The sequence below is a fragment of the Pararge aegeria genome, chromosome 19 (assembly GCF_905163445.1).
Source record: "Pararge aegeria chromosome 19, ilParAegt1.1, whole genome shotgun sequence".
In the NCBI taxonomy this organism is placed as follows: Eukaryota; Metazoa; Arthropoda; class Insecta; order Lepidoptera; family Nymphalidae; genus Pararge; species Pararge aegeria.
The window spans coordinates 3,526,169-3,670,347 of NC_053198.1; the positions used below are offsets into that span (position 1 = coordinate 3,526,169).

A 144,179-nucleotide genomic window follows, 5' to 3' on the forward strand; every position below is an offset into this window, starting at 1 on the left:
GAAAATTCAGTAGAAAAGTTATATGACAATGCTTTATTTTAAGAAGGAGGCTGCTCCATCTACCAACAAAAACATTTCCAATGAGGGTTGACGGTAGGCACGTGGTTCATAAACGGTAACAAAAAGTCTTTCTTCTGCGTGGGATAAAGGCATGTGGTATAATATTGAATAAAAAAAAGGAAAGAGATTTTGTAACCCGTCATATTGTGACGGCGGCCATCTTGGACCAAGTTTCATCAAGCATAAAATCAAAATTTGAATCGGTTCGTTCACACACACACACACACACACACACACACACGCGCGCGCGCACACACACACACACACACGCACATATATATACATACACACACACAAACACATACACACATATACCCACACATACGCAAACATGAACACACACACACGCGCCAATTAAGGGCTTGATAAGATGGTTATAATAAGCCATAATAAGACAAATTAGCAAAGTAAGTTACCTACGGCGCATTTATATTAGGAATAAGCGCGAACGACGCGAACGATTAAAGCTACGATAGCCTGGTGAAAAGGACTTCAGTTTTCCTTTCCGAGCCTTTGAGGGACCGAGTTGGATTCCCGGCATGCCCCTCTAACTTTTCAGAGTTAACTGAGTTATCACTAGCCTTAACCGTGAAGGAAAATATTGTAAGGCACTCTGCATGCCTGACAGTTCTCCATAATGGTCTCAAAGGCGTGTGAAGTCTTCCAATCCGCACTTTGCCAGCAGGGTTGGCTAAACCCATGTCATCCTGAGAGGGGATCCAAGCTCTGTAGACATATAATAGTTCCATAACGTTTATGAATGATAATGATAATGGCGGACTAAAAACTGCATCTAGACATCAATAAATGACAAACTAAATATTATGAACGTTTGATACCGGAAATTTTACAGTTTAATCCAATCACACCAATTCCAAGTCCTTGCTAACAGAAAACGGATATAGGTGACCTCAGCGGAAATAAGAGTGAGCGCGGCGAAGTATCAAGTGAGATACTGATTAGGTGTAGCCGCTCGGGTGTGCGAGCACGGCAAATTAAGGTTTATTATTCCCCCGGTAGGTCAAGTACGTACCAACTGATTTACAAGCCCCTACTGGTGTATGATTTTACCTTTTATTCTGAATCCATACTAATATTATGGTAAAATCTTATTATAGGGGCAGATGTTTTTCAAAATTCAAAAACAATTCGAAATTCAAAATTTATTTATTTCAAGTAGGCCCAGTTTTTGAGCACTTTTGGTACGTCTAGTCAGTGTGTTTGTAGTGACGCTACCATGGATTCGGAAGGCAGATTCTACCGAGAAGTCTGCAAGAAACTCAGCAGATTGCTCTTTGTCAACATAATTTTACAGTTTACAATGAAAAAATATAAATATATATATACATTTATATTTCACCGATCATATTTCGATAGAATTTTTTCTAACTGTAGATTACTCTAAAAAATCTTTTAGTTCAATAAACTGATTACTTATGTGTATTTTATGATACCATTAAAATTTTTTGTTTTTTTTTTAATGGAGAATTGTGCTGGAGCGCGCACTTAAATATTCGTTAACACTCTTTTCAGGAGACCTACTTCGATTCCCGTCACGGAGTTTCTTCTACTTTTCGGAGTTACAAGAATTTGCGGTTCAAGCGATCAGTGAATATCACTTGAAGTAAAAGAAAACATTGTGAGAAAGCCTTCATGCCTGAGAGTTCTCTATAATGTTCTGAAGGGCGTTTGAAGTCTACTTTTCCGCACTTGCGCTAGCGCGATGATCTGTGACCAAAACCCTTCTTATTCCGAAAGCTAATGCACTTTTCAGAAATAAACCTGACTGACTATTTTTTTCATCCAACTTAAGGAGAATTGTCATGAACAAGATATTGGCTGCGGCTTCGCTAATTAGTTTATCCGGTTCGATCCGGTTTTTAAAAATCTTACATGAATCTTATATCTTTAAACGAGCAATTCTTGTATATATATAATTGGAATATCGGAATCGGCTCCAACGATTTTCATGAAATTTAGTATACAGGGGGTTTCAACAGGGGGTGATAAATGGCTCTAGCTAGGATTCATTTAAATTGGAATTAATTGGCTTTATAGTATAAAAGCTTTATAGACTACAAATACAAATACTATAAATTATAGTATCAAATTTCTGTCTCCAGAATGCAGTTTTAGCTCCTCCATAGGTTTCGTTTCGTCTACGGTGCAGTTCCGAATATTCAAGTTTTTTGGCCACATCTCAAGGAATGAGGGGTTGATTGAACCATTGGTGGTGCAAGGACAGGTTGAAGGAAAAAGGGCAAGAGGGCGGTCACCTACTCGTTGGACAGATACGGTCAAATCGCTGACCCAGACAACTGTGGTGGAATGTTTTCGACACGCTACCAACCACCAAAAGTGCCGTGCAATCCAATGATGCTAACGCCATGAAATTTATCTCAGCAACCACTCTGATCAAGAATGCACGACTAAGAAGAGAAGATAGGTAAATAAGGTAATTTTAGAGAAGTTTATAAAAAATGATTTACTAGCCGTTGCCCCCGTTCTTCGTCCGCGTTTGTTACTGTTTTCCAAGAAATAAGTGGCATACGTTACTTTCCATGCTTTAAACTAACTCTTTGCAAGTCAGTTGGTTGCTTGGTTACGGCGTATAGTAAAGACAAACAAACACACTTTTGCATTTATTTTATTAGTATGGATAATATAGGTACATTTAAAAAATGTGTAAAAACGCATCTAGTACAGCGAGGTTACTATACATTTGATGAATTCCTCAATGACAAGGTAGAATGGAAGCAGCCAGCCTCGCTCTCATCTCCCGCAAGATAGCAAAATGATTGTAAATGTTGATGTTGGAAAAGAGCAACTACTGAGTTTCTTGCCGGCTCTTCTCGGTAGAATCTGCTTTCCGAACCGGTGGTAGAGTCACACAAACATGCATACTTGACGTTTCAAAAGTGCTTATATTAGGCCTACTTGAAATAAATGAATTTTAAATTTTTTTTTTGAATTTTTTTTTTGATTGCAACGGAAGTCCGGGATAACCCAGCAACCGCGGCGTGTCAGACGGATAACTAATTGGGAGGAGTGGGTCGGATGTGCGAACATTGTAAATGGAGATTTATAATCGCCTTCGGTGTTGGTCACATCGCTGTCGCGTCGTATTTTTTTGTATAATATGTTTAAATTCTATTGCTTTAAACCTTTTTAAGTTCAACGAATGATTATTTGTTAGCTTGTTAACACTAAAAGTTGGACAAGAGCAACTGCTGAGTTTGTTGCTCGCTTCTTCTCAGATCTGCTTTCCAAGTCACTATAAATAAGGAATAAATGATTGATTCCATCTTATAACTCACTAGAGAAAAAGAAGAAGTAGTCCACAAGATGGTCAAACCAGTGACAGCTAGTCGACCGGAAGTTGTCAACGAGTAGACAACGCAAACCAGTCGCCAACCAACCTACAACTCGGCATTCGCTATCACTCCTACCACATTAACGCAGTGGCAACGACGTGAAGTTAGGAAATGTACATCCTCTGTTGTGGTTCTGACACGGTGTTTAAGCTTCACATGCTCTTTGAGGACGAAGAAACATCATGAAATGATTTCCTTACTTCAGAAAGGAAATTAATTTTATGGTATTTTAAGTTAATTTATGGAATGGAACGAAAAAAAAACCCAAAACATTAAGTTGCACGACCTGTCCGCTCTCGCTAATCCTGTCCTAATCTTGGGTTGCTTGGCAGAGATCGCTACTAAGCAATAAGGCGGCTTTTTGTATTCTACTTCTGTCTTTGTATTTCTATTGTTTTTTTATTTTCCTAACTTCCTACTGGTGTACAAATAAAGAGTTAAATAATAATAATAATAAGGCAGTTATTTTAATTAATATTAACTTTTATTTAATAGGTCAGTGAATATCGCGAAAACAACGCTATTGTGAAGCTTGTTTACAGAAAAACATTCTCCCGCTTTTACGCTAAATCCCTACAAACCTCCTTATAAAAATATTCGTGACAATCGTAACCTGGATTTCACAGCCCGTGGTGGCGGAAATCTGAGACAATAAGGCGCGTGGTTTGTCAGACAGGCAACTAATTGGGTGTAGTGGATCGGATGTGTGGACGCGGCGAATGAAGATTTATTATCGCAAACGAAGATTCGTAAGCTAGTCAGCGATATCCTTTCTGAACATATCTGCGATTACGTTTATTGAATGAGCAAATCGAGGTTTAGTTTACTCGGGTGAGATTGCACATTGTTCCTCACTTCGTATGACAGAACTTTGTGAAATTTGATCAAACAGTAAGTTCCCGCTGACCGGAATAGGAATATAAGGCAAAAGGTATGTAAAAAGAAACAGGGTTGATGAGATAAGCCGTGATAGCCTAGTGGTTCGGACTTTGGACTAAATATTTTCTAATGACAATGTGAGATGGTGATAACAAAAAGAATACCCGGCTAAGTTTGTTGTAGGCTTCTTCTTAGACCAGGGCGCGTTTTGAACCCTCGTAGCTTTAGTTTTAAGTTTACGATTGTAGTTATCGCGATCACAACGCACTGCTATGTACACATATTGTATATAATCAACGCATCAAAACCAAACGCACCAAACCGCATTGCAGCAGTTTGGTGGGTCTATGCTTTTAAACCGTCTCTCCAATGAGATACGAGGAAAATGCCTAGCTCTCGGACGCTAATAGGCTGAGGATGATGATTACTGCAACAAAACTTCACCAATATAAAAATAATACTATTAGAACACTCCTAAAAACTTAATGAGTAATATGAAAATAGTTTCTAGAATGTACTGCACTCTGAATTTAATTGGAATAGAGAAAAAGTTTGTGAACGTGCAAGCAGATAATACACGAAAATGGAGTATCGAATTATGCATTAATCGGGTGAACGCAATGGACCGGCGAATACAAACAAATCGCAGCTGATTTTGTAGCAATTTACTCGTAACAGCCAATGAGCTCGTTACAGTGGAAGGAGGTCAATAACGTTGGGTATAAATAGTTCGTTTACATTCCAGCCTCCATACCCGTACAACGGTTAGGGTTTCGGCTTTAGTTTCGGGGGGCCGAGTTCGAATCCCAGCAAACACCTATAACTTGTCTTATGTGTGTTTTAAATAGGTACAAATATCACTTGCTAGAACGGTGAACGAAAATCATCGTGAGGTAACCTGCATGCCTGAGCGTTCGCCATTATATTCTCTAAGTCCACCAATCCGCAAAGGGCCAGCGTGGTGGACTTCAATCTTTATACTCAACGCCAAACAGATCTTCGGCAATGTATACTCTGCGCACGTTTCATCCGCAGGATATTTTGACTATACAATGAATAATTGTTAAGTGTACTTACAATGAATACATTTTAAGTGTACCTAACAATTATAAATAAATAAATAAATATACGTTGACAAAACACACATCGCCATCTAGCCCCAAAGTAAGCGTAGCTATGTTATAGCTCCTAAGATAGCTGATGAATATTTTTATGAATATAATTCACATAAATACTTATAATATACAGACAGACACTGAAAAATTTTCATGTTCATCACACAAGCATTTTCCAGTTGTGGAATCGACGATGGACTCAGAAAACAGGGTTGCTGCCAACTGCGCCAATCGGCTGTCAAATTATGCTTTGTAAAGTCAACGTCTCCTGAAGATCTGTTTGGTGTGGAGTATAAAGATTGAAGATAAATTACACAAATAAATAATAAATTAAACTTAATTTGCATAATACAGTCCTAAATAAAGTATTTTTATAAATTTAAAATGCATATAAACGACGGTAGGAGAGCAGTAGCTTAATTGGTGAAAGCGCTCAGGCCCCGATGACCCGAGAGTCGCAGGTTCAAATCCTGTCGGTTCCGAAAATTTTTCTATGCATTTTAAATTTATAAAATTGATAGTTCCTCCAAGTGTAGGTAAAAACACTAATAATTAAACTAAAACTAAACTAAAAGTAGATTATCCTTAATATTATTTTATGAATCGTTTTTATGTGAGTAAAGAAAACTATTTTTATACTGTTTCAGGCAATGTTCTAAATATTTTTCTCCTTAAGAACCATATTCGTACTTCAAGGAATATTCTAAAAAAAGAATTAGCGAAATCGGTTCAGCTGCTCTCGAGATTTGCGCTTAGCAATACATTCAGCGATTCTTTTGTGTATTGTAGATTAAAAACATTTCTGCATCGTAAAGAGTCCTGAACCTGTGAAATTCTATCGAAATCAGTTTAACTGTTCTGAACATTGGACGCGATCATCCTACGACTCACTGCACTCCTTCTGGTAGCCTATGCTTGTAAAAATATTTAGCTGCTCTGAAGTATGCACAAAACCGCTTTAAAGTAGACTCGCCAGTTTGTCAGTACCAACACAAAACCTTCCACACTACACAAATACCCCTCCCTACATTTAATATTATAATTGTGAATGTAAGTTTGTTTGTTACGCTTTCACGCAAAACCTACTGAACCGATCCTCATGAAACTTTGTATCGTGAACATATTCTTGGAAGTGTTAGAAGTAATATAGAATTCTTTTTATCCCGACATTAAGCTGGGTTCCTTTGGGAGAGGGGATGAAAGTGTTTGACAATTTTACACCGTAACACCGACAAATTATAACCGATTTAAATAATTATTTTTGTACTATAGAGTTTAGAATATGTGTTTAATTTTGCCCAAACTTTGTGTAGATCTGATTGTGGTTGGAGATAGAACTCGAACGTAGAACAGAACTCCTCATTAAGGCTTAGCGATACTGAAAAATTTAATTATTTTTAGAACTACAACTTAATTGAAAGCCACATCAAAAAACAAAATCGAACGCAGACGAAGTCGCGAGCAACAACTAGTATTGAATAAAAATATTTTAAGGCTGAACAATGTAAAACACACCAGTACTTTAATCTCCACACTTAATTCCAAACACTTAACAACAATGCAAGCCCATAAGGGTATGGTAAGGACGGGAGTGTTAGCTATTAAAATAACGGATCCCCCAAGGAATTTAACAGTGTCTCCAGAACAAAGCATTCAATAAGAAAATGACTGCGGAAGAGCATTTCACGGGCCACAAATTTTCCGTGAAAACAATCGTAAAACGGTTTTTATTACTGAAACATTCGCCATTGATTCAAACCCCCCGAACAATAAAAATTCTGACTCAATCAACTCCAGGAACTTTATAGCTTTATAGGTGAGTAGATTTATTGTACGGACCCCCGTTATTATAATGTTTCATTTACACCTTAGCCCAGTAATAGTGATTGCTGTAAATCTTTTGCCTGTGGCCTCATAAATGGAAGATCCCCGGTACAATTTGGACTTATTTTAATTTTTGACACTCTCAACAAAATAAAACTAAACTATAATTAAAGTGTAAAAGGATACCTTAGTGACAGTAATATACCTAGGTACTTAGTTAACTTTTGTACCTGTATAAGAACATTTGTAATTGTATTATTTGCCTAATTAATTTAAAATTACATTATTATCCCAAAACCACATAACTGAATGAATGAATGAATAAACTTCTGTACAAAAAAAACAGAAAATAAGAATGCATAGAGCTAGTTACCGCACTACTAAAGTACATCAGTTTAGTAATAGTATATTGTGCAACAAGCGCGACAAGTTGTCGATTGCCCACGAAAGCGAAGAAGCGAGTGCGGTCACTCGCTTGAGTGGGTAATCGATGTCGCGCTTGTTGCACATACTATTTTGTATTACTCATGCGGGGAAAGTTTTTAAACTAATTTTAATTTAATTACAATTTTATTTATTAAATTAAAATGTCAGACGCGTCAACCTCAATTTGCGTGTGCCAAGAATAATTTGAAATAAAAACTCAAATTTTAAAATGGGCAAACGGTTCTTTTTCAACCGCAACAGCGAGCGTCAAGATACTACTTTCCCCGCATGAGTAATACAAACATATTAACCTACAGCTGACAATACTTCATTTAAAATTTTTCACATACCTTTCTAACTCATGGATAAAATAGAACATAAACCCGACAACCGGGTGGCGCGTCTTTACACATTCCGGTTGCTATACAAACATTTCCACATACAAACTCGTATAATATGGACTGTCCTTTCCCAGTGTTGTTCATTTCACTCCTCTTTCAAGGGGCCGAGGGTAAAGAGAAACTTAATTGGAGGCTTTCCGAGTCTCAGGCTCAATGAAAAATTACGAGCCAAACGAGCAAACGCCAGAGAATGTCGGACTCATTCTCGGCAAGAAAATTCTTTTGAGGGCGTTCCAAAACATACGAATGTATGTTCTTTCTGACGTATGTGTTATAAGATTTTACTTAATTGAATGGACATTATATTATTTTTAGCTACCTTATTGAAAAAAGAAGTGATAGCCTAGTGGTTAGGACTTCGGCTTCGTTTTCGGGGGGCCGAGTTTGATCTGCGGCACGCACCTCTGACTTTTCTGAGCTATGTGCGATTATTAAATGCAATACCATACGAAACTGGAATTAAAATATCAAGAAACAATATTAAATATTAAAAAAAAGTTACATGTTAAAAAATACAAATATAGTACAATTGTATTTGCAAAAATTTTGAAGCAGCTTGTTTACAAGTGCAGTAATAGCGATAAACTACCCTATAATAATACTTTTTTCTTGTCGCCACTGCTATGTTTTTTGTTATTAGGATTATTTAAACGATAAAAAAGCTTGGGTGTGAATTGCTCTAGCTTCATAGCTTAATATAAATTTACTGGAAGATGGTGATAACAAAAAATAAATTTAGACTAAGTTTGTTGTGGGCTCTTCTTCTTCTTGGTCTTCTTAGACCAGGGCGCGTTTGGAACCCTCGTAGCTTTAGATTTCAGTTGGCGAACGAAGTTCAATCACCATCCCGTTACAATTATGTAAACAAATATGTATGAACGCTTCATAAGTGCCTGTGATAGGCCTACATGAATAAAGAAATTTAGAATTTCGAATTTTTTATTCTTTTTCTATCAATTATTGTTTTCGTTTTTTTAAAATTCTTAACAATGCTTCATTAAAAAAAAAACACTATTTCAATTTATAAAACATAATTATATTATTTTATATTATTATTATGTCCGTTTCCAATACTTTATTAATGTAAGAACTATTGCATTTAAAAACACTCTTGGCTTAACTCGATGTTTACATTGTAAGAAGACCGAACGCTGCTGGTAAATTGAATATGAGCCTCGGAGTACTGGTAATTGTTTAACTGGCCGGGAATTAGGTAAGCCGTTATTGCGCTTTCGGGCTCTCCCTTAGGGCCTCCTGCATAACTCACGTAAGCGATTAGCCTCGATGCATTAAACAGCTCGAGACGCTTAGGTATACAAAATATTTAGCAAGGAACTCATACTGAACGTATACAAAATAATAATGAATAAATAAATATATTAAGACACTACACACGTCGCCATCTAGTCCCAAATAAGCGTCGCTTGTGTTATGGCACTACGATAACTGATTAATATTTAGAAAGAATATACACGAGACTGTGCCACGAAGGTCCAATTGAAATCCGAATACGGCGCCGCAAATGGAAGCGGATTAATCACACCCTGCAGAGGAACCAGGGCCACGTTCCCAGGCAGGATCTTGACTGGTACCCACAGAGGAAGCGAAAAAGGGGAAGACCAAAACAAACCTGGTGGCGAACTACCATAGCAGGGGCGCAGAAGGTAGAAATTACCTGGAGTGAAACAGTTAAGCGCGTGTTCAAAGACAGGTCGCAATGGAGAGGTGTTGTCTGCTCTTTGCCTCAAAGGGGGACGCAGGACGCAAAAAAGAATACACCAATATTTATAATACATAGATTTTCATCCACACACTGAAAAACGTTCATGTTCATCACACAAACACTTTTCAGTTTTCTTTGGACTAAAAAAGTAGGGTCACAGCCCACTGCGCCAATCGGCCGTCCGTATATAACATTACCACCCATTCCATTTTTATAGCTACTGAATACCGGCATTTTTCTTCTGTCAAAAGAGAGTCGCATATAAAGCTATGACCAGCCACACTGCTTATTATCTATATAACGAGCAGGGCTCGAAAACCGCAAAATATTTGAAACCGGTTTCGGTCATTAACCCCGATATCTGAATCATTTCGGTTAAGGTTCCGGTTCTTTTTTTTAACCGGTTAAACCGAAAAATCGGTTCTTATTTAATTTCACTCAATTGAAATTAACCGGTTTTACGAACTATAATATCAGTTATTTTTGTGGTTTGCTGCACGCGCTGCTATAAGTACGAGGAATCTGAAGTGGCAGGACATTCAAATAGTTATAAATTATTACCATGCACAACATGTTTCATAAATTTCTTGCTTTTTCTTTGGAATTAGCCAAAAAATTCGTCATATTATCTGTTAAGTAATTTTAAACATCTTGATTTATAAGAATCGAAGATACCATTTTTGTTCTTTGCAGCGAAGTAGGACTCTAATGTCTTGCATAAACCAGTTTATTAAGGTTTAATAAACGTTATAAAATCGTTCGCTCATTTATAACGGTCACGGTAACCTTTAAAATAAACCGGGTATGAACTAAACTTTTCCGGAAAATTGAAACCGGTTCCGAATCCTGATAACGAGATGAATCTCTTAATGAATCTCTCTCCTGCTTAATTTTTACTCCGACGGGTAAGGTATATTAAAACACTATGAATATTAATAACTTTTATTGCACACCACAGAAATATAAATAAAATTGGCGATCGCGATGGCAGCTGAATCTGCTTTATCCAAGTCCAAGGCCGTGGATTCGATTCCCACAACTGTTTGTGTTATGAACATGAATGTTTTTCAGTGTCTAGATATTTATCTGTATATTGTGTGTCTGGATATAACTCTGTCATTTTAGTACCCATAACGCAAGCTACGCTTACTTTGGCGATGGCGATGTGTTTATCGTGTTAGTATATTTATTTATTTATTTATTTAGTTATTCGTAATCAACAGCGTTACAATAAATCTAAGGCTACAAAGATTACATAAACATAGCATTTTTAAATAGCACGGTCTCGGATTTAACATAAAAATTGAATTAATAAATATTTAATATTTATTTATTTATTATTTAAATATTTATTTATTTATTTTATAATAGCGCATTTTTCTACGTAGCCCATATACAGAGCAATACTACGCAGGGCATATAAGGAACACTTTCTACAAAATGCCATCCTGTGTCCATCAACAGGTATGTAAGTGGGCCTCATATGCCTGTATTTAAAATTGAAATGCCGGATTTGATCCACAAATATGCTAACCGCTAGACTAGCGATTCAGTCCTTATTACCAGTATGAGTCTATTTATTTTATTTATTTATTTGGTATCTATGACCCATCACTACGCACTACACTATGACATAAATAGAATAATTAAAAACTAAATTGGAAAAAAAAAAAAGACTTACATTAAATATTAATATGCAATATAAAAAAAAAGTTACAACTTTAAAATTTCTGCGTCCAGGCAGCCCTACGTGGAGTTTAATATACAACTTGTAAATTGGAGAGTGGTATCGATTTATAGGTGCTTTCAGAATGCCGTTACTGCTTACCCACGTTCTTTTCATCAAGGATGCTAGACGGCCGATTGGCGCAGTGGGCAGCGACCCTGCTTTCTGAGTCCAAGGCCGTGGGTTCGATTCCCACTGCTGGAAAATGTTTGTGTGATGAACATGAATGTTTTTCAGTGTCTGGGTGTTTATATGTATATTATAAGTATTTATGTATATTATTTATAAAAAAAAATATTCATCAGTTATCTTAGCACCATAACACAGGCTACGCTTACTTTGGGACTAGATGGCGGTGTGTGTATTGTCATAGTAATATTTATTTATTCGATTTCTTCTGATGGCAAAGAAGTCATCAGTATGAGCCCCCGCGAACATTTCTTATGCACTACAATAACGTTGTAAGCCCAACAGAATTCTGAAACCATCATTATACTGAACTCGTAGTGCGTTTAGCGATGCCTGTGTGTATAGTTGAAACTTAATAAAATAATAATTAATTAATTAACTATAACGTTTAATAAACTTGCAAACAAAAAGCGAAAAGAAGCTGTTGGAAAAACTGAAAAGTATATTAATTCAATGGTTCTTATGCGACATAACACTTCGCTTCCTCGACTCGCCAATTACCTCCCCAGGCGAGAGCTGGCTCGTTTTCAACACAAAGAATCAACTTACGAGTAGTCATTAGACTGGCGACTAGCATTCTTAGTTAAATAGTGAAGGCATGTCGAGTGCCTTAAGTTTTAGAGTAAATACCAGTAACATTTATTTGTCGATATATATACTTTGATATACTTTGGCACACCGTGGGACGTTAGTATTTTTTTTTGTTTTTTACCTTTTTTTAACGTGTAACCAAATTATGAAATAATGTTGAAGGCACAGGTACATTTAATAATACTGTTGAATTATTACTGTTGTACAAAAAATGCGCTATTATAAAATAAATAAATAAATATACTACCACAATAAACACACCGCCATCTAGCCCCAAAGTAAGCGTAGCTAGTGTTATGGGTACTCAAATGACTGATGAATATTTTTATAAATACAATACATAAATACTTATAATATACAGATAAATATCTAGACACTGAAAAGACGCGTTAGACACGTTAGTATTTTTTGTGTTTTTTACCTTGTATACAACGTGTAACTGAATTACGAAATAATGTTGAAATATGCATCAGTATATTTTATAAGGAATCACTTGTATAAATATTTGATTAAAATGAGCATTTTTTATTTTTCCATAAAAACTAATTCAAAGAAAGCATTACTTATGACAACCATATTGAAGATAAAATACACGCGCATAGTACGCGACGCGTACCTATTAAAGTGACAGGAGTCCCTGTGTAATATGAGAGCTGTATGTGATAACTTTCAGTTATAACTATGGAAGTAGTTTACTCAAATACTATTAGGTTTTCGGTTTCACAGAGAAGTCTCAGAGTCAGTACATAATGTTCCTCTGAAGCCTATGAAGTACTATTTCGGTTTTCGTTTACACGTTGTATAATAGGAAGTGCTTTGAAGAATTATTCTCTGAGCTGATAAGAACTACCCTTGACAATCTCCGTGATGCAGCGGTGAGCGCTGTGGTTTTGTCTGGGAGGTCCCAGGTTTCATCTCCAGCAGGGGCAACTTCTCATAATAATTTATAATTTCAAACCGATTTCGGTCATTAACCCCGGTATCGGAATCATTTCGGTTAAACAAAGAAACCGGTAAAACAGAAAAACCGGTTACACAGAGAATCGATTGAAATTAACCGGTTTTACGAACTTTAATTTGAGATTTTGTTGTATATTGGAGAGCGCTCTGAAGAATGATTCTCTGAGCTGGTAACACCGAACCTTGACGACCTCCGTGATGCAGCGGTTAGCGCTGTGGTCTTGTGTGGGAGGTCCCAGGTTTAATCTCCAGAAACCCTTCTGCAACTTCTCATAATAATTTATTATTTCAAACCGATTTCCGTCATTAGCCCCGGTATCGGAATCATTTCGGTTAAGGTTACGGTTTCTTTTTTTAAAAAGTTAAACAGAGAAACCGGTTAAACAGAAAAACCGGTAAAACAGAGAAACCGATTACACAGAGAAACCGGTTCTTATTAAATTTTACTCAATCGATTGAAATTAAACGGTTTTACCAACTTTAATTTGAGTTATTGTTGTATAATGGGGATTGCTCTGAAGAATTATTCTCTGAGCTTTGAATAATAATTTATAATTTCGTGGCTAGTAACTAAATCAAGACCATTTCGATAAAAGCGTGGTGCCAAGCGATTTAGCCTTCCGATTGGGACCTGTGCGTTTTCAAGTTTTAAATTTCTAACCAATTATTTATAATCATCAACAATATACCATACGAAAACCAAAACCAAACCAAAACCTCCCACAACGGGAGGTTTTGACCATAATCACGCTAGGCAGACGGGTTGGTGATCGTAGTTTTCCGTTTTATTACCTGAATCACCTCATACGATACCCGTGGGGAGAGGTAGGTAACGGTGACTGTGGTGACGGCAGATAAGAAATCTGTCGTCAACCATATTTATGAAAATTCACTTTTATTGATTTCCATTTAAACCTCATGGATGCCCAGTATTTTCATCGGCATCGCCATACTTCTATTATTAATATTATTTATTATAGGTGGTCGTCGTCCCTGACGTCGTTATAAACCACTTTGGATAGCATTGACTTAAGACATAATTCAAAAAAAAAAAGACATAAATCTGAAACCAATACAATTTTAGAACTGAGCAGTATAGGCGTAATTTCTATAGGTATACATCTACCTTAGCTTGATTTCAACTAAAAATGCATAAAACTAATTTGGAAATACGGATGCTAATGTAAAAAAATAAAAGACAAATCACTTCAATTTTTATTCTCTTCCATCATTTACATTATTTACAACAATTTTATCACAATATTCACAGTCAATACATAGAATTTATTCTTAAAAATATTTAAAAATTTCCTCCTAAATTCATCTAAGGGTCGATTCACACTCGCGGCTTACAACTTCGACGTGGCAAGACAAAAATTATCCCGGTCAAATCAACTAACTATTTTATTTTATTTTTTATTTTTTTCTGAATCGTCTGACATACATCCGCTAGTCTTGTGTATAGTGTCTCAATATTTTGCTTGTCTTTCCTCATCGCATCTAGCCGCAATTATGAGCAATATCTGCCGAGAACAATACCTCGAACTGACATAGTAGCTTTCATCCCAACAAGTCTTTAACACTTTAATTTACTACACCACCTTATACCTAAACTTTATTTTAACACGATGGAAAGTCGACTGTGGTTTTATCACATTGTAAGATACAATAAAATCGCACTATCCTAAAAGATGTAAAGTAAGATTTGCTTTAAAAATGGTACAGAGTTTTATCATCGCTTCTTTGACGATCAGGCAAAAACCGACTCGAAATGGAACGGACGGTATTGGATAGAAGCAGGCGTAACTTAGCGAAATTCCATCATTTATTATGAAAATTAAGCTTAATTTGCTATACTCTGCGAAAAGCAGCACCCTCCATTATTTTTTATTTGAGGGTACATTGCCGAAGATCTGTTTGTTGTGGAGTATATAGATTGAGGAAATTATAAATTATACCATACAAATACTCCTGCTTTTCGCAGAGTATAGCAAATTAAGCTTAATTTTCATAATGGAACGGACCGTATCGCGTATATAACTAAGCATCGCATATCAAAATGTATCCTCACTCGTATATATCTGGACCCGGCTAAATACATATTGTTGGTAAGATCGCAACCAAGTAACTTGTACACGAAACTATGAAGTTGTGACAGATAGACAAAGCGAGCCATAATGGACAGAGCACACGGGGAATGGCAGGGCATGGGAAATACCCTTTGATTCCTTGTGGTCGATTTTTAAACATTGGAATATTGAATTGACGTTCGATAAAGATAAAAGTACTAAGCCCGGCTGCCACTGTAGTACTCTGACCATTCAGTTTTTTTTAATAATTTCGATAAAATAACCCTAAAAAGACTCGCTGCGATGTTAAACTTAACTTACATAGTTCTAGGTTATGTACGCGGTGGATATTGAGCATATTCTTTTGTTTTGACCCTAAATTTAACTAACTATCCTATACACAACTCTCTGGTCCAGGTATCTCTTCAGCTATGAGATGTTCTCTTCTACTTATTGCAGTAGAACTCACTGTTATTGGCTTACTTGAGATGGTACTTGTTGATAATATTGACTGTAAAGAAAAAAATGATTAAGTCAAAAAACAGTACATCCCTTCTCATTGTGGGAGGAGACCCGTGCCCTGTAGTAGGCCGGTAATAAATAAATAAATAAACTACGACAATACACACATCGCTATACATCCTTAAAGTAAGCGTAGCTTGTATTATGGGTAATAAGATGACTGCTGAATATTTTTATGAATAATATACATAAATAATTAGAATATAAATATAAAGACACTGAAAAAAATGTATCACATATGTTCACACAAACCTCCTATAGTGGGAATCGAACCCACGGCCTTTGGCTCAGGAAGCAGGGTCGCTGCTAACTGCGCCAATCGGCCGTCAAATGGTCGGTATTAATGGGTTGATATGATGATGATGATGATGATGTTGACAGTATATCACTTAACAATTATTCATTGTAAAGTCAATATCTCCTGAGGATGCTCCGGTGTCCGAGTATATTTACCTGTTCAAACACCGCTTTAAAAATTTCGCGAGTGGTGAGTAAGAGTCGCAATCATCTTAGCTCCCCAACCCACACTGGTTGATCTAAATTGTATAACGAGAGAGACGTATGTGTCCAGCCTACAGACATTAATCTGAAATAAACTAAAGATGATGCACAGTGCGTGTTGCCAGTGATGACCTATGTTTCTGTAACATGATCGCTGACTATGAGCCTCATAAAAGGCTCAGAGCCACTCAGCGTGTGATGGAGAGAGCTATGCTGATGAGAGCTGCGTGATCAAATAAGAAATGAGGAGATCCGTAGAAGAACCAGAGTTACAGACATAGCTCAACTAGTCGCAAGGCTGAAGTAGCAATGGGCGAGGCACATAGCTCGGAGAACGTATGGACGTTGGGGTCCCAAGGTGCTGGAATGGCAGCCCCGCACTGGTAAACGCAGCGTTGGTCGACCCCCGAAGAGGTGGAGCCGCTGGACACAAGCGGCACTAAACCGTGGAATTTGGAACTCCCTTCAAAAGACCAGTAGACGGTCTATGTCCAGCAGTGGACGTCTATCGGTTGATATGATGATATGATAATGAAAGATAATGCAAGTAACTTCATGGTCAAGTCCATTATCAACTTAACGTGCCAACTATCTAGAGTTCCGATCCGTACAAGTAGCCACAAAATCAACAGCCCTTTCTGTTCCGGGAATAGTTAAGCCTCTTAAGTATTCCATAAATAAAAGCTAACTTATGTGCAGGTCAGTGCAAGAGAACATAGTTCGAACGACACTTATGCCACTGAAATTTATATGAAAAATAATTTGAGATAGCAAAACAACAGTGGCGTGAATATAATTTTTGACCGGGGTAGGCATAAAGCAGGAAGATGGCATAAAATGAAAAAAATCCCCCGAGTTATATCAAAAAATTAGGGTAGGCAGTGTTTTTACGAATGTATGAAGTGCACACCACTGCAAAGCAAGCCAATTTTTTATAAAAGACTGCGAAAGTAAGTTATAAATAACTTTGACCTTCAGCGCGAGCGTATTACCTGAAATTTCGGCCGTGAATGAAAATGGACGGCCTGGTTTCATTTAAATCGAAAATTAGGTTTCACATGCTGTACTCTTTATAACATAAATAGTGCTTGTACTCTAATACAAACACTATTTATGTTATAAACTTCAGATGGAAACGTGAATTCGTCAAGATATTTCTTTGTAGAAATAAAATTTAAATCATTAATTTACCACTTGCGTCATTGCCAACGGATAACTAACCATAGTTTAGCCTAGAAAAAATGGCTGGATAAAATCGAATGCTTGCCTCAATAACCTAAAATATGGAACACCCTATAAAAGACCTGTCCTAAACTTGTCTTAAACTTTTCATGAAATTTTCGAAAGATTACGTTTTTTTTTCATTTCTTATTTAAAACGATATTTCCTTTAAATATTGGTAAAAATACTTATTTTTTTTTTTAAATACTGAACAAGAATCCTCCACAAGTATCCTACTGCAGATTTCAACGTCTCATACTAAAATCGAGTCCATTCATTTCACGCTCTTAAATTGCATACATCTCGGCCATTACTACACATACATCAACAAAGCGAATTCCACTGAAAGAGGGAATAGAAATTAAAAAATACGTACCACTTTATCCGCTATACTAACTCGGCGCTCGTCGGGCCACTCGTCAGTCGTGTGAAGAGCCCCATTTTTGACAGGCCCCACCCTCTTCGCTGGAGGGCTCCCATCTAAAAGCGTATTGATATTTTTTAAACCTTTTTTACATTCACTCATTTCTGCGAACGCTTTATATTTTTTAACTGCTGCAAAATGCATTTCAGTCGAGTCCTAGTTGGTCTTTGTATTGACTTTATTAAATTTTTAGTTACAGTTGCTGTGGATTAATAGACCGAGAGACGGTTAACGATATTTCGCTCAGTATTTTCGGTCTGAATGTTCCACAAAAATATTATGGCATGCTGCGTACGTTTTATATACAGCGTAGTGTTTGTATCCTCTTTGAGTTATACATTTAATACTTCATTACGGTGACATACTTAAACTAAAATACTAGAATCGTTAGCATTTTCCCATAAAATTTGGTTAATATACCAAAAAATTTATCGTCCGTCGATCCAGGATCCATCCATCTATCTAGGATGCTTACCTTAATTTTGGCACCTTAAAATAGTATTTAATTCTCACAAAAAATGTGGTTCCAATACAAAATCTATGGTAGGTACCTAATTAATAATTGGCTGTTTTTTTTTACAAAAAAGCCTTCTTTGTGACCTTAAGCGAATCAGTATAATATGGTTGGATATTATTTCCACACGTGCGGCAATGCTCGGAGAGTTTATAAAGCTGTGGGAGAAAATTTTGCCCTTTGCCCGGGGAGAAAAATGTCTCTTGCCCATTGTAGCCGTGCAGGGCGGAAAACACGAAATTAACGGTTAGCAAGAATGTGACGTCATACCAGGTGGAGGGTTCAGTATGTCCGGTTGGGCTTGTTTGTGCGGTTTCAGCGTGTAAGCGACGACGTACTGCCCATCGCCTGCGTTTAGCTGCAGCTCGGACGCATGCTGCTTACTTGCGGATTGAGCTCTGTTACAAGAAATTTTTGTTTATATATTAGGTCGGGGAAACAGTCTTTTCGCATTATAGTATGCATGAACTTCTAATAAAATCTCTTTGGCTATACTATTTGTATCTGGCTGGTTTTGGTATCATTAAAAGTTTACATTTTAAAGAAGATAATTCCAAATTCAAATTAGGAAAATGTGTGATTTTTATTTGTTTTTCATACTGTGAAGATGAGTGAATCTAATGAAGAAATTCGATACATTTTAAAATTTTACTAAAAAGGTAAAAATGCAACGCGACGACGACGAAAAAAATTTGCGAAGTTTATGGACCTAGTGCGGCGTCTGTGATAGTAGCACAAATTTGGATTAAGCCTTTTCAATCCGGAAATTTTGATGTCAAAGATGCACCTCGCTATGGTCGCCCTATTACGGAAAAAATAGATGCCATTTTTGAATAAGTGGAGCACGATCGGCATATCAGTAATTACAACGTAGCTGAAGAACTGGAAGTTGACCACAAAACAGTTTTGGCGCATTTGAAAGAAACGGGGTACTCATTTGTGATTCTTTATTACGACGTAATGAAACTGAACCATTTTTGAAGAAACTGATAACTGGTGATGAGAAGTGTATCATTTACGACAAGAACTTGCAATCCATGATTGTTTCCGCAAAAAATATGGTTTTTCCATCATAACGGAAATATATGATATTATAATTTGAAGTATCCTTTTTTTTTGGTTTGGTGAAAAGCTTTATTGTTACCTCGTACCTTTGGGCAGGATGGAGGTTATATGGGAATCCCTCCTTTAAAGGGGGTATACCCAAACTAAAAACCAACACGGCATGTCCCTCTTGTTGGCTTTGTTAGATGCGCTGGGAACCCGTTGTTTACCTCCCGGACGTCTACCAACCACCCCAACCGATTGTTGGGAGTCCCGCGCTAGCGAGGAGGGGATCAGGACAGCTTGAACCCCCCGCCCTCAGACCGTAGAGAGCTTGTGTAGTGGCGGGTAGCTAGCCCAATAGCTACCCGCCGCCTCCCAAGAGCAGCTGGCGAGCGGCAAATTGCCGCAGTTTTCTTCCCACTTGTCTACGCCGGAGCGGATGCGCGGATGCCTCTTCAATGTGCGTACTCTAAAGTTTTCTTTTAAAAAATTAGTGAATGATATTTCCATTTTATATTGTCTGTCTTCTTTGTGACTGTCGCATTCGAACACAAACAAACACAAGGAGTTAAATTAGTTAAAAGGAGAAACTAAATTAGTTTTGATTTCATAGTTTCTATAGTCTTACCTTCTTCTCCTTAAAACTAGTGCTGTTATCAAAGCAACGCTCATACAAAGAGAAATTGTCAGGACAATCGCCCAAAATGCTCCACTCGAAATGCCAGCCATCAGGTTATGACTCCCATCTGAGAACAAACGAAAACTTATTAAAAAAATAAGTACAAAACATTTCTACGTGTTACTTTACTGAAGTCCAAAAAATATCTTGTTTCTATGAGAGCAACGTTTTTTATGGATATTCTGCATCATCCTTACTTCATCCATATGTGTTGATATTCCATCAACAGTCACGAAACGTTTTCATCCACGTTCCTCATACGTACCGCTAGGATGTGGAACGCCCTCCCTACAACTGTGTTTCCTGCCACGTCTAACTTAATTACTTTCAAGGCAGGAGTGAATAGGCTTATTCTAGGCAAGCGTGCTCCAACCTAGACCACATCATTGTTTTTTTACAGGCAAGGTTGTAGTCAAGCGTTGACCTATCGTTAATAAAAAATTATAATTTCAACCTATTACTGGCCTATTGTACGGTTCTCAAAGCAAAGAATAGTTTAGCCAATCAGCGAATGGTAGACTTCACACGCCTTTGAGCACGTTACGAGTTCCTTCACCGTTATAGCAATTGATATTTGGTTTTCTTAAATTTAAAACGCACATTACCCCGAAATGTTTGAGGTGCGTGCCGGAGATCGAATTCAGACCCTAGAAAAGGAGTCCTAAGCCTTAACCATTAGGCTACACTTGCTTCTTTTTGAATAAGAGGAAACTAAAATAGCCAATAGCTAACTATGGGCCTCATAAGAAAGCTCAGAGTCACTCAGCGGGCGATGGAGAGAGCTATGTTAGGAGTAGCTCTACGTGATCAAATCAGAAATGAGGAGATCCGTAGAAGAACTAGAGTTACCGACATAGCTCAGCGAGTTGCGAAGCTGAAGTGGCAATGGGCGGGGCACATAGCTCGGAGAACCGATGGACTTTGGGGTCTTAAGGTGCTGGAATGGCGACCCCGCACCGGTAAACGCAGCGTAGGTCGGCCCCAAACGAGGTGGACAGATGACATCAGGCGAGTAGCTGGGAGCCGTTGGAGGCAAGCGGCCCAGGACCGTGCATTGTGGAACTCCCTACAAAAGACCTATGTCCAGCAGTGGACGTCAATTGGTTGAGATGATGATGATGATGATGAAAATAGTCAATACTTAACACCCGATTCGTTCAATGGGCAGCGACTCTGCTTTCTGAGTCTAAGGCTGTGGGTTCAATTCCCACAACTGGAAAATGTTTGTTTGACAAACGTGAATGTTTTTCAGTATCTGGGTGTTTATCTGATATTATTCATCGGTCATCTTAGTACCCATAACACAAGCTACGCTTACTTTGGCGCTATATAGATTTATGTGTATTATCTTAGTACATTTATTTATTTAACAGTTTTTGGCCTAACCCGGGAATCGAACCCAGGAACACGCGATTGTTATTTGAACATGTGGACCAATAGACCAGTGAGGCACATATCGAGGAATACGATCTAGATTATTATGCAATAAAGGCGTGATAAATTGATTTCTCACTGGCCTCATTGTGCTGGTAAATAGAAGTGCAAGACTCTGCTAGTACTGTAGCGGTCTCCACATTACATAACTAGATGGCGCTACAAAAATCCTGCATCGCGCTTGCGAAGTGTTCACTAAGAATGCCTATATATACAACTTCCAAAAAAGAATGTTCGGACCTCGGTCCTCGAGCACGATCACCCGCTCGGAGGAAGATCTTCCTATTGTTACGGTCCAGCGTATCACCATCAGCTCCCGTAAAGTGGTGACCCCGACGTGATAATCGCAGCAGCATCACCGCCATTCATGCCTGGCGCACACCCAACGACATTATAACAGCAGAACCTTCTGAAGTTTCATTACGTACGCCATCCCGCTAAAGTACTTTATCCAACTCTCTATTATTATAAGCTTAGCGTATTGTATCTATAGACTATATTAATCTTACTTATATAATAAATGTAAAAGTGTGGATCTTTGTTACTCAATCACGCAAAAACGGCTTAATGGATTTGGATGAAATTTGGCATGAATGTAGCCTTTGACATGGTAAAGAACATAGGCCACCTTTTATCTCGATTTTATCCTACTAAAGAGTAGTAGGAAAATTGAAAATTATTTACGAGCTAAGCCACTGGCAGACTTCTTTGAAATTTGGTATGCATGTCACCTATGCTATGGAAAAGGACATGTACTTTCTATGCCGATCTCTCAAATAGTTCCCGTGGTAAGATTCGAACGAAACTTCGGAAACAATTCTGAAGTCCACGCAGACAGAGAAGCTAGTATTATGATAAAGCTGTAGTATTTGCGTTTGGTTTGGTTGCTTAGTAAGGGTGTGAAGGTAGGACAAACAAACAAACAAACACACTTTCGCATTTACACTTAAATATTAGTTAGGATTTCTGTTTGAACGAACTTATAACCGGTACGGGTGTGATAAACCAGAATTTTCTCGGAGAAGATTTTTCGATTTTGAGAGTAATTAAAATGATAATAAATAAATATATTACGACAATACACACATCATCTAGCCCCAAACCAAGCGTAGCTTGTGCTATGGGTAATAGCATTACTGATTAATAATATACATAAATACTTGTAATATATTTAAAAACACCCAGGCACTGAAATGCATTCACGTTGATCACACGAACCATTTTCCAGTTGTGGGAACCCACAACTTTGGACTCATGAAAGCAAGGTCGAGGGAAATAAGGAGTACGGAGATAAATTATTAATAACTGATCATCATCGTTATCATCATCATATAAACCCATTTTCGGCTAACTACAGGGCACGGGTCTCGTCCAACAATGAGAAAGGGTTAAGTCCGTAGTCCACCACGCTGGCCCTGTGCAAATTCAAATTTAAATTCAAAATTTCTTTATTCATGTAGGCCTATCACAGACACTTATGAAGCGTTCATACATATTTGTTTACATAATTGTAACGGGATGGTGATAACTTCGTTCGCCAACTTAAATCGAAATAGAAAAAAAATTCCAGTAAATTTATATTAAGCTATGAAGCTAGAGCAATTCACACCCAAGCTTTTTTATCGTTTAAATGATCCTTAATATTATAATAGGATTTTTCTGTAAGCTTACGTTTTATATAAACTTTGTGTGCGTATTGGTGGACTCCACACACCTTTGAGAACATTATTGAGAACTCTCAGGCGTGCAGGTTTTCTCACGATTTTTCCTTCACCGTTGAAGCAAGTGATATTCTAATTACTTAAAACGCACTTAACTTATAAAAGTGAGAGGTGCGTGCTGGGATTCGAACTCGGCAACCCGAAAGTGAAGGCGAGCTCTTACCAACTGGGCTAGCACCGCTTCGATAACTAATAGAATAATGTGCTTTTAAATTCACTTTATAATTACTTCTATAACGTCGAGTCTGTCTTTTTGTTGTGATCTTGACACCGATTCTACTGAAAGCAGATTCTACAGAAGAGGAGCTGCGAAAACTCGGCAGTTTCTCGGCAGTTGTGTAAAATGAGCGGTTTGCTTCCTAGCCAACTTGTCATTAAATTAATTTTTTTAATGTATTATGCAAAGGTATAATACAAAGGTATATCGTCGACTGATCCCTCTGCGATTTTTTCTCATATGCAGATTCTGGTTTACGTCCGCTTCAAATAAATCGATGTAATACTCAATTAAAGCATTACCTAACTCTCTATTTAGCTAGTTACTTGTAATCAATACATGCAAGTAAACAAAATTTAAACGCCAAGTCACTGAGCTCACAAAATGTTATGATTTTGTCTATCTGTCTGTTTGTACGAACTGATTAGCGGAACGGTACGTTTAACCAAAAACTCCACGAAAATGTAATAGCGGGTGTCAGCTCATTAACACATATAAGATGTTCTAATTGGTGAATATGAACGTCATGAAGTATTGTGCAATATGGGGAGTTGAGCGATAAATTTATTCCTCATTAGAATCTAATGCTGACTGGCAAATAGGGTTGCGAGACTCAGCTAAAGCTTATCGTTCTATTATGATATAGAGCCGGGCTCAGATGAATCGAATGAACATGAATGGAGTGGAATGAATGATGTAGAAGAATTGTCGTATAAGTGATTCGTTGTCGGGCAATTCATTACTAACTTATATTGAGTAGAATTATGTGTTTAAATGGGTTTTTAAAACATAAAGTTTATTAACTCCGACCACATAAATAATGGTAACAAAATAATTTATTTGCAGGCCGCATCGGTAATGTCATGAGAGGTAATTATATAATCATTGCCTCGACCAGTCAATTAGAGGTAAACATTAAACTATAGAAAAGTCCTATTATAGTATAAAGGACTATTGCTCTAACCAGGTTGCTCTTCTAATAATTTTAAATGACATTGTGAGATGATGATAAACAAAAAAAACACCCGGTTCAGTTTGTTGTGGGCGTTTTCTTAGACCAGGACGCGTTTGGAACCCTCGTAGCTTTAGTTTTAAGTTTACGAATGTGGTTATCGCCATCATCTCACTACCGTGTAATTCTTATGTACGTGTTCTTATGTTCTTAAGTGCCAACTGTGGGCCTAATTGAATAAAGATATTTTTGACTTCGACTTTGACTTTGACTTTGCAACTATCGATCAAATAAACCCAATGTTTTAATTTATAATTATAATATTATATTATGGTTTATACTAATATGTGCCATGTGTGATGAGAATACAATTATCACTACCCCTCCTCTTTCCGCGGATGTCTTACCAGGCAACTGAAAGAATAAATAATAAATATACTACGACAATACACAAATCGCCATCTAGCCCCAAAGTAAGATTGTGTTATGAGTACTAAGAAGACTGATGAATATTTCTATGAATAATATAGAAATATTCATCATTCATCAGTATACATAAATACTTATAAAATACAGATAAACACCCAGACACTGAAAAACATTCGTGTTCATCACACAAACATGTTCCAATTGTCAATTGGTCGTCAAACATTTATTGGCCTCAACATAAATTCCCAACTTTAAGTGGGTATAACGAATACGTATCACTATACATATACGGATATAACTTCGATATAACGCGTATCACTATCAACATAAATAATGGTTACACAACAATTTAAACGAACGCCGACACCGCGTAAACTCACGAGGGTTAATAATTACAACGAACGGCAAATTAGAGGTTAATTTTAACCTATATGTTAAGTAACATCAACAATAAAATACCAATTGATTTACTATACCAATTAAGATAAGGTATATTTAACTAACAGATACTATATGAATTAGGATTGAGCTTCATTATTTTATACTTAAAGACAGAATATATTACTCCTAGAATGCGTTGATACACATTTTACATTAATATTTTTAAGGTAATACAATTTACAAACGGTGTGTGAAGTCTGCCTTTCCGTAATTGGCTAGCGTGGTAGACTAGGCTTAAACCCTTCTTATTAAGCAATCTTCTTAAGCAATTATTCTCTGGGACAATCTGCCTGCTGAAATCCATGGAAGTAGTTCCCTTGCGATATTTAAGAGTCGTCTGAAGGACTACTCGTCGTCTTTAAGTGATGGAATTTGAAGTAGATTTTTTTATTTTAACTGTGTGTTAAAATCTACTTATATATATTATGTTTGTTATATTTTTATATATATTATGTATATTTTATATTTATATATTACGTATATTTATTTAAATTATATATGTATTTGTATCTTTACATTTTGGTATTTATGTATATCCATCAACACTCTTGGCACTATCCCGTTCTCTTGCTGTAAGTCCTATGTACAAAGGTTGCCTGTAAGTGATTGCTTGCAGCAGTAAGGCCGCCTTTGCATGTCTACATTGTGTACTGTATACTCCTTACTGTTTCTTTTCCTGTATGTTATACGTGCAATAAAGTGTTTCTTCTTTCTTCTTCTTATTCTGAGAGGGCCCTCTCGTGCCACGTAGAGGGCCGTTAATGGTTTGATGAGGATGTACATAAGTAGTTCCACCCACATCCATAAGCTAAATAAATTAAAACATAACTAATTAAACAACATTTACGAATCAACAACAACATTTACGAAATAGACAGCCGATTGGCGCAGTTTGCAGGAACCCTGCTTTCTGAGCCCAGGGCCGTGGGTTCGATTCCCACAACTGGAACATTTTTGTGTGATGAGCATGAATGTTTGTCAGTGTCTGGGTGTTTATATGTATATTCTAAGTATTTATGTATATTATTCATAAAAATATTAAGATGTATATTATTCATAAAAATATTCATCAGTCGTCTTAGTACCCATAACACAAGCTACGCTTATTTTGAGGCTAGGTGGCGGTGTGTGTATTTATTTAATTTACCAGTTATTTAGGCGGCAGTTTATTTCGTTATTATTTTCTACGCAGCATATTTGAGCTGAAAACTAATTAAGACAATTATTTATTCTGGAAAACACGATGCCTAATGAAGATAGCAGAACCTGAATTCACGAGTACGCGAGGAGTGTGTATGGTCGCGACGAAAATCTATAGTACCCAATATTATTTTTTATAATATTACTACTGATTTTCGTCGCGTAAAGCGAGAAGAAAAAGAATTTTAACTTTAGCTAAATAGTATTATAAGCAAAATAAGTATTATAAGCTTTAAAGTTTTTGTTTTTCTTTTTTGTTTTAATTTAATTTTTTTTTTCTTTTTTTGTAATTTAATTTACGCTTGGTAGGTACTTCTTCCTAAGCAATTGTGGTTAATGTTATCGTATTATATGTATAACTAAGTTGTGAAAACTTCACTGGTTTATGTAATATAAAAATACGGCATTATTTTTATGTGTAATAGTACTGTTTGTTTTCCTTGAAAAGATAATTAATAAATAAATATTATACATATAAATAGTTTGTTTGGTCGAACACGCTTATGAACTGCTAGTTTGAACAGAAAACATATTTATGTACTAGATAGTCCATTTATCGAGAGAGGCATAGACCAATAGGCGCGGTGTATTATGAACATTTTGACAGCTTTCGTTGCGTGCACTTCGTAAACGGTAAAAGTTACGCAATAATTATGTATGACGGAATTATTTGTTGTTTTATAATAGACGTTAAAATAGCCAGAGTTAACGCTGACAAGCTTGCGGACAAAACTATTTTTAAATAATGCAGACCGTGCAGACTGACTTAATGCAGTTGTGGATAGCTTTGGCAAGTGTATCGATTATTTTAATTCGCAACTTCTCGCATTAGTTTTATAAATATGAATTGCTGTTCTCACCTATTATAAAGGACTACGTAATCGATAAAAAGCTTGGGCGTGAATTATTGCTCCAATCAGGTTGCTCTTCTCATAATTTTAAATGACAATGTGAGCTGGTGATAACAAAAAAAAAACCGGCTAATTTTGTTGTGGGCTTCTTAGATCAGGACGCGTTTGGAACCCTCGTAGCTTTAGTTTTAAGTTTACGAATATGGTTATCGCCGTCATCTCACTACCGTGTAAATCTCATGTAATGTACGCATCAAAAGTGCCACCTGTAAGACTATACTGGAATAAAGATATTTTTGACTTTGACTTTGATTATCACTATCGCATAAATATAACAACAATTTAATTGACCCACCACCGAAATGTCACGAGAGTTAATTGGATAAATATAATGACCAGCAAATTAGAGGTTAACATTCAGCTATCGATCAAAATAACTCAATAATTAACTTTTCATTATAATACTGTATTTACAAAATGTTGGATTTGGTTGAAGTTTAAAACATTTCTAAATTGACTTCCGTGATATGGAATCATATGCGGTATAATTGGAACGTAATTAGCACTAGTAAATCAGCGATTTATATAAACAGATCTATCAAATAGCAGACCCAATGAAGAACATGTGATTGCTGTCATCTGAACAAATATTGATCATCATCATATCGACCTTCATTATAAAAAATTACCAAATGAAATCTTTGAGATGTCTCTCAATAAGTTCAAAGTTTATATAAAACGTAAGCTTACAGAAAAATCCTATTATAATATTAAGGATTACTTAAACTATGAAAAAGCTTGGTTGTGAATTGCTCTAGCTTCATAGCTTAATATAAATAAACTGTGAGATGGTGATAACAAAAAAAAAATTACCCGGCTACGTTTGTTGTGGGCCTTAGACCAGGGCGCGTTTGGAACCCTCGTAGCTTTAGGTTTAAGTTGGCGAACGAAGTTATCACCATCCCCTTACAATTATGTAAACATATATGTACGAACTGTGATAGTCCTACATGAATAAAGATTTTTTTTAATTTGAATTTGAATTTGACCCATTACCGGTCCACTACAGAGCACGGGTCTCCACGCTGGCTCAGTGTGGATTGGTGCTATATTTTTAATTACTTAAAACGCACATTACTTAGAAAAGTTAGAGGTGTGTGCTGGGATTCGAACTCGGCCCCCCGAAAGTGAAGTCAAGCTCGTACCCACTGCGCTATCACAGATATTAATTCAGGTGATTTATAGGATTTTGTCGATGTTTTGAATATTCCTAAATACTTACATGGTCAATCAATCAATACATGAATTATGATGGGATGTGGGTAGAACTAATAATGTAAGTTGGTTTGTTATTTTGTCTTTTAACGCAGAATAGCTCGAGGATTTTTGTTTTTAATATAAACATTGTATTATAATAGTTAAATAGCGAAGACATAATTTTTATGAAAGTAAAAATAAAAGTAGGGAACACATTTTTGTAAGTGACGCAGCGGAAAAAAAATTCTTTCGACATCTGGTATAAAAGAAAAATTTGAAAATAGAGTCATAGTAAATACACAGATAAATGCAGGATTCGTTAGTGACACCAAAAAGATCATCCAAACTGATAATATAAATGTGAAACTGAGCTCTGGGTCTGTATATTTTTTTATTTTGTTATCTATGTTCAGCACAACCACTGAATTGATCTTGATGAATATTGGCACGTACATAGCTTCTACTCTTAAGATGGACATAGGATACCTTATATCACGGAAAAATATCAGGGTAACGTTCCCAGGGGAATTAAAAATAAAGCTTTTGTTACCTGTACTGCTCACAACTAAACCAATCTTGACACAGGAATAATTTCCATCTTCTTCTTTTACCCCTATATAAACTAAAAGTTTAACTTAAGGTTTTATAAAACCGTATGCAGCAGACAATGTCCCATGCTACATCTAGTCCATCTTAAATAAACAACAAATCCTACTAAAATTACAAATGCGAAAGTTTGTACGGATGGATAGATGGATTGATGCTCGTAACTCTTTCACGCAAAAACTACTCAACCAATTAGACTGAATTTTGGAATGGAGATAGATTATACCCTGGATTAACACATAGTTTGCCACACATACGAAGCCGCGGTCAATATCTGGTCGATGTATACGAGAGATACCTACAGTTATGCAATTTAACGCTATACTATCAAAGTTTTGACGTGACAACGTCTTATAATTCGATGGAACCGGCTGCACGCACGAAAAAACATGACGTATGCGGCGTTAACTCGCTCTGAGGCGTTCCAAGGCTTGAAGTGTAAGCGAGAGCGCGGAACGAGCGACAAAGAGGCACAGTCGGCCTCCGCGTTCGACATCTGTCTCTCTCCTACTTGAGTGAGCGATGCGTCCGCGTGGACAGCTTCTATACAATAATACATTTACATGTTTTTGGCAAGGATAAAGGGCAGTGAAAAGTGAATGTGGTGTAAATTGTTTATAGCAACGATAATATCTATCAAACAAATAAATTAAAATTTTCTTTTGAAAAATGCAACCATTCCATCAGTATTTTCTTACGACGTTGTCACGTTCAACTATCGTCAGTAAGCCGACTTTACAGACAACCAATGTTTTAGTTAAACTACGGATTGCTTAAAAAAAATACATTAAAAATACCTGTCCTCCTTTCAGGGTCCTGATAAGAGAGCGCCTGGATAACGATCTTCTCCGAGGAGCCCTTGTCGTTCCTCGAGTACACGCTGAGCCGCAACGCGTTGCCACTCGTCCAGAGCACTTCAGCGGGCACGAGAAATACGGCTATCCCATCTGTATTGAAAGGAGTAATTACACTTAGCTCAATCCAATTTTGGTATACACTTTTACAAAACGGCAATACGTTTTGCTCGGCTTTGTTTACTTTTATGAAACTTTTCTTAAAGACTTTACACACTTGTGTTTGTGATTTTGTAAAGGTTCATCTGGCATGCAAATCACGGCTATCCCATCTGTATTGAAAGGAGGAATTGCACTTAGCTCAATCCAATTTTGGTATACACTTTTACAAAACGGCAATACGTTTTGTTCGGCTTTGTTTCTTTTTATGACATGTTTGTTCAAGAATTTACGCACTTGTGTGTTATTTAGTAATGGTTGCAAAATTGTTTTTTGTTCCGTTGCGTTAACGGTATAAAAATAACCATACACAAGCTTTCTTTCTCAAAACACTTCTGGCACGAAAATTACGGCCATACCATCTTAGCTAAATCCAATATTCCGATACATTTTTACAAACCGGCGAAGCATTTTTGTTCTGGTTGTTTAATTTTTTTTGACGGATTTTTTGTGTTACACACTTGTCAATGGTGCTGATTCTGTTCAGATCTTCAAAATAAACCAAATGGACGGGTCTAATGGTAGTTCTGTCCTTTTCATACTTTATTCCTAAAATTAGGACAGCAATATTTTTAGACAAGTCATCATCCGCCGCCTATTAAGGCCCCCACTACTGGGCACAGTCCATACCCACCACGTTGCTCCAATGAGGGCTGTTTGAATTCGACGACTATTATCTCATGCTAGTGATAACAACCACGACCTGCTTAAGGTTAAAAACGCTTGTTTCCTTACTTTTTAAGGAAAAAAGTTAGTACTGAAAAGTCTTTATCAAAAAAAGCAATACCTTACAATGTTTGGCCCGACCCGGGATTCGAGCACTGAACCTCAGTTGTAAATTATATCTCACATGAGTTGGCAGATAGTTCCATTAAACATGGAGTACTGTAGACCTGTGGGGTGGCTCTGCCAAGTAGTAGACCTGTGGGGTGGCTCTGCCAAGTACCAGCTTGAAGCTTTAGATTCGTTGGATCGTCGCGCCATGAGATTTATAGGTGACCAATCTTTACCAAAGGCGAAACTACATAGTCTCCAGCACCGACGCAATGTTGCCTGTTTATCGGTTTTTACTGGATGTACTTCGGTGAGTGTGCGGATTCTGAGGATTGTATATAATAAATAGTTGCCTAACCAAAGCCTTTGGATTCTCATTTAATTTATCTGATTTAAAGTTTACAATTGAATTCGGCACTTTGGAATTTAGTGAATTAGTTTGATAGTATATGAAATTAATTATTGAATTCCAAAATAATATTCGGAATTGAATTTATAGTTGAACACTTAAATATTGCAGGATTTCTATCAAATGTTTTGTTAGTTTGTATAATTGTGATTTGTTATATTATATATACCAACGATATACTGTACTATCATTTATTATACAAATTAAGTTTAATTTGCTATACTCCGCGAGATAGAAGCAGGAGAATCTGTTTGGTGTAATTTATAACTTCTTCAATCCTTATACTCCACACCAAACAGATCTTCGGCAATGTACTCTCTACGCACGTTTCGCTCCGAAACCGGAGCATCCTCAGGAGATGTTGACTTTGCAATGAATAATTGTTAAGATTATAAAGTCAAAATCTCCAGTGAAGTAACACCTGCTTGTATCCAATATGTATTATCATTCATAATTTTTGATTATAATTTATAGTCCGTTATCATTTACAAGTATTGAAGTTAGTCCGGTTGAAAATAATTAAATTAAATAAAAAGCAAAAACAGTAAGAATAAATGAAATTAATATTAAAAGAACAAAGGATAAAAATTGATTAAAGTTAAAAAAATACAATTAAAAAAAATATTACTCTATTTATGATTGCGCTTTAAAGCTAAATAAAGGCAGAATCGTACAGTTGCAATGCTTGGCCAGCGTAGAAGGTTACAGGCAGGTCTCCTTGGCAGGCAGATCAGAGCAGGTCTCCAGGCAAGGTCCTTGACCTTGACCAAGACCTTGGGCCTGAGAGGAGACCTGCCATCTACCGGCTGGTGGTTATGTGTTGATAATGATGAAATATGTGTTATAATTTCTAAAAGAATGTACAAAAGTCTATCAAATGCCACCGCGTGACAAAAGGCAATAAATGTAAAACATAAAGGTCATTCGCAATTAAAACAACACGATTCAGTTCCGGCAGCGAGCCCACAATTACCATTGTAATGACTGGTTGTTATTAGTAGTAATGATTAAATTAATGTCACTTTTAAATTTTAACGCGTTTTAGAATTAACGTACATAATGCTAAAGTTCCTTAGTTTTAATGAGCAGTATAGTAGCGGAAAATCTAAATACAGCTTTCGCTACTCCTTCTCTTCCCTCGGGTATTGTAGTAGACGACTAAGGGAGTATTACGATGAACGGGCAACAGCGTTCTTAGCTCTACTCCTGCCTTCTATATATACATATATATATATATATATATATATACTAGTAGACCCAAGCGCCATCTGTGGGGGTAATTTGTGAATCTAAACCATCCAGGGTGCCACCTAAACGTATACCTAAAAATTAATTCAAATCGGTCCAGCCGTCTAGGAGGATTTCAGTGACATAACCACGCACACAAAAAAAAAATATATATCTATATGTGTGGATATGTGTATGTTAATATGTGTGTTTTTTTAACTTTTATCAATTTTTATCATTTGTTTAGTATTAATTTCTTTTATTCTTACTGTTTTTGCTTTTTATTTCATTTAATTAAGCTTAATTTTATTTAAAATATATATATGTGTACCTCTTTTCTGTTTTTTCCTTTCACGCCTTTGGTTGCCTGGAAGAAATCTCTATGTAGCGATAAGGCCAACAAAATAAACTCACTTGGTCTATGTTTATTTCTCTGTAACTACCTTTTTTTTTGGTGTACAATAAAAGTTTATTCATTCATCTAATACGATCACCAACCCGTCTGCCCAGCGTGGTGATTATAAGCAAATTTTCTCGTTGGGTGAGGCCTTTAGTCAATCAGATTTTGCGCGTCTGTGTCAACATTTTCTCCTGGCCCACAGATCTCAGAATGTGCAACTGAGTAATTCAAAAATTTGGGCATGCCTTCATCCTTTCAGAAGAAGCACTCTTACTCACATATTAGTCGTGAAAATGACACCGAGTGGTGCCATTTTGATGTCTCAGATGATAAACTTGTAGAATACTCCATGACCGGTCTACCTCACCATGCTTCCTCTTCGTGGCACTTTTCCATTATCATTCAACTCATTGCCAACCGACTACAGGGGTCTTCTCTCAAATTTAGATTGATTCACGCCGAAGGCCGCTACGCTGGCCAAGTGCGGATCACACGCCTATGAGAACATTATGAGGAACTCTCTCTTAGAAATTCGGATTGCACGCTCTTCTAATTTGAACCCGGGACCTCCTTTATAAGGCCACAGCGCTCTCCATTGTGCTAGGAAAGTCATCGTCGTAATTTAAATAAAATCCCATCATAACATACAGCTTTATTACAATATGCGCATCTGATAATGAAGTACCTATAAAGCTTTGAAGGTCATTCGTTAGTCTACCGATGCAATTTGGTCCCTGCCAGCGGACCTAATCGGTTGTAATTACAAGCATCTGTGTAATTAATTATATTGGAGACTCGACGCATATATGGCCGATGTCTCACTAAGCAGTTCGTGCGAAACTGCTGCGGTACAGTAATCTAGGCTTGAGCAACCTCAAACCGCATGTCGGGAACAGCACAAAGAAACAAGATTTGACTTCGTTGGAACATAGTAGTATTATCTATCTCTATGACATTCCAAGAAGAACCACTACGAGTACCATTCTTTAGTTTTCAAGCATTCACGTCCTACGTCAGGTAAACGGTCATAGAACGGCACGGGAAGGACATGTTCATTTCATGCCCGGGCATGCTTTGGTCGAAATCAGAAACGGTCATAAATTAGTGATATCTGCATATCGTCTGCGAAAGGTGCAGAACTCCTTTGTGGGGTTGAGTATACGCTTTTACAACATGATTCCTAAGGAGATTCTTGACCTACCAATGCATACATTTAAAAAATGTGTAAAAACGCATCTAGTGCAGCGAGGTTACTATACATTTGATGAATTCCTCAATGACAAGGTAGAATGGAAGCAGCCAGCCTCGCTCTCATCTCCCGCAAGATAGCAAAATGATTGTAAACGTTGATGTTGGAAAAGAGCAACTACTGAGTTTCTTGCCGGCTCTTCTCGGTAGAATCTGCTTTCCGAACCGGTGGTAGAGTCACACAAACATACATACTTGACGTTTCAAAAGTGCTTATAAAGTAGGCCTACTTGAAATAAATGAATTTGAATTTGAATTTGAATTTGAATCGAATTTTGGTCGAATGGTCTGTCTAAAGGTGGTCGCTTACTTGGGCCTCATTAGTAGGCTCAGAGTCACTCAACGGGCGGTGGAGAGAGCTATCTTGAATCCTCAGAAATTGGAAAATTCGTAGATAAACAAGAGTTTTGGTAAAGCTCTGCGAGTAGAAAAGCTGAAAAGAAAGTGGGAATGGGTGGGGCACATAACTCGGAGAACCGATGGATGGTCCCGAGATGCTGGGTTGTTAACCCCGCATAGGTAAAAGCAGCATTAGTCGGCGAGGTGGACAGACATCAAACGAGTCGTTATGAGCCACTGGAAACAAGAAATTCTTTTGAAACAAGAAATTCTTGGTTGAAATGATGATGAGTGTAAATATAACAGTCAAGAAAATTCTTAATTCATTGTCGGAGGACATTATTCGCAAGAATACAATCTGGCTGGCTCCCGCTGACGAACTTCATCGGAAGTAATTACGAGCAACTCGATAATTAATTATATTTGAGAAACTTCACGTATAAAGGTGACTTCTCTCGGAGCGTGAATGCACGATCAATGGTGCTTCACAATTTGTCGTGATTCATGATAATTATGTGTATTTAGTAGAGATATAATATACAACTGCTTGCATTACCGAGCAAGTATTATTAATTGCCCAATTCCTATTATAAAAAGTAGTTTTGCACGTAAGCACTATAATTTCCTTGCACCCTGCCTATACAACCTTTTAAAAAAAGGTACCTTAAAAGACATGACCAATAGAGAAATTAAGACATACATTAAATCTTGGCTAAAAGATTACGACTATGAGGGTACAGAGAAAATATTTCATAAGAATATCTAATTTAAATAAAACAAATTACAAATTAAACACAAACACACACGCACACACACGCATATAAACACGCACACACACACGCATACAAACACGCTCACACACACGCATACAAACACGCGCACACCCACAAACAAATCAAATGTACCTACCTAAGCACCCGCCTCAAAAATTTACATAATTCTCTTTTATTTTTTTTATTTATTTATTTCTTTTCTTTCCTTTATATAATTTTCCCTGTAAATTGTCAAACGTTTGTTAATAAGACCATAGATATAGGGAAGACACTGTCTCCTGTAACACAGTTTTAACTACCGCAGGAGACAGGGCTTCACACTCATGAAATGTATACGTTTATTTTGATAAAATAAAGATATTATTATTATTATTATTATTAATTGGTCAGCGCGATCTTTTTTTTTTACATACAACATGTAAATGAAAACCGAAATATTACTTCATAGACTTTATTACATTATTTGTTGTCTCTGAGAATTATCTGTTAGACCGAAGTGCTTAATTCTATTATATTAACTTTAAATATAAATAATTAAATTAAAATAAAACAAATATTTAAGGGGAGTTCCCATACAACAGACATGACTTTTTTGTGCCGTTTTTATAGATAATGGTACGGAACCCTCCATGCGCGAGTCCGACTCGCACTTGACAGGTTTTATGTAATAAATCATTAAACAAGTTGGTAAAAGGAAATTAACTACAAATTGAAAATGCATCTCGTGCAAAAACGCACCGTGAGAATGCACCCTAATATTGCTTTAGAAATTAATTTAGTACGTGATTAATTAGTATTGATTGGTGTGAACTGTGAAAATATAAATTAACATTTCAAAATGATGAATGAGTTCCCGATTATATTAATGTCATACATAATGAATAAACTATGTATGCCAAGAATCTATACTATATAGTTATATACTATGTATGACATGAAGTTAACTAACTAACACTGGTGTAGCAAACTTATTTGAATATCGTTTAAAATAACTTGATTGGATACAAAAGAACACTAACGAAAATAAAAAAAAACGACGGAACCTATCATTCACCGGAGGCCATCAGAAAAAACAAATATAAAATGTTTCTCAATTTGTCTTTATAAACACAAATAACCTTTGTACCAAAATTAAACTTAATAAAATCTAAAATGTCTGCGAGACCACCGCAACGAGGCATAGTTCCTACGTTGCTGACAGCATTGCCCTTTTGAATGGCCAAACAAATTACTTGACAAATGTAAGTGGCAGGTCTAGGATGACCGGTAGACTCTATAACTCTTTTTGTCAATTCTTTAAAAAGACCTCGAACTCCGTCCCCACAATGATTCCACAAAATCTCTGAATCGTCATAATGTTTATATATTTTTTTTAAACGTATGTGTATTTACAACATGTAAATCTATTTATTAAACTTTTTATGTCCTAAAAATGCTGACGGTTATACAGAAAACGGACAAGATCCTACACGGATTTTTTTATGTACGAGTCCCATATTTCAGTATGGGAGTCTTTTGTAAGAGTCCCATACTGAAATATGGGACTCTTACAAAAGAAAACTGTAATAACGTATCTTTATCAAGCATATACAGTAACACAAATTGAAGAGATTCAATTTCGAGTTGTTGCAAATATTTGATCGAATGGGCGCAAATATTTGCTCCAGTAAGTAACGTGTTTGTCGCGGTGTTAGCGTTTTGTGTCGCTATTGACAGGAAATACGGGGCTCTTGAAATATTTTCGGAGATAAGGAATGCTAATGGCGTCGCCGGAAATATATTTCTGTTTACATTGTAATATCATCCTCACCTACTAACGTGGTTTGAGTATCACCTGAAGTGCCTGTTCAGATTGTTATATCTTAACATAGCAATTTTACGGATAAATATCTGAATAGTTTCTCGATGACAAAGACGTGCTGTTAAGCGATTTAGATGATGGATAGATGGAAACTAGGCACGGCCAAAGCCTCCCACTTGACCAGACTTCCAGATCAAAGAGAGAATTCAGAAATTATAAATTCCCAAATTGCCTCTTCGGGGAATACTTTTTTCTTTTTTTTTTTTAAATAAATAAATATATGACGACAATACACACATCGCTATCTAGCCCCACAGTAAGCGTAGCTTGTGGTATGGGTACTGTGATAGCTGATGAATATTTTTTTATGAATATACTACACATAAGTACTTATAATATACAGATAAACACCCAGACACTGAATAACACTCATGATCATAACACAAACACTCTCCAGTTGTGGGAATCGAACCCACGGCCTTGGACTCAGAAAGCAGGGTCGCTGCCCACTGCGCCACTCGGCCGTCAAATACTCCTTCTTAAATTAACAAAGCTCACCGTTGCGCCAGGGAGTTCTTCAAAATTGTTGTGTGTGTTATTTCATCTCAACTTTTTCTTTCTTATAGCTGTTGCCCGTGTTCTCCGTCAGCGTTTTTACCAGTTTTTACTTATCTTGAGGGAACCGTCTGTTTTTCTGATATAAAAATTCTCATCTCCCCATCTTTTCAACTAACTCTAAGCCAAAAATCAAGTTAAATGGTTGATTAGCCAGGGCGTTCAGTACAGGCAAACAAACAAACACACTTTCGCATTTTTTATATTAGCACGGATTGGCGGACCAAGAAAAAGACTTACCTATTGGTAAGTAGAAAATCATCGTAAATCGCTTAGCGGCATGTCTTTGTCGGTAGGATGGAAACTAGCCACTGCCAACGCCTACCACTAGACCAGACTTCCCAGACATAACACCACTTCATAAAGCATGCAAGGAACACATCCTACAAAAAACATCCCTGTGTCCATCAACCTGAAGCTTCAAGGCCTGTAATGATACCGGCAACCACGATCCATAGACCAAAACACTACAATGCTGGTGGGCGGCAGAAAAAAGGATGGTGATAGTACTTCCGGACGGCCTCTGTCTTAAATACATGGATTTCCACTAACTCAAAAATCCATTAATCCATTAAATATTTATGTTTTAACTCTATAAATGTAGTATTAGTATGTATTGTATAAGTGACGTATATATTAAGCAAATTTGGATATTGCACTATCCCGTTTTATGTAATAAGTTTCTTAAACCAAAGGTTGTCTGGAGGGGATCGCTTCAAGCGATAAGGTCGCCTTTATGCATACGTTTCTTATTATCTTTTATTCTGATAACCTGGATTTTTATGTGCAATAAAGACTTCTTTTTCTTCTTCCACTATAAATCTAAATCAAATAATCATTTCGGACGTCCTCGATGAGTCGAATTAATTAAAATGAGTGTCAACAATGTCCGATTATTTCATTAACTTAAGTGGTCTATTTTGGAGCGAGTTATAAATATAAATGGTGTTTAGACTATTACTCTAAGCACAATTTAATCACTAATAAAAATGTTAACTGTATAATATTTTCAAATATGACTATTTCCAAAGAAATAAATAAAAATATATAAACAGAAACACCACATGAAGTGAAGATTTTCGACGCACCGTTAAAGCACTATGTAAATAAATAATAAATATACTTCGACAATAACATCGTTGTTGCGTTATGGCTACTAAGATGGCTGACGAATATTTTTATGAATAAATAATAAAGACACTAAAAACATTATTGTTTATCCCACAAACATTTTCCAGTTGTGAGATTTCGAACCCACGGCCTTGAACTCAGAAAGCAGGTTCGCTACCCACTGCACCTATCGTTGCCATGACGACTGTAAGCGTACTACTTGGAGCAGTGATGAGCTGTGATCTTATGAGTGGTAGGTTCGCTGATTAATCCCCGGAGGGGAAAATTTCTGACATTTATAATTTTTGAATCTTCAGTCTTTGGTTTGATGAAAAGTTTTGGCCGTGGCTAGACCACCCTGCCGACAACGATGTGCCTCTATGCGCCCAAAAACTACCATACCCCTAACAGGTTTGCTCACTACCAACTTCATCATTACTTACCACACTATGACTTTGCAGTCAAAGGCTAACTTTTAGTGACGTCATTGTCTCGTTTACACTCGCTCGCTTGTTTCACTTTTTATGAGGTAGCTAACACTAAAAACTTACTTGTCTCATTTGCCGTGACATTGAACCGTATGCTCCCAGTAATAGAGTCCAAAGCTTCCAGCACAACCAACTGTGGGAGGCCACCATCATATCCAGCCACACATCTGACTTCAAGGTAGTCGCTGGTCTCTTCTTTCGCTGCTTCATCAATCCAGGAAGAATCGTTGCCAGTAAAGACTGTGCAGTTACGAGGTGGAGACGGGCGTGCTGTTATAATCAAAAAATTATACCTTTTAAGCTAAAGGGTAACCTTTAACTATAATATAAGGATTATTATATATATATATATATATATATATATACGGTACATAAGTCCCTACAGGGACTAGATTATTTTTTTAAATTTTTTTTTCCGGCATGTTGATTACTTATCTCGCGACAGGCTTGGAACATGCGTAAATCTTGCAATGACTGCTGTCAATCTTCACTTTTCCATACAATAAATAAACAAAAATGACTTCGCAAACCTGTCGCAAGATACGTAATCCTAATCACAATAAGGCCGCCTTTGCACACCTAAACTAGCTTTTAAGATTCTCTATTGTATCTTTATTTTTCTTTTTATATTTTGTTTTAGTGTGCACAATAAAGTATTAAACCAATCAATCAAGAAGCTCTGCTCTTACTAAATATCTATGGATACTCCATAAAAGCTTATTGCAGACTTATTTGAATAATAAATTTAGGAGAACTTAATATTACAGTATGGACAGTGATGTTTTTCTGTCTATGTCGTCTAGTGATGATAGTTTCCACAGTACATCTTTCCTTCCACTTGATAAAACTCTTGATTCTTGCTTCTCAGATTGTTTGAAGAACCTTAATGTCATTCATATTAATGCACAAAGTATCCCAGCTCATTATCCTGATATGCTTGCATCTTTTGATTCCCGTAACATACATGCTATACTAGCGTCTGAGTCTTGGCTTAAAACTTGTTTACCTTCTACCTCTTATTCGCTGCCAGGTTTTAGGCTTATTCGCAATGACCGTGTTGGTAAGGGGGGTGGTGGAGTAGCGATCTACTTGCGTTCTTATATTCCTTTTACTGTTATTAGTATGTCTTCACAACCCCCCTTACCTGATGCTGCTGAGCACCTACTTGTTGAAGTTCTTATTTCCCATACCAAAATTCTTCTTGGAGTGTTCTATTGTCCACCATACGTTTCTGATTACTTTCGTTCATTTGAATCCTTATTAGAGAAAGAAGTTCCTCTTTATAGCCACTCCATTATTTTTGGAGATTTTAATACTTGTTTACTCAAAAATGATTATCGCAGCAAGAAATTTTTGACTACAGTGGAATCCTGTAATTTGTCTGTCCTGCCCCTTGCTGCTACGCATTATTCTCCTGGTTGTACTCCTTCTCTTCTTGACCTTATTATGGTATCTTCTCCGGATTTCGTCTTTAAGCATGGCCAGTGTCCTGCCGATGCATTTTCTTATCATGATTTGATTTATCTTTCATATAAAATACGTCCACTTAAAGCAAAATCGAGGGTACTTCTGCGGCGTAACTTTGGAGGAATTGACAGCCGTCGCTTGTGTGATGATGCTAGTCATCTGGACTGGGCGGCTATCGCAGCTGTTGACTCAGTTGACCGCAAAATTGAGATATTTAATTCCCTGATAACGCAACTCTACGATACGCATGCTCCGTTAAGACCAATCAAGCTGAAACATCTACCGGCGCCTTGGTTATCAGAAGAGATAAAAATTTTAATGGACAAAAAGATTGCGGCGAAATATAAATACAAAACAAATAATACTGACGCTAACCGGGAAAAATATCATAAAGCACGGAATCGCTGTAATACATTGTGTAGGGATGCTCAACGACGCCATATTCATAAGTCTTTTGAAAGTGGTGACACTGCTAAAACCTGGAAGTTTCTTGAGTCTCTTGGAGTTGGTAAATCATCTCATAGATCTTCTATTAACGTTGATATCGAACTCCTAAATAAACATTTTTCTACTTCTGATACAATTAATAGTTCCGATAAAGAACGTACTCTTAGTATTCTTTCTTCCCACTCAACTCCTAACTTTTTACCATTTACCTTCGAGTCTTTTACTGAATGTGATGTTAAGAAGAGCATAATATCCATTGCATCGAATGCTGTTGGTGTAGATAGCATTACCCGTAATATGATCATTCCAATTCTTGACGTTGTTTCCCCTATTCTAACCCATATCTTAAACTCTTCCATTCTCTGTAGCAAATTCCCTGAAGAATGGAAGTTTGCTCAGATTATTCCTCTACCTAAAAAAAACAACCCTTCATCGTTTTCTGATTTTCGCCCCATTTCTATATTACCATTTCTCTCAAAAGTTCTTGAAAAACTCGTATCTCAACAACTTAGTCTCTTTCTTAATAAGAATAACCTTCTCAGTTCTTTGCAATCTGGCTTTCGTCCTGGTCATAGTACGGCTACTGCTCTTGCTAAAGTAACTGATGATATTCGATGGGCGATGGATAACAAGCAGCTAACAATTCTTATTCTGCTTGACTTTAGCAATGCCTTTAATACAGTTGACTTTGACATCTTGCTTAGTCTTTTACGCTCTATTAACATATCTCCATCAGTAATAGACTGGTTTCGGAGTTACCTCAATGGCCGTCGACAGCGCATTCAGATTGACGAGTCCTTTTCGTCTTGGTGTGATGTAGCGGCTGGGGTACCTCAGGGTGGCGTGTTATCTCCTTTACTTTTTTCTATTTTCATTAACTCTATTACTCAAACATCTCTTCTCTCTATCACATGTATGCAGATGATATCCAAATATATCGCTCATCTACCCTTCAAAATCTTGGTTCTGCTATTGCAGCTATAAATAATGATATGGCTGCAATTTCTGAGTGGAGCAGGCAATATGGGCTAAAGGTCAATCCTGCAAAATCAAAAGCTATCGTTATTGGTAGCTCAGGAATGATCGCGAGGGTTGATTGGCTGAGCATTCCTTCTGTTATTTATAATGGCATCGCTATTCCTTTTTGTGACTCTGTGAAAGATCTTGGTGTATACCTCGACCGGGAATTGTCATGGACAGTGCATGTCAAAGAGCTGAGTCAGAAAGTGTTTGTGGCGATGAGCTCGTTGCGAAGGCTGCAATCATTTCTTCCAATTCCGACCAAAGTTATGCTAGCACATTCTCTTTTTCTATCTATTCTCGATTATGCGGATGCAAGCTTTCTTAATCTGACCGAGGATCAGCTTAATAAACTTGAGCGTCTTCAAAATCTGGCTATTCGGTTCATATTTGGCCTTCGCAAATATGACCATGTTTCCGAATTTCGACAAAAACTCAAGTGGCTTCCTATTCGTCGTCGCCGGGATATGCATGTACTTTCTCTTCTGTACTGTGTGTTATTTCATCTAAATACTCCCTCGTATTTAAAAGAGAAGTTCACTTTTCTTGGTGAGCAATCTGGTGTAAGATCGTGCCGTGCGCTGACGCTGTGTATGCCTTATCATAAGACAAAATTTTATAAGCGTTCGTTTAGCGTACGAGCTGTGGAATTGTGGAATGCGCTTCCATTGAGCATACGACGATCCAAATCACTGGCGATATTTAAAAGAGCAGTTAAGGCCCATTATATTGTTAACGACTTTTAATAGTATGTATATATGTACTTACTCATTTATTGTATGTTAAAGTATTTAATTATGTAAGTGTTGTTATTATATATATTAGTTTATTTTTATATTTATTTATTTATTATATTATTTACTTTTTATCTATTTGTGCACACTAGTTTATGTATTGGCATGTAGTTATTTGCATGTATGTATTTTAATATTTGTACCACCAGCAGTCTATTCTCCTCTTCTTTTTTTTTTCCTAATTCTAAGGTTGCCTGGCAGAGATCGCTATTAAGCGATAAGGCCGCCTTTTGTATTACTACTTCTTTCGATGTTTCTGTTTTTGTTACATTTTAAATGTTGTGGTATACAAATAAAGAGTTTAATAATAATAATAATAATAATAATAATATTATTTGAATGAACTTGAAACATTACACAAAAACAATAGAACCATCTTAAGAAAATTTTATATTGAATTGAATTTTTACCTTCAACCTTTAGAAGCCATTAGATTTTATAGGTCAGAACCTTTCACGAGTCCCAAAGGTCAAGAATAATTAAATCAATAAGATTAGGTATAACAGCTTTATTATATTACTAACCATGCTTCTATTCCACTGTCATTTCTACAAAATTATTTTAACTACGAGTATAATGTGCGTAATAATTTTCGATTAATATCATATATTTGTGAGAATAGCCAAGACAGACTTAATGTGACCTCCGAGATGGAATATAGTCAATTTCATAACTCCAGGCTGTAACTGAGTACTTCTTAAGAGAAAAAACCTAATCTCCAAAAAAACCCAGCCCAGGTGTCAAATATAGGATCTCGTGATCCTCCTAACTACTGGACTGCTGGCTGAAAATGCTGGTTATATCATTACCGTGACAAATATAATTGCTATGATAATTCTTCACGTATCTCATTACCTGCGGGCACGATCTGAAAGATACACGGCTGCGCTTGTTGACCGACCGTGTTTGTTCCCCGACACGTCAACGCGCCGTAGTCCCTCTCGCTCGCGGGCGTGTAACGAAGCTCACTCGTGCTGCCGTTTAGTGTTGCTATAAACAAAACTTCACATGAGTTTCAAGTAAGTAAATAAATAAAACAACATAACAACAGTTTCATAATACCGCAGTTAGCTAAACTAATGTGTTTTTATGCCGCACAGAATATGTTCTGTAGTATTCGTTAAAGTCTTGGTGATAAAAAGATGTTCTCATCACCATGTCTCGCTAGAGAAATGGTGTCTTATTGAACTATCAAAAGAAGCTTAGGACAGCAGAATCCCCAAAAAACGTGTATGCAGTTATTCATGAAGCGCCGTTGTAAAGTGCTGTGACGTCATATAATATTCCGCCGATAAAATATTGCAGTAACGCTAACTATAAGCGATCTTATTACCGTATCTCGCAGGAAGAACGTCAAAACTCTCGTCAATGTTGTTAAACTGCCCAAATCCACGTGCATCAACAATGCTCATGCAGTGATATATCAAGCAGCGTCGTTACCACCTGCGATGACGACTCCTATTATTCCGACGATAAAATACCGCAGAAAGGTCAATAAAAGAAATTTTAACTAACGTATATCGCAGTAGAAGCGTCGCAACTCTCGCCGCTGTTGTTGAACTGCGAAAAGAACTCTAGCGAGATTCGCGTGCATCGAATATCGCGCAAGCAGCGATACATCAAGCACCGTCGCAACTACCTGAGGTAATGTAGCATTCTGATGATAAAATACCGCAGTAAAGCTAGCTATAGCAGTAGTAATTACTGTATAACGCAGGAGAAACGTCAAAACTCTTGCCGCTGTTGATGAATTGCAAAAACAAAATCCGCTGGCATCGAATAAACGGCATGCAGCTATTCATTAAACGCCGTTGTTACCACTTGTGGTGACATCATGTATTATTCTGACGATAAAATACCTACGACTGAAAGCTAACTATTAGGCTAGGCTAAGTTCTAATTACCGTATCTCGCTGGAGAGACGTCGAAACTTTCGCCGCTGTTGTTGAACTGCCAAAGGAACGTGACGTCAGCGGGGTCCGCATGCACCGAGCATCGCACATGCAGCGATTCATCAAGCGCCGCCCCGACCACCTGCGGTGACGTCATGCCGCATACTGGCGCGTCTGTACGGTAAATAAATAATGACCCGTGTTTAGCCGCTAACAAACGTTCTGGGATTATGTAAAATTGCTTTTGGTTTTAACAACTAGCTGTAACTACCGCTTTGTTTGTGTGTAATTTGCTTCCTTAATTTTAGGTGTCTTATTTAGTTTTTTTTTAGTTCTTTACTCTGCCTTTAGATCACGATTCTTTATTAAATGTGTTAGCAAAGCTGCCTTTGTATGTACATTTGGGTAAAGATAAAAAGGTATTTTCGTACAGACTGGTCAAAAATATGCATAATCTGTGGTCGGTATTAGTTCGAGTAGAAATTTAAAATGACAGGAACCCAGATCAAAAAGGAAGGTAATATAAATTGGCGGGAAAGAAATAGAGGTACAGAGGAGTACAGACAAGTGTCAAGGGAATATTGAAGAAGTTATCTCTTTGTAGTTAATGAACAGATTGATGTTTGAGTTTATAATGTGCCATGTTGTAATTAGAGATACTTAAACGATTAAACGTTGTAAGTTATCAATACGGGGTTTATTTTAAATTGCTCTTTAGAGTTATATGGTCATGGTATTTGGTACTTTATTATTTTCTATTGAATGAGTTATGATTCTATATTAAATAGCTATGATTTAAATGATTTGGTGCCAGTGCATTGAGTAATAAAAATACCTTTTTACTACCAGCAACTGCTAGCCGGTTGTGTCAAAGGTCAAAAACGGAAATCATCAAAATATAATTGATGCTAATGAAGTATTTCACAGCTGCTACCAACCAAAACGTGTAATTAATTAATAATTTTGATTACACCTTTTGGTTGGTACTATATTGAGCATTAATATAATTTAAAGCTCAAATTAAAACTAAATTTAAGCTCGGTATAATTTAAATTTTACTAAATTAATAAAAGTACTAATATCGCTACTAAGCGATAAGGCCGCCCTTTTAAAGTTTATTTTTGTTGTGTCCATTGTTTTTTTTTTCCTATTTGTGGTGTACAAATAAAGTGTATAAATAAAAAAAATAAAAATAAAAATAAAAGTACTTATGCGGCATGCGGTTTTCAATTTAGATTCTTATTCAAAAATTCAATAAAATCAATATCAGTTACATAACTTTGAACTTTGATCCAATATGACATCTTCTCTTCATTAAAATTTGTTAATTATAAACCGTTTACGTCCACCAATCCGCTCTGGGCCAGCGTGGTGGACCTTAACCCTTTCTCATTGTGGGAGGAGACCCGTGCTCTGTAGTGGGCCGTTAATGGGTTGATATGATGATGATGAAAACTTTTACTATCTACCTACCCATAAATTAAGTATCCCTTTTTATCGTGGATACAAATTAGTATTGAAAACGGTGAAATTTCATTAAAAGTTTTTTTTTAATAATTGACGAATTATCTTATTTTTTATCCTTAAAGATTATCATACATAATCTTTAAGGATATATTTATTATATTAAATTTAAATTTATTATAAAAATTTATATTAAATAAAAAACTTTCTTTATCGTATTATTGTTACTGTTTTTTTTAACGACAGTACACACATCGACATCTAGCCCCAAAGTGTAGCTTATGTTATTGATAATAGGATAACTGATGAATATTATTTACGAATAATATATTTAAATATGTTAATATACATATATACGTTTACAGCTAAACACCCAGACACTGAAAAACATTCATGTTCTTCACATAAATATTTTTTCCTGTTGTAGGAATCGATTCCACAGTATTGGACTCAAAAGGGCCACTGCCTACTTCAACTACCGACCGTCATTTCTTATTTACTTCCCCAGTTATATTAATAATTAAAGATAAATTTACAAAGCAAGAAAATCTAAATAAAAACATAACCTATAAAGTAGGTGTATCACAGTATTACTTGGAAGGCATCAAAAAGTTATGATATCATTTCAACAGTAAAGCGACTCGGGCAATTCTACCACGGAAGCATACAATTTACCTTAGACAGATTATATGCACCTCGCACGATAGGAATCGTATCCGTGGGATTTTGAAAGGAAATTTATTCCGGGCTCGCGAACTATAAAGCAAAGCTGTATGAATTAAGTTGATGCCGCAAAACAACAGATTGCCGTGGTAACTCGCAGAATCGGTGTAGACCGAGAGCTCAAAACTCAGCTACGTCTATGTTTATCATAATAGGTACAGAAGGTTATAAGAAATTTTAATTCAAACTAATTTTATTTCATAGTCCTGTTTACTAACTAGATTCTTCTGTAATGAACAGTAAGTTTTGAAGTAGTTAACATTGAATTCGAGAAAACTTGAATCTGTCTCACATTTTGAACGAACATTTGGTATAAACTAACAAATTATATTTCATATTCAAGTGGTACGTTAGTTTGTACAGATGCATTGTCATAATTTACTTACACCTGTTTAAATAACTCATGTTTTCAATATTTATGACGGCCCATTGGCGCAGTTTGCAGCGACCCTGCTTTCTGAGTCAAAGGCCGTGGGTTCGATTCCCACGACTGGAAAATGTTTGTGTGATGAACATGAATGTTTTTCATTGTCTGGGTGTTTATCTATATATTATAAGTATTTTATGTATATTATTCAAAAAAATATTCATCAGTCATCGTAGTACCCATAACACAAGCTACGCTTACTTTGGAGCTTGATGGCGATGTGTGTATTGTCGAGTATATTTATTATTTATTATTATTTATATTTCAAATGGAAACCCATAAAGATACTTAAACTGCACTTTTATCATTTTAATCATTATAAAGAATTAATTACCACTACGCAAAGAGTTTATAAGCTGGCCAAGTACGGATTGCTAGATGAAGTATCGTGCAGGTTTCCTCAAAATTAGTGTATGTAATTCCTTAGTGACATTTTAAATGCTTAAATATGTAATATATATATATATATATATTGAATGCCCTTTAATATACATATATACTTTAAATTTAACATCAATTAATTTTAATAGTAAATATATAACTTTTTTTGTTATTTAGGTTTATTTTTTATTTTCTTTTAATTACATTCTCATTTCTCAACTTTAATTGTACAACTTTATGCATCGGTTTAAATATTACACAAACCGCTCACCAGCTCCTAGACTATAGTAATATTAGGCAATAATTTCGGTGATTTACTGTTGGCACCGCCTTCCTCTGAGGCAATTACTATGCGGCCAGTCCGCAGCGGAAGGAAGCGGGTACGTCGATCCTGAACCGCAATCATTTGAATACCTACTTGTAGACACATCGGTATTTATTGCCCTGTAATTCATACTCAGCTCATACTGTGACATTTTATTGTTATGCCTTGTCTACACTTTATGATCCAACAAGGAATCCGACTTGACTTGATCAATTTCATTTGGAACATTTTGCTGAAATATGATAACTAAGTACTAAGACTCCAGAGTATCTACTAGACCTAAGTGTATCTCTAATTCCCCAGTATTTATATTGAAATACCCTCCAACACAATATCGTGAGTCTTCGCTGAGAATTAAATTAGTTCTTAATTTAAAAAGTTCAATAAATTAAATAATTATAAGAAAATTAATTTTAAAATTGTTAATACATTAAATTAAATATTTGACACAAATGAAGTTATTATGGTATTAATAATTTAATTATTTGCCCACTATACAAAATAACTATAACAAATATATAAAGGAAAGAAATTATTTTAAGCTACTACAAACTACTACAAACTAATGTATCAATTCTTCAATTGTATTTCGTCCCTTTAATATTCATCGACACCAAGTGCTTGTCGTGAACGTTTTAATGTATCCTCTCATCGTATTTCGTATTGCGTACTTGAAAATGTACCTCTTTACAATAATTGTAAGGAGTGATTAATGGATGAATCCGCTACGGAAGGAAGGTACCTCAATGCGAACCGCATTCACCTGAATACTTACTCGTAGACCCATCGATATTTATTGCCCTGTTATTCATACTCTGCCTTTATTTTGACAATATATTCTTATACCCTGTCTACATTTTATGATCCAACAAAGAATCCGACTTGACATGATATATTTTTTGGAATTTAAAAAAAAAAAAAAAAAAAGCATTTTAGATCAATAGATAAATCCGCAATAGATACGGGTACGTGGATCCGAAACCGCAACCGTATGAACTCTTAGAAACATCGGTATTTATTGCTGTGTAATTATTATTCTGATTGTACAATGATATTTTATTTTTAGACTCTGTCTAGACTTATGCGATGCCAAGAACAATTAATAAGTTTTTTAATTAAATATTTTCATAAGTGTATAATTACACTGACATTATTAAATAACATAAAATCTATTAAGGCAGTGGTTTTTAATAAAAAAATCCACTACTTGATATATTTTTTTATTTAAAATTACTAAAATCTTGGTGATGCGCCCCGATTAATTTCAAAAGGCATGAATCAAAAATTACTTAGAATTTGTCTGTTTTTTTTTAGTTTTTATAATAGCTATAAAGTAAATTGTTTTTGCACATGTTACTTGAATAAAACAAATCTTCTTAAGATCGGCCCTCAATTGTTATCATAGGTTTTATTCCAGAATACAGGTTTTATTGACAATTTTAGAATGATTAGAGGGTGGGTAGCCTCGTTACACTTCAAAGTAAAGTAACTATTGTTCAATAATTTCAGTAAATTACTTTTGGCATCATCTACATTCTCCTTAAATTGTCCTAACGGTAGCCAACAAAATCAACGTAAACATGCAGTTTAGGTTGTTACTATAATCATGTATCGAAATTTTGTTTGTACAGTTGCACGACAATTTCACTAACTTATAAAAGAAGTTGGTTCTCTATTAGATAATTTGCCTTTCTTACCATATATTCAAAGCTTTTGAATAGATTAACTGTCAACAAAAATTCAAAATCAAAAATCAAAAATTCAGCGTCTATTTTTTTTATTTATCATTTCTGATCTGACATTTTTTTCTGATTCCAAAGCAAACATCGGTATTGGTAAAAATACTAAGATTAAATTTGAAATAATACGAGTTAACAACCCTCAGAAATGAAAACAATTCGCCGCTCCGGAACGAAGGATCGATCCAGGTAGCAAGGTAGTTTCAGTGAGAATAAGTATGTCTTTCCTTGAGGCGTGTATTCTATTTAATCTTTGAGAAAAAACCCGTGCCCTGTAGTGTCAAGTCATGGTTCTTCATTCTGAATGAAAAGGGGTTATACTGTGGACAATCACGATCTCCAAATGCGGATAAGCGGGTCTCAGATGCATATGAGAACATTTTGAAAACTTTGAGCATACCGGTTTCCTCACTATTGTTTTATTTTCCGGAAAGCAAGCGAAATTTCACGAAAGCCCAAAACTCCGAAAGTGTAGGGTGCGTGCCAAGGGGCCGCCCCAAAACGGACCCTGAAGCCTTAAGACTTTTCCATCGTCACTATGTTTGGTTGGACCACAACTCGCTAAAACCCACGTGTAGAGGAGGCATTAGGTATATACCGTATCCGACATTGGTTAGGGTTATGCAAATTAAGAGTGTGCTGATTATACGGGCTATGTTTTAAGAGATAAAGATTTAACAAGTAGAATGTAAATTTTGATAGAGCTCCGCCAAAATGAAAAGCTTTATTCATCTTTATAATATATATATTACATATGTATATTTTACAAGCTATGTAGGATGAGAACTACTATCCGAATCAACCTAACATGAGAGATAACTTTAATGTTATTATATTATTTCATCGTCGAAGCATGATTATCGTTATAGCCTCAATATATTTGTCTTATGGATATAATATCTCTGTCAGACGAGTATCGTTGAAGCGGAACATTGTAGTGATTTTATTTTAACGATATCTGTCTACCTTGAGGATTTTATCGATTAATTTATTAATTTATGTTGTATATTGTTGTAATATTTAAAAAAAAGTATGTTTATTATACTTATGGACTATTAATGTGTATATATGGAAAGTTATTATGTTAGGTACTTAATAAACTGACTACTGACTGATAAAAATCTTAGTACCCACATATAAGCTAAAACATAAATTGTACAAGATCTTATTGAAGAATCTTAGTATTCCGTAGATGAGTACTTTGCTACTAAAGGCCTAAATTAAATCAATTATAACTATATAGCATCGGATGTAAAATTAACACTATAATTTAATTAATTTATATATTTGACGTAATCCAAATCTGAAATCTTAATTAGCATGCCTTTTAATTTGCTAATACATTGTTCTGCATCATTTTTGTAACATAGAATTTCACATGTTTTTTTGCAAATAAATGATTATGATTGTGATCATACTGGAACGCTAAATAGCTTAGCGGTACGTTTTTGTCGGTAGGGTGGTAACTAGCCACGGCCGAAGAAGTGGAGTGTTGGAGTGATGGAGTGTTTTCTGCGGTATACATACGCTATAACCATCAATGATGTAATAAAATAAGCTAAATTTGCAGTGTTGTACAAAATCAAATAAAAACACACAGATTTTAAAGACATATAGTTATTTTATCTGTTATGTGTTTGAAAATATTGAATATAAATACCACGAACACTTTTTGGCAACTGAATGAATATTTAGCAGTTTTATTGAACGAAGCCAACGATTGTGTTTTTAACCTTTAACTGGTGCCGTGGGAGCCAAAGAGAGTTATTCGAAATAATAATGTATGATATCTCTCCTTCCCACTACGCACCCACATATGGTGCTACGAGTTTGGTTACTCAGAGAGACCAAGTAATGGTGTAATTGACATGAAGCCTAATTTTTGTAGGTTATTTACAATTTTTTTTTATATATTTTCTTTAGTGTTTTTACCTACACTTGAAGGAAATATCTATATTATAAATTGAAAAATGTATTTTAGAGCCGTAGCTTAGTGGTCAAAGCGCTCAGGCCGCGATCGACAGAAATTCGGAGGTTCAAATCCTGTCGGTTCCAAAATTATTTATATGCATTTTAAATTTATAAAATTATTTTGTTACTGTTTAAAAAAAGTTTAGGTTCATATTTTGTTCATTAGGAATAGAAAATTTCCCTGTTATTGCGGATAAATAAAGCATTCAGTATAAGTAACGCCTTCGCTGAAAAATAAATTTACATGTAATCCAATAGGCGTTAACAGTGCCGGTTGATATTAAAGTCGTAAATACAAATACACGCCCATACGCCGTTGTGTTGCTTAGCTGTTGATTATACAGATTGTAACGAATGTAAGGCGCTATAACTTTGAACGTATTGGCACACAGAAATGTACAGGTATGTGCATTACAGTGAATTTTAGAAATACACCAATACCGTTCTGGTTTGGAAATGAGGAGGGGTTAAGGTCGTAGTCCACCACGCTGGCACGGTGCGGTTTGGTGGACTCCACACATTTTCGGAACAGTATGGAGAACTCTCAGGCATGCAGGTTTCCTCACGATGTTTTCCTTCATCGTTGAATCAGGTGAAATTTTAATTGCTTAAGACGCACATAACAACGCAAAGTTAGTTGCGGGGGATCAAATTCAGTCTTAGCGAAAGGGAAGCCGGAATCTAAACAACTTTGCAACCACTGCTTTCAATAAAATCGTTTAACACATAAAAAATAGGGGACTTCACACACCTTTGTAATGTTATTACGCGGAACTCTCAGGGATGCGGGTTTCCTTACGATGTTTTCGTTTACCGTTGAAGCAAGTGATATTTTAATTGCTTAAAACGTACATGACTTTAAAAAGTCAGAGGTGCGTGCTGGGATTGGAACTGGGCCCCCAAAAGTGAAGTCGAGCTCCTACCCAATTCGCTACGGTGGCACGGCGCAGTAGGACAATTAAAAGTGTGATGATTGATAAAGTACAGGATACAAAATCACCACTGGGCTATCACCGTAATGCTACTATTAAATGCTTAATGAGGTAAACAAATAAAATAAAAGATTTTAAAAATTCTCAACATATTGAATTCCATCTAAACTTACATTGTACACGTAGAGTGACACTATCGCTCGATGTCTCGCCTCTGGCATTGGCCGCACGGCACGCGTACCGTCCTGCTTCTTGCCGTGTCACTCCCTGCATCACCAGTGACCTCGTGCTGACGATTATACCGGAGGTCATGTTCTGCGTCACGGCCCTATCCTACAGAAATTGACACCTTTAATTTCAAAAGTACCTTTGTCTTTTAATTTTCAAGCTACCCTGAGGTTCGCGATTTGTTGAAATTCGCATTGCATCTGAGAGCTCGCAATGATCAGTTTGTGTCCGACTTTTGAGTGAGTGAGACGTGTTTTTGATTATAATTGATTGATATCTGTTCAATATCTGTTGTTTTCTGGAAGACCTAACTACTATTACAAATTTCATGTTCAACTATACCTGTCTGTAAAAAAGGCTTATTTCGAAAATATTGAACATTTGGTTTAGTATTACAAATAAATAGTAGGCTTCTACTATTTCTTTCTACTTCAAAGTCCAATGGGATTTGCCAAAATTCGTAATGAACGCGGATGAAGAATTGGGGCAACATCTAGTAAGAAATAGAACTTTCTTAAAACATAATTCAACGGTAATACCACGATAATATTCTGGGATTTATCGATATTTCGACCCAGTTGCATGGATCGTGGTGACCAAGATAATCGTGGTTGTTGTCGAATTATATTTTAGAAATGTTGATTAACAACGAAAATCTTAGTTTAAAATCTTTAATTCCATAGCTTCTTCGGAATCCTTAAAAGTTCAAAGGGATTAAAATATTAAATACTATAAACGTCATTACCGTGTTGTAACACGGTAATTAGTAGCACCATGCAAAACGAAGGTGCGCGTGTGAGTTGAGTGCCATCGAGGACTGAAGCAGGGCACGGGGGTGACGTTCATTGAGCGAGCCTATAATGAAGTATTCACCATATCACCTGTCGGTTGTCACACGATTATGGATGGCATGATACTGACACCGCATAGTTACATGTTGTAGTTCAACAGCTTACAAATTAGTATTGGCGTGTTTATTGTTATTCATCCCCGACGCAAAAACAATGAGGTGTTGTAAGGTTGACGTGCCTGTGGTATCTGAACTTCTGAACGGATGGACTGATTTTGACGTGACAACGTCTTATAAATTGGTTTGCCGGGTGACACTTCAAGAAACTGCGTTACGCTCCGCTCACGTTATGCGCTCACAATGAGAGCGAGTGAGAGGCACGCGTCCCTTCCACTCGGGCATGGTTAGCCCGCCTAAGAGCGAGAGAGACAGACATAAAAAGTGAAAGGCACGCGTCCCTTTGTTTGTAGTAAACGCTGTTTCATTGTACGCAAATGTATTGCAAGTTATTGTATGTATATTTGTATATAAATACGTATGTATGTGTAAAGGTAAAAATAAAATTTTGTTAATATGAAATTCAGTGCGAGATTCTTTGTATAAATTAATGTTTTAAATATAATTCTTTGTATAAATAAATGTTTTAAATTGTTACTATTATTTCATCCTTCTTCCTACTATACGAATGAATATTCACATTAAAATTATTTTACCACTCAAAGTCGTTGTCACGTAAAACTTTCGCCCGTATACCGACTTTACAGGCAACCAATTTTTTTTATTTCGCTTTCTTGTTTGAAAGGTGAATTAGTCGGGAGTGATCTTAGATCTTAGATGATGAAGAAGAAGAAATACTACTACTATTGCACACAAAGAGACTGGTATAGTGCAATTTTATATACATATTACATATATACTCGGAAATAAATAGACATTAGATATACATAACAATAAAATATATATCTATATATATTACATATATATAAAATTATATAATGAAACAAGAAAAATACAAATAATACACATTAATAACGATATTTGTTCAATTCAAATGTCAAATTACTTCACTCAACGACGGATAGTAGTCTTTATGGATGACACTTAAATATGGGAAGGCATTGACTTTTACGGATGTCGGCAGTCAAATTATTGCCAATTAGTGCCAAAGCACAATAGCCTTAAAAGTGGAAGAGTTACCGAAGATCTTGGTTTCGCAAAATGGGAGTACCAGACGGTTATCGTATGCTATGTTTATTCATTGTAAAATTTGTTCCCGGCTGTTGCCACAAAATGACAGATTAGATTTTTTTTCACAACTCCCTCAATATGGGTATCAAATGTGAGGGCTTGAGTATTAGAATAATGTACTGTAAATTGACAAGGGTATAATTAATATTAAAAACTAAAACTAAAAACTTCTAAATATTTTTTTCATCTGATCAATGCCCTTTATTGGTGACGAAATTGGAGTGATCACTTGAAGTAACTATCGATTTTTTTATTTTACTACATTTATTTTTAAGGTTTTTATTTTTAATTTTAAATATAATAATAATAGTATAACATTTCACTACAAGTCAGCCTTTGACAACCTAGCCTAACCCAATATAACCTGTGGGTAAAGATGTTGCAGTCTGAGAAGGTTATTTTAGGCAAATTCGTTAAACATTTCTTATTTTATTTCGTTAGTATAGAAAAAATAACACTATTGGATAGAAGCAGGCGTTACTTTGAAGAAATCCATAATATATTATGAAAATGAAGCTTAATTTGCAATACTCCGCGAACAGCAGGAGAATCTGTATGGTGTTATTTATAATTACTTCAATCCGTATACTCCACACCAAACAGATCCTGGCAATGTACCCTCTACGCGCGTTTCGCTCCGAAACCGGAGCATCCCCAGGAGACTCCCCCCACTTTACAATAAATAATTGTTAACAATTATTACATCATACAGATTGTTCTAACTGTTCGCGGAGTACAGCAAATTAGGCTTAATTTTCATAAGAAATAACACTATCAACTCTCAAAATTTCATAGCTGTTAACTACGTACATATTTATTTAGGTTTAAGCAAAGAATTTATACTGCCCTGAATCCATCAACCAGAGACGTAGGTATTAAGCCTCACTTGCAATGACACCGGCCACAACGTCCTTAAGAGCAGAACACATCTTTGCCGCTTGGTAGTAGATATAGGAATCGGGATAAATAAATAAATAAATAAATATACTACGACAATACACACATCGCCACCTAGCCCCAAAATAAGCGTAGCTTGTGTTATGGGTACTAAGATAGCTGTTGAATATTTTTATGAATATAATACATAAATACTTATAATATACATATAAACACCCAGACACTGAAAAACATTCATGCTCATCACACAAACATTTTCCAGTTGTGGGAATCGAAACCACGGCCTTGTACTCAGAAAGCAGGGTCGCTGCAAACTGCGCCAATCGGCCGTCGGATAGTACTTCCCTGGACAAGCCCTCGCACAAAAAGCTATACTACATGTTATTTTATAAACCTACCCTTTTCGTAATAGAAATAGTATATATTTGCTTGAATATGTGTATAAAATGTAATTCACAATAACTTTTTTAGTTTCAACATAATCTACCATTTTGACATGCAAATATACAAATAATTATTAACAGCAATCATGATAATAATATCTAATAATGTCATATTAAAAATAATTCAGTCTGATTTATCCCACTTCTGATATTTAAACAATGGGATATTGTTTTAAGTTTTAGGAGTTTTATCTTTATAGTCTATATGTAACCATTTACCCATAATAAGATAATAAAAACTTATAATGTAATTTTAAAACTAATTCAGTCAGTTAAAACTTTAATTTATGAAAATTTGAATTTACGTAGATACTTTGTAAGCGGACAATGCAATTAGATTAGCAATACCCTCCAATTGGACTATTAACGTAATGCTTCAGAACAATGATCGATTGGCACTCACATTATTATGCCGCGGTATTACGACATTACGCCCTCGGGATTAAACTCATAAGTTACCTCTGAAAGACATATTGTTGTAATTTCTATTGCACTTGACTATAATACCACGGGTAAATGCTTCTAATGGCCTTGGAACGTGCTTAGTAGGAAAATATAGTTACTACCGTCCTGCGGTTTTGCTTGAGTTGAATACGTCTTTTGAAGGAAGGAGGAAGTTTGGTGCAAAAATACGAAAAATACTAATTTGATATTTTTTCAAGACCAAAAGTAAGCCTGTGTAACACTCTGTCCTTTCAACTAACTGTATGATAAAAATCAAGTCAATTGGTTACTTAGATAGCACGGGAAGTAAGGACAAACAAACAAACACAATTTCGCATTTATAATTTTAGTACGGATAAAGGGTATATAAATAAGTGTAGGTGTTTACTATTAGGTTAAATGATAATTAGCTTTTGTTCTGGCCATGGGACATTCGCGCGACCGGCGAAGCGTCTAGCAGCTGGACTACAATATGAATGTATGGAATTTTAGCAAGTATAGTTACGAACGTGCATTGACGTGTCTTTCAATCCATTTAATCACATCGTAAACACACACATAAAAAAAACGTGCTGTTATTTGTCCTCTATTAAGCGAAGGATAGTATTACTTTGTCATCAAATAGGTGGGAGAACCTCTTTAAGTCTGTAGCAAATATGCTATTGTTAAAACGCCTTCATGTTATTCGCATGTTTTTATCTTATCCTACTTATGTTAATATGTAATATAATATAAGTAAATAAATGGATGTATAAAATATAAATCCATTCAAAGGGGGATTGCTTCCAGCATCTTAGGCACTATACCTCGCTGCCGTGGTTTCGAAGGCGTATTAGATTTGATTTAGTTTTATTTTGGGAAACAGGTTATTTATTGTGATTATTTTTTTATGAATTTATCATGTTAGATATTAATATTAACTATCAATCTTTTGTTGGTATTATGAACAGAGTACTTTTCTTTATATTCTTAGTGAGATTGGTTTTTTTACTAGAAGAGCCCTGCGTCTTCGCCCGTGTGATTACGGGACGCAGAGAATCTATTATAAATTGTATAAATACGTGTAAAGTTCTTTGAAAACTTTAAGGGCAAACCAAAAAACTTTACATAAAAGCCTACCGTATTTATATTACTCCAACTCGACACAAACTTCAACAAGCAAAACCACACGTTAATCCTTGACTCTTATTGCCCAATAAAACGATTTATACATTTATAATATAATGGTTTATAAATTCCATACCCTTCAAAGGTCAGCCCGCTACCATCTGAGGCTGGATCGTCGCTTACGATTGCAATCAAGGGCTAACTTGTACTGGAATAAGAAAACATAAAAAAATAATAAATAAGTGATTGTTTACTCACATTATGGTACCAAGATATTCTGTGCTCCCTGGGGTTTGCTCGCACGGTGCACTCGAAGTAAACGTCGTCTCCTTCCTTGATGTCGTGGGGGTTGAGAGTACTGCCCAGGGTCAAGGTCACCAACGGACTGTCTGGAGGACAACATATTTATCAACTTCTAAACTATAATGTTCGTCATCATTATAGATAATGCATATAAAAAAGACGCAACTTCGAAAAGTTAGAAGTTTGTGTCGAGTAGAACTCAGTCTTCACGAAAATGAGGCCGAAGCTTTAACAACTATGCCATCAAAATTACACTTCACTTATTAAATTGACGGCCGAGTGGCGCAGTGGGCAGCGACCCTGCTTTCTGAGGCCAAGGCCGTGGGTTCGATTCCCACAACTGGAGAGTGTTTGTGTGATGAACATGAATGTTTTTCAGTGTCTGGGTGTTTATCTGTATATTATAAGTATTTATGTGTATTATATTCATAAAAAAATATTCTTCAGCTATCTCAGTACCCATAACACAAGCTACGCTTACTTTGGGGCAAGATGGCGATGTGTGTATTGTCGTAGTATATTTATTTATTTATTTATTTATTTATAAATATGATTTAGCGGAGTTATCCGGTAGGACTTCGGCTTTAACTTCGGGGGGCCGTTTTCAAATCCCAGCAATCCGAATCCGAACCAACCGAACGCAAACCAATGCGAACTGGGTGGACTCCGGCCTGAACCCTTCTCCTTGTGGGACCCTTGCCTTGTAGCGGGCTAGTAATGGTTTGATATGATAAAATAAATAAATAAATAACATTACATAACGATAAATAAATTCACACAGGCTTTTAAGAGCCTTCCTCAACATCACGAACAAACTGTCACGAAACACAATAATAACATTAAACGATGTTTAATCAATGACTTTACAAATCCATAAAACCCATAAAAAAAACCAATGCAACATAAAAATGCACATACGGAGACCTCTTAGCTATTTTTTCAGCATCGAAAATTTTAGTTTAATCCCTTATAATACCCAAAAATTGCTCAAAAGCACCTGATTCATCCCACTTCTGATATTTAAACAATGGTGTATTGTTTTAAGTTTTTGTCATTATAATCTCTATGCAACCTTAATTTAATTTGTGATTATGAACAACACCAACAGTCATTGTGTATTAATTTAAAACCTTTTAAACCCATAAATTAATAAAACTTATACATTGAGTCAGCCTTAAAAGGTACTTACGTAGTAAACAAATTCGTGAATTTACTAAAAATAGCATTTTGATTTAATTACAGAAGGAAAAATAAATTCATTATTTCGGGTGAATTAAAATTTAACTTTGACTTATTAATTACAATTTACATGCTAATTTACGTTGTTAAAATTCGCTAATTACCTGTTTCATCGCAATTTAATTATAGGCGGGTTTACTTCATTACAATTTATTTTGTATACCTACTTCGGGAGATAGGATTTATAATGAATACTAAACCTTTGTGTTCCGAATTCAGTCTTTTTTTTTTTTAATCATTTAGGATCATGTAAGACGCTTTTGTAAGCCACCCATCTTAAATGTGCTCGGAATCGGGCATTACAATTACTAGACAGGCACTTTTATTTGATATCCATATTGAGGGTGTTTTGATAAAATATGTAGTCCACCATTTTGTGGCGGCGCTTATCTTGGACCGGTTTTCATCAAACACAGCTAAGAACACTTCTGACTAATTCAACTTTTAAACAAAAATAAAACAAAATCAAAATCGGGTCATGCGTTCAGGAAATACGATGCACAGACGTTCACAAGCACACAGACATGTCAAACTTATAACACCCCGTCCTTTTTGCGTTGGGTGTTAAAAAGATACCCCTAAAACATATCTTTCTGCGGCAATTTTATGTTTCCAGTAACGTGACTGTTCTGAAGTAGACTTAAACCTCGTATTAGTGAGGCTATTTATTTCATGGTATTGTCCTGTACCCGCTTAGAACTTATGATCGATCACCCAGCTCACACCTTACTCTGTGTGACCAGGGTTAAGTCCGTAGTCCACCACGCTGGCCAAGTGCGGTTGGTGAACTCCACACATCTTTGAGAACATTACGGAGAACTCTAAGGCATGCAGGTTTCCTCACGATGTTTTCCTTCACCGTTGAAGCAAGTGGTATTTTAATTTTATTGTATTTTAACGCAAATAACATAGAAAAGTAAGAGGTGCGTGCGTCCTGTGATTCGAACTCGACCCTCGAATGTAAAGTCAAAGTTCTACCTACTGAAGAGTGCTAATCTGGGCAAGTAACAGCAATTTAATAAACTGGCCTATACCGGTTTCTACTCGAAATCACACCGGTACTTTAAATTGCTTGGCGGTACGTCTTTTCCGGTAGGGTAGAAACTAGCCGCAATAGTCGAAGCCAGCTCGGAATGGTCGCCTTTATCTCCCTAACCACAAGCACGCAGTGCTAGCCAGTACACAGTGTGTAGGGGCGTAAATGCCGTTCGCTTCACCGCCAACGACAATTACAACCGCATGTAGGGCTGCCACAATGTTTTTTTTTTCAGTAAGCAACCTTAACGTCATATTTTTTCGCTCGCAATTTTAAAGTCGTTTTCGAGTAAAGAAGCAATAAATATTCATCAATAACCTATAACAACCAGTACTGTAAAGGCCTTTCCCAACGGGAGATCCTATATCACCCGTTCTACATAACATTACCTTAGCCACCTAGTACGACACCTGCGGGTATTCTGATCTGCCGTTATCACACCACACAAAGAAACAGTAAGACTCTAGAATCCCTATCCCTACCCTACTAATATTATAAATGTGAATTTAAGTTTGTTTGTTACGCTTTCACGCAAAAACTACTTAACCGATCCTTATGAAATTTTGTACACATATTTTTGGAAGTGTTAGAAGTAATATAGGATACTTTTTATCCCGAAATTAAGCTCGGTTCCTTTGGGAGAGGGGATGAAAGTGTTTGACGATTTTACACCATACTCCGACCAATTATAACCGATTTAAATAATTATTTTTGTACTATAGAGGCATAATATGTGTTTAGTTTTGCACAAACTTTGTGTAGATCTGATGAATGTGGTTGGAGATTGAAGACAGAACTCCTCAGCGGACAGCAGCAAACCCCTCTTTTAAGGCTTAGTGATACTGAATAATTTAAATTTTTTTAGAACTACAACTAAATTAAATGCCACATCAAAAATAAAAATTAAACGCAGACGAAGTCGCGGGCAACAGCTAATATTATAATAAATTCACACAGATGAATTTTAGCTTAAATTCGTCTCATGATCTAAGTGCAACAATTATTATTATAAAACAAAATCAATGAAATAGTCGAGAGTTTTATACTAGGAAAGCTAGGTCCATTTCTCTCTGACAATTACGTACGAAATGCATTTGTTGACTTATATTTCGACACCTTTTTATGAAAGGATTATGAATCTCTGAATCTCTCTGAATTAAGGAGTTTTGCTTTTTTCTCTTTAAAAAATGTGGTTAAGATGGTGTTTTGATAAAGATAATAAAAAATCAGGACTTAGATTATGCACGTCAAAGATAACATGGCCAATATACATAATGTCCTATGACATAGTGTCTACTGTAGGTCGTACAAGAAGTCCTTTAGCATAATTTAAACAAAGGAGGCAGGTTACTTGCTTTAAAGTACTCCATTGCCTAGGAACCAAAGAAACTGGCAGTGTGTGGAAATAGACATTTTAATTTTTCTTTATAATATTTTGAAATTACCCAAAAATAATAATATTACATTGGGACACTCCACACTGAGCTATTTGTACATTTTATGTTAAATATAGTAATCCTAAACGCTTTTGACGTCTCTCAAACATCGCACTCATGGCAGTTTTGTCCATGTAAATTTATCTAAGTATAGCTTAAATCGCAAAACTGTTTTATTTAATTTAATAAAATGAAATGTCTTTCTTTTGCTTAAATATAAAATTAATAAATAAAATGAAAATATTTTACGGGCTGACAAGTCCATATTTTAAAATGGAATTTTTACACTATGAGAGTTTTTACATGGATGGTGATTTTTTTTTAAATAACTGATTCAACTAAATTGTATTCAAAGTTAAATGATTAAAATAAAAGGAAAATAAAAATGTTTTTAGTATTTATTGTATATAGTATTTATTTTATTTTCACTGAAAAACTTTCATATATTGTTTTATTAAGATTTTATAGTGTTTTATATTACTATTATTATTCAGCCTTGTTATAAATTTTGCATCCTCTTAATACTGACAACCCAATCTCAAATAATATATTTAAGGATCACACTGATTGCAGGTCTTGATTCGTGAAAAAGTCTATTCGTGGAATGTCACATCGCGATTCTATTTTGTTTTATACCTAGTTGTATAAGTGAATTAGTGTAATAATGAAATTTATTACTACTGTTCTTATTATGCTAGTATGACAGCCCTGCCAGTAGTACGCGTTTGACGGCCCTCTCTTTGATCTCATCGATTGCAGCTCTTGATTCGTGTAAATTGAATCTCACATTGCGATGCTCTACGCTGTGCTGTTTTCTAGTTGACTGGAATCCACCAGTCAAAGGGGTGACCAGTTGTTAAGTGCACTTAATATAGTCCGTTAAACTTAAGGATTATGACCGCGCCTATGGTATTTAATGTACTAGTTCAGTACTTGACAAGGTTTAATCGGGCATATTACTCAGTTTACTATCAATTGTGCGCAATCTTGTTTACGAAGAACCAAATCTATTGCGTTTGCTTTGCTAATAATTACCTACATATATTTTGCATTACCATTCCTCTGTTTTATTTGACAAAAAGAAGAATAAAAACAGAGTACATTGACTTGGTTGCTGCGGCTCTTCAGTTAATCCTATATATAGTATTTAATCAATAATAAATCTTAATGTAACTTAACATAAGTTAGAATTTTTTTGATAGTAAAAATTTACTTCAGAAATAAGTTTCAAACCAAAATTTTTATAAATCAAGCAATAACCAATGCTATGTGATACAAATAGCTTCCAGTCGCGTTAAAAATTACGTCTTCTAACTTTGATAGAAAATATTAGTTATTCATACTGTTGAATTAACCATTTTGGCCCATTTTTGAATTTGTTCTATATATGACGGAGTCCGAACAAACAGAAAAAAAAAACATCCGAATGATAACTGGGCCTGGAATTATAATTTGTAACATGCATCTTAGTGATGGACATGGGATTATTTTATTCTCGAAAAAGCACCGAAGTAACGTTCCCGGGGATTTACAAAAATAGTCTTGTTACCTGTGTAGGGCTTCCCAATCTTGGCAAAATTTTGCACAGATATTACATCACGAGGGACAAAGATAAAGGCTACTTTAATCCTGAGACTACTTAGGGTTTCAGGTTAATTAGAGAACCCCAAAAATACGTACTAAATCGTGAACAACAGCTTGTTTATGGCATTAGTGATATCTGCACATCGTTTGCGAAAGGTGCAAAAGTCCTTTTTAGGGTTGAGTATACGCTTTTACGACATGATACCAATAAGTAACCTACCAATGCATAAGTTTAAACAATATTAAAAAAAAAACATTTATTACGGCGAGTTTACAATAAAATTGATGAATTTAGTAAAGTAGCTTGGAACAGAGCTCCGCTCTCATCCACTCCAAGGTAAAAAAAAATATTGAAATTGTGGATGTTGGAATAGAGCAACCGCCAAGTTTCTTGCTCGCTTTTTCTGAATAAAATCGTGCGTTCCGAACCGGTGGTAGAGTCACTCCAAACGTATAACACATACCTCCTTAACGTTTCAAAAGTGCTGATAAAGTTATTAGATTTTTATACAAAAATTATACTAACATACTACGTTCAGCTTGACCTGGTCGTCAATTACTTTCCCCGGCAGGGCGGAGTTTGAGGCAACGCATTTCACCGTCACGCCATGGTCTTCTGGCACGGGACTGAAGATCAGCGTGCTAACTGACCACGTGTCATTTGAATGGTCGGTTACCTGAAAATGAAAATAGTGTCAGCAAAAGCTATTTTCTCTTCCCGCAGCTTTAAAAGGTTGCCTGGAAAAGATTTCTCGCTGCAAAAAGAGCAATCTTGAATGACATAAATTTTCTGTTATTTTTATTATTTCATGCTTTGTGTGCATTAAAGTATTTATTTTTCCTTTTATATCCACTACAAGTCAGCCTTTCACTACAGGTCTTCCTAATGGCGATAATGCATTTTAAGAAAATAAAAAATATTTTAATAAAATACCCATAATTGGTTTTTACGTGGCACATATCGGACTGCTAAATCGCTTGGCGACATGTCTTTAAATTATCCACTTTCTGAGCCACTGTATTAAAAAAAACAGAAGCAGTCAGAAGGACTACACAGAAGGGAAAATTTAAAACTTAGCAATAACTGTGTTTCGCCAATAAATACTTTGGTCTACTCATTTATTTTGCTACACAAACATTACTGCAAAGTGATTTTACAATTAAATTATTCAAATAATTATAATAAAAGCGCAAATAAAACTTTTCAAGTGGTTAACAACTTCACTTACTGGTTTGATTTAGGTTATGATAGAATGTCATTGATGCGAAATCACAAGGTTTTATTACCCTTCCAAAAAAGCCAAACACGCATATTATGATAACTTAGAGGATATCAAACGTGTCGCGTCTATTATAAGCCGGCTAATAAGCTGCACCAAAACCCTCCTCAGTACATTAGTGGCTAGTGGCTAGTGACAGGGTGCACACTAGTGGCTCTAGTAGATTATAACTGATTTTTTAGGTTGTGATTTAGTTGCTTAGCATTAACATAGTTAAAGATGTATTACTATGCTATGCACCACGTCTGACATAAAGATATATTTATATTATTATATACAATTTATACATGTAACCACGCTTTATCACGCATCACTAGTCTGGCGCAAGACGTAATGAGCATGTCAAGGTCATCGGTGATGCGAACCCCTTTAGTAACCCTTAAGTATTTTGCATACCAAAAAATCGACAAATGCTGCTAAATTAGTTTTCTTCAATAATACTCACTTTATCCCTCTCAAAGCTCCTATTGTCTTTATACCACGCTATTTGTGCGGGCGGACGACTGCCTTCGGCGACGCATCGCAGAGTCGCCGCGGATCCCGCCAGAAGTTGCTGAGGTCGACTTAGCAGCGATATTGATAGAGGTGCCACTGGTAAAGAAGCATAATTTTAAAACTGTTTTTATGAAAATCCTGCAGAGAGCGTTTGATTTCATGCCTAAAGAGAATCTTGTATGCCAACTATGTATCCGTTTCTGGAAGAATTATCCGTGAATGCGATTGACGGCGGCAAAATGGCGGACTAAAAGCCAAAATATTCATTTATTTCTTCATGATCGGTTAAGCTGTTAAACCGTGTATAATAAACTTGGAACTTGTTCTAGGGTTGTTTTTGGGTATGAAGAATATTACTATGAAGAATTATTAAGCACTATTCTACATAATCTTTAGGGAAATTATATATATATTATTTTTGTGTTTCTTTTTTGTTTCAACTTTAATTTTTATCACTACTATTTGTTTAATTTAATTCCAAGTTGTGTACACATACTTTGGGTTGTAGCTTAGAATAAAACTTGTTATTATATTTAGATCTACTTTTAGTTATTACCCGTTTTGTGAACCTAAATAACTAACAATAAATAATACAATTTTTTTTTACCATTTTTTCAAATCAAATTCAAAATTTCTTTATTCATGTAGGCCTATCATAGGCACTTATGAAGCGTTCATACATATATGTTGTCATAATTGTAAGGGGATGGTGATAACTGCATTCGCCAACTTAAACTTAAAGCTACGAGAGTAGCGAACGCGCCCTGGTCTAAGAAGAGCCCACAACAAAATTAGCCGTGTAATTTTTTTTTGTTATTACCATCTCACAGTAAATTAATATTAAGCTATGAAGTTAGAGCTAAACAGATACTAAGCAGTAAATAGATCAAAAAGATAAGCATTTTATTATAGAAACGCCACAGATAGGCAATTATTGCGCGTTTTATATTGGGTTTTTAAAATAATACAGAAAGCGATAGTTATTCCGGAGTAAAGATAACCTTATGTCCGTCTTCAAAATCTATCCCTATAAAAAAAACGCATGTACACGCTATGAAGTTATACTTCTTTGGGGTAGCAAGATATTTTTTTTTTTCAAATATATTATCTTTCACCTCATTCTACGTTTGTAGAGAAAACGACGCTAACAATAGAAAAAAAGGTATTTAATACAATGAAAGTTTTATTATGACGGATTACCTTGTTATCTCATTTTCGGACCACCAAATTTCACTGAACATTAAAATGTTAAAATTTAATTTAAATTTAATTGTACAAAAATGTTAACATTTTTGTAAAATTGAGTCAAAATGTTTAATATAGCTAACTTCAGGGTACCTATTGGTTTTTTGTAACGGTGTGCGCGCGCATCGCATAAAGTGAGCTGGCAGACGATGTAATCCCCTGTCACTCGGTTTCGCAACTACCTTCATCCTGTTAAAATCTTGTTACCATGTGCGTGCACATTTCGTTACATCGTATAATTTCACTAAAAGAACTATAACCGCTAAAGAACTATAGCTTCGAAACAAATGATCAAGATCGTTCTAACAGTTTAACTCTTATGTATAGTTAACAAAGGCAATATATCCATCCAACTACTATCATATTGATTGCAATTAAACTAAGAAACAGACAAACAAACAATCTCATCAAAAATGAACTAAAAAAGCTAATATGAAAATGTTTTATTAAAACAGGCTCTATCAAATAAATTGTAAGAAATACTACATGGAATTATGATTTTATTTATTTACCTTTGAAGTGAGACCATTGAATCCGACTAAAAGCTCTAGTTACTAACCAAAGTTAATGAAATTATTCCGAGAACATCTTTATTTTATCTTCATACCAATTTCGGATTCAGAACTACCTGGGTCTTCTATCTCAATGTGGTACGAATATCGTGCGGTATTAAATAATATCAAAACTTGATTTATTATATAAGCCTATTTAACAATATTTTATTTTTTAGTTAGATGATGCGACATTCGTAAATTTAAAACTAAGCCAAACCCACTCTAGTCTAGGAAGCCCACGACAAACTTCCAGGTCTTTTTCAATAGATAATGGATAGCAGGGAAGCAGGTGTGTCACCAGAGAATAAGTGATTAACGCCGTCCATGAATATCTACAAGGCTGTCATGCAGGCTTTTGAGAGATTTGTTTATCCGCCGCTTCATCATAACCATCATCATTTCAAGCTTTAAGTTTAAGTTGTCAGCACCACATTATAATTGCACGGCCGATTGGCGCAGTGGGCAGCGACCCTGCTTTCTGAGTCCAAGGCCGTGGGTTCGATTCCCACAACTGGAAAATGTTTGTGTGATGAACATGAATGTTTTTCGGTGTCTGGTTGTTTATATGTATTATAAGTATTTATGTATACAATTCATAAAAATATTCATCAGTTATCTTAGTATCCATAACACAAGCTACGCTTACTTTGGGACTAGATGGCGGTGTGTGTCGTAATATATTTATACACAAATAAGCAACACAAATAAATTAAGTTTATATATTGACCGTACAGCTCTTTTCCGAATCGACCTGCAGTCCGGAACTAGTCAATGCTGCTTGGTAGCAGCAAAATAAGCAAAACCATAGTACTCAGGCAACCTCTGTCACAAAAAGCTGTGCTAAAATTTTTGCACTTTCAGTTATTACTGTCAGTTTAGTCTAAATTGAGTGATTCTCCAACTTAAAATATCACTTTTTTTATTCTTTATTGCTTTTTTACGTGAACATGAATAGACAAATGTTGAGAAAAAACACTATTTTTAACACTCATGATATTTTTAAATCTCTTTTTATTATTTAAACTAATTAAGAAATTGTTTAAAAAAGTTCTGTCTTGGACGTCCGTCGTATGTGCGGATCCCGTATCTTGTGGTCACGATAACGAAATACTTCACTTATCGAGTTGGTTTTGTTTTTATAGGTTTCAGTATTTTGAGGAATAGAAGCTTATTACTTTTCACTGTATAATGTATGTATTTTTATTTTATTATTATTATTTACAAATAATCTCAATTTTATTGTAATGAATTAGATTATGAGACGTGCACTTTTTTGTAATCTCATGGGATATCATAAATACTACGCTGACAGAGTTGGTATTTGCGAGTTAAAGGAAAAATATATTGTCTGTGCTTACGATTCATTTCCAGTCTCACAGCTTTCTCCTGAGGCGCTACAAGGTTAGTATTAGCAGCTCTGCATTTAAAGGTCTTATTGAGATCTTCTCTTCTCACGTGCTGAAGCTCCAGTCTGTTTACCACCACGTGCGTGTCTGTCTTCTCACCGATGTACTGTGTAGCTGACAGGCCATCTATTAGCCATGTTACTATTGGTTCTGGCCGACCTGAGAACAAAAGACGTAAATGATTTAAGAGTTCATAAGTCCCTGTCTATTATCTAGAGTGCTTCTTTTTAAAATAATTTTTTGACGACCTTCCTGGCGCAACGGTGATCGCTGTAAACTTAACTAGTTCGATTCCAAGCAGAGGAAATTTGGAAAATTATTATTTCAAGATTTTCACTGATCTGGTCTGGTGGGAGGCATTGGATGGGCTAGTTACCCACCACGCTACCCGCAAAGTGCCGCTAATTGATTTAGTGTTTTCATGCGATGTCGTGTACAAACTGATTAGGGGGAATGATTACTATACTCCCTAACAGGTTAACCCGCCACCATCTCATACTGCATCATCACTTACCGCCAGGTGAGATGCAGTCGAGGGCTAACCTGTAGTATAATAAAAATAAAGTAATAATTAGCAGGCAAAGCAGACGGCTCAAGTGAAAAACCTTCGCCCATAATCAGAGCAACACTTGAAAGGCATGAAACACGTTCGACAAAGTACCGCCCTGTTTATTTTACCGTGAGGCGTAGTGTTAAGCAGTGGCGTGCACTTCATACATTCTTAAAAGCACTGCCTTCCCTAATCCCTTGATATAACTCTTACAGTATGGGGATTTTTCTATTTTCCGCTGCTTTATGCCTACCCTGGCCATAAACTATATGCACAACACGGTGTTAAGCTACATTATTATTTGCCTATAAAAGTCCACTGCTGGACCTCTTCCAACGGCTTTGCCAATATTTGCGGTAAAGAAGATACGCCACATGACGGACGTAGAAACTGCTAGGCTAGTCTATTTTAGTAACTTTCACGGCATTATGTCATATGAAATTTTACTTTGGGGTAATGCTGCAATATTTTCGTGCTGCAGAAGAGGGTTGTTCGTTCGATCTACAAAATGGATCCGAGAGAGTATTGAGAGATAAATTTAAAGATTTTAAAATAATTCCAGTGTCAGCACATATTTGAAAATTTAACGTACGAGTATGTTCATAAAAACATTTCTAAATTTAAGAAAAAATGGCTGCAATCATTTTTACATTAGAAGTAAGAATAAACTTACAGTGCAATATACGAGGTAAAATAAAATTCATAACTCGTTTAAAGGAAATTGCATACAAATTCTACAATAAACTTGATATCTTGGAGATGTCTCTTAAAAAGTTCAAAGTTTGTTTTAAACGTAAGCTTATAGAAAAGTCCTATTAAAGTATAAAGAACTACGTAAGGATTTTTACATTGATTTTGACGTAGTATATTTATTATTTTCTATCTTTTACACTTTTTTTTTTTTTATTCTTAACTATGCTTAAAAATAAAATAAATAACACTATTAAAAATTTATAACAAAAAACATCCACCCTCCGCTTGCGGGGCTTTTGAATGCCCAAGCAACCAGCGGTCAGGGCTCCAGAGTGAGGGACCTCCTCACAATACGCGCCGTTTCAAGGACTACTGCCTTCTGTATCCGAGCCTTGATCCAACAACCAATATTATTTATTATTATATTTATTATTACCCAGGACGAGCTCTGTCACTACTAATTAAATATGAGAATGTTCGTTTGAGAATATCCAATGTACAAACTGGCCTATGCTACTCTGGCCACAATTTTTGAAAACCTCTCCAAAAGCTTTTACCATTTATGCCCCAATTTCCTACCTGCGTAATTATTGTGGTGCAACTTTTTGAAAAGGTGGTAAGCTAGTTCATAAAATTTAGCTGAACCGCGTCAAGAAAAGTGATAAAGTTTTATTTTACTTGGCGCGGAAAATTTAACACTAAGCACAGATACTGCGTACATAGTGTCGGGAAAAGTCAGCGTTTCACTTCAACTGCTGGCAGAGTTCCAGATAGCTATGATATCATTCGCAATAAAAGCTGAAACTATCTATACTTAATACCTTTTTGTTATCACCATCATTATCAACCCATAACCCACTAACGGGCACGGGTCTTTTCAGAATGAAAAAGGTTCATGCCGTAGTTTATTTACCAAGCTGGCCCAGTGTGCATTCGTAGACTCTTTTGGAATGCCCTTCAAGGTTCCATTTTCCCCAGTACAATTGGTGAAGCCAGTACCTTATTTAGGTTCCAGGGAGGTTTAGCTATCCAAATAATAGTAGCACTATAGTAATATAATCGTTTATTGTAGAAATACTAGGTAAAACAGTTAAGGTAATCCGACTAATATAATAAAGTGACTGCTATGCGTACGAAGGTAAGACGCGCAATGTCCGAAACATTCGTAAGAAGCCGCGCGAAGCGTTACTTCCCTCCGAACCCCGCATATTGGTAGCGACCGAAGTTACACCGCCGAGTATTTCCGTCTGCTAGATTTGTATACAGACGCGCTCTTGAACCTTCAAATCAAGTGTGAATAGGCTTTTTCTAGGCAAGCGCGCGCCACTTTAGGCTGCATGCATAAGACCACAGGCCGTTGCGAACACTGTAGAGAGTTCTCCACAAAGTTAACAGTGGCTTGAAAGCATCGTGAAGAAACCTGCATGTCATAAAATTCCCTGGCATCCAGGTTTCCTTTACCGTTGAAGCAGCTATGAAGCAGATTAAATTGTTTTTTTTTATTAAAACGCACTAAGTAAGAAAAGTAAGAGATGCATGCCGGTGATCGAAATCGGTAAACCCGAAAGTGAGGTCAAAGTTCTAGCTGTTTGGATTTCACCGTTTCCCGCAGTATGCAAGTGTCGATATTGAGTTAATAGAAATATAGAATTGTGGTTCAAGAGCAGGAAATTAGTCTTGTCCTAAGTCTGACGATGCCCTGAAGTTAATCAGCAAGTTAACAATGGAATAACCTTCATAGTTTGTTGTGAGCTTCGGATTAGACTAGGTCGCTTTTGAAAGCCTTTAACTTCCATTAAAAGTTAGTGAGTGTTGGTGAAGCGAAGATAGCACTACGGGTAGGAGCTCGACTTCGCTTCCGGGTGGCGAGTTCGAATCCCAGAACGCACCTTTAATTTTTGTAAGTTATGTGCGTTTTAAGAGATTGAAAATATCACTTGCTTTCACGGTGAAGGAAAACATCGTGAGGAAACCTTTTACGTAACGTTCTCAAAGGTACGTGGAGTCTACCAATCCGCTCTGGGCCAGCGTGGTGGACTTCCGCCTTAACCCATTCTCATTGTAAGAGGAGCCCTTACACATGCCCCGTAGTGGGCCGCTAATGGGTCAAATATTCATAATATTTGACCTGATATTGATATTTTTTGACCCTTTGAATATTTATAATAAGTGTGGTTTGAAACCTATACTAAGCTTAACTGCTAAATCGATCTTGACGATGTTTTTCTCCAGATCAATATTCGTTTTCTCAGGGAAAGATATTATCACGTGGAAAAAGCCGCAAGCGAAAATTCTACAATTATAATATTATTCAACAAAATAATATTATTAGGATATTATGTTTCTGACGAGCGTCTTGTTATAATAATCCTCAGATTTCCTTTATGTAATACTTCGCTATAATAAAGTTACATGTTCACATTTATAATGATAAAAATATTATGCTATACAAGCGAAGCTGCGAAGAAAAGCGGTAATAGCAAAGTGGGTAGGACTTCGACTTCACTTTCGAGTTCGAGTCCCAGTACGCAACTCTAACTTTTTAAGTTATTTACCGACATAGCTCAGTGGGTCGTAAACCTGTAGTGAAAATGGGTGGGGCACGAGGTGGACGGACGACATCAAACGAGTCGCTGGGAGTCGCTAGAAACAAGCGACCAAGGATTGTGGCTGTTGGAACTCTCTACAAAAAAAACTATGTTCAGCAGTGGACTTCAATCGGTTGAAGTTATGATGAAATAATATATAACAAATTATTATTTGCACCAAACACAAATACAAATAATTGCTATAATATAGACCCGGTGACTGCACCGCTGCATCATCACAATAGTGCACACAGGCAGAGATAATCCTTGCGGGGCACACTGAACTTTAAATTTCATTATCCTCTTATAGCCCTTCACAACTTCGTAATAGAGATCTAAATTGAATGACCTTGTTTTCTTTCAGGTTCAGGGCTTACGTACTGGCAACAGTCTAGCCAGCATACAGATGTGAAACCTAAGATCGGGTACAGTCACTAACGAGACGTTAAAAAAGTTGGCTGCTAGAGCGCGTAGTGTTATGTTTTATTGGATTTGGTTAAACCATCTCCTTTCTACCGATCGATCGAACTGCGAGGTACCGAAACAATCTGCACCGTTACGTTGGTGAAATACCATCGACACGTACGAAGGGTTTTGCTTCTTCCTTTCTGATCCGCACCGCAAAGGCCTGGAATGCCCTCCCATCTTCCGTCTTCCCCTATACCTATTATTTGGGTACCTTCAAATCAAGGGTGAATAGGCATCTCCTAGGCAAGTGCGCTTCATCTTAGGCTGCATCATCACTTACCATCAGGTGTGATAGCAGTCAAGCACTTGTCTACATATTTAAAAAAAAAATGTTATATTTTATAGTGCCGTGTGATGACGGCAGATCAGATTACGGTTGCCACAACCCTTCCTCTTCCCGCGGGTGTCGTACGAGGCGACTAAGGGAATATAACGGAGTGCAGGCAGCAGCGTCCTCTGTGCTACTACTAGCATCTACTGCGATCATTAACCCGTCCGCCCAACGTGGTGATTATCGCTCCCGTTGGGAGAGGCCTTTAGTCCAGCAGTGGGCAGTTATAGGTTATTGTTGTGATGTTTCACAATTATCTTGGGGAAAAACACTGGTAAGTAATTTAACTAATAATATAAGTGCATGTGAATTAAGGAAATGTGCCTATTTGTAAAAAAGTATGGACATTACTTTAGAACTAAAAAAGAACAGCAGGCCAAGGATTGTAGGCGTGGTAATAATTTAGTATGGCCCAAAGTAAACCTCACTTTATCTATAAGAAATGTTTATTGTATGGCAATAACAATTTATAGCAAATTACCAAATTCTTTTTGACATTGACATACCTCTGCCTAAATTTAAGATTAAAATTATTGAATGGCTTATGCTTCGTCAGTTTTATTCAGTCAGTAGACGAATATCTAAAACTAAAGGTTTAAGTAACTGTGTTTCTAGGTTTATATTTTGGTTTACTTTATATAATTTAATTTTAATTTGACATTGTTATTTAATTTCACAGTCTTGATACCTTAATTGTCTTACATTTTGTACAAAATGGAAAAATAATTATATATTTAAAGTGTTGTTATAATTTGCATGCCATAGAATGGCAGATTGTAGCACGAAACTTGTTATGTTTTATTATAAGATCAAATTAGTTAATCTGCAATCACGCAAATAAAGATTTGAATTTGGATTTACACTTTTAAGGAATTATAAACACATTCGCTCACATACATGTATTGATAAATAGTGTAAACACCAAGAGACACGCGCAAACACAACAATTTGGCAAATAGACACAAAATGATAGGATCATTTAAACTGTATTTTGGGGTGACTTTGAAGTCACTATCAGACTACGTTCGCATAAAACAATATTTACTTAGTTAACAGTTGATTAATCGCTTAATTAATTTATGGACACGTGTATAGCCTTATTACGAAATAATAATTTTGGTAAATAGACCAAATTATTTTTCATAAAAGTTTGACATTATATGAATAAAAATTAAGATCATAACACAATACATATGAAAATATGTTAAATATAAATCTCCTTACAAAGATGTCTGTAAAACCAACAAATATATTTTTTTTTCAATGTATAAAGTATATTCTATGCTTTCCCTTTTCCATCTGGAATTTTATTAAGTTAAGCGATTTAAATAAACATAGCTTACGTTGCTTTCCTATCGCAACATAATGCATATACCGTCTTTAAAGGCAGCTGTACTGTATGGTAGCTAAACTTTGACACTGGCGCACCGCCAGGCGTCCGTACTGCGGACTTTTTCAATGAAGCCATCGGGATGGAATATCTCTCCCAATGTTTCCATAAAAGAGTCATGCAATAGAAAAATCGAAGTGGTAATTTCAGTTAGCGAGGTGCGACTTGCCAAATGTTAGTGCTCGTTATATCTATATAAACTAGTTTTAATTGTTATATCTTCCATCTTTATCGTATGAATTGCTTTTCGTTAGTCTTGTAAAAACGCGAATGGCTCGACCGATGTTAATGTTTTATTTCTATTTTGTTTACCTCAATACAAGGATGAATAAAAAAAAATATTAATATCTTATATATAAGTACTTTTAATATTAATGTTTTAATACAGACCCTTAATATGAAATCGAAATATTTATATTACCCGTGCCAAATGTATATTTCATTTTTCTGATATTTTATTTTTACAAAGTCTAAATAGTCCCGATCGTCGGGTTAAATACTTTTTATTTCTAATGATCAAACTTTTTCGATTATTAGCAAATTAAAATGACCCTTATTTTAATTAGTTCACAAAAAGACGTGGCAAATGCATTTACCACTCATATTTGTAATATTTACTATTGTTAATGTATTTAGGATATGTTATAGTATATATTAATTTTTTTTTTTTTTTTTTTAATATTTATTATATTATGTATTATTTTGTTTGTGTAATCTAGTTTAAGTATCAGTATGTAGTTATTAGAATGCATTTTTTATATGCACAACCTGCAGTATGTTATCCTTTTGTGTTCCTTATCCTAAGGTTGCCTGGAAGAGATCGCTACAAAGCGATAAGGCCGCCTTTTGTATACTTCTTCTTCTGTATTTTTATTTGTGTGCAAATAAAGAGTATAAATAAATAAAAAAATAAATAAATATTTAAGATCGTTATGGAATATTTGAAATATTACCAACTAGCGGTCGCCAGTTACTATCGGGGTGCTATTTCTAATAAGTAAAATTTCCCTTAGGTAGCAGCAGTAAAGCTTTATGTCATAGAGCTCGTCCGGGGAAGTACTAATGCCATGGTTATGTCTGCTGCCAAACAGCATTGCAGTGTTCTGGTCTTAATTACATTAATAATAATAAATAAATATACTACGACAATACACACATCGCCACCTAGCCCCAAAGTAAGCGTAGCTTGCGTTATGGGTACTAAGATGACTGATGAATAATTTTATGAATTATATGTACATAAATACTTAGAAAATACATATAAACACCCAGACACTGAAAAACACTTATGCTCATCACAAACATTTTCCAGTTGTGGGAATCGAACCCACGGCCTTGGACTCAGAAAGCAGGGTCGCTGCCCACTGCGCCAGTCGGCCGTTAACGTACATTTAAATGTGGATTAACACCTACGCCTCAGAACACAGGCCGGCACTTTTTAACACGTGTTCCATTTTATTTGTTTGAACTCTTTATTATAAAAACAAATACAAAAAGGAACAGAAGAAACAATAGAGAAACTTAGAATTTCGTTTAGGTGTGCAGAGGCAGTCTTATTGCTGAAGCGATCTCTCCCAGAAAACCTTTGGTGCGAGTAATTCCTAAGGAACGGGTTGGTGCGGCAATAAAAATTTAGACCTTAATTAAAAAAAAAAAGTGTGATAAATTCTAATACTACACATATATTTATTGTATATAATTAGAATTTATCGCCATTTTTAGTTTTTTTCATTTTAATTTTAATTAAAAAAAATATATATAATATATTTAATTTATATATATATATATATAAGATAAATATTGTTCATAAATATTATAATAATTACCTATTATACTACCTATTATAATTTTGTGATTAAATATTAATGTAACGTTTCCTTTATGCACATTACAGACACTTCAAATTGACTTATTATATACGAGCTGTTGCCCGCGACTTCGTCTGCGTTTGATTTTGTTTTTTGATGTGGCATTAAATTTAGTATTCAGTATCGCTAAGCCTTAAATGAAGGTTTGCTGCTGTCCGCTGAGGAGTTCTGTTCTCTATCTCCAACCACAGTTTGGGCAAAATTAAACACATATGATAACCTCTATTGTACAAAAATAATTATTTAAATCAGTTATTATTTGTCGGAGTTATGGTGTAAAATCGTCAAACACTCATCCCCTCTCCCAAAGGAACCGAGCTTAATGTCGGGATAAAAAGTATCCTATATTACTTCTAACACTTCTAAAAATATGTGTACAAAGTTTCATGAGGATCGGTTAAGTAGTTTTTGCGTGAAAGCTTAACAAACAAACTTACAATGACATTTATAATATTAGTAGGGATAGGGAAGTAGGGATACATGGTCACCAGATACTAACGAATACCAACCAATTGAATTTAACAAATGCTTCGAGGAGTTCCGCTAAATTGAATTTTCAATTTTATCACAATAAATGATGGACGTCAACACAAAGGGTAATTTATAATGTATCGCATAACGCACGCCTCGATCAGCTAAACAAATCATCATTGCACGGAGTATTTCAACTGACAAAACACTCATAGAATATTTGACAAATGTCACCATAGGCAAGCAATACAGTTTTGATTGTGCAATGAATTGTATGACCGATGGAATTATTGAGCTGGTTTTGTATGGTTTTGTACTGAAGGGGATTTCATCGTTTACCTACGTGTTTAATTGTACAATTATTAAATTACACAATCATGTTTTATTAAATTGATCCATCAATGATACCATCTAGGTACTAAAAGAAACGTAAAATTCATTCAATAAATAAATATACTAAGACAATACACATAGCTATCTGGCCCCACAGTACACGTAGTTTTTGTTACGGGTACTAAGATACAAATAAATACTTATAATATACAAATAAATACCCAGACACTGAAAAACATTCATGTTCATCACACAAACATTTTCCAGTTATGGGAATCGAACCCACGGCCTTGGGATCGGGGATGGTCTGGTTGGAAGCTTTGACCGTGGCTAGTTACCACCCTACCGACAGAGACGTGCCGCTAAGCGATTAGTGTTCCGGTGCGATGTCGAAACCGATTAGGGGTTTGACTACAATACCCCCTAACAGGTTAGCACGCTACCATCTTGTACTGCATCATCACTTAACACCAGGTGAGATTGCAGTCAAGGGCTGACTTGTAGTGGAAAAAAAATAGTAAATCGTGCAATCACAACTTCAATACAGTACTTTGTTTTTAGTTACAATTACTTTTCGTATAAAAAAAGTACGTTACTTTTCGTATAAAAACACTCAAAAACTTACCTCCTCTAACTTCACAGATTAATATTAAAGCTGATCCTTCTTCTAAGGGCCCTACGACGCCCGAAACATCTGCTCCCGACTTGTCGTACAGCAACATCTGATGTGGTGGCACTAAAACAAAAGAAAATTCAATTAAAATTAAAAGAAAAAAAGTACCTAAGAACGTCTTCTGAGATTTATTTTGTTTCTTCCCATCATTATATCAAGGCCCTTGCCCACCACGCTGGCCCAGTATGGATTGATGTAATACAATTTAATCGCAAAAATATTAAAAACGTTTATAGGTAGTGTTTTATTTATTCCATCCATAAATTTTAATAAATAAGTAAGTAAAACGTACTTTCTGATTTTCGTTATAGGTAACATTGTCATTTTTCCTATCGTTTTCTTAATACAAAATCGTGAAGAATATAATAACCTATTTTTAATCGTGCATTTTTTTTACAAAAGTTGACAACCATTATTAAGCAATATTATCAAAATTAAAATATATATTTTGTTTCACTTTGAAGAACTTCACAGCTTACTGCTATCAACGTTGATTATTAATATATTTTTTTAATCTATCCATAAATTTTAATAAATATCTAAAAAAAACAACTTACTTCTGATTTTCGTTAGAGGTAACATTGTAATTTTTTCTATCGTTTTTTTTTACAAAATCGTGTAGAATATATGAATATACCTATGTTTCATCGTGTTTTTTTTTTACAAAAGCTTACAACCGTTATTAAACAATTATATGTCAAAATTTTTTTTTTTTACTGTGACGTAGCAATACTTTAAGGTAGACACTGTAAGATAGAAACGATAACTATTTAATATAAACAACTGCATTATAAAAGGTACAGACAGATCTATAGCTAAGAGCGAATATCCTGTCCTAAATAAACACACGTATAAAATGATGAGATTATGAAAATCTAAGAAATTTCTACGGATCGCTAATTCCCTCGACGGGAAAATATTGTCCGTAAGAGATTATTTTTTCTCTTCTACCTTAAAATAACATCCAAATTTCCTTCGCCCGCGAAAAAACAAACAATTTCCAGGTTGTTTTTACAAAAATAATTGCATCAGTTTTGACAAAATATTACAGAGCGCTTATTAAATTTACCATTCCTCAAACACCGCGCTTATAGTATAAAAGAAAATGAGCTTGCAATATAAATAGACTTAACCGCAATGATAACAAGAGGGGAAAATGTTGTTCCAAGGGTAGGAAGGAAGCAAAGAATCCTCTTATTATTTCACCGAGCACTTCATATCGTTGATCGGCTTTTCCGATTATAAGATATTACATCGTTTTCAACATTATTGTTTCGTATCGTAATTTTACGCCTTAGCCTTCCTGCATTCTGGTGTTTTTATTTTTATCTTTTTATACATTGAAAAATTAAGCTTCTTTTTATTTTTAAAGTAAAACTTCTTTAGGCGCGACTAGGGAGTAACTCAGATTTTTTTTTAAAACGTCAGACGTAGTAGTTTCCGCTATTTCAAAATAATTATTTGGATTGATCGTAAGTATCTGTCATATACTCGCTATACTCTTCTTGGCTTATACGCCAGCTAGTGGCGAATATCACAATCAATTAGGATTATTTGTTTCCAATATTTTCAAACGGATCAATTGTGAATAGCAAAATGAGTAAAAATTCAACAGTTTCAAAAAAAAAATATCAAATTGCAATGTTTTCTGAAAATCTCTAAATTTATTAAAATTTCTGAAGATTGCGACATTCTATAATATTTAAATACAAGATTAAATTGACATGTGCTTGTTTAATAATTGATGTTTGAAAATATTTATAAAATGTGAAAGTGATATTAATGAATTTTAAGTAGAATATAAAATGTTATAGTATAATATTAAATGAAATGGCGGAGGCCCAGGAACATTTTAGCCTTTCTTTAGAAATTCCTCTGCCAACGTGAAGAGATGCCCAGGAAATCACCTTTGATCCTAATAAATTGACCGGTACGTCCTTTGAAACTTTCTACATACATTTTTAATTGAACTTTAATTCTGCGAATCTAAATTAATTATAGTTTACATAAAATAAAGACTTTGTTTTCGTTATTAATTAATCAAGGCGAACATTCTTCATAATTATTTCAAAGTGAGGCGCGAGTTGATGAGAAACTTTTACAGAGCAATGAATTAATTAATAAAACTTTTCGTCCTAAAAGGACAGTGAGAGGACTTTTATCTAAATGATGGCAACCTTTTTTCTATAATAACTTCCAGTATGAATGCAAAAAGGAATATTCATTGTTTTTCATTAGGTATGTACATACTATGTATGTAAATACCAGGATCTAATCAAACGACAGTATTTTACAACAAATGAAATAAGTACTTATATTAATTGTCCCCGTTTATGTAATATGTTTCTTAAACCAAAGGTTGTCTGGAGGAGATCGCTTCAAGCGATAACGCCGCCTTTGTGCATATTATATTTAGACGGCCGATTGGCGCAGTTTGCAGCGTCCCTGCTTTCTGAGCCAAAGGCCGTGGGTTCGATTCCCACAACTGGAAAATGTCTGTGTGATGAGCATGAATGTTTTTCAGTGTCTGGGTGTTCATATGTTTGTTATTCATAAAAAAAAATATCAGTCATCATAACACAAGCTACGCTTACTTTGGGGCTAGATGGCGATGTGTGCGTTGTCGTAGTATATAAGTAATTATTTATTCAGTACTAGCTCGGAGTTGGGAAATTGGCAGTGACGTCGGTGGTAATAGTTGTTAAAGCCCACCAACCTGCATTGGAGTAGCGTGTCGGGTATTTTCTCTAAAACCGACCCCATGAGAGACAAGGACTATCCCCTGCGGGGCGTTAATAGGCTTATGAAGATAAAATATAAGGGATACACCTACTAGTAAAATTCAATAACCTCGCGAATCCCCGGTGAGTCATGACGTCCTGCAGACATTTTAATTATGATCTGTCGTTCCAGCACTCGGCCCTGAGCCTCGGCCTGACGTTCGTAAAAAACCCGATGACATATACAATCTGCCAGGGACGGTCGAATTTAAGAGGGAAATCTTTTTACCCGGTTTTAACTTGTGACATTGACATAGCTTTACGTTTGGGTTAAAATAGATCCCACGGGTCAAAAGGTTTGCTCAAATGCTTTAAAAATAGATTGGCATAGTCATTAGCTTAGAAATTACAGTCTCATAATCGTTTTCAGTATCTAAAACAGTAACATCGGAGTAAAATTAAACTAGTCGTCCTTCTTACACGCTTCTTCTGTATGTTTGTTTGTATATTTCTATGATTGTAATCGATTCGGACTTGATTTTGACCCTCTAAAAGACATATCGAGCAAAAATATAAGCAATGGATAAAGGAAATTGTATACAATTTTACAATAAATTACCGGTTGATATCTTGGGGATGTCTCTAAAAAAGTTCAAAGTTTGGATTAAGCGAAAGCTTATAAAAAAGTCCTATTATAGTATAAAGGATTACGTAAACGTTAAAAAAGCTTGGGTGTGAACAATTGCTCTAACCATGTTGCATCTTAATTATTTTTTAATGACAATGTGAGATGGTGATAACAAAAAAGACACCCGGCTAAGTTTGTTGTGGGCTTCTTCTTAGACCAGGGCGCGTTTGGAACCCTCGTAGCTTTAGTTTAAAGTTTACGATTGTAGTTATCGCCATCACTACTCACTGATACTCGTATGTAGGTACACATTTTTTATGTAATCAACGCATCAAAAGTGCCATCTATGTGCCTATTTGAATAACAATAAACAATTTAGATTATTCCATTTTTCAATTAGCAAAATAAGATTTTTGTTAATTTATATAACTTTCATCTATAGTCGATAATTTTTACTTCCATTATTATCTTTAGATTCACTTTGCATGTGAGGCATTCTCGAAGCCTCGTAATGTCAGATTGAATCTAGAGCTTGCACACGACTCTAGGTCATCAATTGAACTGCATTGTGTTCGCAACAGCGTCACAGCGTAAACTGCGCGAAACCTTCACAATCCTTCAACAATCCGTACAGCCTGGTGGACTACGGCCTTAACCCCTCCTCATTGTAGAAGGAGACCCGTCTTCTGTAGTGGGCCGGTAATGGGTAGATATGATGATCTTTAGGTAACTTATTAATTTTGCTCTCATAAAAAATGTTTGAGAAGATACTAAAAATATACGCTTTTTATAAATAAACAAAACCAAATGGTAGAAATTAGTTTGGTTATCATACCAAGCGTGTTTTTTAGATTTTTTGATCTATTTATTCAAAGTTCAAATTCGTCGACGTTTCCGCAGCCCCGCGGTTTAACGGTGCGTTAGTATTTGCGGATACTATGTTAAGTTTACTTTGATTTGTCGAAAGACGACTATAGAAAATGACTTAATAAGTTTTTTGAAATGAAACTTCTTTATCGACGTAGTGGAGAAATTTTATAGCAATGTAACGTTTTTCTTTTAAGCGCCACCTTGTAACGTTTTTCTATTACGCGCCATCTTCATTTCTAAGTCACATTTTTCCGTTAAGCGCCATATTTATTTCTAATACATTCAACACGTGGGTGTTATTATGGTTTTCTTTTTAAAGTTTTTGATTGTAAATATCACTGAATGTAGCAAATTTTATTAAAACTAGCAATTGTTATTTATTAAGACTGTTAATCTAGTTAACATCAATTAATTGCTATAATAAAATGAAAAATATGATGTCAGAAAGAAGTTTCACTTCTGTATGTGTGTGTACATGCCTATGTATGGAAAAAATGTGTGTGTGTATTAGTGTACACACACACATTTTTTCCAGGCCAATTATTTGGTCCATCTGATTATCCTAACCAATTTAGGTTAAGGCCGTAGTCCACCACACTGGCCAAGTGCGGAATGATACACTTCACACGCCCTTGAGCAGTTTAATAGAGAACTCACACGCATACGGATTTCCTAACGATGTTTTCCTTTACCGTTAATGCAAGTGATATCTTGCTATCATATCCACCCACTACAGGGCACGAGTCTCTTCCCAAGATGACAAGGCTTTAGGCCGTTGTCCACCACACTGGCCCAGTGCAGATTGGTGCTTTCCACGCGCCTTTGAGAACATTATGGAGAACTCGCAGGCATGCAGGTTTTCTCACGACGTATTCCTTCACCGTTGAAGCAAGTGATATTTTAAATTCTTAAAATGCTCATTACAGAAAAGTTAGAGAGAGTTCTGTGCTGGGATTCGAACTCGGGCCCCCGAAAGTTAAACCAAAATCATAACCACTGAGCTATCACCGCTACCGCATCTTACTATATATTGCATTTTAAAACGCAAATAGCTCCAAAAAGTTTGAGTTGCATAACGGAGATCGCACTCGATCCCTTGTTAGGAAGCCGAAATCATACATACTAAGCTATCACCGCTTATAATAAATGGCCCATCTATCCGCTTATATGGTTTATGGACAATAGAGCAACAATGCTTCTTGGTCGCAGAAATAATCATGGTGGACATAGTACTCTCGCTTACGCCTTTGGTTGCCTGGAAGAGACCGCTATATAGCGATAAGGCCACCTAATTGTACCTTCTCGCTTAACGCTCTATTGTATTTGCACTTTATGAATTTTCTGTGTGTGGTGTACAATATAAGCGTATTAATTTATAATACTTTCCCGGACGAGCTTTGTCACAAAAAACTCTGCTACTACTAAATGATATATATCATCTTCATCATATCAACCAATAGACGTCAACTGCTGGACATAGGTAGGTAGGGAGTTCCAAATTTCACAGTTTTGTGCCGCTTGTATCCAGCGGCTACCTGCGACGCGCTTAATGTCGTCTATCCACCTCGTAAGAGATCGACCAACGCTGCTCTTACCAGTGCGGGGCTGCCATACCAGCACCTTGGAACCCCAACCGCTATCCTTTCTCCGAACTATTTGCCCGGCCCATGGCCACTTCAGCTTAGCGACTCGTTGAGCTATGTCGGTAACTCTGATTCTTCTACGGATCTCCACATTTCTGATTTGATCACATAGTTCGGAGATATATCGTTCATAGATAAGATACTCCGAGCACAGCTCTCTCCATCGCCCGCTGATTGACTCTGAGCCTTCTTATGAGGCCATAGTTGCTGGTATGTAAACAAAATACGCTCAACATTGTAAACAAAATAACCTTTATACTAGGCAACAATATCCTTAATAATGTCAAAGAACGTAAATTATTGGTACTTATAAAATACAGAACCACCGTTAAACGTAAGTAATTTAATTTATAATGGCGTGAACACATGATTACAGAGTTCCTCGCAGAACCTTCGCCAACAAAAGATTCAAAGTAAATTGCCCCTTGGCACGAGTTGTCTAATGGATTTCATTGGAGCGGCATATATGTAGACTAACTGTAAGACCACACTAACGATTTGGCACTCAACATTAAATTGCCAATTTCACAAAAAAATCATATTAAAGATTAGTCATTACTAGAAGTCTCTTCTAGTCTTAAGTCAAAATCTTTAAACACGTTTATTTTATTTTATATTTTATTTTATTTATTTATGTAATGAACAATCAACATGTAACAATAACTCTTATAAAAATGAAAAAAACATATAAATTTTATATTGTAGACCCACTTAGAGACTGCCACAACTTGCGAATGAAAAACTAGATTGCCAGTTAGAAGGAGAAAAAACGATTAAGAGAGACGAGAGTATAAGCTGTAAGATCCATCAGGCTGTGACATAAACTTGACGAATCTAGCGCCGCGAACAAAAACATACATTTGAGAATAAATTAAAAAAAAAAAATCAATTATATTAAAAATGTTGACAATATATACTATAGAACAAAACTAGCTTAACTAATACAAAAAACTAATAACTAATACTGCAAAGGGAAAAAAACGTTTTGATGGACGACAGAAACAAAAGTGACAATAAGTTGTTTCGATATTTAAATTAATTTGAACTGAAAACTTCTTTTGGCGTATCGCACTTAATTTTTTTTCGTAGGTTAAGTTCGCTCTGAGGTGAATGGCTCGATCGGGTGAACTCGGGACCACCGAGTGTGAAAGTTACAGTGAACTGCTCTTCGCTGTTGTATCGCTCTGTTAATATATTCAATTCATACCTCATAATTGTTAGTTTCATTTAAGCTTGTTAATTTAATAGTTATTATTGATACGTAATAATAATTATTTTGGCAGCTATTTGGTTAACATTGTGGAGCAGTGTGTAGTTAGCGGTTTATCGTGCTAATACTATACAACGTGTAACAAAATTACGAAATACTGTTAAAGGGTGCATAATTATATTTCATAAGGAATCACCCTGTAAAAAAATTTAATCAAAATAAGCATATTTATTTTTACATACAAACTAATTCATAACATTTACTTATGACAACCCTACTGGTGATAAAAGACGGACACGCTCATAGTACCTACGCTACGCAACGGGCACCTAGAAGTCACTTGATTTTAACTTTGCATGTCTTGTTTAGGTGTACCTGATATTTTTTAGCAAGAACCATGACAGTGATTTACTTAAAAACTATTAGCGTATCGGTTTCACAGAAAACCCTCCGAGACAGTAAATAATGTGCCTCTAAAGTCTGTGAAGTAATATTTCGGTTTTCATTTACTCTGTATTGGGCCGGTAATGGGTTGATGTGATGATGGTGATGATCTTTATTACCGACTAGCTGTTGCCCGCGACTTCGTCTACGTTTGATTTTGTTTTTTGATGTGGCATTAAATTTAGTTGTAGTTCTAAAAAAAATTAAAGTAATCAGTATCGCTAAGACTTAAATGAGGGGTTTGCTGCTGTCCGCTGAGGAGTTCTGTCCTCTATCCCCAACCACAGTTTGGACAAAATTAAACACATATTATAACCTCTATAGTACAAAAATAATTATTTAAATCGGTTATAATTTGTCGGAGTTATGATGTAAAATCGTCAAACACTTTCATCCCCTCTTCCGAAGGAACCGAGCTTAATATCGGGATAAAAAGTATCCTATATTACTTCTAACACTTCCAAAAATATGTGTACAAAGTTTCATGAGGATCGGTTAAGTGGTTTTTGCGTGAAAGCGTAACAAACAAACTTACATTCACATTTATAATATTAGTAGTATAATGTTAGTACTAATCCAAATGGTAGAAATTAGTGTGGTTTTTTATACCAAGTGTGTTTTTTAGTTTTTTTTTATATATTAAATAAAGTTCAAATTCGTCGACGTTTCCGCAGCCCAGTGGCTTAACGGTGCGTTAGTTAAATTAAGATTAGAATTATAGTAGGGTAAAATTATATTTTTAAATAACGTGCCTCTAAAGTCTGTGAAATAATATTTCGGCGTACGGAGTAGTATTTGTAGTTTTTATATGTTTTTTCCTACGACTTGGAAATCGCTGTGTAGCGATAAGGCCTCCAAATTGTACTTTCTTGCTCTATGAGTACCTCTATAACTACATTTTTCTTTGGTGTACAATAAAAATTTATTCATTCATTCATTTCTACCTAATATACAAATATACACTCGGAACAAAATTACTGAAAGTTTACTCAAATAAATGTTTTTTTAAGGAAGGTAAAATAGTGCATAACTCAATAATTTTCCTCGCATACCAACCAGCATTGCGAACAAGATGACTGTTATTTCGGTTTATTTTAGTATTAATCGTGTAGCAGCACGTTGTTGTCGGTAGGTTGGTAACTAACTAACCGAAACCTCCCACCAGACCAGACCAGAGAAAATTCAGAAATTATTAATTGCACTGCCGGGAACTTTTTGCTAACAAAGAAAGTAATGAAACAAAAAGTCGCCAGTGTCTTGTTCAACTAACACTTCTTACTTTACTACTCTAAACCGCTTGGTTCTGAGTAAAAGAAATTTACATCACTCGTCTCCTTTGGTTGTCTGTCGCTTTGAATAGGGTAATTTCTTTGAAAGTCCCAACGCAGTTGCCTGTGCATTTACCGTATGTACCCACTCATCTCGTCCTTTGATGTATTCCCGGGATGCGGTTCCGTCACGAACGATTATAACTCAATTAGTAGCGCGCGGTTGTGTATGATGTTGTGCTCGTGTGTCTCGAATTGGGGTACTTTTTAATAATGGCGATGTTTTCGCTGTCTTAGGCGTGACATGACCGGATTCAATTTTAGAACGTTGCAAACTAAAACGTGCCCCGGATTCAATTTTAGAACGTTGCAAACTAAAACGTGTCCTGAAATGCTCCTTGCACTTTTAATTTTTACCTAAATAAGAAGCTGTGTGATAGCCGGCAGGACTACAACTGGGGGGGCGGAGTTCGAATTCCAGCAAGTACCTCTAAGTTTTCTATATTTTAAGCAATTAAAACGCACATTACTTAGAAAATCATGTTATCTTGTGCTACGTTTAATTAACGTTTCGGTCTGTGGTTTCAGATGTGAAATAAAAAAATTATAGGCTAAGTAGATAAGCCATTATTTTAGAAACAGGGAAAAATATATTTTTAAAAGTTACCTATGACAATGAGGCGAATCTGAAAGTTCCTTGTAGGCGAGTTCTTGAAGTCCACTCGACATCTGTACGTGCCTTCGTCGTCCAACTGCACCGAGCTCAGGGTAAGCGAAGCTGGTCGGGCCACTGTCGCGAAGTACGCCCTCGGCCCGAACGCGCCCGGGTCTGACCACTGCAGCGCCTTGTTGAAGGATCGGCCTCGCACATCGAAACTGCAATAAAAATAAATAACAGTAGAGTATTTATAGTTCATCTCGTATTATATAAAAATAATAATAATAAACGAAAAAAACGTGCTATTTTATATCTGTGGGATATTATTCCCACAGATATAATAAAGTAGATATAGTTAATGTGATATTAGCAAGGAAGGAAGTTAAAGTGGAAATAAGAACATCTTAAGTCGGCCACCTATCCCGTTAACGACTACATCTAGGCCAAATTACCTACGATCATTTTGCTCCTTCACATTTGTTAGTTATCCTCACATTAATAATGAAAGAGACTTACTAGATTGGATCTTACTTCTTCTTACTTCTTTAATAATTGTATTAACTAGTTAAGAGTATGAAGTTTGTATACCGAAGCTATTTACAGGGTTAAATATAAAATACCAAAAAGCTCTCGGCCTGTTGTTGTTTACAATAAAACTAACAACTTTTGCTCTACGACTTTTTTTAACTTGATTGTTTGCGAAATATTATATACTCAATATGTTACTGAATACTCTACTATTTACTACTCTGTAATTTAACAACGGCAATAGCGCGCGAACGCCGACTCTTTCGTGCGGTCACTGACCCGACTACGTGACGTTTCAATTAACCTGTATTTGGTTTCGCAGTGTAATGTCACTTTATAGAAAGAACATGAATTATACATTTTTGTATGAAATAAATTACTACTGAATTTTGAAAAGTCGTAAAACAAAAGTTGTTAGTTTTAATAAAAGAAAAACAAGGCCGAGGGCGTTCTTGTATTTTTATTTAAGCCTGTATAAAATTTATATGAGTTATATTATATATTTATAAGTAAACATCTCCTAGTTTTGAACTCGATATTTGTTGTTAAAAAATATTTTCAATTTTCTTTTTAAATAATTACTTATCGAACCGAGGACCTCCCCTTCAACTCACTAGAATAACGACAGAGTAAAATATCGTAAAGTAAGTACATCAAAGCTTAAAGGAAATTTTAACCCAATTCCCGTTGTCAACTACTAAACACCCAACTACAACTTGTTAAGACGTAGCTAATGAAGCATTCGCGTCATACTAAACGGATAAGTGGAAGCCGAGTACAGTGGATTCAATTAACGCTCAGAAAATGCTCTTAACAATGAAACGCACTTAAGACAGTTCCCGCGAGCTCATTACGACGGTTCACCACAGCTAAAATGAGCATGGCTTTACCAGTAGGTCTTCATGATTATTTCCAATTAGGGGGTTTTTTAAATTATTTATTTTATTTATTCGATGTTCTTGAGTAGTTAGAATAAAAAGTAATTATTTTAATGATATTTCATTGAGTAATTTTAATGAAATATGAATAATCTATAGCCTTTGAAATATATACGAAGGTAGTTTGAAATTTATTTATTTCAAGTGACGTGTCTTGGTACAACAAGCAACAGTTATTTACTCAAAGGCGCATATGTCACTTGTAGTCAAGTGAACTGCGAAAGGTAGCGAAAGACTCGTATTTTAGTTCTTCTATTCTGGCATATTATATTACTCAAAGGAAATTTTTACCAAATTTCCACTGTCAACTATTAAACACCCAACTAAAACTTGTTAAGACGTAGCTAATGAACCGGCCGACTGGCGCAGTGGGCAGCGACCCTGCTTTCTGAGTCCAAGGCCGTGGGTTCGATTCCCACAACTGGAAAATGTTTGTGTGATGAACATAAATGTTTTTCAGTGTCTGGGTGTTTATCAGTTTATTATAAGTATTTATGTATATTATTCATAAAAATTTTCATCAGTCATCTTAGTACCCATAACACGAGCTACGCTTACTTTGGGGCTAGACGGCGATGTGTGTATTGTCGTAATATATATAATTAAAAAAAAAAAAAAAAAATTAACGCTCAGAAAATGCTCTTAACAACGAAACGCACTTAAGACAGTTCACGCGAACTCATTAGGACGGTTCACCACAATTTAATTGGATATATTTTTCGGAAAGTTTCCATTACTTATTTATTATATTTTCTACTAACTTTCAAAGTACCAAGTTGGAAGTTATGAATAAGATGTTTTTTGTAGTTTTTTAATCTACTTAAAGTTAGCTCTTGACTGCTATATATTAAGGAATTTGTTATATTAATTTCGTTATTTATTCTCATATTTTGATTACTTCTCTGACGCAACGGTGAGCGCTGTGAATTTAAGTGGGATGCCCGGCCCTTGTTATTTAGGAATTTATAATTTCTTAATTTGGTCTGGTCTGGTCTGATGGGAGGCTAAAGCCGTGCCGCAGAGCGATAGTGTGTAGTGTGTTCAGGTGCGATGTCGCGTAGAAACCGATTTGGAGGTATGACTACCATACCGTAACTGACTGACTGCATTATCCCTTACCACCAGCTGAGATTGCAGCATTTAAGGGCATTAGTGAAGTAAAAAAAAATATAATGAAAATGTCCATAAAACAAATTTAAGATAACACAGGCAATAAACAAACAAGGTTGCCATTCCAGTTTAATAAAACTGCGTAAATTGGCACATGGCACGGGTCTAAATTCATTTTCCCCGCGAAGTCGTTGTCAAATTCTAGAATAAAATACAAGGGGCGCCGGTGAAGTTTTTCAATTTCCGGACAGCGACTACGTTTTCCCAATTTTCCAAGCTTCGTCCAAATTTATACGGCAAGAAGCTTGCGAGATGATTTGATTGTACACCCCTGCTGTTCGCGGGGAAATTTAACAATTTAAGTAGGCTTTTTATGGAAGCATTATCACCGTAAAACATTCGCTATTATTGTCGCTTTGATGCTAAATATAATCGCTCTCTCAGTAAACAGATGCAATGTCTTTTCTAGTAATTTCAATGGAAAATAAATAATAATGACCAAAATCTTAGTTTTCTCGTTTTAGATATTTTATGTGATAGCAAATTAAATAACTATGCCATGTAGGCTTAGATGTAATAAAATTTAATAAAATGTTCATGATCGATGTATAGAAAGTAGTTTATAGACTTAAAATTACGAGATTGTAGAATGAAACTTGAGTATTACTAAAATAAAAAAGTTTTTTTGAAAGATAAAAAAAAAATATGACCAAATATAAAAGAAAAAAAACTATTTCTACATCCTGCATTATGAACAAGATACATTGTCTAGGTACTGTCAATAGTAAGTTTTGAGAAACGTTTTTACCCGGGACGTGCCCAAAGGGCGTCCTACAAGGGAGGAACCGGTGCGTTCTCCCCCACCATGAATTCGGGTATCTCGTAATCAGGAGATTTCCCACCCCGTCAAAAAAAAAACCTACTTTTTAATGTGGGAAATAGTTTACACAATAATTTGAATGTTTTATATTATTTGGATAAGGAGATATTTCTATACATATCGATAAGATTAAGATGTGCTATTTGGAAGAGTAGCTTGGCTAAACGTTATTAAAAATGGACTTGAAAGCCTTGATAGAATAACATAGCTGAGAGAACGGATCTGTTTTGTTGTACTCTGACTGAACTCACAAAGGTTGCTTTGTGGTGCATTTGCTACTCTGGTAAAGTTTAGTGTGTAGGTAGGCATCAGTATCTACGCTAGTGCATTAGGACATTCCCGTAAACTAGTCGTAAGTTGGAAATAAATAAATAAATATTTTAAAGGCGAGGTATATTCATCGTCATTTTAATGAACCCATTACGGCCCACTACAGTCCCCTCTCAAAATAGGAAGTGGTTACCACGCTGGTTAAGTGCGGATTAGTAGACTTCACACGCCCTTGAAAACATTATGGATAACTCTCAGACATGAAGGTTTCCTCACGATGTTTTCCTTTGCCGTTAAAACACGTAATATGTAATTGCTTTGATTAAAAACGCACATAACCTCGTAAAAAAGCTGAAGTCTTATCCACTAGGCTGTCACCATTTAGTTATTTTATTGAACATAAATAAACCTTTCAATATGATGTATAATGAGAAACTAAGAGACTTTAACAGATGCGAAAAATACTTGGGGGGATTATCAACTTATTTGATAACCTCTTTGATGCCACTGTCAGCGCAATGTGTGTAACTTGAGAGATTCTAGGTTCAATTGAATTGATGAGAGCAGACAGAATAGGGGATCTGTCTGCTGACCCTCTTTTACCTCCTTCGACCCCCAGTACGATGGCAACTTGTTGTGGCACATGTGGTCGTGCCTACCAGCTAGGCAAATGAGGTTAGGGGACCTCTCCCGGTATGAACCTTTTGAGTGCGTGCCACAAGGGTGGCACTGGTGTGTTCCTAGGTGATCTCAAGGCTTCTCAATTTGTGCCGTGGGTGGCCACCGAGGGGGTTTGAGTGGGTAAGAATCCCACATAACCCAAGCTTTTCTCCCAGGAAGATGGGTATCTCACCAGGCGATTTCCCTCCATAATAAAAAGATTTAATGCAATTATAAGTCCAGATTTTTTGTGGTATCTTTGGTCTCTTGAATCGTGGCTAGTTAGTCAGACGTGGCGTACAAAGCGACTGGCACTGCCAGCTAAGCCCGAAACCATTTTAGACTGCAAAATCTGCAGGTGTGTTTGCAGTTAAGAGCTAACTACAAAATTTAAAAACTGGTCATCATGCCAGTACATGCATAGGAATCGTAGAATCCATACATAGAAAAGCAAGATAGAAACAGAGATTTAACAACTGTGGTGTTTCGCAAGGTAAAACTATAGATCCATTGCTCTTCTTAATATACATAAACGACACCATAGCAATTGGAATATCTTTAATTTGTGTACGATAGACAAAATACCGATTCAGGTAAATCTTTTATTAGAACAATCTTTAAAGAGTTATCTACTTCTAGTGACACGAGAATGTACCATGAGTTAAACCAACTATCACACTTGGTTGGTTTGGACTCGGAATCTTTGATTGTCCTCAAAATCACAAGGGCAGCTCTATTCACTCGTAAACATCAAATTATTCCCCGAGAGCACTCCGGAGTTCAATTAGACCTCTGTTGTGGAAAATCTTTATCTTTTGTTAGAGCCTGAAAATGTTTACTGCATTTAGGGTTGCCACATCCTAATCTCTAATTTTGGATTTTATGTATAAAACTACTTTCAGGTGAATTGTCTCTCAGCAAAAAATAATTCTAATAAGCTTATTAGAATCATTATTGATACGAAATAGTCACACCTTTCAAGTCTTACATTCCGAACATACTTTAATCGAAATGACTTAGCTAGTATAGTATTATATAAAAAAGCGGTTCTTAGTGTTTAGCCACAGAATAAAGAACATACAGAAACCGTGTACAGGACTAATATTGAAGCATCTAAAACCGCTCCACTTTAGTAGTGTTTCTCGAACAGGCAATTAGTTAATTAACTCCATTTAGCAGTAGACAGTTATTATTTTACCATAAATATTGTAAAAGTTTATCCGTAAATGGGAAAAATAGGAAAAGTTAGGGCGCTGGTAACATTACACGGGTGGAGTGAGTCGTATGCGGGGCGTTTTCACTGTTTTTGGAAAAAAATGCTCTGATTGCAATAATGACTGAATGAGGCTGCATCTGGTAAATGGAACTTTTCCACCAAACTCTCCTTAGTGTGCTTTAATAACGTGGAAGTTTTATAAGTATAAAAACTAAGCCAACTCTTTGTACATAAACAAACGCAATTTCGAGATACAATAATGACAGGCTAAGTATCAAAATTAGGTGTGAAAACTACATAATGTCATTATTGTATATATTATGTTAATTTGGTAAAATAAAAAAATTAAATTTAAAAAAAATATTATACTGCGATATTAGTATGAAATAACGGGCAAATAAAAGCACATGTACCAACCCTATCACCAGGGCCAGTCGCTTGAACTTCTGTTGAAATAAACTAATCGCTTCCGATGTTATTGAAATCAAAGGCGCTGTGGAAAATAATGAATTTTTCATTGATTTTTAAAAATCATTTATATTTTATGGCAGCGTACAAAAGCTTGTAATTATTAATAATATGAGTCCTTAAGACACGCATTATATTAAATACTCTAAATCTCTAAATATTTCTAATTCAAAAAAAAAATTAGGTATATAACATAATTTCTCTTCAATTTATATACATTTTTATTTCAACTCATTTAAAATTCATTTCATTTAATTTTATATCCTTCTGCTAAACGGCTCCGCATTTTAATTAAAGGAAAAGTTATTACTAGTCCAACCGTGACGTAATATCGTGAAAAAAAAACTCACCTGGCGGTAAGTGCTGATATAGTCTAAGATAGCAGGCTAACCTTTAAAGGATGTTGAGGCAGTTATATAAAGCCACTTATCGGTGGATACGCGGCGTCGTACTAGAACTATATATAAATAGCTTGGAGGCACATCTTTGTCTCTTGGTAGGGTAGCCATTAGTTACTGCCAGACAGACCTCTCGTCAGACCAGAGTAGAGAAAATTCTTATGCTAAATCTAGATTAAATGTCCCCTGCCAGAACGAACCTTGGAACTCCCGCTTAACACAAGCTTCACACCCAGCGCCCACCACTGTGCCAGGCGTGTGAAAAGCAGAGCATTTATATTATATTAAGAAAAATCACCTGTATATAGGCTTTCCGCCACTTTTTCTAAACCAGAGCACCATGTATACGCGGTCCTCGTTTGTGTCCGGTGTGACGTCACACGGCAGGGAGGCCGTTCGCCCCAATACTGCGTCCACTTCTACTGTTGACACTGCAAAGAAGAAAAAAAATTACTTAAATGTTTATGATAACCTAAGTAATCTTTATATATATAATTCTTCTGTGCGTGTGTATGTCACTGAACTCCTCCTAAACGGCTGGACCGATTTGAATGATTTTTTTTGTATGCGTTTGGGTGGCATCCTGGATGGTTTAGATTCACAAATCTGCCCGAAAGATGGCGCTGCAGTCGGTATCTAGTTTATTTATCTATACTGCAACTAAACGGCTAAATTTATTCAGGTACGAGTTTGATTTGATAAATTATTTTAGTGGGATAGCTGATCTATCGAGGAAGGCTACAGGAGGAGTATATAGGAGTATATACCATCACGCTAAGACTAAAAGGAGCATAGGACCAATGAAGAATGTTTCAAAATCGGCCACTTAGCTTACACCACGTGCGCTGAGTAAACGATTAAAGTTTCGATAAAATCACGCATGAAAAAGTTTTTCCCTTTATCAGTTCTAAAAAAGGCTCGGACAGGCGACAGCATGTCTATCTTTTAAGGTAAACTTTTGCGCGGACGACGTCGCGAGGGACCTCTAGTATTATTATATGTTTGTTTGTTTGTTCGTTTGTCTCTCCTTTACTTCCTGACTAAAAATCGATCAATTTGATTTTTGGTATAGAGTTAATTATAAGGACGGAGAGTAATGTATTTTTTTATAAATATAAAATTAATATTAATATTTTATTTTTACATGCATGTTAAATTTATAAAGTTTCTCCTCCAACAGGGCTAGTACGGGCGGGAGATAAAAATTATGTCCCCCGATTATATCCCCTGACAAGGTGTAATAAAATATAATTTAAAAAAATCACTGGAACACGGAATAGGAGTAGTTTACCCCCGTCTATTAATACACATATATTATTTGGATATAATTTCCACTTATGCGCCATTGCCCTGAGAGTTGATAAAGCTGTGGAAAATAAATTTATATCCTTTCCCCGGGGAAATAATTGTGTCCTATCCATGCTAGGCGTGCTGGTGTAAGTAAAACACTGTAAAAATTATTAAATAAAAAAATAAAATAACATAGGCCACATTTCATTCCAGAAAAACAAAACAAACGGTTCTTACATCAGACCGGAACACAGTAACGCTGCTTGGCGATAGCAATAAGCATGGCACAATTAATCAGATATTAATCTTAATACAATATCTCAATGACATTCGCGGGGCGGCCATTAGCATTCGGAATTAGCCCAGAAAAGGGAATTAAATTTATTGCGCTCGAGATAAAAAGTTACTTAGAGCATAGGATACCTTTCTCTGGTTTATAATAAAATAAAGAAAGGAGATATTAAAGTAAAGTACGGCAAGGGCTTTTTAACGCAATATCTAGAGTTCTGTATCCAAAGTGTTAAGAAAATACAGAAACCTATGACTAATATTGAAGCATCAATAACCACTCCACTTTAGTTGTGTTACTCGAACAGGCGTTTAGTGACTTCAAACTATTTATTAGTTGACAATAATGATTTTACCTCTAACGTTCTAAACGATTACCATATCCACCTGTCTGCTTAGCTGTCTATGATCGTCAGCTTCCTGCTGCGAAGTTTTTGGTCCAGAAGCGGACTGTTACATATAATTCAAAAACTAAATAAAATAAATATACTACGACAATACACACATCGCCATCTAGCCCCGAAGTAAGCGTAGCTTGTGTTATGGGTGCTAAGATAGCTGATGAATATTTTTATGTATATAATACCTATTAATACTTATAATACACAGATAGACACTGAAAAACATTCATGCATTTTCCAGTTGTGGGAATCGAACCCACGGCCTAGGACTCAGAAAGCAGGGTCGATGCCCACTGCGCCAATCGGCTGTCAACCGCTACGGAATTCTAGAAATTGTGAAGATGGTCCCTGGTGTATTACGGTGTAATACATTTATTCAATATGAAAGAATTATCATCATGTCAACCAATCGACGTCCACTGCTGGACTTTTTTTTGGTCTTTTGTAGGGAGTTCCACAATACACGGTCCTGGGCAGCTTGCCTCCAGTGGCTCCCGGCGACTCGCCTGATGTCATCCGCCCACCTAGTTGGGGGCCGACCTACGCTGCGTTTACCGGTGCGGGGTCGCCACTCCAGCATCTTAAGTAATCTAATGAAAAATATTTAAAGTGCAAATACAACTCTTACTTCTACCAAGTCCCTACTTTTGTTATTTCCCTAAATTTGGCCCTTGACTGCAATCTCACCTTTTTTTTTAACGTTAGGCCAGCGCTTGACGACAATCATGCCCGTTAGAAAGCAATGATGAGGTCTAGATTGAAGGACGCTTCCCTAGAAAAAGCCTATTCACCGCTGCCTTGAAGGTACTCAAGTTGTCCCACATATGTATCAGAAACGTGGATAACAAACGTTTGTTTTCATCTAATGGTGATGATGCAGTCTAGGTTGGTAGCGGGCTACCTGTTCGGATTACGGCAATTGTATCGAACCTATACTCTTAACCATTTTTACGCGTCTTTGGCCGCAGGATAGTAACAGCTGAACGCTACCACCATACAAAAACTGATATTATAGATGCGAAATTGTGTGTTTTGTTTGTCTTAACTACTGCACCGACATTGGTGTAGATGACATCGGAAATAAAGCCCGGAAAAGCTAAGTGGTAAAAGTTACCTGCGGGTTGTTACAAAAATATATTTTTTTACCTTTGCACGGTTTGACAGCTTAACTTTTCTTTATGAAATTATGCACAGAAATTGTTTCCGTCCTAGATATGGCCATAGGGTACATTTGATTCCGGGAAAATAAGGAAATCCTGCGGTATTTTTAAAAACTCATAATAAAGGCGAGCAAAGTAGCGGACAACAGCTCGTTTCTATTATTAATTATTTAATTTTTTACTAGTCTAGTGTTATATACAAAAACTAAACAATACACTTAACACTAGCATGTTTTAATTCTGGAAAATTATGTTTAAAATAAAATGAACACATCGAAAAATTTGTCTAAAAGGATGGCCGACTTACATTTCATTTCCTAAAGTTTAAACGCAATGAAAAAATGAGGAAATTAAGTTCCAAGGGCGAAATTTCCCGGTTTTACTACCGACATTTATCCCGGCTTAGTTAATTGGACTTCTCTGTTTGCTCTCCATACATAATTTATTAGTGTCTTGCTGCAAATTTTTTAAAGCAAGATGAATATTCTTCTGAGGCGGCACTCTAGTGGCTTTTGTTTGTACAATTAGGTAAAAAGTTAAATAAAAGAATACGAAATATGATGCGAGCTTTTCCATTGAGACAGCCACAAAAGAAAACCTACTATACTTTATTGTTTCCACTAAAAGTGAAAGAAATGAGGCTTTTTCACACGACAGCGGACTAACGTGACTTTTGCATAGATTTAGATGAGGGGTGAAATGATTGGTTGGAGAGGTCCATATTTTTTTATTATATTTTATATTTATATATTTATATTGGCATTGGCGATTGTGTCTTTTTTTGTTTTTTTGGGTGATGGGAAAGCTTTATTGCTACCTCCGACCCTTGGACAGGATGGAGGTTATGTGGGACTCCTTCCTCTAAAGGGGGTATACCCAAACTAAAAACCACCACGGCATGTCCCTCTTGTTGGTTTTGTTAGACGCCCGGGAAAGCTGTTTTATACCTTCGGCGATTGTACCGTGCCTGATGGTACCTTGGTGATAACGTAGCCTAAGGTGTGCACTCGCCTTTACGCAAGCATTGTGCACCTTGGTATAAAACAACTAGACCGTCGACGCTATGCCTCTGTCTATATATCATATTCCCGTTGAATGCCTTTAAAATATAACTAAAAATAAACAATTTCCCTTACAGATTCCGAATGGTGGTCTATATATATATATATATCTATATCTTCACAGAGATAGATAGTCCAACTACGCGGGAGATATTATAGCAGACAAGTGTGTGCAAAAGCACAGGTGCGCTCTCAACTCTGACACAAACGGAAAGAGATCAGCACGACTAGTATGAACAGGATAGACAGGAGACAATTATATCCCCGGGGAAAAGATAAAAATGTATCTTCTCCCACAGCTTTATCAACTCTCAGAGCACTGGCGCACAAGTGGAAATAATATCCAAATAATAAATAATAAACGGGGGTAAGCTTCTCCCATTCCATGTTCACTTGCTTTAACAGGTGGATACGTTAATTATATTATGTCAGGGGATATAATCGGGGGATATATTTTTTGTCTCCTGACTGCAAGACCGACGGTGAATCACCGCCGTTTTACCGGCTGGTACTAATTTCCTTCTATTCATTCTTCGAACCCAGGGACCGCACTCAGGACTTCGTGTTCTGCAGTTAATCAAACTAACCACTGGACCAACGAGGCAATTACTAAAAATAACATACCATAAAGCAAATAACACGCTCGGTTTCGTTTGTGACTTAACTCGTGTTCAAAACCTAATCGCACTCCGCTACATTATTAGGGTCACGATTTATTTAAGGTTACAACAGAATTGGCTCTCTCGATAAATATTTTACTTTCGGATAAAATCAGCTGTTTTTTACATTAGTTGGTTATTTTTAAAAAGCTATAAGACGTTCGAACTTCAGTACATACCCGATCTGAAGTCAGTAGTCTTAAATGGCGTCGTGAATTTCATTACTATAAATAAATATACTACGACAATACACACATTGCCAACTAGCCCCAAAGTAAGCGAAGCTTGTGTTATGGGTACTAGGATGGCCGACGAATATTTTATATGTATAATAAAAATACTTATAATATAAACTAGCGGACCCCAGCGCCATCTGTCGGGCTGATTTGTGAATCTAAACCATCCAGGGTGCCACCCAAACGCATACCAAACAAATCATTCAAATCGGTCCAGCCGTTTAGGAGGAGTTCAGTGACATACACACGCACACAAGAAATATATATATAAAGATGTAAACACCCAGACACTGAAAAACATTCATGTTAATCACACAGACATTTTCCAGTTGTGGGAATCGAACCGACAGCCTTGGACTCAAAAAGCAGGGTCGCTTCTACCTGCGTCACTCGTCCAGCAGTGGCGTGCACTGGGTTTCTTACCAGGGTATGCATACAACAGGAAAATGGCATAAAGCGGCAAAAATCCTACTCTAACACTAGTTGTATATAAATTTTAGGGTAGGCAGTTTTTTTATGCATGTATGAAGTGTACGTGCTCGAAGTGCCGTACAGTGAGTATAGAATAGAATAGAATAGAATAACTTTATTGCAACACAACACAATAGGAAAAATACAAGGCAAAAAGTAATGGTACTTAGTGCTAGGGTGCAAAGGCGGCCTTATCACTAAAAGTGATTTTTTTTTAGGCAACCTGAGCGTACGAAGCAGATATAAAAGTGGAAAGTGGATGGTGCATGAAGTATGTTACAAAAAAAATAAATAATAAAATAAACTTACATGAACATACATACTACATTTACATATTAACTACACAAATACCGATATAAATTTGTATATACTATAATAGACATATATATATATTTTCAAACTAGGATTTGTTTTCGTGATAACGACATAAAATGCATAAATATAAGTTACGTGCGCTTTGGACCCAAAAATTCATACTGTAAAAGTCAGGCAATTACACATTTACTAATTTCGGTCTAAATTTTTATCTTGCAATCGATTGATGTTCAAACTGCACCGATCCGAATATCTGCTAAAACTTTTTTGGAACCAAATTACACACTAAACAAAACCTAATTGTTTTTGAAACGCAAATGGAATTGTATTTGATCGTTTTGTTTGTTTACTCAATTCTAATACGCTTTAGCTTTCATTTCGTAACTTCAAAGTTAACAATTTTGTTTGAAACTTCACACAAACAAAACTAAGCTTTTAATCAAACCCTTTGTGTCTACGTGTTAGACAGGCACGCATTCATGAATATTTGATGTGAATACAATTTGGATAGGTTTTTTTATAAAGCACAATTAAAACTCAACACATATAAATCGTAATTTTGCTGTAAAAAGTCAATCTTCTGGTTAAATCAAGTCAAAAATATTGTTTTCATGTAGATCTATCACAGTCGCTCATAAGTTATTTATAATGTTTGCATTATTGTGATACCTATGTTGTTTACAATGACGTTATACATGACTACCTATTCAGGTATAGGCTATACGATTGAATAAAAGTCCTTAAATTTTAAGTATATAATTCAAATAAATATTAGACTTTGTTTAGTTTGCTTTGTATTGTCTTCTATATAACGAGCATTTGTTTTGTACCAAGAACTTCTACGGTTTCGTTTGAATAAGTCCCAAAAAGTTTTTACACTTAAAAAATAATATGAGAATAGTAATTATTGGTGGTTAAATATTAGCGTAACAGCTGATAATAAAAGTACCGTAGCTATAACGTTAAGTAACAGGAAGCAAACATAGCGGCCAGTGCTGACAAATTGACCGGCCCTAAAATTTCTTTGAACACGCAAACCTATCGGTGTTTTAAGCTATGTTTATTATTACGGATAAGAATACGAATATAATATTTTATATTGCTTATGGCTACGAAACGTGGTCGTATTAGCCTAATAAAATGGCTCAGAGTCACTCTGCAGGCTATCAAGAGAGATAGATCATATTAGGAATAAAGAGATCCGTAGAAGATTGGATAGAAGCAGGCGTTACTTTGCGGAATTCCATGATATTTTATTATGAAAATTAACATTAATTAGCTATACTCCGCGAAAAGCAGGAGATAGATTATCTGTATGGTGTAATTTATAACTTCTTCAATCCTTATACTCCAGTATATATATATACTAAGAAACACCAAACAGATCTTCGGCCATGTACCCTCTACGCACGTTTCGTACGTGAACATCCACAGATGTTGACTTTACAATGAATAAATTTTAAGACTTAACAAAGGACTTAAGGAAATTAAGCTTAATTTTTATAATAGATCCGTAGTAGAGCCAAAATTACCGTCATATCGACTCAGAGTCACGAAGCTGAAGTAACATTGGGCGGGGAACAAATCTCGAGGAACCGACAGACTCTGGGGTCTCAAGGTTCTGAAACAGCAACCCTGCATCGCTGAACGCAGCGTATACCAGGGTACTCTATACGAAAGACATATAAAATTGTTAATATGATGATAATACTACATGAATGTCTATGAAAAACCTTGTGTTAATAATTAAATACCTGCTATTTTATCTTATTGTAAGTTAAAAGCGAAATTAGCCTAGATAAAAGGAATTCAGCTTCCTTCTCCGGGGCGCTGAGATCGATCCTACTTTGACATTTAGCAGTTAAGTACGTTAAAAATTACTTTCAAAACCTGCATGCCCTGTTTTTGTCATAATGTTTTCAAGCGCGTGTAAAGTCTACAAATCCGCATTTGGCCAGTTTAGCGTACTGAGACCTAAACTCTTCTCATACTGTTAGCCGTGCTTGCCCTGTAGTGGTCTGGAAATAGGTTTATAAAAATGTTGATAACTGTTGGAATAGGTAGGATATTTCCGTCAGTATTGTCCCGGAGTTAGGAAATTATCATTGTTCTACCCATTACCTCATGGAGACCTCGTTTCTGGTTTATTATCATTACACGTGATAAAAATCCCAACATAATTTCGTAGATACCAAAACATGCCCATTACGTAACTAAAAGTAAGCAAACCCCCATAATGGTGAGCGTTGCCAAATTGACCAGCGCCAAATCGACTTTGATCACGCGAACGTGTTGCGTTACATCGATATATATAGGTATTTACTCCGGAAAAGTAAAAAGTTTGGTAATTTTTTTCTCCAATAAAGTTTTATTGTTATTTTGCTATAAGTTTACCCTTGACTGCAATCTCAATTGATTGTAAGTGACGATGCAGTCTAAAATGGTAATGGGCTAGCTTGTTAGGGGTATAGCATATACATAGGTATATTATAATAATAATAATAATTTTTATTTGGTAACTATGACCCATCTATACTATTACATAACAGAATAATGAAAAAATAACCTAAATAAAAAAAACTAGAAATATTAATACTCAATATACAAAAAGTCACAAATTAGAATTTCTGCCTCTCGGCAGCCCTACGTAAGGTTTAATATAAAGCTTGAAAATCGGAGAGTGGTATCTATAACAATAGTAAGTAGTATACTTAGTATACTAATAGTATAGTTAGTATACTAATAGTTTTTAAGTAAACCACTGCCATATTTATTACTGAAATAAATCAGATACAGCCCTAACATCACATGCAAGCTTAACATCATGTGGCTCCTGTCACTTCATTAGTTACGCGTCGAGTGGCTTAGTTACTATGCGCGTGTCGGTTTTTTTATCGTCAATAGGGTTGTCATAAGTTAAAAATTATAATGTCTAAAATTCGCTTGTATGGAAAAATAATCTAAAATCTAAATATTCTTACAGGGTGATCCCTTATGAGATCTTGGGTGAGGTTGAGAACTTTTATGGACAGTTGTACACCACAGTACAGACGCCTGTTGAAGATTTGGCTAAGGATCCTAGAGCCAAATTAACTCGACACTATACCGAAGATATCCCAGACGTCAGCCTATACGAGATTAGTGTGGCTTTCAAGCACCTTAAAAATGGCAAGGCGCCGGGTGATGACGGAATAACGGCAGAACTTCTGAAGGCAGGTGGAAAACCGATACTGAAAGTCCTTCAGCGATTGTTTGATTCCGTTATTCACCAAGGCACAACGCCAGAGGCATGGCACAGGAGTGTGGTGGTTCTGTTCTTCAAAAAAGGTGATAATACCTTGTTGAAGAATTACAGACCCATCTCGCTGCTGAGTCATATCTACAAGTTGTTTTCGAGAGTCATTACGAATCGTCTCGCTCGTAGGTTTGATGACTTCCAGCCTCCCGAACAAGCCGGTTTCCGTAAGGGCTTTAGTACCATAGACCACATTCATACGCTGCGGCAGGTTATACAGAAGACTGAAGAGTATAACCGGCCACTTTGCTTAGCGTTTGTGGACTATGAAAAAGCCTTTGATTCGGTGGAAACTTGGGCTGTGTTTAGGTCACTGCAGAGATGCCGAATTGACTACCGGTATATCCAAGTGTTGCAGTGTTTGTACAAAAACGCCACTATGTCAGTTCGTATACAGGATCAGACTACGAGACCAATCCAATTGCAGCGAGGCGTGCGACAGGGAGATGTTATCTCCCAGAAACTATTTACCGCTGCGTTGGAGGACGTCTTTAAGCTTCTGGATTGGAACGGACTTGGCATCAACATTAACGGCGAGTACATCACTCAACTTCGGTTTGCCGACGATGTAGTCATAATGGCAGAGACTCTGGGAGACCTAAATACGATGCTCAATGGCCTCAGCAGAGCTTCTCAACAGGTTGGCCTACGAATGAACATGAGCAAGACGAAGATTATGTCTAATGCTCATGTTCCGCTTCAACCAGTAATCGTTGAGAACACTGCACTCGAAATTGTTGACGAATACGTATACCTAGGACACACGATCCAGTTAGGTAGGTCCAATTTCGAGAAGGAGGTGAACCGCCGAATCCAACTCGGATGGGCAGCGTTCGGGAAACTTCGTGCCATCTTTTCGTCAAAAATCCCTCAGTGCCTGAAGACGAAAGTCTTCGAACAGTGCGTGTTGCCAGTGATGACCTATGGCTCTGAAACATGGTCGTTAACTATGGGCCTCATAAGAAGGCTTAGAGTTACTCAGCGGGCGATGGAGAGAACTATGCTCGGAGTATCTCTACGCGATCGAATCAGAAATGTGGAGATTCGTAGAAGAACCAAAGTTACCGACATAGCTCAACGAGTCGCGAAGCTTAAGTGGCAATGGGCCGGGCACATAGTTCGGAGAAAGGATGGACGTTGGGGTCCCACAGTGCTAGAATGGCAGCCCCGTACTGGTAAGCGCAGCGTTGGTCGACCCCCAACGAGGTGGACAGACGACATTAAGCGCGTCGCAGGTAGCCGTTGGATCCAAGCGGCTCAGAATCGTGGAACTTGGAACTCCCTACAAAAGACCTATGTCCAGCAGTGGACGTCTATCGGTTGATGTGTGATGATGATCCCTTATGAAATATACTTATCCATCCTTCAATATTATTTCGTAATTACGGCACAAGTTGTATATTAAACTCATACCCTCATTCAGTAGTATAACATGAACTTTCTCGTTGGTCTGGAAGTTAGCGAAGATTTGGATTCAAAATTCAAAATTCAAAGTTCATTTATTTCAAGTAGGCCTAATAATACAAGCACTTTTGAAACGTCAAGTCTGTCCGTGTGTAGTGACTCTACCACCGGTTCGGAAGGCAGATTCTACCGAGAAGAAGCCGGCAAGAAACTCAGCAGTTGCTCTTTTCTCTTGATTCAATTGAACAACAACAATGAAACAGTCGTTAGGTATTGCTTTTATATTGTTACGAGGTAGGGTTCGGGGCAATGACATGAATGCATATAACTGGTGCCTCTCGAAGCTCGAACCTTCGTAAGTACGTTACTACATGACATAGACTTGTGTTACAGTGAAGAAGTTCGTAAAGTCGGTAAATAAATAAACATTTAATAGCTACAACTTAATATGTGACAGATATCTTATTAAATTGATTGGTTCCTTGCATGCATTGTAAAGTTTTGCTCTGTTTATAGATGACTTTACACTTTATACATCCATCCATCTGCATGGTCGGTCAAATATTATAAATTTTATAAAAAAACTAGGTGTACCCTGCCACGCTTTGTGTGTGTTTGCTGTGTGTGTGCACATTGTGATTAAATGGTTGAAATGAGAAACAAAATAAAGAATACATTTCATATAAGTTTAATTTTGGAATACCTACTTGTGTATAACAATATTTTTTGTTTTTCCACTGTCTGCTATGTGACTGATGCAAATAATAGATCAAAACAATCCTATTAAATTGCGTATTAAAATTTCAGCTCGATCAGCGCAGAACTTTTTGAGTTTTTAAAGCGTACACAAACCAACATAACATTTTTATATATATAGATGGGGTAATAGTAAATTAAGGTGACACAAAATAGATCATTCTCTCTCTCATTAACTACTTACTTAACATGTTATAATGATAATCCATACTAATATTATAAATGCCAAAATGTTTTTGTTTGTGTGTCCTTACTTTCCGCCCTAACTAAGCAACCAATCGAAACGACGGACCTATGTTACAGGCTAGTTGATTCAAGGAAAATAGGCGGTTTCCACAGTATTTGTAAAAAACCGTAGTAAACGATGAAGACGCGGCAAACGCTAGTATTTTTTTTTTTTTTTTTTTTTTTTTTTATTGGATCATTAAACTGGTAACAACCAATGACGTTATCATGAGAATAACAAAAATACAAGAGAAAGACAGAGATTGAAACCTTCTAGAAATGACCACAGCTTGCTTAATTTAGATAATCTAAAAGCTAATCAAATGAAGCAAAATTTAAAACTGAAAACCTGCAATACTGTACAATGAATAGTGATGATATAAAATTAAAACGGAAAATAAATTAATTTAAGTTATGTAAGTAAATGTTTGACATGTTTTTTGAATGAGGTCAAAGAAGTACTAAAAGTAGTATGTTATTAACGTATTGATTTTACAGTGAAACACACGCTGGATTTTTTTTTATTCGTACAAACGTCTTCATATAAACTGTCATGGCTATACGACTCACTTACCAAACCTCGACAGCGTAACTAGATTGCAGTGACATTGCAAAGCGATTACAGAATTTGAATCCATCTCACGCAGACTCCAAATCGGTCAGAGGGTCCGCGAGGGAGCTCCCTGCGACGTGACTGCAATCCACAGCCGCTCTATCATTGGAACAATACACGATTGAATTTCAAATACTTCTCCTTTTGAGTAAGTCTTTTCTTTGAAACTTTCAAATGTGTATCTATATAAAGCATTATTTACCGTTAGGTTGTTTTGCGAAGTATTTTTTTTAAAAGCGGTGACAGCGTGGTGGATAATATTTCGGCTTCCTTTCCCTTTTTTAACCGACCTTGTAAGGTTAAAAAGGAGAACATACAAAAAAACATACCTGAATTGAGAACAATTTTGCTATGTTTTTTTGTATGTTCGTTTCGCGATTGGCTACTTATATACCTTAATGATTATTTTTTGGTTTGGTATTTCATACCATAGAGGTGGTTCTCAATTTGGCGAAGATCTATTGGAGGAATTCTGAAATAAATTCTGAAAATGGAACTCTACAAATATGATAGGCAGCTGTTTACCAAAATAATATTAGAAAAACTGTTATTAAAAAATTCAAATTCTGGATTCTTTATTTACGTAGGTATAACACAGGCGCTAATGAAGCGTTCATACATATATGTTTACATAATTGTAAGGGTACGAGGCTGTAAGACCACGAGGGTTTCAATCGCGCAATGGTCTAAGAAGAGCCCAGAACTTAGCCGGATATTTTTTTTTGTTATCACCATCTCACAGTAAATCGATAATAAGCTATGAAGTTAGAGCAAATCAGACCCAAGCTTTTTTGTCGTTTAAGTAATCCTTAATATTATAAGGATTTTTCTGTAAGTATTATGCAACCTTTATACAAACTTTGAAATAATTGAGAGAAATGTGTTATAAAATAATATACAATTGCCCCTGAATGAATTAGCTATTTTATGCAGCCTAGTAAACTGCACGAGTTTATTATTTTAAAATATATGAACTACTATTCGGACGGATGGAATACAGTAATGCAATTAATTTAAAAAATAAATATATTGGATTAGATTCGCTACCAATTTCGAGCCACAGACGAATTGAATTAGAAAATCAGATTAACATAGCCAAAAGCCTGTAAAAATAAAAAAGAATCAGACAATCCACACAAATTAAATTACACTTAAAAGATAATTCTCGCCCAAGTGGGGAGTACATTAATAAACTTTGCATTGTACTTTCGCTTTTATACGAGTATCACGCTTTTTATTTGTAGAGAATGGGAGCAGCGAAGAATAGAGAGGTTCTTTAAAAGCAATTCAACCAAAACATTGTAACAAGTTAGAGGCAACTTAACCGTTAACTAACTTGTTAGGAGAATAGCTTTTCAGCTGAATCGTTTTGAATCGATTACTTGACATTCTCTTCAAAATTTGTTTCCTTATTGGTGTCGATTGATTTTTCTAAGGATTCGTTTTTAGGCAGCTTTCACATACTAGATTTGATGTTTGATGAAATTATAAATATACTACGACAATACACACATCGCCAACTAGACCCAAAGTAAGCGTAGCTTGTGTTATGGGTACTAAGATGACTGATGAATATTTTTATGAATAACTAGCTGTCCCGGCGAACTTCGTACCGCAGATATTTTTTTTTTGATGAATGTTATATTTTAATACTTATTATCCTATTCCGGTCTAAGAGGAATCATAGGAGGAATTGGTCCAGCCGTTCTTGAGTTATAAATAGTGTAACTAACAAAACTTTCTTATATATATATATAGATATACATGAATAAATAGCAATATACACCCAGACACTGAAAAAAATTTATGCTTATCACACAAACATTTTCCAGTAGTGGGAATCGAACCCACGGCCTTGGACTCAGAAAGCAGGGTCGCTGCAAACTGCGCCAATCGGTCGTCAAAATTATGAGATTTCAATAAAACACCACTGAATTTAATCAAAACTCCCTTAAAATCACAACAATAAGTTTTTAAGTTATCCTTTTTTTGAAGTGAAAACTCCAAAAAACTCCACATCACATAAACCATCACATCAACCGTTACCGGCCCACTACAGAGCACGGGTCTTCTATTACAATGAGAAAGAGTCAAGGGCGTCCACCTCGCTGGCCCAGTGCGGATTGGTGGACTCCACGCATCTTTATGAACTTTATGTAGAACAAAAAGAGGCATGCATGTTTCCCCACGATGTTTTCCTTCACCTTTAAAACAAGTGATATTTTAATTAGGTACTTAAAACGCACATAACTTAGCCAAGTTAGAGGTGCGAGCGTTCGAACTAAGCCCCCCAAAGTGAAGCCGAGCTCCTACTCAATTCGCTATCACCGCTTCATTTTGCATATAATAATATGTAATATAGATTTTCCCAAAGACTACCTCGCATATTTTTTTCATCTCTTTCAAGGCAAATAAAATAATGAAAAATATTAAGTTTTCAACAATTCATTTCTATTTAGTTTATAGATTCTCAAATTGCCAACGATTGTCGAATTAAGTATGGAGGTTAGGAGGAGTATATTTGGATATTAAAACCACAATATTTGGTTTTCAGGCGAACAAATAAAAATAGTGGTAAAATCGATGGTGACACTGTGTATGTCAGCGCGAGTAGCGTACCAAGCGACAGATGTTTACTACTTTTTGCTCGTTAAAATATCTCGGATTCATGTGATACCAGAATTTGACGCAGACTTCTCGCGCGCAGTATTACCAGATATTTACGTCACTGTACATATATACATATATTTTTTTTTCATCACAAGTTAGATTTGTGGTGACTGCAATCTCACCTGCTAGTAAGTGATGATGCAGTCTATGTTAGTAACGGGCCAACCTAGGGGTAGGGCAGTTATATTAAACCTATACCCATAATCGGTTTCTACGCGACAGCGTACCGGAATGGATTGAGGCCGTAATCCACCACGCTGGCGCAGTGCGAATTGGTGGATTCCACATCCCTTTGAGATTATGGAGAACTCTCACGAATGCAGGTTTCCTCACAATGTATTCCTTCACTGTTGGACCAAGTGATATTTTAATTGCTTACACATATAACTTAGAAAAGTAAGAGGTTCGTGCGAACACGGCCTCCCCGAAAGTGAAGTCAAAGTTCTTCCCACTAAGTAGGAAAATCCTCAAAGATACTCTATTTTATCTAAATATTCTTAAAAACTGACTTTTGCAGCACAAAAGCTTTAAAGAATATAAAAAAAGAAAGATATTTTTAAGAAATACAGTAAGAAATTATGTATTAAAAAAGTTGTCTGAGAAAAAAAAGTACAGAAATCCTTTGTGGGGATGGATTTAAGTTATAACAATATATGAAAACACATTTAACAAATCGTGGTTACTACACGATTGATGAATTCCTTAACGACAAGGCTGCTTGGAAGCAGGCCACTCCGCTCTCATCTCTCACAAAACAGAAAAATTCTCAAGATTGTTAGACTTTAAAATGAAGTTGGAAGAGAGCAATCTGCTGAGTTTCTTGCCGGTTCTTCTCAGTGGAAGCTGCCTTCCGAACCGGTGGTAGAGTCACTACAAACAGACTGACTTGACGTTTCAAAAGTGCTTATTAATTAGAATTTTGAATTGAATAACATAACATACTCAGTAGGTAGGTACGCCGATATTTTTACTGAAGGGCATTATGAGTATCCATAGGTGAGAGCTGGGTCATCACCGATTATGTCACAATCATCATCATCATCAATTCAACCAATTGATGTCCACTGCTGGACATAGGTCTTTTGCAGGGAGTTCCACATTCACGGTCCTGGGCCGCTTGCCTCCAGCGGCTCCCAGCGACTCGACTAAAGCATCGGTCCACCTCGTTGGGGACCGATCTACGCTGCGTTTACCAGTGTGGGGTCACCATTTTACCACTTTAAGACCCCGTGTAACAATCAATGGTATTTAAATAATCAAGTTCAGTAATAAAACTTAGCGATAATAATAATTTTCCAAGTCGTTGTTCTATTATTTTAACACTTGCCGCCACGCTCGAGTGCTTAGGCGAGTCTAAACAAGGAATAACATACAAAAGAATGGCGTGACTAGAGGGTTTATTCATAAAAGTAGACCATTACTCTAACAGCAAAACTTCTATTGAGTTAACAACTCTTTGGAACTAGTGCTTTCCCGAGCACTCTTAACAATACACGCATTTAATGGGCCGAGTTTCTGAACCCAAATTGAAACTGGCTCGGAAGATAATATATTTATATTGATCATAATACGGGCTTCATAAGAAGGCTCAATTCACTCAGCGAGCGATGGAAAGAGCTATGTTGAAGAATCTCTACGTCATCAAATCAGATATGAGATCCGCAAAGAACTAAAGTTACCGACATAGCCCAACGAGTCGCGAAGCTGAAGTGGCAATGGACGGGGTACGCAGCTCGGAGAACCGATGGACGTTGTGGTCCCAAGGTATTGGAATCGCAACCCCGCACCAGTAAACGATGCGTTTGTCGCCCTCCAACGAGGTGGACAGACGACAAACGTGTCGCGGGGAGCCGCTGGAAACAAGCGGCCCGGAATCGTGGAGTTTGGAACACCCTACAAAGGAGTAATGGTTGTATATCGGTTGAAATGATGATGATCATAATATCCGCACCACTAACGTCGGTGATGGGTCGATAATGACGAAACACCTTAACATCGATATTGTTAGGAACACAAACTTTTTTACGGCCGACTGGCGCAGTGGGCAGCGAACCTGCTTTCTGAGTCCAAGGCCGTGGGTTCGATTCCCACAACTGGAAAATGTTTGTGTGATGAGCATTAAGTGTTTTTCAGTGTCTGGGTGTTTATATGTATTTTCTAAGTATTTATGTATATATAATTCATAAAAATATTCATCAGTCATCTTAGTACCCATAACACAAGCTACGCTTACTTTGGGGCTAGGTGGCGATGTGTGTATTGTCGTAGTATATTTATTTATTTATTTATTATTTATTTATTTATTCATTGTTATAGTGTAGAGCATAAAAATATTACAAACTTAATCAACCGATATAATTCAACCTCAACTCAGACGGGAGTTATCGGTAATGATTTAGTCCGTTCCGGTAGGTACAGCCGTGTAGAAACCGATTAGGGTTATGGGATTTTTTTTTAAGTTGGTAAGTTATTGGTTTCACTCCGTGTTTCGAAAATCGGGTTGAGATCCTAGAAAGCTTTCCTGACTATTCCCGCGATGGTGTCATCATGTCTGTATGTGTAAAATTCAAAAATTCAAAATTCAAAATTCATTTATTTCAAGTAGGCCTAATATAAGCACTTTTGAAACGTCAAGTCTGTCTGTTTGTAGTGATTCTACCACCGGTTCGGAAGGCAGATTCTACCGAGAAGAAGCCGGCAAGAAACTCAGCAGTTGCTCTTTTCCAACATCAACAATTTACATTTTGCATTTTAACATTCATTTTTCTATCTTGTGAGAGCTGAAAGCGGAGCCGGATGCTTCCAAGCAACCTTGTCATTAAAAAATTCATCAATGGTATAGTAACCTCGCTGTAATAAATGTGTTTTAACAAATTCTTTAAACTTGTGCATTGGCAGGTCCAAAATCACCTTAGGAATCATATTATAAAAGCGTATACTCAATCCCACAAATGATCCCTGTACCTTACGCAGACGATATGCAGATGACACTAATTTATGACCATTTCTTGTAAGTCGACTGTTTATGTCCACTTTTTGTTTATAAAGACTAATATGTTGTCTTACAAATACTATATTGTTATAAATATATTGTGAAGCTACAGTAAGTATGCATCCGTGAGAAGTTTAAAGAATGCCTATTTCTTTAAACTTCTCACGGATGTATGTGTATGTGTGTGTGTGTGTGTGTGTGTGTGTGTGTGTGTGTTTGTGTGTGTATGTAAACCTCTCATAACCACTCCTGTTAAGAGTAAGATCGTGAGAAGAAGCCGTGTCCATCGTAGACCACAATTCACTTACAACCAGGTGAGATTTCAATGGCACACTTGTAGCAGTAAAAAAACGCGATTGATTACCTGCGTCCCAGATGAAATCGAATTAATTCTTTATAATTATTTATTTGTTATTTAACACCTGCGGGTCGTGTTTGCTTAGTTAATTAGGTATACAAGTGTATTTATCTGTCAAATAAACAAGTCTGTTTGCCTTGGCTAATATAAAAGGCTTCTCTAAACGTTTGATAAAAAATTCAATTCGCGCAAACTGGAAAGCGTTTACGGCTGTGCTTTTTATAAAAGTCCCTTTGAAAATAGCACTCGCTAATGGTTGTTTGGCCTCACGGAGAGGTGTAGAGACATTTGCATGATTTTAATTAAATTCAGCTCTCGAAATCTCGAAAGTTTTTCTAAACGTAAATTGACTAATTTAATGACGATAGTGCCCAAAGGAATCCGAAAAAAATACGTAATAAGATGTTTTTTTATTTGTACAACTCAAAGGTGAAAAACAAAATTGCATGTCATTTAATTTATTTTATGTGTATGGCAATAATGATTTGTAATCATTTATTACAAATATGCTTATGGATTATTCCTATCTGTCCCCTGCCTGAAGGTACAGAATACAGAAACCTCAGGGGGACATCTAGGAATAAAAATTGCGGTGTGTCGACGAGGGGGACATCAAACTATTTTTTGTATCACTCATGCAGGGAAAGTAGTATCTTGACGCTCGCTGTTGCGGTTGAAAAAGAACCGTTTGCCCATTTTAAAATGTCTTGGCACACGCAAATTGAGGTTGACGCGTCTGACAGTTTAATTTAATAAATAAAATTGTAATTAAATTAAAATTAGTTTAAAAACTTTCCCCGCATGAGTAATACAAAATAGTATGTGCAACAAGTGCGACATCGATTACCCACTCAAGCGAGTGACCGCACTCGCTTCTCTCGTGCGTTCAACTTCGCTTTCGTGGGCAATCGACAACTTGTCGCACTTGTTGCACAATATACTATTTCCAGACGCTCTGTGACTTTCTACCTTATTGATATTTAAATTACATCTTACATAGATTTATTATGCAAATAAAGACCTACCCACCGGGCTATCACCACATACACATTACATTCTACATTATAATTCAATTAAAATGACATAGTGCGTTGTTAATAAAAAAAGGCACCGCATGCAATTTACTAATAAAATGCTATTTAAATAGCTATGCTATACATTATAATGTTTTTATTCTACTACAAATTAGCCCTTGACTGCATTCTTATCTGGGGGTAAGTAATGACACTGTATAAGATGGTAGCTGGCTAACCTGTTAAGGAGCATGGTAGAGCATCTTATCGGTTTCTAGGCGACATCGCACCGAAACACTTAATCACTTAGCGATATGATGAATTTTCTAGAATAAAATCTACGATAATGCGGTGATAAAGTAAAAGCTCAACGGCAAGCTAAGTGTGCGTTAGCTAAATATTAAAGCAACGCTTAAATCTAAATATCGCGGCACCTAATCTTAGTATACGGTAAACAGAAATATCGAAATATTAAAATACTTCTCTTACTCAAAACGATGATAGCAATCAGCTCCCGATAGGCTCACGTGGTACCTGTACTACTGTGGATATTTTTTTGTGTGCGTTAACAAAATATTAAATCAGCGCTTAAATCTAAATATCGCGACACCTAATCTAAGTACACGATAAACAGAAATATCGAAATATTAAAATAATTCTCTTACTCAAAACGATGATAGCAATCGGCGCCCAATCGGTTCATGTGTTACCAGAGTAAAATATGCATAAAGACATTTTTTGTGTATCTGATTGGCCAATAATGTCGCGAAAAAACTCCGCAACTGCACCGCAACTGCACTAAGTCTATTTAGATTTAAATAATAGTGTTAAAAAACTAGAGACCCATTAAAAACTATGTATAAAATGATTTGTTTACTTGACTAGTATAATTACTCCCCTATAGTTTGTTAAGTTACAATACTATGTAGGTGCAGTTAAAAGCTCGTTAAGTGTTGATGAGCTGAAATAGGACACGATTCGTTAGTGATGAGACACAAATTGTTGCTTTCAACGACCTCGATACAACTAGGTAGATCGATTGTATTGTATTCATCTTAAATTATAATTATATTGATTCTTTTAAGATTTAAATTGCAGTAATAGGTACAACGGAAGGTTTCGTAAGCGGTGATAGCCCAGAGGGTGGCGACTTCACTTTCGGGGGGCCGAGTTCGAATCCCAGCACGCATCTCTAACTTTTCTTAGTTATGTGCGTTTTAAGTTATTAAAATACCACTTGCTTCAACGGTGAAGGAAAACATCGTGAGGAAACCTGCATGCCTGAGAGTTATACATAATTCTACAAACAGACAGACTTGACGTTTCAAAAGTGCTTATATTAGGCCTACTTGAAATAAATGCATTTTGAATTTTGAAATGTACTCAAAATTGACTACGGCCTTAACCCCTTATCATTACGGAAGGAGACCCGTGTCCTGTACCTAGTGGTAAGGAGGTAATGGACTGATATGATTAACAATTTAAAATTTCATAAAACTATATTTTATGGTATATGCCCATTAGCAAAATGAAAGATTATATAACTATGTAAAAATTTATTGGTTTTATTTGTTTATAACTACTCTCCATTCTAGAACTCTTCTTCTTTTCTATAACTAATAAGTAATAGTGTGTTAAGTATCCAGCTTATGAGCGCAATACCTATAGGTGCAGTTGAAAGCTCGTTAAGTATTGATGAGCTGAAATAGGGCACGGTTCGTTAGTGACGTGATGTGACACAAGTCGCTTGCTACGAGCTCGGTGTAACTAGGTAGATTGATTGTGACGCATTGATATCAAATTGCAATGAGACAACCATACAATAAATATTCCCAAAACAATTTCGCTTTTGTTTTTTGGGTCTCTACTGAACATACAAAATGATAAGTTAACACGAACAATAACTACGATAACTAAAAAAACCTACTACATGGAGCTACGACTTAATTATAAATGTTATTGACATCATAATTAACAAGCAAAAAAACATTTTTGATGTCAATTTAAGCACCTTTTCATGCCGCTATTCAAAATTTAGAAAATCTGTGGCAAAATCTCTTTGTACTTTAAAGTTATATTAAAAACTTTATATTACAATAATGCTTATTTGCCAACATTTAATATTGTAAAATTCACATATTTTTATGAAAAGGATTCCTACTCATTCATCCCAATAGTTTGAGTATTAAAGAAGTATGGGTGCATTTAAAAACGTGAAAGTGTTGATGAACTGAAATAGGGCACGGTTCGTTAGTGACGTGATGTGACATAAGTCGCTTGCTACGAGCTCGGTGCAACAAAGTAGATTTATAGTGTTGCATTGATATCAAATCATGATCATATTAGGGTTTAAATGACAGTTAATAAGAAGAAAATCAGTAAAATAATTTCAACTTCATTTTAACTTATCTAAAACTACATTAATATACTACGTGCCAATAAGAAAAATGTAACATAACAACTTAGCAGACGATGGAGCGAGCTTCGTTTGGAGGTTCTCCACGTGATCAGAAATGAGATCCGTAGAAGAACCAGAGTTACCGACATAGTTCAGCGAGCCCGAAGCTGAACAGGAAATGGGCTGGGCACATAGCTCGGAGGTCCTAATGGACGTTGGGGTTCCAAGGTGTTGGAATGGCGACCCCGCACAGGCAAACGAAGCGTTAGAAAGCCCCTAACCAGGTGGACAAACGACATCAGACGAGTCGCTGGGAGTCGCAGGAAAGAAGCGGCCCAGTACCGTGGTTTTCGGAACTCCACAAATAGTCCATTTAAGAACATTATATGTCCTGAACTTCAATCGGTTGAATTGATTATGATGAATAAATAAATATAATACGACAATACACACTTCACCATATATCCCAAAAGTAAACGTAGCTTGTGGTAGGGTTCCTAAGATGGCCGATGAATATTTTTATAAATTGGTAATTAAATACTTAATATAAGTAAATACTTATAATATACATATATAAGCACCCAGACACTTAAAACTTTCATGTTCATCACACAAACATTTTCCAGTTGTGGAAATCGAAACCACCACCTTGAACTCAGAAAGCAGGGTCGCTGCCCACTGCGCCGATCGACCGTCTAAATGATGATGGTTATGAACATTATATAACTCTGTAATAAATAAATAAATATACTACAACAATACACACACCGCCATCTAGCCCCAAAGTAAGTAGAGCTTGTGTTATGGGTACTAAGACGACTGATGAATATTTTTTTATGAATAATATACATAAATACATAGAATATACATATAAACATCAGACACTGACAAACATTCATGCTCATCACACAAACATTTTCCAGTTGTGGGAATCGAACCCACGGCCCTGGACTCAGAAAGCAGGGTTGCTGCAAACTGCGCCAATTGGCCATCATTTTCGTCAAAAAGGATTTATTTTATGTTTCTGTAACTGCTCTCTTATAGTGTGATAAGTATCAATTCTATAGGTGCAGTTGAAAGATCGTTAAGTGTTGATTAGCGGAAATAGGGCACGGTTCGTTAGTGATCTGATGAGACACAAATTGTCGGTTGCTACGAGCTCGGTGCAACTACGTGGATTGATTGTGTCGCATTGATATCAAATTTCAATGAGGCAACCACAATCATCAATGCGGTAAAAATGAATATTCCGTGAGGCCGCTTTTTAATCGATGGTATGGATTATACGTTCAGCCTTTATTTGTAAGGTCTATATCAAGTACGGCCCTATGCTTTTCACATCCAGATTTCAGTCTCTAGTATGATATTTTTAATTGCTCAAGGCCTGCACCTCAGATTTGAGATTTGATACAATATTTTGTTAACACAAGACTCGGATATGAATCTAAAGTTCACAATAATAATAAAACAATGGTTTAATTGCACAAGGTAATAAGGCCCCAACAACCTCAAATTTGAGCTTATAATATACCTAATATTTTGTTAACACAAGACCTCTCGGATAAGTCAACAATATCTATAAAACAATGCTTTGAGTAAGCAAAAGTCTAAAGTCAACAATATGAATAAAACAATGGTTAAAATGAACATTAAGGTAATAAGGCCTCAGTGCGATCTATTGTATTCCGCTATCGCAACAAGGTTACCCATGATATTTTTAATAGGTCAAGGCCTGCACTTTAAGATTTGACTCCATAATATGATATTCAGCTTTCACAAGGGCACACTCATTGTTGGGCCTATAATATAATATTTTGTTAACACAAGACCGGATATGAGTCTGAAGTCAACAATATCAATAGAACAATGCTTTGAGTGAGCATTATAGTAATAAGGCCCTAGTGCAATCTATTGAATTTATTTAATTCTATTGTCGCAACAAGATTAGTCCCAGATTTAAATCTATATTAAATATTTATTTTCAAAATACATACAAAATTTCAGAACTGATGGTATTCGAGCCCGCATTTCTTAATTTCAGCATGGGCGCACAGAAGGGGCTGGCTGCGTTGGCAAAGCATCCGGCCGCGATTGCAAATTAAATGCGGGTCCAAAGATAAGTAATTTAAAAATATAAACTAATATTATAAAGGCAAAGTGTGTTCGACTGCACCAGACGAACACATTTTACTTTAACAACAGACACTTTTTATCCCTAAAAAGTACCTGGGAACAATTGTTGCTGAATTTTATAAAATAACCTTAGCATCTAAACTGATACTAACAAAATTTTGCATAGATATATCTTGCTTCTTGGAAAGGAAAGGGCATGGAATATTTTAACCGTAAAGCAAATGGTTCCCGCGATATTTAAAAGAAACGAAGTGTATGCGGTCATAGTCGATAATTTTAAATATTTCCACCAATTCCTCGTTAAAATACTTTTATAATTTTACTCATAATGAGTCATAGCATTCTTCAGTTAGTATAAATGATAATTTATTTTCAGAAAAGGAAAAAAATTAAAACATTTCTATTGTTACTTACTTACGAAACTCAAAAAAATCAAAAAGAAAATGATTTTAGCTTCAACCTTTTCTAGTTTATTACTTTAAACCCAGTGGTTTAAGTAATAAACTAGAAAAGGTTGTTAAGGTAACTAGAAAAGGAATACCTTAGCAGTAAGGTACTATTTATTCGGTTTGACGTCTGACGCTGCTGGTAACGAAAAACACGTTTTCTCGCCTGCGTGCATGCGCTTGCGCAGAAGTGCACTAGATATTTAATGTACTATACTATACTATATATATGTACTGCCAGCTGAAATCCCTGGAAGTAGTTCCCTTCCGATATTTAAGAGTCGTCTGAAGGACGGAATTTGAAGTAGATTCTTTATATTCTTTTTTTTTTAAACTGAGTGATAAAATCTACTTAATTTATATATATTATGTATATTTTCTATTTATATGTTATGTATATTTTATATTTATATATTACGTATATTTATTTAAATTATATACGAGAATGTATTTGTATCTTTACATTTTGGTCTTTATGTATATCTATCAACACTCTTGGTACTATTCCGTTCTCTTGCTGTAAGTCCTATCTACAAAGGTTGCCTGTAAGAGATTGCTTGCAGCAATAAGGCCGCCTTTGCATGTCTACATTGTGTACTGTGTACTCCTTACTGTTTCTTTTCCTGTATGTAATAAAGTGTTTCTTCTTACTATCTGTCAGTTATATATTTTAAACAACCGGTTGGCGCAGTGAGCAGCGACCATGCTTTCTGCGTCCAAGGCCGTATGTTTTCAGTGTCTGGGTGTTTACCTGTGTATATTTATTTATTTATCTATCTCAATATTTCACTCTAAATTTTCGTTTAAAATCAATATCTTAAGAATATAATAATAATTTTATCAATATTATATTATTATGTCAGAACACAGCGATTCTTCCCCTATTGGATTGGTTATATTATAACATTTTGTTGCCGCAACCACGCCCGCTCCGAGTGACAGACATGGGTATGAACACGTAACTGAATTATGTTCCGGTCACGCATTCTGCAAAGAGCTAATTCATTATATTAAGCGTAAGGGTCGCGTAGCAATTAATTAATTTACGTTTACTTTAAATTTTGAAGAGGGTTTGAAATACACGTGGCACCAGAGTTTTAATGCTACGTTTGTTAATAGCCAAACGTTTTTTTTTAGGCAGGCAATTTGAATCCTGTACTCTATCAATCATCACACTTTTAAATATCCTACTGTGCCGTGCCACCGTAGCACATTGGGTAGGAGCTCGACTTCAATTTCGGGGGCCGAGTTCGAATCCCAGCAACTCTAACTTTTATAAGTTATATGCGATTACTTTAAACTTTCAAGTGTAAATTACACTTGCTTCAACGGTAAAGGAAAACATCCTGCATGAAACCTGCATGCCTCAGAGTTCTACATAATGTTCTCAAAGGTGTGTGGAGTCCACCACTGGCACAGCACTGGGCCAGCCTGGTGGACTACGACCTTAACCCCTTCTCATTTTGGAGACCCTTGCTCTGTAGTGGGCCGATAAAGGGTTGATGTGATGACTTCGCCGTGCCAATGAAACAAGTGTCTTTTTGAAAATTTGCTAAACTTTAGTTTTAGACTTAACCTGCTTCTGCTAAAGGATCTCTACTTGCTTATTTTACTCGTGTTTTTCGATAACCGGTTGACATTTCTACGACCTCCGTGACGCAATGGTGTGTGCGGTGGTCTTACAAGCGGAGGTCTTAGGTTCAATCCCGCAATGAGCAATGCGACTTCATAGTTTCCGAATTTTATCTGGTCTGTTCCAGAGGAATGCTTCGACGAAACCGCGTAGTAACCGATTAAGGGTACGGTTTTTGTAAACTACCGAACACCTAACCAGTTAGATATTAGACTGCATCATCTCTCACCTGACTGAGATCTAAGTCAAGGACTAACTTTAAGTGTAAAATAATAAAGAGGTAGATGCAAATACAGTACCAATCTGTAACTCAATTTAAGCAAAATGACAATGACAATTCACCTGCTTCGTTAACACGGTAGCAGTGCTTGAAAAACTCTTTAAGTTCCCTCTGACCTATAGGAAAGTACTATAGGTAATTTATAGTGCCGGGCCCCACCACGCTGCTCTAATACGGGAGGCGACTTATGATGATTATTGCTACCTTACATACAACTTATTCAATACAATCACTTCCCAGTGCCCACCTGCACTGTTTCGTTTGCGGTTATCTCAAAAAACCTTCTTCAAAATTCGAACAGAAAATAGATTATTTCTTTGCCTTGCCTTGAACTTAAACTAAAGATTCTCTGGATTAGACTTCCAGAGTTTCTTTGAAAGAAAAAGGAAATTACTTACTGGTTTTTCGAGAACAATCCAATTTCTTAAATTGTTCGAGTGTTAATTGATTACAATGTTTGTTTATACTTACAAGCATTGAGAAGTATAATGAGAACTATAGAATTTAAATGTTGTTAAAATAAAGAATATTTATAAATATTTCAACTTTATTACGACAATAAATCTGCTAGAAAAGCAATTTAAGGAAACATAATGTTTTCTCTTCACAAAAAGGACTTAAATGATTTATGTTATTTTTAGTAAGTACATCGCGGCGAAATTAAGAAGTTTTGCGAGAAAATGTCTAAAACTCCAAAGCTTCCCAACTTGCCGTCGCTGTTTTCTCTACCTTTGTCATAGTATAAGAGACCGACATATTGAAGTTTAGAGTCGAATCTTTGATAATATTTTCATGCAAGTGTCGACACGTATGAAAAATAAAATAAAATTATAAGCATATAACATTCAGACTATGGCTGTCTGGCTGTTGTATGCTAATCCAATACTAATATTATAAAAGAAACGATTTGTTTTTGAAGTAAAACTTCTTTAGGCGCGACTAGGAAGTAACTTAGATTTTTTAAGACGTAAGTGTTACTTCCGTCAGAGGTCTGTCTAGTTTCCGCTATTCAAAAATAATAATTTGGATTGGTCGTTATTATATGTCATATACTCCACGCTTCTTGACTTATACGTCAGCTAGTGGCAAATATCATAATCAATTAGGATTATTTTTTGTATGTTTGTTTGTAATGGATTTGTATGTAAACTTAAAAACTTCTGATCCCATTTTAAACTTATCACATAACAACAGAACAACGAACTAAAATGATTTTGCATGGAAACAGTTTAATCTTCGTTGGCGGCGGCAACTTTTTACTTTCAAGATACCATTCCTCAAATCAATAGAAGCTAACTTCGACGGCCGAGTGGCGCAGTGGGCAGTGACCCTGCTTTCTGAGTCCATGGTCGTGGGTTCGATCCCCACAACTGGAAAATGTTTGTGTGATGAACATCAATGTTTTTCAGTGTCAGGGTGTTTATCTGTATATTATAAGTAAGTGATGAAAGTAGTGATGTAACATTTCACTAGTACTTTACCATAGTACCGAGTGTAACAGTCAAGCGTGAATTAATCCTTAGCCTATTAAAGTCCCACGGCTGGGCACAGAACTCCTTCCTCGTAAAAAAGAAGGTTTAAAAATACCTAAATAAGACTTAATTAAGACTTAGAGTGCCTAACAATTTGACTTTTTATGTGTTATGGGGTCGCTTACGTTACGCAAAACATAATTTATAAAGGCTCCAGTTTGAGGCATGCGTGCTTTTATTCCTAAACCCTCGCGCGTAGAGATTCACATTGTTTGTTTTGCATGGGAAATCTTGCAGCCGTCTCTCAGTGCATAATCTAAGCGGAGTCTCTGAAGCGAATGTAACTTTGTCCACCCTTAATATAAATTTCACGACCGCGCTTCCTTTCACGAATGAAGTTACCTGGCAGTCTTTAGAAATGATTGTTAACATGTTTCAACCTACTTTTTTGTTATAAAACTTGCAGTTACGTCTGACTCCATCCGCGCAGTATCCAACTGGACCTTTGCAAGAAGTTATCTAGGCAACATTTTATTGTGGAACCATTTTAAAGTAACTTTTTCGTGAATTAGGAAAATGTGTTAGCAATGAGTGACCCAGATCACGGTCTCTCTATACCTACTTATAATAAAAATGTAACGGGTCAAATTTTGTATATTGATGATATTTAATTTTTTTTTTGGAGGGCCCTATATAATTGATCCTGAACCCTAAACTGTATTTTTTTTCATTCATGTCTGTCTGTCTGTACCATAGCCGCAAGTGGCGTGCATAGAGGGTATGCAGATGATATAAAATGAGTTACATTAATCCAGTACGAATTATCGAAACTTAAGGATAGGCTTTTTGTAACTTTTACAAAGCCTATCCTTAAGTTATTTATAACTTATCACGCTAAAACTACTGCCTGAATTCTAATTAAACTTAACACGATTTGAGGTCATTCTACGACGTAGGACATAGAATACTTTTTATACCGAAATTCAGCTCAGTTCCTTTCGGAGAGAACGAAAGTATTGATGATTTAACACTAATACTCCGCCAAATGTTAACCAATTTTAATAATTATTTTGTATTGAATAGGTTATACTATCGGTTTAGTTTTGTCCAAATTTCGTCTAGGTCCGATGAATATAATTGGAAACAGAGGACAGAACTCCTCAGCGGACAGCAGCAAACCCCTCCCTCCTTTAAAGCGTAACCTTACTGAATTCAGAAAGAGTATCACATTGATGATGACTTCAGTGCTAGGACTAAATAAAAAAATATTAGAAATTTTCTTGGTTAACCTTTAGAATACGAATCAACTAAAAATGCGATTTTGATTTTTACTTAAAAAATTAGGAACTAATTTTTGAATGATAGGAGCTAAGACTGACACTCATCCATCCATTTATTACATTTCGTCTAAGTCCGATGAATATAATTGGAAACAGAGGACAGAACTCATCAGCGGACAGCAGCAAACCCCTCCCTCCTTTAGAGCGTAACCTTACTGAATTCAGAAAGAGTACCACATTGATGATGACTTCAGTGCTAGGACTAAATAAAAAATATTAGAAATTTTCTTGGTTAACCTTTAGCATACGAATCAACTAACAATGCGATTTAGATTTTTACTTAAGCTTAGACTGACACCCATCAATCCATTCATTACATCCAGCTGCACCCATCCATCCATTCATTACATCCATCTGCACCCATCCATTTACTGACTTGTGTTTACGCAAAACAATAATAGTATGTAAACAATAATATGTATGCTAGTATTATGAATATAACAGTACGTAACATACAAACATTAAACTATTAAATATCCTACTGTTGTAGACGAGTGTGATATAATCTATGTTGGGGAGCATAGACATCAAAGCTATCTAGAGTTAAACATCGAAGTACTTTGTTCCCAAGTTCCCCTTACTCCACAATATAGCTAGACAATGCAGCATCAGCAAATTGCTTCAAATTTGTTTCAAGCTTACGTAATACGTACATGCTTAGTTAAACTTTGAATAGGACCATATTCTACTGTTTCACATACATGGCGATATAAAAGATTGCATGCATCAGGGCCTATTGACGCGCTTTTTGGACGGCCGATTGGCGCAGTGGGGAACGACCCTGCTTTCTGAGTCCAAGGCCGTGGGTTCGATTCCCACTACTGGAAAATGTTTGTGTGTCTGGGTGTTTATATGTATATTATAAGTATTTATGTATATTATTTCATAAAAAATATTCATCAGTCATCTTAGTACCCATAACACAAGCTACGCTTATTTTGGGGCTAGATGGCATTTTGTGTATTGTCGTAGTATATTTCTTTATTTATTTATTTATTCTTGGCGCAATGGTAGCGCTGTGATTGTGATGTGATAGCGAGGATCTCCTCTCCTCCCCAGGCAAGAATCCCGGCACAGGTAACTTTGAAGACAAACGTACCAACTTCCAATTTAGATTTCCGGTACGATGCAACGTATAAATTGTTTAGGGTGGATTGGCGCCAAGACTTTGCCAGTAATAATAAAAAGTGATCATAACAAAAACTTTTGCCAGACTTAATGACAGACAGATTGACTTTGCCAGTAATAATAACATACATACATATTTATAATATACAGATTAACACCCAGACACTGACCAACATTCATGTGAATTTCGTGTGGGAAGCAGGCTCAATGCCCACTGCGCCAATCGGCTAACTAACTATACCCGTCTAACTATATAAAAATTCATAAATTGTGCAACTTTTAATAAACCTTCGTACATAGTAAAAGTTATTTGAAATTGCTGTTCAAGAATCCATACAAAGGCCTTAAGAAAATTTTGATGAAATTTTCCCAAATCATAACTACGTTAAAATAATACTCACGAATATTCTCATTCCGTTAAAATCTAAATGATTTAATTTCAAGCTTAGTTGGAGTCGAATTGGTATTCAAAGTAGGTAAGTATCTTCTACACCGTTAATAATAATAGTAAAATAGGCTTTCGGCTTTGCTAGCACTCGAAAGCTAAGTGACTATGGGTCGTCTTTAAAGCAATAAAAAATGTTTATCCCTACTAATATTATAAATGTCAATGTAAGTCTGTTTGTTACGCTTTCACGCAAAAACTACTTAACCGATCGTCATGAAACTTTGTACACATAATTTTGAAAGTGTTAGAAGTAATATAGGATACTTTTTATCCCGACATTAAGCTCGGTTCCTTTAAGAGAGGGGATAAGTGTTTGACGATTTTACACCATAACTCCGAAAAATTATAACCCATTTAAATAATTACTTTTGTACTACAGAGGTTTTAATATGTGTTTAATATTGCCGAAACTGTGGATGGAGATAAAGGACAGAACTCAGCGGACAGCAGCAAACCCCTCATTTAAGACTTAGCGATACTGAGTACTTTATTTTTTTTAAATCTACAACTAAATTTAATGCCACAACAACAAACAAAAACAAACGCAGACGAAGTCGCGGGCAAAAGCTAGAATATTAATAATATTAATAAAATAACAAGCTGTCGCCCGCATTTTTCGTCCGCGTTTACGTTACCGTTTTTCTGCAAAACCCATGGAAACCGTTTGTTTTCCTATAAAAACCTATAGCATATGTTACTCTCCGTGCTTTTAATTGACTATATGCCAAAAAATATGATGAATAGTTGCTTACTTAGAGCGTGAAGGAAGGAAAACTAGCAAACACGTTTTCGCTTTTATAATATTAAACATTTCATGAATAAAGACCAAGCGAACAATCGGAGCTCACGGGGAACTAGCTCCTTTTCATCATCGTCATAATCATCATACCAACCCATCACCACTGGGGCCCGACCCCTCTCCTCTTAGAATAAGAAGGGTTTCGGCCGTAATTTACCACGCTGGCCAAGTGTGGATTGGTAGACTTCACGCGCCGTTGAAAACTTTATAGAGAACTCTCAGGCATGCAGGGTTCCTCACGATGTTTTCCTTCATATCATAATATTTTTTCCAACAACAAAACATTTGAACAAGGGTGCCTAAGTGTGTTTAGTATTTTTATTTTTTATTATTATTTTTTTTAATTTTTTTTTATCGGTTCGATCGTAACAAAATATTATATATGTATACAAATCTTTTATATTATTTTTTATTTATTATTACACTTCTTATTTTTTAATTAAATAATACTTTTATATTGTATTATTGTAACCATAGTTTTTAAGCGTCGCTCTGACAGTGCCTACCGTCCAAACGTCACGTCTGGCTTCACGGAAGATCAGCGCTGTGTCTTAACAGGCACTGCAAACATGCTGAGTGAAGACCATTTTGGGATCACACCGTTCCTATAATTGTTGTGTAGACTATTAAGTTGTATTTTAATTCTAGTGTGTGTATATCCAAATAAAGTTTTTCTTTCTTTCTTTCTTTCTTCACCGTTTAAAGCAAGAGATATCTAACTTGATTATTATTTATTTTATAAATATAACCTAAAATAAACTATTTAAAACTAAATAAAATCTAAAACGCCCTCGAAACCACTGCAGCGAGGCACAGTTCCTAAGATGCTGGCAGCATTGCCCCTCTGGAAGGCCAAACTAATTCGTTGGCCAAGGTAACTGCCCGCTCTAGGATCACCGGTAGACTCGATAACCCTTTTCGATAATTCTTTGCAAAGAGCTCTTGCCTCCGGACCCCACGGTTTATTATTTATTATAATAATTTATGCGACGGCCGATTGGCGCAGTTTGCAGCGACCCTGCTTTCTGAGTCCAAGGCCGTGGGTTCGATTTTCACTACTGGAAAAGGTTTGTGTAATGAGCATGAATGTTTTTCGGTGTCTGGGTGTTTATATGTATATTCTAAGTACATATGTATATTATGTATAAAAAATATTCATCAGTCATCTTAGTACCCAAAACACAAGTTTGTCGTAGTATATAAAAAAAAAAAAAAAATTGTTTAAATTAGAAACGCACATAACTCCCGAAAAGTCAGTGGTGCGTGCCGACAAAATATAATTATTGTTATCTAATTATATCCCGTAACCTCATTTGTAACATCGAAAAGTTGGAAATTGTCTAACTTTTTCAGAGCAAGTTTGAAACTAAATCTGAAACAAATTTAATTAAAAACAGAAAGATGGATTATGATGAATTAGGAAAATCGCAGTATGAGTTAATAACATAATTATAAATTATGAAAATATTAAGTATTTATTTACTATTGACGATGACTTGACGACCTCCCTGGCAATTTGGTAATTTTTTCTGGTCTGGTCTGGTGGGAGGCCGTGGCCGTGGCTAGTTACCACTCTACAGACAATGAAGTGCCGCTTTCGGTGGTGTGTCTGAACTGCTGAGTTTTCAAGATGCGAATATCTTTGCGTGCTAATGCGGATACCAGTTGGTTTATTTGTCTTAATACCCACAGTAACACTGAGTTTAAAGTTTCACCATCTATTTTTATAGATCGTATGGAACGGTTTCATCAGCTAGCTGAACGTGTACTACATCACAATTCATTCAATAGCCACCTGCTTTTGAGTAATTTCACCGTCCAATTAATCAGGTAATTCGAGTTAAGCAGAACATTTGCGTTTGCTTTAGGAAACTGAAATGCATTTGCTTCATTTACAATCAAATAGAAGAACCATACATTTAGAAATTCTCATTAGGATTCAATACGAACGATTGCCTAATGTTCTCCCTACTGTTTGCATTAATTGGATGCATAAACAGATTAGCATCTGTATTGACTACATTAGCACTAAACAGTACATTTCTAAATTCTAAGAACGTCCAGCGTATTTTTTTTTCACTAGAGACAATATGGAAATGGCAAAACATCTTTATCTTCTTCCGAGGTGGACTTTACAACTATAAAGGACATACTAAACAAATCAGAAACAGTGGCCCGCTGTATAAAGCCATCAGAGGTATAACATGGCCAGAGAAAGTATTTGATAGTTTGTTTAACTATTGTGTGTTATACAAGCTGTGTCCTGCGCTTTCACCTGCATAAACTACGGAACAGAACTGTGCACAAATACTATATCTATTCTTGCTTTTGGAGATTAAATCACTGACTATTTGAAACTTTCAATGAAATCAACAATGCCAATCGCATATGACCGTCCCGGGAGCCTTCTCCAGTTTCACATTACTTTTTTTTCTGTTAATTTCCTATAACAGATAACTGCAAAATGTGTGGCCTAGTGCAGTAAATGGATGAGTGCAAGACTTCAGAAGTTCGAAAGAGAACGGCGTTCTCTCAACTCCTATTACTTACAGAAAGAAAAAACGGTAAATACATAGTCAAAATCGCATTGTTAGTTCACTTATATGCAGAAGGCGTTTAGCCCTTATATATGTGTCAAGACTTTTTAATGATTTGCTAATATCTGCTGAAGAGTTTTGATAATCTATTTTCGATTATATTCAATAATAAACTGATGCCTGCCTTTTCAGTACAAAAATAATTATGTAAGTAAGTTTAACTTCGCCGAAGTTATGGTGTAAAATCGTCATAACCTTTTTCCCTTCTCCCAAAGGAACAGTGCTGAATATCAGGATAAAAAGTATACCAGGTCCTCCTTCGTAGTATGAACTAAAATCATGCAACTCAAGTTTTATTTGAATTCATTCTGGAGCTCTGACCTGATGCATGGCCAAGATACCTACAGACAGCTAGCTATTTCTGCGTTCAGTATGAATGCAAAAGAGAATCTAAATATCTTCAACGTTACAGTTTTATTACAAGTATAAATCATAAAATTGCAAGACTAATGTTTTATGAATAACCAGTTGTTGCAAGCGGCTTCGTACGCGGTTTTTTGGTTTTTCATGAATCCTGCGGGAACCTTACATTAAAATGGGATAGAAAGCAGCCTATGTGTTAAACCAGAGAATAATCTATCTCCATTCCAAAATTCAGTAGAATTGGTCCATCCATCCATACAAACTTTTGCATTTATAACATAAGTTTCAACTAGTTCGGTTTAACTGCTAAGCCGTATTTATGAACTACACTATATTTTATTTTGAAACTATTTGTGAACTTTGCGAAAACCTGTATAAAGCTGTACATTCAGTACAGTTCACAACGTAAAAAAACATGGACAAGATAAAATGTATTAGCTGTTGGTTTACCGGAATAAATAAGTAAACCGACACATTTTCGCATTTACAATATTTAAGAAAGAAAGAAAGAAAGAAAAATCGTATTTATTGTCACACATTTGTGTAAAATGTTACATTTGTGAAATAAAATAATTGTTTAAGTATAAAAATTAAAAAAAAAAAAATGTGTGACAAAGGAGCTGGCTCAGTATAGCTGCAAACTAAAACGCGCAGCACTGGTTTTCAGCCAGCCCCATTATCTTCGTCGTCACTGAATCCTCGCAACTAAACAATAACAAAATAATCATAAAAAAGAACAATAACATAGAATATAATATATAAACAAAGAAATACAAAATCATCAAAGAGGTAAATAATAAACAAAATCAAAAATTATGAAATTAATAAACATGAAAAACTAAAAAAAAGAAAAAAACTAAAAATCTAAAATCAAAAATTAAATGTAATGTGAGTGTCTTTAATGTGAATAAAGGAAAAATTTATATAAAATTATATAAAAGTACTAAAAGGTGGGAAAAGTAATAATTTGTTATTTTTTTATTACGCGGATAGTTATTAAAAACGTACAGCGCAATACAATATACAGCGAGTAATTTATACAGCGCACACAAAGCTCGCAATTTGAAATTATGATTTACGTTGCAAGGTACAATTTTCAATCTTAATACATTCAAATGAATGCGATCATACTCGCGTAATGCTTTCTGGAATCAGGTTACGGTAAACAGCAGGCTCTGCTGAAGCTCAAAAATAAATTTAAAAATAAGTATACAAATTTTCAATACAAAGGCGATATTATTCCACAGTTTTTTTTAAAAATGGTGCTGCCCGCCACTCCGTTCAGGATTATTAAGATTTTTTGGGCACTGAGGGATTTTGGACGCAAAGATGACTCGAAGTTTCCTACCTAACTGAATCGTGTGCCTTAGGTATATGGTTCGAGTACTTCGGTTCGAGTGCAGAGTTCCCAACTATTACTGGGTGGAGCGGAACATGAGCGTTAGACATAATTTTCGTCTAGCTCATTGACAGTACTGCAACAATGCTGCTTAACTTGCTAAATGTATGAAAAATAACGAAAACTTTCGTACTGAAACCTAATGAAATTCATATAGAGACATCAAAATATTTTCATAATCTCTTCACAACAGTAAACATAGCATTCAGACTCCAAGTTATCATTTACTAAAGTTTCCGTATTATAGCTGTTGCCATAGCTCCCCGGGAATTTAATGTAGCATTGTTTAGGTATCATTGCATAGTTTTGCCTCGTCCCGAGTTTAAACGGATTGTAGAATATCAATTAAGAGAATTCCTCCACAAGTAGGTACTTCTGTAGGTAATAAGTACTTGAAACTTACAACGTTTATAGTGCAACAATATCTTGGGTTAAATTATTATGAAAATTATCTTCAGTTGCAATCTAGTTCATATTATTATAGTATACTAGCTGCGCCTCTTGATGTTACCCGCGGTGAATAAGTTTGGTCGCTTTGTTAGGTCGGCAAGGTAGGACGATATCTGGTTTTAAAATGCGAATGTTCCTGTAAAACCTTTGGGAATTTGATGTTTTCGAAAAGTCAAAAGCAATACAGGTATAACAATATTGTAAGTAAAATTTTAATTGGCAATTATTTATTTCTGGCACTTAATTATTTAAATTATTTGTTAAAGTGATAAAGTCACGTGCCTACGCTTAAAAGATGTGAAAGATGGAAAATATTTTGTAAAGAAAACATGTTAAAAAGATGGATCATTAGAGCGATATTTTTATTAGAAATAAAAAACCTTACGAATTAGAATTCCCGTTTTACACCCACCTTGCGTCTTTATACCACAATCATAGGTAATTTATATTTCTTTTTGTTTCGTAGACCATGTCTATGGAATGATATTGCCCATTAATTTGGTCTGCAAAATTAAATCAGCTTTTCAGGAACTGTACATTTTTATTCTGAATATCGAAGCAGATAATATTCAATAGGATACCCGTAGCTAGCAAAGAGGTGTAAAATTAACGCCTATACAGGGCTCAATTAACACGGGAATAGTGTAAACCACATTCCTCTGCAGTTTATATTAAGCTAGAAACACACTCAACATTCATTTTATACAGAGACAGATTATACTTTGTTTTTTTAATAATGTTTTACTCAATTTTAATGATTTTTTATTGGAGGTTTTTTTAAATATTTATTTTGATATAAGTTAATAAATAAATTTTAGGCTTAAAAACATCAAGACACGAGCTTGATTTGATTTTATTGTTTAGTGGGTACTCTTTTTGACTTTCTTTTTTTTCCACTTCATGTTAAAAAACAAGCTTTTAAAACCCTTTTGAGTGTTTTAACGACTTAACGACAGTTCAGGCAAAATATCTAAATACACCACCGACGAACATAATCGTAAAAACAATTATGTTTATTTTCTTTTAAGGACCTCCCTGGTTCAGTGGTAAGTCCTGTGGTCTTATGAGAAGATCTTGGGTTCGACTACCGGCGGGGAAATTTGGAAATTTATATTTTCTGAATTTTCTCTGGTCTGGTCTGGTGGAGAAAAATTCAACCTCCAGGGTCCCCACATGCGTTCCCAGTCCACTCCCTAATATTGCGCAACCAAGACTTCCTCTGGCGACCGATGCGTCTCTTTCCAGCAACTTCGCCCATCATTATCAGTTGCAGTAGCCTGTATCTATCATGCCGAAGCCTATGCCCTAGATAAGCAACTTTTTTCTTTTTGACGGTCTTTCCAAAGTTTAACAACATAATAAATACAAAGGGTAGAATAAAATTATACATTAAAGAAGTGTGTGCGTGTAACTTTTACGCGCGATTGATGTAAATCTTTTATTTTCATTTATTGATGAAAGAGTAAAATGTTCCTGGGACTCCGCCATTTCATTTAATGTTCACTATTTCATTTTATATTCTATTTAAAATTCATTAATATCACCTTCACATTTTATAAATATTTTTAAATGTTAAATATAATAATTGAGAGTAGAAAATTGAAGGTTAGATCAGCACATGTCAATATAAACTTGTTATTGAATATTATGAAACTATTAATAATTAATTTATCACTTTCGTAATAAATAAATAAATGTATATTTAGAGATTTTCAAATAACTTTTTAAAACTGTCGAATTTTAATTTACTTTGCTATTCACAATTCATCCGTTAGAAGTTGTGTGTGTGTATCTACCTTAAAAATTAACGGTTGGTGCGGATCGCACGGAATTGACTCGTCGTCTGTGCCAAGGTGCTGATGGCTTATGCAATTCCGGACCTCCTCCGGCTCAAAGTGACCCGCTTGTCTCAATTATGTGCACTAGTCCTATCTGCTACAGCAATTACAATAGCCTATTTGTTTAGGACATCATGTTATCGACCATGTATTTTGATTTTCCTAGACAAGGCTGCACTGACATATTGAAGAACATAGCAGGATGTATCTGTATATATCAATAAAATATTAAATATCTGCAAATGGTTTAATCCCAGTTAGACTAGCTCACCATCTAAGGCGACTGGGGTTCCGTGGCAATTCACTGGGCTCGACTAGGATAGTCCACCGCTTTCTTAACCTGTTGCCCTGTTCCCCGGCCGTCTGGGCTCCCCTGCCGGGGTGTAATCCTCCGCCCGGTGCAAATATGTATTTATGTAATGTATATTTAAGTGTATTAATCTCTGTGTATCTTAGTAAGTATATTAATGTTGTTTTGGCTAATTTTATGTATTTATTTTGTACGCGGGCGTAAGAGTAAATCTCGAATAATAAATAAATAAATAAAATATACTACGACAATACACACATCGCCACCTAGCCCCAAAGTAAGCGTAGCTTGTGTTATGGGTACTAAGATGACTGATGAATATTGTTATGAATTATATATACATAAATACTTAGAAAATACATATAAACACCCAGACACTGAAAAACACTTAATGCTCATCACACAAACATTTTCCAGTTGTGGGAATCAACCCACGGCCTCGGACTCAGAAAGCAGGGTCGCTGCCCACTGCGCCAATCGGCCGTCATATCATTTAATAATCTTCAGTTACAGAAGTATTTAACTAAGTATTTAAATAAGTATTCAACTGAAGGTTATTAAAAATAAGAATATAAATGTGAATTAAGCTATTACAACAGATTGATTAGTAATATTAAATTAAAATTAAAATTTATTTATTGTTATGGCAGTAACATAATTTATCCAAGCACAAAAGTCCCTAATAAATAAAAAACTTTAATAAACAAGACCTCCTCGATACAATGTGTCACTATAGCCTTAATACTAGTAAGTGCTGACCTTATTTTGTAAAGGTTTTAATGACAGTAGATGTCTTTGTCTTCTTTGACCTAAATTCTTTAGAATTATAAGAGCAAGTTTGCATTCATTTGAATGAATTAAAATTGAAAATTGTAGCTTGCAGCGAAAATCATAATTTCAAATTTTAAGCTTTGTATGCGAAATAGAAATTCCGTGGGTGTCATTATTTCGTCGTGTTTGTGTTATTCTAATGAGATGAATAATTTAAATTTTCATAGAAATAAATAACAATAATAATAATAATGTTTATTTTCTCCGTAACCTATTAAGAATGGTGTCTTTTGTAACGACAGTGAAGATACTTGGAAATAAGAAATAATGAGAAGCCTTACAAAAATGTTTTTTGTTTTTTTTTTTATCAATGAACATTTTATCACAGCCGATTGGCGCAGTTGGCAGCTACACTGCTTTCTGAGTCTTAAGCCGTGGGTTCGATTCCCACAACTGGACAATGTTAGTGTGATGTACATGAATGTTTTTCAGTGTATTGGTGTTTATCTATATATTATAAGTATATATGTATATTATTCATAAAATAATTCATCAGTTATCTTAGTACCCATAACACAAGCTACGCTTACAAGAATGTACGTCTATATAATCTACATGTATTTCAAATAACTACCTATTTTTAAACACAAGTCTCTTCATATATTTATATATATAGTCATATATTATGTGAACCTTTCAGTTTTACCCAATTGTGCGTTTCAAAGGCAGGTAATGTGTTTATAGGTACTTATTTATGTTTGTAAGTGGCGTACTAGAAGCCAAAAACGTGTACCTTTTTTATGATTCTAACGTCAATAGACTCGTCTTAGCCCTGCGCGTGTCAGTAAAAATATTTCAGTAAAGTAAAAAAATAATACAACAATGCCACAACCAGACGCCATTTTGTTATAAAAAAAAAATCGACCAACAATGATAACAATCAACATTGAATAGGTGTTTCAAATAAACGTTAAGTTTCTTTTATTATTTTAAATGATAGTTTTAAAATGATTTAGCCTTGATTAACAATAGTGTTGGTGTCAGAAGACATGAACTCACGCATTTTTGATAAGAACCGAGCATTATATCATATAATACTCATTTATACGAATGTGTCTTTTTTCATTTATATTTATTACTAGCGGACCCGCGAATACTTAAAAAAAACACGTCAATTATGCCTATCCAAAAAACCACGTCAATCTAAAACTCCGTTGCGCGGATTTTGAAACACAGATGGGGAAAAAATAGCGATACTATCATTTAGAAGCTGTTTGCTTTTCCGGGATAAAACGAAGCCTATGAGCTATGCCAGACTATATTGTAGGTATCTTTGACAAATTTTAGCCAAATCGGTTCATTCGTTGTGGCGTTAATGCGTAACAAACATCCATCCATCCAAACATCTATTCTCACAAACTTTCGCATTTATAATATTAGAAGGATGGTACGCATGCATTCGATCGTTGTCCCATATGCCTTGCGACTTGCTGTTATCTGTGAAGAATTATGTCCTTGATTTCCAACAATATTCATCAGATCTTCATTAGAATTATTAGACAATACATGCTTAGTAGTACACACTATCAAATAAAAAAAGAATGATTAAAATCGGTGCAAATTTAACAGAGATATGAAGTAAAATTGATAAAAAATTTCATCCCATATCCCGGAGGAAACTTATTGTTTATCGGGATAAAATGTATCCTATATGTTGACCCGGGATATCAGCTACCATTATACCAAATTTTATTTAAATCCGTTCAGTAGTTTCCACGTGTTGCCCGGACAGACAGACAAACAGACAGACAGAGAGACAGACAGACAGACAAAAATTAAATAAAAATCTGTTTTGGACTCAGTAGTCCCCGGGTTATTAAGCATCCCCGGGTCAATATTTTCAAAATATATTAAACGTACAGAAATCTTCCAGTTACAGTTTTATTATAAGTATAGATATTTAAATTTGTATTTTGTATTTATATGTATTTATATGTATTTATATTGTATTTATATGTTGTTTATTGTAAATTATTTATGTATACCAACATACAATTAATTTTACATCCAACTGTCTTATTAGTTTATTTTTTTAAATAATATTTCCACTTATTCTTTTACAGAGTTTTTACGCAGTCGCCTTTTTTTTAGAAATACTGTACCTACTGTAGTACTGTGTACTGTACTCAGCGGTCCAAAAATATCTCTCTTATAGAAAGAAGGCAAAACAAAAGTAGCATTAAATATTAATAGTGATACATAAGGATTCTTGGTCTCATTCTCAAGTATTGGCTCCCATGGCTGAGCCACCCGTGACGCTTTTGTTATAATGAACTTCCACACTCAAAATAAACCATTGAACGACGGTATAACCTTGTTTGTGAAAAGAAGAAAAGTTGCGATATGAAGGGCGTGCAAAGTTACGCTCGCTCCATAAACTGCACAGTTTAGATACTGTAGGAGAGTAAACGGGCGACGGGAAAGCGGAGGCACTTTAGAATTTTAGAAATTTTCTCACAAAACTTCGTAATTTCGCGCTTCGCGACGAACCAAGCGCAAGATAAATCATCAAAAGTTTCCTCTGTTTATAACAATAGAAATTTTAACAATTTTGTGTGTTGTTCAAGGGAGAGATTAAAAGGATAATGATAGCAAGGGTCTAGTCTGGTGTTAGGCTTCTGTCGTGGCTAGTTACCACTCTACAAACAGAGACATGCCGCTAAGCGATTAAACGTTCCGTACGATGTCGGTTAGGGAACCGGTTAGGGGCATTGGCGTGCATAGAGGGTATGCACAGGGTATGCAGATGGTATAAAATTAAGAAAATCTCCAGTACGAGTTATAAAAAACTTAAGGATAGGCATTGTAAGAGTTATAAAAAGTATATAATTATATAATTATAGCTGGTACTGGAGATTTTCTTTATTTTATTTAATCTGCATACCCTGTGCATACCCTCTATGCACGCCACTGGTTAGGGGTATGAGTATAATTTAATAATTTTTATTAGTGTTTTCACCTACACTTGGAGGAATTACCAATTTTATAAATTTAAAAAGCGTATAAAAAATTTCGTGACCGACAGGATTGGAACCTGCGACTCTCTGCCATTTGCGCCTGAGCGCTTTTTCCAATAAAGCTACGGCTCTCCTACCATCGATGTCTTATAGCGACTGTAGCGTCATCTAGTAGGAAACGTTGCAGTTTGGATCTTCGTTTTCAAAGGTCCATATTAAAATGAGACACGTTTGAAACAAGAGATGACACATTGCTTTTTTATAATTTTATAATTTTTATTAGTTATTTTACTTACACTTGTCGGAATTATCAATTTTATAAATGTAAAAAGCATATAAATACTTTCGGAATTGATAGGATTTGAACCTGCGACTCTCTGGCCATCGCGGCCTGAGCGCTTTTTCCAGTTAAGCTACGGCTCTCTTACCACCGATGCAACGATTTCTGCAACGTTTCGTTACTTGATGGACGGGTGAATGGACTGATGTAAAAAGGCATATATTAATTTCGGCATCATTCGGTTCTGAAATTTTTTATATGTTCTTTAAATTTATAAATTTGGTATTAGTTTAACTGCCATATGGTGATGGTTGGATTGGAGTGTAATAAAAAAAAGTGACCTAAAATAAAAAAAATTACAGTCATTTCAAAGTTTACATGGAATTTCGTCTGCCAAAGATCTATGGAAGTAATAAAATACTCAGTAATGTATTATGAAAATCAAGCTTAATTTGCTACACTCCGCGATAAGCATAAGAACCTGTATGATGTAATTTATAATTTTACATTGACATTATTTCTTTGTAAAATCTACTAATGCTATGGAATATAAATATGAATTTGCACTAATGAGTCAATAATTACAATTATTTCTGAAGGTGACTTCCGAAAATATGTCTTTTGGAGTCGGACAATATTTCGCTCGTTCTTATTTTTTTGTGATATAAATATGAAAAGAAAAAGTATACTTTATTGTAGTACATCAGGAAACACATTAAAATAATATAAATAAAAAAAAATCGCTAAAAGCAGATTTATTGCTAAAAAATTCAGTGGCTATGATGACCAGTTCAATTGAAGCTCGCAATAAGATACGCATACAAACAAAATTTATTTATTAAATTTTATAGATGCTTTTGAAATGAGTTTTTATTGCTCCTCATATTATAACGGTGTAACACAGTTGCAAGCAAAAAAATGTTCACAAAGCATTCCAAATAGCAATTTTTATCTATCTCCGCTATATCCATATTTGAGCTGCATTGATCACAGCGCATATAAAGAGAGTCGGAGCGTTTTATTACAATTCGAACACAATTCGGACGCGCCTTGATTTAAATAAAGCTTACAATAAAATGCTTCGCAAAAAGAGTGAACAAATACAAACTGTCATGTATGTACACATGATTAAACCAATAAAAAACACTGCGAGTAAGTATTATATCGGCTGGACACGGGATGTGGATAAATGAATTCCCCCAAAGGTAATAAAAGCGATGCGGTGGTATAAAAAGTCGGACAAAAATAATTCTGTTCATATCGCATGCGACATAGATTGATGTGCGAACGAGTGAGGCCGCAGTAATGCCAACCTGCTCACACCTCCAAGGCACGTACTCAATACTGAACACCTTTCTGTATTGTAACGAAATACCTACTATTTTCATAACAATATTATACTCAAATATGCTATATCATAGTCATATTATTTTTCAAAACTCTTTTACTCGATTTGCAACGAAAATAAAAGAATTTTAATTATTTTTTACAATAGCAATTAAGTTTGAGATGCATTATTTATATCTATTCATAATATTAATAAGTCTGTTTTAGGTTTAATTAGAATTGTTGAAACACTATAGCTGATTTGCAGAGGGTAGGAAAAGGTAAGTTGATAAATTAAAAAAAACTAAATATTTCAAAAGAAAGAAAAAAAACGACAAAACGAAACATATTAAATATATATAGATTGTTTTTTTTTTGAGTACTTAGATGACTGATAAATATTTTTAAGAATAACATACATAATACTTCATCACTTCAACCGATTGAAGTCCACTGCTGGACATAGGTCTTTTGTAGAGAGTTCCAAAATCCACGGTCCTGGGCCGCTTGCTTCCAGCGGCTCCCAGTGACTCGTTTGATGTCGTCTGTCCACCTTGTTGGGGGCCGACCAACACTGCGTTTACCTGTGCGGGGTCGCCATTCCAACACCTTGGAACCCCAACGTCCATCGGTTCTCCGAGCTATGTGCCCCGCCCATTTCCACTTCAGCTTAGCAACTCGCTGAGCTATGTCAGTAACTCTGGTTCTTCTACGGATCTCCTCATTTCTGATTTGATCACGTAGAGATACTCCCAACATTGCTCTTTCCATCGCCCGCTGAGGGATTCTGAGCCATCTTATGAGGCCCATAGTAAGCGACCACGTTTCGGATCCGTAAGTCATCACTGGCAACACGCACTGTTCGAAGACGTTGGTCTTCAGGCACTGATTTTGGATGAAAAGATGTCTCGAAGTTTCCCGAACGCTGCCCATCCGAGTTGAATTCGGCGGTTCACCTCTTGCTCAAAATACTTAGATTATTCATATAAACACCCAGACACTGAAAAACATTCATGCTCATCACACAAACATTTTCCAGTAGTGGGAATCGAACCCAAAGCCATGGGCTCAGAAAGCAGGGTCGTTGCACACTGCGACAATCGGCCGTTAAATAATTAATTGAACATATTAGAAGGATAGATTTAGAGGTAGGCTTATATAAATAATAATATATAAATAAAAAAATTACTTTGATATCTGTGCCCAGCAGTGGGACGTTCATATGCTGAGGATGAAAATACCATTTTTGTACACTAGTGAGACAAGAAGTTTATAAAACATTTGTTGGGAAGTGAATACGTCGCTTTACGAGACCCATTGACAAATATAACGGCGAATAATCAACTCTCACCGGCGCAGCAGCACAAACACCGAATGAACTGTCCGCGTCAATTTTATATGAAAATTAAATGAGTTTATTTCATTCAATAAAATCATCCAATTAAAAACCTTTATAAATTGACAATATAAAATGTTTTGGTGAAATTTATACTGTACTTATTACGAATTTTCAATTAAAATTCCGTTTTTCAAATAGGTATAATATGTATATATATTTTTTTAAATAAACAAGATTCAACTTTTTTATACTTAGCAATAAAATTAAACTAAGCACTGAAAGGTTTTTGATTTTGCGCTTTGAGGTTTTCCATCCTTTACATCACTTCAACTGATTGTCGTCCACTGCTGGACAAAGATCTTTTCTAGATAATTCCAAAATTTACGGGCCGTTTGTTTGCAGCGACTTATGTCTTCTGGCTACCTCGTTGGAGCCGACCTACGCTGCGTTTACTGGTACGAGGTTACCACTCCAGTACCTCAGGACCCCAACGGCCATCGGTTCTTCGAACTATATGCCCGTCGTACGTCTAGACGTCCACTGCTGGACATAGGTCTTTTGTAGGGAGTTCCAAATTCCACGGTTTTGTGCCGACCTGCAACGCGCTTAATGTCGTCTATCCACCTCGTAGGGGGTGTACCAACGATTCGCTTACCAGTCCGGGGCGTCATACCAGCACCTTGCGACCCGAGCTATGTGCCCCGCCCATTGCCACTTCAGCTTCGCGACTCGCTGAGCTATATCGGTAGATCTAGTTCTTCCACGGATCTCCTTATTCCTGATTTGATCACGAAGAAATACTCCTAGCTAGCTCTATCTATATATTTAATTACTTAAAACACAAAAAACTCCGAAAAGTTATAGGTGCTTACCGATAATCTAATTCGCTCTTCTCGGATGAGGTAAGCCTCATTATAAAATAGCTTTCTAATGATAAACAATTTTTAAAATAGTTTAGGTAGCTTCAAAATTTAACGATTACAAACAAAGAAACTTTCCGCTTTATATACATACACTAATATATAAAGCTGAAAAGTTTGTTTGTTTGTTTACTTGAACCAATTGATCTCAGGAAGGCGTTAGGCTTTGTATAATAACGCTAAGACCATTAAGAGCATAATGAAGGAATGAAGAATGTTTCAAAATCGAGGTTTTTTTTTTTTGCGAGCCTCCGAGCGGAAAAAGTGGCAAGGGACCGCTAGTTGATGAATAATCGATTAACAATTTTTTGGAAGTTTATTTGTTTGTTTACTTAAACCAATTGATCTCAGGAAGGTAAGGCTTTGTGTAATAACGCTAAGACCAATAAGAGCAAAATGAAGAATGTTTCAATATCGAGGTTTCATTTTCAAGTGGCGAGGGACCGCTAGTTGATGATTAATCGATTAACAAATTTTCGGCGACGTATTCAGTGTTACTTTAATTGATGTAGACGGAAGTAAAATGTTTATAGAAGGACCTACTAGTTGTTGTTATACAAGTTATTAGACAAGTTTGCCCTAACTTCGGTAGGTTGGCAGGTAGATGTAAAATTACGTAAGACTTAATTCCGTTTAATGCGCCCCACAGCCACCCCTCACGGGTTAATGGGTTGGGTACGCAAGTTTGCAAGCCGTATGTGGTTCACTGGATTGGGCAACTCCAACTGGAGGCAGGTAAATATAATTTAACGGAGCTATAGACATCACTAGTGAATTAAGCTTATCAGAAAAGTTTCCTCTAACTTTGATTATGTTGCCAGACTTGTTTTTTTTTTTTATTTCGTTTCGCAGTAACTAAAGCCTAAGTAAAGTTATTTAAATTATGCGTTTTGTGCCTGCGCCTAGTTGCGAGACATAACACACAGTTTTCATGTAGTCGTGAATTCGTTGCGTCGACGATCATTTTCTTTAAGTAGTTCGCTACCTACCCTTAATTTTTTATATAACTCATATAGGAAGGTATTGGATAGAAGCAGGCGTTACTTTGCGGAAATCAATAATATATTATGAAAATTAATCATTATTAAAAAAATATTCATTGTGACATTCTCAAGAGATGTTGACTTTACAATGAATAATTGTAAAGCCAACATCTCCTGCTCCGGTTTCAGAGCGAAACGTGCGTAGAGGGTACATTGCCGAGGATCTTTTTGGTGTGGAGTATACGGATTGAAGAAATCATAAATTACAACATACAGATTCTCACAAATAGGAAGAGGTTTTACTCATTTTATGCCATTTTCCAGCTTTACGCCTACTTGGTTCAATAATTTTGTGCACGTTACTGAACAGCAGCCTTTACTAACCCAGTTGTTGGCTCGTGAAACTCTATGGATTACTATATATTGGTATATATATCTGTGTTATTTACAAGTTTATAAAATGATAGTGATTTTTAAAGAAAACATAAGTTTGAACGAAAATTGAATCGGCTAACTAACTATCGGCTGTCCCAAAATGGGGGGCAGCCGTATGTTTTAAAAATAAAATGTAAATAGCCCTTGGACTGCAATTACATAAAACAAAAGGAAAGCGATTGACTTGAAGTGAAAAGAATGAATGAATATAACACAGTATTCTGGTGTCTTCGACAAAAGCGTAGTAGTACTATGCCGCGTCGAACCTAATAAGAGGTACATATTTTCTATAACTGCCGCCGTTCCTATAACATGGATTGAACGAGAATTGAAAGTGGAATTCAATAGTACATACTGCTAAAACTAAGTCGTAACAAACTAAAGACGGTAGTAAGCATGATAACAGGGCATTGCCAACTAAACAAACACCTTTTCATTTTAGGTATAACCGACAGTCCCCTGTGCAGAGCATGCATGGAGGCAGATGAAACACCGACTCCAATGTAGAGGAGTAGCAGAGCAGAGCAACGCGCAGCATACCCTGGCTCCCCAGCATCACTCTTGAAGCACTGGCGACCTGGGCAGCCTACTAAGCTTCTGGAGTGAGCTCGGCTGGCTGGAGTGACCCAGCGGGGAGCTGTACCAGTGGCACTTCGTACAACGGAAGGTTCCGACCGACCAAGCACTGAGACAAGCCCAGAGAAAGAAGAAGAAGTACATGTAGGCACTTTACGCTTTATTAGAGAAGCAAAAGATATAACGTAGAAAGAAAGAGATACAGAGCTATCAATGAGTGGAACAAAAGAAAGCCTCTTGTTAATTCAATGTTTTGGTTCGCGAAATTAACGTGGACAAAGTCGCGTGAAACAGCTGTCAAATAGTATACCTCACAATAGTAGCGACCCACGGTGGCAGGGTAAGTCTTACCTGTAAAAAAAGAAATTTATACTTTAAGAATCATCATCACTTATAGATATAATAGATAGATAGATAAAGTCTTTGTTGCACAAATTAAAAGCGAAAACAAGAAATAACAAAATAATAAAAACTTCTAAAATTTTTAATTTATTTTTAAACAATTCATCCAATATCAACAAGTCAAAGTCAAATATTTCTTTATTCAATAGGCACTGATGCGTAAATGTAAAATATGACATAGAAGACGTGAATTAATGGCGATAACTAAATTCGTCAACTTAAAACTAAAGCTACGAGGCTTCATCAGAAGTGCCGGAAGAAGTTATTAAGTGTTTTTAGTCCAATGTGAATCATAAATTGTGCGATCTATAAAATGGGTCCGGAAGAGTCATTGACAGATAAATTGAAAGACGTTAAAATAATAACTATTTATAGCCAATACATATTTGAAAATTTAATGTATGTTCCAAGTTGCATATTAAATATTCTCAAATGACAATGTGAGATGGTGATAACAAAACGAACACCCGGCAAGTTTGTTGTGGGCTTCTTCTTAGACCAGGGCGCGTTTCACGCGAAAGGACATCTTTTCCGGTGATATGCATACCGAATTTCAAAGCTGTCTGCCCGCGGCTTTGCTCGTAAACAATTTTCAATTTTCCTCCGGGAACCTCTTCACTAAACGGGATAAAAGGTAGCCTATTTTATTTTCTTTGTCAAAGGCTACATGCATGCCACATTTCATCAAAATAAATTCAGCCGTTTTTGCGTGATTGAGTAACAAACATCCACACTTTCACGTTTATAATATTACTGGGATTATAAAATTAAGCTTAATTTGCTATACTCCGCGAAAAGCAGGAGAATCTATGTGGTGTAATTTATAATTTCTTCAATCCTTATACCCCACACCAAACAGATCTTCGGCAATATACCCTCTACGCACGTTTCGCTCCGAAACCGGAGCATCATCAGGAGATGTTGACTTTACAATGAATAATTGTTAAGTCCACATTAACAATTATTCATTGTAAAGTCAACATCTGTACAACTGTTTGGTGTGGGGTATAAGGATTGAAGAAATTATAAATTACACCACACAGATTCTCCTGCTTTTCGCGGAGTATAGCAAATTAAGCTTAATTTTGATAATATATCATGGATTTCCGCAAAGTAACGCCTGCTTCTATCCAATATTACTGGGATAGTAGGATTTATTATTTATGTTTAAATTCTAAACGAACAGATTAATGAAAATAATAATAAACAATTAAATATACGAGTAGTATCCAAAAAATGACGGCCGATTGGCGAAGCGGGCAGCGACCCTGCTTGTCTGTCTTGCCGTCTTGTCGAAACTGGAAGATGTTTGCATGAACATCAATGTTTCTCAGTGTCTGCGTGTATTATCTGTATATCATAATTATTTGTGTATATTATTCATAAAATAAAAAGGGCATCTTAGTACCCATAACACATGCTACGCTTACTTTGGGGCTAGATGACGACGTGTATTGTCGTAGTATATTTATTATTTATTATTTATGTTTGAATTCTAAACGAACACATAATGCAAATACTAATAACCAATTCAATATGTTATCCAAAAGTGCTCCAAAATTGATCCTCGAAGGTCTATCGGCCTCATCTCCTCACCTCGCCCCTTGAGAGCAGATAAATCCAAGCTCCTAATCACCGTGAAATGGCGCTACGCTCGTTTGTCACAGGTCCTGGGAGGTTTTTTCTTAAGATCATATTTACATGAAGTCTCCTTAACGTGGAGTAAAAAACAAAGTGGTCTAACTTAC

General features: G+C 35.9%; 1 protein-coding gene across 1 annotated transcript; it reads right to left on the reverse strand.

The window, feature by feature from the left end:
* Positions 1–15,244: 15,244 nt before the first annotated feature.
* On the reverse strand, positions 15,245–94,567 carry LOC120632351 (synaptogenesis protein syg-2-like). The gene is made up of 16 exons (XM_039902204.1): positions 94,440–94,567; positions 87,683–87,891; positions 78,185–78,295; positions 68,820–69,026; positions 65,613–65,758; positions 64,414–64,564; positions 58,548–58,678; positions 53,306–53,465; positions 45,183–45,344; positions 44,134–44,268; positions 39,614–39,820; positions 30,151–30,300; positions 20,195–20,312; positions 18,790–18,917; positions 17,958–18,061; positions 15,245–15,848 (listed from the first exon to the last, which is right to left on the reverse strand). Exons 1-16 carry the CDS (start codon positions 94,481–94,483, stop codon positions 15,732–15,734), a joined length of 2,280 nt encoding a protein of 759 aa, XP_039758138.1. The 5' UTR covers positions 94,484–94,567; the 3' UTR covers positions 15,245–15,731.
* Between the last annotated feature and the right edge of the window lie 49,612 nt (positions 94,568–144,179).

Coding starts and splice junctions, on each gene's coding strand:
- LOC120632351 (XM_039902204.1), bottom strand. CDS start 94,483: ATGGTGCTCTGGTTTAGAAAAAGTGGCGGAAAGCCTATATACAG. Junction 78,296..87,682: donor GATTCGCCTCATTGTCATAG/GTAACTTTTAAA, acceptor CTTTTGTTTTAG/TGCCACCACATCAGATGTTG. Junction 30,301..39,613: donor TGTCACGGCAAATGAGACAA/GTAAGTTTTTAG, acceptor CTTTCAATACAG/ATGGGATAGCCGTATTTCTC.